Below are 138622 nucleotides of genomic sequence, written 5' to 3' on the forward strand. Positions count from 1 at the left end.
CTAGTCTAAATCAATACTGTATTTTTGCATTTTAACATATAGGCTGTACTGTATTTTTCATGGATCAAATCCGGATTTGGAGTAGAAGAACCTGCATTATTGAGTTATGCTCAGGTATGTGCATATAACCATGTAAATGTATTGTGTATTTGGTTATGTTCATGTAGAGCAGGCATACATCTTTTGGGCCTGTAATTAGATTATTTTTAGTATGTATAATAGGTATAACTATATCACAAGGTACAAATAAACATCCTTAGAAAAATATTCACTTGGTTTTGTAATAGATCTATGTAAATCACGAAATAATCGCTGACATTAACCTGTATGTTAGATATTTTATTCATTCAGAAACCAGAATGGATAATATATATTCAAATAAATGTTAGGTTTTTCCTAACATCTTTCCTAAAATCGTTTTATTGCAAAAATGAAGGCCGATGGCTTTAAATTAACTGGTTCACTTAAGGCTATTAGTCAAGTAAAGTTTAAGGCGCAAAACCCACATTTATAGATAAATATAAAGAACTAGGTCATCATGAGTGAACTGTCCAGTGTTTTTGATCAGAGGGACTGTCTGCTCCTTCTGGAAAGAGAAGCATTCATCTCCCAGTCAGCCACAGTTCAGTCTCTGCATCTCTCACTGAAACCACTTCACACAGTCACATGTGGTGAATAAATAAATTGGAAATAAGACCTACCACAACGTGCGCCCTCTCAGCAGCATGTGAGGGAGGCGCATTGATTTGAGAGCTCTGTAGTTGTGCTGTACAACACATTACACAATACGGCTTGGTGCTATTTTGATCCAACTCTCTCTGAAGAGGACCGCTTGGTTTCAGTGCTGGCGGTGACAAGAATCATTCACTATCACGTTGAAAATAAAATCCAATTGATATCCGCAGAGCAGCCAGTAACTCAGAGATGTTGCACTGTGATGTAAACAGTGCTGACGTGCACTGTTGTGCCAACATGACAGATTTACAGAACCAAAGCCACGGTATGTGTCTGGTGAGCTAAACAGGAAGTCTATTCATCAGGGAAGACGTCGCAAGACACATACAACCCTCATCAACACAACATAAATATAAAATGTAATACAGAGTGTGCATAACACAGTGACAGGCCTGTCAATGCTGCAGTTGGCCTCTGAATATCGGAGGGCCTTGACAGATGTGATTCCAGCGCCTCGTATGACTTCTTGTGATGTATGAGAGGAGTTAGGACCGACCTATTGATTGGGAGTTCATCAGGACTGACAGTTATTGCTGGAGGCGACGACTGAGCCAGGACACAGCATCCGACCTTTGACTCTTGAACCCGGTCAGCCTTTTTTTAGTAATATAATAGCTTTGAAACAGAGGCAGTTTCAGCTGTTGTTACTTTAATGACAGATTTGTCAAGGAAAAGGTAAACAATTGCATCATCCACCAGATGATGTTCTGGTAAAAAGTTATCGAAATTCCATCCACTCCTTCACCCTCCTTAAAAAACCCAGAATCTATGAAATATGCAAATATTATTAATTTCAAAAGCTTCACTCATCCATGTATGTGGGCTGAAGGCTTCAGGTTTCCACATCACACTGGTGAAAGCTTCCCATTGGACCATGATTGGCTACCTAACTGGTCGTGGTGTTTCCAAATCGTACCACACGTCTTAAACTCAGATTTAAGAAGATCAGATCAATTTCAAAACAGTCTTCCCGTGTCAAACTCTGCACATCCGTCATTCTGTGAAGCTCAAACATTCCAGAGAAGTAACAAAACAAAGAAAACATATTTGAGCAGATGGGGGCTTTAAAGTTCAGCTTTTCAGAAACTACTTTCCTCATCAGAGTTGACGTGTTTTGGGTGACGCACTACAACCGAGAGACCTTTCAAACAAAGCCGGAGGAACTAAAGGCCTTTCAACGTACAGTTGTTTGAGCAAGACACAGTGATTATGAAATATTAACATGGTGTCTTGCGATTCGGGAGAAAAATAGGAAGGAAAACAACAGCTTCGTCAATTAATGAAAGGGCAAATGTGTGGTGTGGTGCATAATGAAACAAAAGTGAAGCTAGATAGGTAGGCACTGTGTTGTCATCTTTTGAGCAGTTTAATAATGTTTTTTCAAGACTTTTTCAATCATTGTTTGCAGCAGGTTGACATAACTATGGTGTAGATGATAAATATATATATAAAGTATATATATACATATATTCATAAGGACAAAGAAAAATATGGCAATATTATACAGTATCGGCTGCAAATGACAGCTACAGAGAAAATATGTCAAGGTCAAATGGGTCTAACATGGAATACATCACAGAAAGCTGTACTGTGTGTCCTTGATTATGAACTTTATGTTTGGCCCATTTAGAAGCATCAAGTGATTCATATTTTTTAATTACAATTTTAAAATGTTCTAAATCAGGTCTCTAGCTAGCGGCAATTATAATTGTAATAATAAAAATACACAGATGTAATAATATTTTTTATGCTAAAAAAGACTGAATTACCTAAGATGTTTTTATTAATGCAATATTTCACTTAAAATATATTGCACTGTCAAACAATCGCAAACTGATGATGCACCACATGTAATAAGAAACTCTGATGTGACTCAAGATTGCTTGCTTCAACTGAACTCTAAATAATATAAAGCACAAAAACTGTAGCTTTGTTTACGCAGATGATGCTAACTAAAAGGCCTGACCTCACATCAATATGACAGTCAGCACATAGACACCATGTCAGCCCAGTCTCCAAGCTGTGAGGGTGGGGTGGGGTGGGGGGGGTGCTTGATCAGGGCAGCTGCTGAGGCGGGGTTGTTGCATCCTGAACCATGGCAGGGCCGGAGGGGTGACGCACACGCTCAGTGGGAACTGCAAACCTGTCTGAGAGAGGTTCTGCAGGGTCGAAGGGCCTACATCCATCTACTGTGATGAAACACCTCCAGAGCCTACGACTGTTCTCTCACTGTGTTAATGGCTAACAGATGCCACCATAGACACTAGAAGAACATCATTATAGCAATTCAGATTTGAAAGCATTTCTATTGCCTCTACACAGCTCTAGACATGGCGAGACCAGTACAACCACAGATACATAAAAACACTGGATACAGCGTTGGTTACAACTCTCAATGAAAGTTGCTCACTGGTGCATGAAGCATAACATTAGCCGGATCTTCCTGCGATCTTGATGTAGCACACGGTTCCCAACATTAGTGGAGGGAATGCAGTTAATTAATTATAAATTAGTGGAGATTACAATTATACTGGACCAGAATCAGAGGCTTCCAGACACAGACAGGAGGCAGAAAAGGTTATTTCAATATCAAATGTCTCATAATTATGAGATATGACTTACAGGATCTCTATTTTTTCTTCACAGTGGCGTAAATGGGCTTCCATAGTTGCCATTCTGATTTGACGTTATATTGTTTTTACTTTCGCCTGAGTTACAATTTTAACACAGTGCCACTCAGCAGTGAACGCTGTCCCGCCTCTGATGTCACAGCGCTGCGGACCTGCGCTCTGATTGGCTAAAGCACTTCCGTGTTGATAACTCTTTGTGACCTAGATTACATTGAGCTCTTTTATGATTTTTCATCAGGAAGGTAAGCTTCTTCACAGTGCACTTAACATAATCCACTTCAATCCTCCAACACAGCATACAGGACTCATTTCCATTATATCAACACCACCTCTGTAGTTAAGATGATTTGATTCAGGTCCTTCAAACTATTATCTAATTTAGCACCAACGTGAAGCATAATTTTGCAGGAATCAAAAACCTTCTGGGCCATGTTGAAAGAAAATACAAGGCAGTCCTGTTGATCCTCAAGGAGAACGAGGCTCCTGTACTCACTGTACATGTCACAGGCCTAAACACTTGAGTGGCAGAAGGCTGCTATGGAGATAGCCTTGGGAGGAGATAATTAAAATAGTAGCACCTATGGGAGGTCCCACCCGTAGGGCTGAGAGGGAGTCGTTTCCAATGTAACAGCCCTCCAGGGAGCTCATCTGAAATTAATCAAATCCAGCATGAAGGCAGACTCGGTGTAACGATAGTGGCTGTTGATGTGCTCTACGTTTCTGTCACATCTCCCCTCTTTTCGCTCCACCACAGCGGCCATGCTTTTTGTTTCTTCTTAGGACGTAACAACTCTCCAGAGATAGGACTGCAGACACATCAGTGGCGTTTATCGCAGGTGCGACAGGGAGTGAGGGAGAAGGTAAGAGATGCAACAAAACGATGCCAGTCGTGATTTTGAGTTTGAGATACAGAAAAAAAACTTTATTGATGTTCTGTATGCCTTCTTCCAAACTAAGCTATGGTGCACACTGATTTAAATGAGCAGGGATCACACCTCGACACACACCCTCGCAGTTATTCCTTCCTTATGAGCGCATGTGAAAACATGTAGGACAGCAGTGGAAACCCAGGAGGAGCAAGACAATCACAACCACCTCCTAAATGTGACATTCAAGCGAGGTGACAATGGAGATGTGTAAAACGCTAGACGAGGACAAATGCTCAACTGCTCTATGGTCGTAGGTCCTAAACTTCATTTATCTAAATTGAGTCCCACAGGGAATTTTAAATATCTCAGAGATAATCTGTATGACATGTTTTTTAAACAGTTTATGTTACCATCCATTCAAATTCTATATATAATATAGAACAAGGCCCCGATTAGACTGGCCTCAAACCGTCTGACTCGCTTCATGGGTTCCCCAGTGTGCTAGATTCCTGGTTATTTGTATTTTATGTAACCACAGCTGAAGCTGACCACATGTCCACTCTGTTCTCTACTAAGGGTTACATAACGGTTTACTACTGTAGCACTGACACAAGAACCACAACTTCTTTGAGGACAGAGTTCTTGTAAGGCTTCTTATTACACTTGATACCAAAAATAAAATCACAGACTGCTAATAAATAAAAAGAAATACAAATACATGGCAGATTTGTAAAATAATTCTGGTTAACATTGTGTTGTCCAAATGGAGAGGTGAATAAATAAATTCAGTGTTGATGCAGAGCTGTTAATACATTTAAACACTAGTGTGTGTTATGGTACAGGCCATGAAATAAATGTAAACCTTCAGTATTTGAAGAAGCCAATATGCAACAAGGCACAACAACAGGCTAGATTCTTGATTAGCTTTTCAAAAATATTAGTGTCTCTTGTGATTATAAAAGAGAACAAATTACAAAACAATGCGAAAAGAGAATTTGCAGCTGAATCCCAGTGTTTTGACTGTCGGTCCCACAGGGGCCAAAATCTTCAACAGAGAAAGAGTTGGAGGCTGTTATCAACTGGGACAGTGTTTGAAAACAGCAGGAGTGAAAAATTACAGGTAATATTTTAGCTCTCAAATTAGTTTTGATTCACAATTGTTGACTTTCAAGTCTCTGGTGTCCGTTGTTTAAAATGACAGACATACAGTACATTGCAACTCCATATTAAGTGCTGAGACACGTGTACTGAGAGCCTGAGGAATAATTGGGATTCAGCTGTAAAACTGTGCCGACTTTATAAAACACAATAACAATGTGTGGATTTTGCTATTAGCTGAATGTTAGCTTAACATTAAAGGAGGAGTCCAGCGATTAAGAGCTGTATTTATATGTAGGTTTTGGGGACTTTGGAGACACCAAAGAATCATTTAAATCTGTGTAGCAGAGTTCAAAGATATGACTTTTAGTGACTAGATTGGGTCAAACTTAAAAAAACCTCAATGCTACATTTCCCATAATCAAACTTGATAGCATTTCTTAGATCATATCTGCCTTGCAATCACCTCACTCCTTAGTTTCTCAACGTGAGCTTTCTGTTTCAATTAGTGAATTCCAAATTGAGATAACCTTGATGACATCACTATGACATCATCAGGGTTATTTTGTCAGACTCGATGAAGCTCCTTCACGCTGAGCTGAATCGCACTGACCACGACGAGTCCACTGAGCTTGACGTGTAAAATGGACGGAGTCCCCCTTTAAACGTTCTTAGTAACAATAACAATGAAACACTTTTTATGCCAGTAGTAATATTCTAGGAAGTTAACAACTTAACTGTTTTGGTCAGTGGCCAATAAGACAATAAGTCCCAGATGTGCCCTTTAATATTGTAGTGATTTCTGATTAGTTCAAGGCCATTGACTGATGCTGGAAGCAATAAATAAACTATGTGTAGTCACACAGTTGTTATGTGTATAAATACAGACTGTACTGTAGGTCTGTCACTGCTGTATCAACATATAATACAGTCTTCACTTATTGAAAATACCTCTAAGGCAGAATCAGGCACTAGATAATTTGACTGTGGCTTCTCAAGGGCTATCTAGCCTCCTGATATGTACCCTGACATTTTCATACAAATGTAAACATTCAATGATATTGCACTGAAGCAGCGTATTAACATGTTGAAAAATGTGTCAGTACACATACTTTTATACTCATAAAGTGCTTGGATATAAAAAAATATTTGAGCAGGAAAAACTTTCACCATTCCTTCATCAAATCTGAGAGAGTTTTGAGAACGTCCACAGGTGGGAGGCGCCACAGCCAAATGAAACCAGGGTTTAGTGTGTCAGCCACAGACGGGGCAACTCAAACGAGCTGCCCGAAGCAAAACGCAAATACAAAAAGGCAAAGGCTCTGTGTGTCGCTGTGATTTGGTTTCAGTATTTACGACCAGAAGATGTCAAACAATCTTCCCGCGCTCTCTTGCCTGCAAAAAAAAAGAGAGAAAAACATACACAAAAGCACAAGTTAAAGCTTATTCATTTTCCATAATTCAAATAATATTCATGTGTTTTCTATATTAAGAATTTCAGGAGGAAGTTACGTATTATCAAGCTGTTTCAGTGGTGGATGAGGTAAAGGGGCATTCTCTCATGAGACTATTTATCATATCCCACAGCTGCAGTGCAGATAGACTCTCTCTCTCTCTCTCTCTCTCTCTCTCTCTCTCTCTCATCCATTTGCACTTCCCTCCATCGGTTAATTTACACATCTATTGATCTTCTCACCCTTCTTCCTGTCTCTCACACTGACCTTGTCGCTGCTGGTGGAGTGTGTTGGGTGTGTTTCTCCCGACTCCAGGCTCAGCACAGACAGACCGGAGTCTATTAGTTCCTCTTTGAAAAGAAAACCAACACTAGATCAGTTATATGTCATCCGCATAGTAGAAATGTCAGGTCCATCGAAGCTAGTGCATACCTGTGTTTGTGTTGCTGATGTTGCACTTGGCCAGCTCTACAGGCTGCACAGAGCTCGGCTGTAGCGAGGCACAGGCGTTTTCAGCAGAGGGGGCGCTGGGAGCGGTGGGGAGGGTGCTGTCTTCTTTAATACATTCAGTTTCAGAAGCCTGCTGCTGGGCAACAGGAGGAGCAGGCGGACCACCTCCCTGATCCTGAGGACTAACATCCTCCTGCTTGGCACTTTCCAGAGGCTGCTGTGGCCCCTGCACTTTGTGTTGGGTCTTTCTAGGTGAGGAGGCTTTTAAGGGCCTCGGGCAGGCAGAGTCCTGAGAGCCTGTGGTTTGCTTTGTGTGAGCCGCCTGGATGAGCGCCTCTGAGAAACGCACTTTCTTCTCCGAACCCTGAGGGGACGAGGCCTCTGCCTTCCCCTGAGTGGGGGCTGCTGTGGATCCACTCACTTCCTCAGATGTACTCAGGGAGTTTGGGTCGGGAGACAGCTTCAATTTCGAGTCCTCATCTTTCTGATCTTCCACCTCGGCATCTGTGAGGGCGTCGAGTTCCTCCAAAAACTCTTCTAACGTCGTGTCAGCAGACTAGAGGATGAGATCAGAACAACAAATCAATGTTGCAGTGACATTTATGAAGCAAGACAGTTTTACACTCACACAGGTCTGATATCTCACCTGTTCGTTCTCTCCGTCTTCATGTGCCTGCCATCTAAAAAAATAAATAAAATGAGTTTCATCAAAAGCTGTTCTGTAATTTAAAAAGTGTGTGTTGTTAATCTGTTATTCTTTTCATTACCATATGCAATGTACAGTAAGCCTCATAGAACGGCTAATTAAATAATTTGACAGCTTGGGAAATACGCTTCCTGCTTTCTCGCCGAGTTAGATGAGAAGATCGATAACTTTCTTACTGTGCAGTAAATATGAAGCTACAGCCAGCAGCCAATTAGCTTAGCTCATCATTAAAACAGGAAATTGGACGACATATATAGATTGGCTCTGTCCTGAGGTAACAAAATAGGATGAAAAAAAAGGAGATATATTTTAATTAGTGAGCTTTACAGGTGCTGTTTGCCCCTATTTCCAGTCTTTATGCTAAGTTAAGCTCAGCGTCTCCTGGTTGTAGCTTCATATGTACCATACTGTGAGAATTGTGTCACTTAGTGGCCTGAGAGCTGCCACTCACTACACTACAATTTATTCCCAGCTGTGTAATCAGCTCACCCTGCTAACAAGAGTCTGTGAGGACACACCTGCATGCTGTTTTGCACTGTCCCCTGACCCTTTCCCAGCTCCATCACTGAGACGCGTGGAGAGGAAATCACCTGGCACATTACACTTTCACACTAAAAGCCCATAATGCATCACTCCTGGGTCTGTGGCCTGGTGGCTTTTTGAGGTGATGCAATGCTTGTGTAACAACACACACTGAAAGCCTCCTCACCACCCAGCACAGTAGCTTGTTTCACAACACAGGATGGCTGGAGGAGGAAAAACAAATCCAATGCCGTGAGACACAAAACGAAGCCTTCTGGGTTAATTAGTCAGCTGCTGGAAAACAACAACAGCCTTCCCCACAATCGTTTCACTTATTTCACTCGTCATAGTATGTCTTCCAGTAACACTCAATTGAGGCTGTGGGGAGAGCATGAGTCAACTATAACATCAGGTTTGTAGATGATGTTTAGCTGCTACTGACCTCCTGGCTCTCCCAGTCAGACGATCTATGCCTTTTGCTTTACTGCTCATCACTAGCACGTCTTTAGCTCCCTTGTCTTTGCCTCGCTTCTCATGACCTAGGACAGAAGAATACCAAAGGTTGAGTCACAACTAAATTACATTTTACATAAAAAGACAGTTCTCATTTCTGCGGAAGCAACAGTACATCTTTTACTGTTTACTCGCCGTGTGTGCTTAAATGTCTTTAAATATTAGGAAACAACAACAATACTAAACGAATAAAATAATTGTTGCGTGGGATATCGCACCTGCTCGGGACGATCCTCTTCTAGCATTTCGTCCACCTGAAATAGAAAGAAACTGATTCAATAAAAAGGAAAAAAGGACTCAGACGATGGAAACATCATGTTATCATCATACTGTGACGTGAGCGGTCCTCTTCCTCATCTTCTCAGTTTGCGCTTCGTGAATGTCTCACCTCTGCTGGAGGGCCCCCAGTCTCTGTCAGCGAGGGATTTGTCTGAAAACCTAAAAGCGGAGGTTCAGTTAAGACAGAAACACAAACCAATGCAAGCTCATGTCTCATAACCGCTTTTTGTTGAGGGGGCATAACGGCCCATCTCCACCCCATCAACAGGCTCTTCTCACATTCAACTATCATTATTGTACATCTGTTATGTAAATTTGAGATTTTGCAGAATCGGTGAGTGTTTTTTTTTTTGCTGCATGAGTCACACTCCTGCATTTCGCATCCAGTGAAGCCATCGACATTGTTGATTCAAAAACACACTTCCTCTTCTATTCTTACCCGAGGGCCTTGTTGAAGCCTCGCCAAATAAGGCAAGGTATTCCATCCCTTATCCCAAGTTAAAAATAGCCGCTCCTCTTTTGTCTCTTTACATTTTGAAGCTTCCTTAATAAACAGCACATTCATTCACTCTGCGACTCTTTGTACCACAGCCTGGTTTGTTTGAAATCCAACAAACACTTACAACGACTGGGCTGTATCTCATTCCTCCTGTAATCAAACTCAATCCTCACAGTGAGAGAACACACAACCAGATATGCTTACACACTGTTACATAACTGGTCATACAGGGGTACAAGGATACAGGGATACGTGCCTGAAAGGTAATTATTTTACGTAATAATTGAGCAATGTCTTGTGACTTCACGAGATCTAGACTCGTGAGCACCTCACCTAATGGATCCTTCCACTGAATAATCTAAATAGAAAGACACCAGATGTTCTTCAAGGTTAGTTAGTTTGTTATCTACATCTGCAACAGTGAATGAAGCTTCTCACGAACTTCGGAAGTAAAAGAAGAGGAGACAAGCATTGATTCTTAAAATAGCTGCTAGGCAGGGCAGGGGATTTAGCCTGATATCAACTTGTTACACTCTGTTTTGATCTTCAGCCTGGCATTGACTCCACTTTAATTGATTTTTATGTGGGGGGGAGTGGGTCAATTTTTCCTAATCAATCATTTTAAGACGACAGGTGACAGGTGTGCCGGTGTGAGTGGAGCTTATGCTAAGGTAAGCTAGCTAGCTGCTGGCATACAGACATCAGAGAGGCATCAATCTTCTCATGAAGTCTCAGCAAGACGATGTATTATTAAATTACACGATGTAAGTAAAGCAATGAAGAAGCATCTTGTTTCATAACTAAGGGGATTGAAGACTAGAGGACAGAGACATAGATTTACAACACCTAGACTGGAAAGATAACACCCTAATCTGTGTCCAGTCAACATTTCCTGGAATTGAATTCTCCATTACAAAAATAGAGGGAGCCAATTAAATATCACCCGGAGGGACAGCTGTAAGAAATCTAAGACATCAGCAGAGCTGCCTTGGGAAGTGTGAGTGCTAAGAAGTCTTACATGTTGTCAGATTTGTCCACGTCCCACGCCCGTTTCCACTGGCCCTTGGCGTTTTTGTGGCGTGCCACTCTCTCCCTGTCGATCTGCTGGCGCTCTTTCTTCCACCGCACGTACTCCTCCTGCTCCTCTTTCGACGTGGGGATGTTGAGGTCTGTGCTGGCCTGCAGGCTCTCCGGCTCCTTTAGCAGACACAAAACAGTTGCATTTGAAATATGTAATACATCCGAAGCGTCACTCCACACACTAATCGGAGCGGTGAAGCTCAACAACAGCCTCACGTCAAGCATGGCTGCTCATGAGACATCTTCTCAATCTCTAAACAAAGCATCAGGGCAGTATACAGATCAGTCGGGTTCAAAAGAAAAGGAACAAACAAGGATATTATTTTCATGGGTTCCACTTTACTGTAAATGCCGAGTGCTGCATCACTGTAAACACTGTTAATTCCAGTCGGCTCCCATTTAAATACAAAGAGCTCCTTGTTTGTCTACCGTGACGATTGGACGGTAACACAATCAAATTCTTTGAGATAATATTCCAGTAAAAGGGTGTCCAGTAAACGCAATTAGATCCCCTTCCTCCTTTCCCCTCTTAACCTGTTTATTGATTACTGCCACGAGAGCAGAAAGGATTGCTTGCTGATACTAAAGAGTGATGTGATGCAGGCTCTTTAACACATCAAAGGGGACAGAGGCTGGGTGCTCTTGTTACAAAGCCCTGGAGCAAACCAGGACTACAAACACGGCTGTGCTCCGATGGAAACCACGTACAAGACCAGCAGACCCCGAGAGAGAAAGCGCTTATGAGTGTCTGTTTTTTGATGTTGCTGTCTGGCGGAAAAAATATCTAATTGTGTGAGAAAAAGGGAAAAACAATCAGCATTTTAGCGAGAGAGAGAGAGAGAGAGAGAGAGAAAGAGAGAGAAACGGCACATGATGGGTGTCTTTGCCTCAGGTGTGGACCAATCACAGCCAAGTAAACATGTTGCCTTCATGTGTACATTTATTGGAGAACATGGCATCTGTGCTCATCCCCCTGCCCCCCCCCCCCCCCCCCCCCCCCCCTGTCCCCAGGAGAACGTCAGTGTCCACAAGGGAGGCCGCTTCCAGCATGTTCCAACAGGCCGTCTCCTGATGACACCACAGCCGCCCTGCTAATTAGCACTTTTCAATTTCTCGCCTCCCTGAGGCCTCGCTGGGAGGTTGTCAGGGGCCAAGGCAGGTAGAGGAGCACAGGGAGTCTGGCCAGTGCTGAGAGAGAGAGAGCAGGACTCGTGCTCAGACACGTGCATGAAAATTAGATAGATTGCTACATGGTGACTAAGAACGATCCTGCTCATATTCTCAATTGTTTCCTCCAAAGCTGCACTGGTTTAGGCCTGAAAATGCCAGAAGAGGTTTCCTGTACATTTGTTAAACAAAGCAGCTAACAAATCCAACGGCTGTGTGACCTTTACCCCTTACACAACACCCAAAAAAAAAACTCAACGCATTGTATTCCCTTGAGCTGCAGCTGCAAAGACAGCAAGGTACAGAGAGGCAGAGAGGCATGAACAGCATCACTTGTTGTGCCTTTGAAGCCCACCCTTCCTATTTAGCCTGTTTGTCGCAGGCAGGATCTGCGCGACAGCTGTGAGCTACTCCAGCAACGTTGACACGTGAGCCGGCGGGAGCCAGATGGGGACGAGCGTGTTGTGCCTTGTCTGCATGTGAGCGTTTGTGATGAGAAGCGTGTATTTGCATCCCTGTGTGTTTCGTGCGCTCACATAGTGGCGCTGTCATGTGGAAACCTTGTATTCCACATTTGTTTTCATCTAGAGATACAACCCTTTGAGATGGGTACACGTATTAGAGATGGTGACAATATGCATGTTAATATGTTGTGTGTGTGTTTATGTCAACTGAGGCATTGTGGTACCTGGCATTGCTCTGAAAGCCTGTGCTGGTCCTCGGTGTGCTGCTGCCCTTGTTTAACCCCGTCCTGTCACAGAGGAGAGACAAGACATAAAAGGAAGATCAACACATCGACAATGAAGATGACACAGCAACTTGTTGTCAGCCAATTAAACATGGTTCAAAAGAGGCACATTACTTCCGCCTTAAACTTTGAAAACAAATCAAGCGAGAGCACAGACGGAGGATTTAGGGGCCTACACTGCCCCCAAGTGGACTAATGTCCTACAGCTTCATTTGGCACTCGTGGGTCAGTTTTAAATGTCCGCTCTGCAATGAGGTCACCAAGCAGAGCGCAGTTGGTGGTTGAATTTCATTTTGGTTTGGAAAATGGAATTCATCCTATTGCAGGTAGAGAATTGTGTGGATTTTGTTTTTTTGAGTGTACATCTGCGAAGATGCACTCCGGTGATCACAGTGGATGAGTCATGTTGCCGTTAACAGCAACATTTGAACAGTGTCGAGGTGGGAGCAACAATAAACGCTGGACAGAGTGGTCTAGTGCACCTGCAGACAATGACGCCCACATGCACTCTCCTGCACCCAAACGCTGCCTGGCTTATACACAAACACAAAAGACCCCCGTCTACCTTATTTCTTCTCTTCTTTCTCCTCTCACTCCTTCTTCCTCTCCCTCTCTGACCCTTTCCTGGCACCTCGCCAGGCCCGTCTCTTTGGCAGCATAATGAGCCTTTTCACAGTGAGAAGGCAGTCGAATGTTAATTAGATCAAATCGGTCCTTTCAGGATGGTGGGAATGGGGAAACAATTCTGCCAGAGGAGAGGAGAACACTTAAGGTTCCAGAGAGGAGAAATGGAGGCTGGAAACAGACGGTGGGCTGCCAATGAGTCTCTCCCTTTCTCTCCCCCCCGCCCCCTTTTTTCCCCTCACTCCCTCCCTCTGCATTTCCTTTCTCATGAGTGTGAACTGACAGTTTTGTCTTGAGGGACCTCCAGGCATTACAATCTGCCTGGGACTCTGCCAAATAACTACACCCCTCTCGCAGTCGTTATTTATCTACACACACACACACACGCTCATTAGAAAATATGTCAGAGGCCATATATATGTGCAGCTTAACATGGATATTTTCCAAACACGTGGAAACCAGTTCTCTGGGACTCACAGATGACTGGTGTGCTGGAGTGCTGGCCACTGTTCAAGTGCTGATTCAGTCCACATGACAAATGACGGGGGACAGACCAAACAGGGAAAGAGAGCAGCGTGTTCAGCCCATAGATGTAGTGCACATTAACTCAGACGGGACAGTTTGCAGCGCTCAGCGTATCAGCGTATCAGCCAATCAGAGGCAGATGTATATATACATATTTAGCAAGACCCTCCAATGGCTTTGTGTTCGCAGACCCCTCCCACCTCTGTGTTTACAGTGGTGAGGATCAGCTGTCTGTGCTGTGCATTAACTCACTGATTGAGCAGCCTGTGTGTGTGTGTGTGTGTCTGTGTGTGTGTGTGTGTCTGTGTGTGTGTGTGTGTGTGTCAGAGCAGCTGTTCTGCATACCCGGGGGGGGTTCAATGACAGTGTGGCATTTCACAGCCTGGCCGGGGGTGCTGCATGTGCACAAGTCTCTGCCGATCTGCGGTAAATATGGAATCTGAGACCGACAGTATATAGTGAAGCTATTGATGTTAAACATGCCATCTCTGATCTCACGCTACCAATAACAAGAGCTATGAAAGCATCGATCTATCTTGCACGGCCCTAGAGGGACTCTGTGAACTTAACAGGCCAAAAGGAATCTAAACCCAAAAGATTGAGTGAGTTTTCCTTTGCTAAAAAAATAGCAAAGCCACTTCAGAGGGAGAAAAGAAGAGAAATATCTATCAGATCAGAGTGGGATTAACCTAAAAAAGTAGGAGGCGGCCTCCAGGCCTTTTGAAGGTTTGTTTCTACAGCACATCTACCAACAGCTCTATTAGTAGCCCCCCTCCGTTCTTGCCACACCAGTCAGTCACAGCCCCAGTCCACCTCCTGTCCACAGACCATTGTGCTCCATCACTGGAGGGGAGTGGCCAGCCCACATGTCTGACATCTATGTAAAACACGTCGGTGCAGCACGAGAACGAACAAAGGGGGGTCAGGGAGTGGAAACAGGCAGGGGGGTGCATGCAAGGTTTTAAATGCTGAAGCGTACGATCACTGGAATGCTCACTGTGTCCGATTCAGACCTGTTCTGCTGCGTCTCTATTGGTCGTGTGAGGCGGCTGATTCCCCCTCCCAGCTGACTCCACACGCCTCGCCTGTCCGTCATCTGTAGGGCTCTTGATGTCCGAAGGGCCTGGCCTCCTCTCTGGCCTCTCACTCACCACCCTCTTACCCTGGAGAGACAGGTACTCATGTTAGGGTGTCATATCTGTAGCAACAGAGCCAAACCTGCTCATGTCCAAAACATGCACAAAGATTAGTAATTTCAGGGTTCAAATTTCTAATTTGTAATACAATCAGAGCACAAATCAGAACATTTACCTCTCACACAGCTGCACATTTTTAGCCATACTAGTCTGCCGGTTGGACCAACAAACCGACACACAAATATCCCAAAAACTACTGGATGCATTGCATTAACTGTTGTACAGATATCCACGGAATGTATCATAATGACTTTGGGGATCCCCAATTCTTTGGTTTATACCTTCCCATCAGCCTCTTTTTTCTACTGCTCTTTTTTATTTTTATTTTTATTTTATTATACTATATTAATCCCGGTAAGGGGGAAATTTGTCTCTGCATTTGACCCATCCCTGTATATAGGGAGCAGTGGGCTGCCCATGACAGGCGCCCGGGGAGCCTTTAGGGGTTCAGTGTCTTGCTCAGGGACACTTCGACACGTCCCAGCCAAGGATCGAACCGTCGACCTTGCAGCTACCAGACAACCTGATAACACTCTACATTAAATAGGTAAAATGAACATGATAACACACCACACTAGGTTTATTGTGAGCATATTAGCATGCTAATGCTAGCGTTTAGATCAAAGCAAAGCAAAGTTGAAAAAAAGCACCTGCTGAGCAGCGTTAAAAGCTCTGACTCCATGGATCTGATATATATGTAGGTCATATAATATAACAATCATAACATGTGTAATTCCTGAATGAGGAATTGCTTTTGTGTTGTTCCTTCATGTATTACAGGTAAACCTCAGGGGGTTTTGGGGTTTCCTATATTTGTCCCTGTCGCTTTAAGTGGAAATTGGGACTGCAGTGTATTTACCTTTTTTCCAGCCATGGTGACCGTTAGCTGCTTCCTGTGGCCTCGGCCAGCCCCCTGCAGAGGGCCTTCCCCCCCCTTGTCGGGCCCGGCCTCCTGCTGTCCTTTCCCAGCCGGTGAACCGCCGCTGAATGGCTTCGTGACCACCACGCGACTATCCTGCTCCGGACCAAAGACAAACATATTCTAAAAATATTTTAAGGCTTCTTATCCTTAGAAAAATAAGTGTGAAAAAAATTGGCTTTCAGCAATAATAGCTGTGCTTCGACGCGTGAGCTTTTCAAGAATTATTGAGAAACTCACACTGGTGGACTTGCTGATTGTGATGGTAAGATCCTCAGCTTTGCCCTTGTGGCTCTGTAGCGCCATTCCTTCCTCTTCTGCCCTCTTCCTGTCCTCCTCCACCTCCTAAATACAACGCAATGAAAACAACAGATTATTCAGGAAGCCTGAAAGAGCTTCAGGCTCTCACAGAAAAGACACGAGCCCCAGACATGTATTCCTACAACTGATGATAATCGGTGAAATGTTGGACTCCACAGAAGCCTCTCTGCTTGCAAGCACCTGCCCATACCTTGTGCCTCTTCATGAGCGCTTCATTCTTCTTGCGGAGAGCCTCGATCTTCTTGTCCAGCTGCTGGTCCTGCTCATGATCCCTCTTGGGCATCATCTCACCGGGGGTCTGGAAAGAGACGCATCAGATCAGTAACCTCACATTTAAAAATGAAGGCCGTGTGTGCAAAATTTGTCTAGGTGTGTGTGTGTGGGTAACACTTCCTTTCATTAAAATCCCTCTTTAACATACTGTGCCAACTGCGAACATGAAAGAAATGTGCACAAATATTCAAAAGAGGCCAGAATAGGATATTATCACAGAGTGATAATGGGGAGGCGTCAACCATGCCCAACACAGAGATCTCAGTTCAGCCTGCAGCAGCTTCCTGTTCCCTCTCCAACCTGCTCTGTGTAGTCTCTCTGGATCTGTGTGGCTCCTTCACCTGACTGTGACTGTGAATGGTGACGGAGGAACTCCCCTCTGCAGCGTGAGGTTCACGAGAGTATACCGCCCCCTTTAAAGACCAAGATCACTGGAGGTTCAGGTCAGCTGTATGACAAGTCAGAGACGCAATGAAAGAAGAAGCTGCATTAACACCACTGTACTGCACAACCTGTTTTAAAGGGATAGCACCACATTTTGGGGAATTTAACTCATTCACTCTCTTGACTTTGTGCCAGCTGCGGCCTGTAGCTTCACATTTAACGCACAGTCATGAAAGTGGTGTCGACCTTCTCAAAAGATTCTTAGCTAGAAAGGACATTAGAAAATGTTGAACTGGTCCTTTAAATTGGTGCACCAGGGTGTATGAAATGTCAGCATTAAGACTGGTGACAAGGCAGCTCCTCCCTCATATAAAATGCAACATATTGTTTCACAGACACCGAAATGTAACTTCCAACAGATGATAGGCTGCGATAGACAAATGTGTGTCAACCTTTTTGAAAAGGTGGGATCAGAGTTATGAGTTTGCTGGTTGCACTTTGCTAGCCAGCATTTATTTTCATATTGTACACAAAGTTTCATTCAGCCCACAAACAGCAGCGCTCTGTGAATACTCAATGAACGACAATCATTGTGAAAAACAAAGCAAAAAGAGGAACTCTCGACTCAATCAGCTGAAACAAGTGTTTCCCACTTTGAATCAATCACTGACTGTTGTTAATCAGAGCTGAGGACAAGTGACAATGGAAAAGTTGCCTCCGCTGCTTGTTGAAACTGTGAAAACACATAATTCCTTTTGAAGTACCCCATTCTCCCAACTCTGTAGAAATTATTCGCAGGGGTCAGACCGTCGAGGCTGCTCTCTGTGGTATTAGCACAGAACGATGAATCACAGCGAGCGCACGAGAGACCGAAGCGCACAAAGGCCATCACATAGTGAAATAACAAAAGCTACACATCCTGAATGCAGTGTGTCAAACCTGCAAAGACACGGTGAGCGTGAGCAAAAGTTGGGACTCACTCAGAGAAGCGGCTGGAAAGTGGTTACCTCACGGCTTCTAGTTGTCAGGGTATCCAAACACAACAGACCATGAGGACATACCACCAAGAATAGGCGCAAGGGAGAGACGCTGCCCAACCGGAGTCTCTGCGAGGCCAATGGCGGAGACTGAAGTAAACACCGGCCACCACAAAGTGGGGAGACTCTGTTGTGGGGACGGTACCCCTTCTGGGATCGGCCCGGCGAGTTCTGTGATGTGTGCAGCATCAATACACAACCACAAAACACACAGAGACGTTGTGGGTCTGCCAGCGGACGGCACCCATGCCTGGACAGGCAGGCGAAAGGGGAGAGGCAGGGAGGGGGTGGGGGGGGACCCTGCAGAGAGAAAGCTGCCAAGGCTTCCTCGCTGCCCAGCGTTCCTGCCACCTACAGGAGCTCCAACAGGGGAGAGGAAGAGCATAACTGAAACGCTGCATGTAGCCACAGCTAAATCTGCGACAGAGCAGAGGAGGAAGAGGGGGGAACCTAACACCAGAGAGAGAGAGAGAGAGAGAGAGAGAGAGAGAGAGAGAGAGAGAGAGAGGTGTGTGGGAGGAGAAGGGAGAGGGAAAGGAGAGAGAAGGCACTCACGGGTCTTTCCATGTCAGCGGTGAGAGCTGGGCTGGGTCCAGACGTGAGGCAGCCGAGGCGGCAGAGAGGGCTGCCTGGAGTCGACGATCATGCCTCGATTACAATGAGCCAAGTTGGGCAAGCAGCCAAGACGTCTAACAAACACACAGAGCTCCCCTGTTAACGGATTTCACAGCACCCATCCGCTTGTCCTCTCCCCCCCTATCTCTCTCTCTCCCTCTCTCTCCAACCCTCCCACCCTCCTGCACATATGCTCTCCCACTCCCTCACTCTAAAGCACTTGCTCTTTCCCCTCCTCACTTATCCTCTGCTCAAAGCATGCTAATTATATCCCGTCCCACTCCCCACCATCTTTAAGAATATTGGCGCTATTGCCTAATTGACAATATATAATATATTTTTTTACTGCGTATATATATTTATATGTGGCATCGTATGCTTAGCAGCCGCAGCAAATCTATACTAGTACTGCTAGTGGCAATAAGATAATAGTTTTATAATATAAATAATCTGATTATTTAGTAATTATTTCTTTCTTTCTTCTCTAAAGCTAGGGGCGTATATATAAGGCCTTCAGGGTTGGTGAATAATGACTTTGGGTCTGTATTTGTGCTGACAATTTGTGGTATATGAACGTTATATATAGAAAATATATAGAAATTAAATATTTTTTGTTTGTTTTTCTGAGAATGTTTATATGTAATCATGCTGCGTGTGTTTTCTGTGTGGGAGCTTTCACACATATTTTCTGTTATATGCTTGTGACGCGACCACGCGAGAATCGATCTAAAAGTTTGACAAGTGTCTTTTTTTAATTCACATTAAAACGTGACGCTCTATGAATTTCAACATCATAAATGAGATCCAATTGTTCCCACTGTGGTTTCAACAGCTGCGTCTCCTACAAGCTCCAGACGACATGTTTAGGGTACTAAAGAAGCTTCCTAAAGACTAAAGGGGGGGGGGGGGGGGGGGTTGTCTGTAGAATTTCCCACAATTCTTCATGCATGGCATGCTGCTGCCTTTGCCAAAGCCAAGTCTGACAGCTAATGACATGCAGCAACCCGGGAGTCTGGCAGACAAATGCCAAAAGCAGCAGAGTCAGAGCATTATGGAAACAAACACATCTTTGAAAGTCACCCGTCTGAGCTACATTTCACTCCACATTGCTTACATTCTACATGGATCAGTCCGGCTAATGAGCAAAAGCTCTTTACATATTTTAGCCTACAAGTATTTGAGTTGTTTTTTTAATTAATGTTAAGAAATGTCTCGAAAAGAAATACATGGAAATGATTGAAGTATTTGAGTTACAGCAGGTTTATGAACTTTGAATGTCAAATAAAGGATAAACCGGTAGTTGAATTTTTATATTATAACGTAATTTAACCTGTAAATCAACGAACAAGACCAAGGAACCTTCGGGCTGTATTGTGCTACATGCTAACAGTGCTACATGCTAACAGTGGCGATGCTAACAGTGCCGATGCTGACAGTGCTACATGCTAACAGTGGCAATGCTAAATGCAGACTCTCGTTGTCCATTTTAGTTTATCGTGTTAGCATGCTAACATTAGCTAATTAGCACTAAGCACTTAAAGCACAGCTGAGGCTGATATGAATGCCATTAGTTTAGCAGGTATTTGGGCATAAATCAAAGTAATGGAGCAAGTGAAAATGTTGTGTTTAAGATACAGATTATAATACGTTATTTCAGTCTGGACCAAACAACTGACCAACATGCTGCTAGCATGTCTAAGAAATAGTTTCTATCCTTCACAAAAATGAATTAGTCTTCCTTATACTATATATTTTTTTCTTTAGATGATAGATAACGTTGGATAAGTGAGATATTAAAGTAAAGCTGCACTCACCTCCACATTAGCTGGATTCTGCAACACCGTCATAAAGATGAAGCTGTTTCACACCATGTCCACTAGATGGCGCCAAATCAACTTTAAACTGGAGCCTCCAACACATGAGGGAGAGTCTTGACTTCTGAGGAGAGGACAAGGAAGAGGCCGCCTCCCTCCCAGCCTGCTTTCCTTTGCTCGATTCATTGCGCCTGATGCCCTACAAATACATGTCATAATATTGTATGATAAATATTGCATGTTTATTATTTCAATCAAAATCTACTGGAGATTAATTGGAATAAGTGAAACAATAATGCGATGAAAAATAATGTGAAATTGAAATAAGAGTACAAAATGAAATGAATGTACAAAATATTATCCCAAAAAGTGTAGTAGTAGCTAGTTCATAGTTAACAGCATTTTCCTTGTGAACTAGCGCCACTATTTTCTATAATCAGACAATCGCTTTGCAGTTTTTCCAATTTCTTCTTCACTTAACTTTTCGATAACAGTGCTTAACACTGTCACCCAAATTAATATGATTGTACAGTGTTTGTTTTATAGACGGTTTGCACTTCAAACATTCAACTTTGTGCATTGACATGAGACATACATCAAAATATGACAACACAAAGATGTTTAGAGATGACTGCGGTTCAGAGAACAAAAGACACAGGTCATGTTTTGGGTGTCTCCTGCAAAACTCACCCGGACACACATCTGTTAGTTTGTTTGTCGTCTAGTGATCTTAGAGAAACACGTGACATTTTCAAACTAGTTTTTCGAAATGCCTAAAGAGGGTGAAGCTGTAGAGTTGTGATCTGTAAAATATGCTGGAAATACCCAGAGAGACAATGACGATGGTCTTGCTATTGTTGCAGTTTAAACTGGTGGTTACAAACACAAACATGTGTACACCAGTGTCCAGGTTACCTCATGGTACTGTTGCATATCTAACTGGTTAGATATGTTTCCTACTCTCTCAAGTACTTTATTTTTAGTCACTTTGTATTTTACTATAGAGTTCTCATTCTTTGCTCCCTTACTTCTACTCAACTACATTTTAGAGGCAATTATTGTACTTTTTACTACATTTTTACTTAGTTAAAATCAACTCCACCTCTATAGCAATTACATTGTTAAACACATCAGTAATAATAATCCATTACATTCAGACAGTGGCAATGTACACATTCACTTTTAATTCTTTAAGAATATTTTGGTGCTGATACCTTTGTGACCTAAAATAAAAATACAAAAGCATGACGTGAGTGTTTTTATAGTGTCATATAATGTATTTTACTACTTAAGTTAACGATCTCAACACTTACCGCATGGCTTCTAAACGAGGATTTGGTTTGCAGGGTTGGGCATAATGCTGCCATTCTAGACTCTAGACTCTGGACTGGTGCACCCTTCAGAACCTGTTTGCACGAGGGAGAATCAAATAAAAGCATCAATCAACAATGATCTCTTTCCTGTACCATGTATGACTAATACGTAGAATTAGTCGCACACATCGGTTGCTGCTTTAGCTAAATACAGGATATAATTTGAAATAATTATGTTTACAATAGCCAGTAAGTTTAGCATCTGTATATTCGCATGATCTTAGTAAGAATATCCACATTAAACTTGATTCGTTTGCTCTAATTTGACACTTCAGCGCTCAAATCTTCAGTCAGAAAGAATCCGTTCAAACAGAACATGTCAACATTAATGGATTATTTGGCACTTTCACAATGAATAATCAGCGAAATACGCAGACTGTGAACATATTCCAGATACGTTCAATTGAATCATTTGATATATGTAATAGGCAGCATGTTATGTTTTGTATACTATTTAGCAAACAGTATAGTTTAAATGAAGGAGAAATGTTTAATGATTCTGAACTCAAAAGCCTGTATTGCTAGGGCGGGCCAGGTTTATCCCCGAGGTTACACCCCTGCACTTAAATGTCTGTAAAGATCCTTCATTTAATGTTTTGAGATGGAACTGTCATTAGCTCTCCCACACAAAAACACTGTCAGTTGATTCCCAGGCCAAACCCAAATCTCACCTGTCCTACAACTATCAAACAATGACATTTCAAAACATGAGAGTCGTGTGCAGAACTAACACACCCATATGTTTCATCTCATGAGACGCCTTATAAATGCAGACTGAGCACACACATTAGACACAAACCCTTTTGATTTCTGCACCAGGTATGTAGAGGAATAGCAGCATTGTTGCCTATTTGAAAAGACTGAAACTTAATGATTCTACTCGCTTTTTTTTTTTTTACCCAGGAAAAGACTTTCTACTGCAGCCGTCAACAAGACAAAATGTGTGAAGTGAATTTGGTGAGTTTGGTTTCCTTACAGTGCTTTTAGTCTGTGACAAACAGCAGGAACACAGGTATGCTTATGAAGTTGTTTTCCTCTCATAGGACATCATGGCACCGGAGCCAGAGGTCGAAGGATGCCCGGTAGGGGACTCAAACGAGGTAAAACATCTTTCATCTTCCTAATTTGTGCTTCATGCTGGTTTGCCCCACTGCCTGACTCAGTAACACTGTAGTGCTCGTAATAATTTCCCATTGTCTTTTAAAGGAAAGAGGACAATGTGAAGAGATAGGGGTATTACAACCTTTTAGATTTAAAACTATAGAGCCATTTATCTCTCTATGTTTTTAAGGAAATGCATCAACCGCTGTTGTTATGATTCTTTACAGGGGGAGGAAGGTGGCCAAGGAGGAGGTGGTCGTGGAGGTGGTGATTGTGGAGGAGGTGATCGTGGTGGTCGTGGTGGTCGTGGATGTGATCGTGGAGGTCGTGGAGGTGGTGATCGTGGAGGTCGTGGAGGTGGTGATTGTGGTGGTCGTGGAGGTGGTGATCGCGGTGGTCGTGGAGGTGGTGATTGTGGTGGTCGTGGAGGTGGTGATCGTGGAGGTCGTGGATGTGATCGTGGTGGTGATTGATGAAGAAATATTTGAATCTCAGTTCTCTTATTGTGATGTAAAGACTTAAATGTGTCTCCAATAAAATAATCTTTAAAAAGAAAAGACTGGTCTATTATATATTCACATAATATACACTTATTCAAATGCATATGAACTTGTTTCTATAATTTGATGGTAAATATGCACAGTCGGATGTTAACTCTGCAGGGCGAGTTTGTTACAGCCATGACCAACATTGAGTGGCAAACTAATATGTGCAGAACTTCAGCGCAGGATGAACAGATTGAGTTGGTGAAATAAAATGCAATAGAGGTCAGGATGATAATAAGTGACAATACAAATCAATCAGCCCCCAGAATATAATACTGAAACGACATAATTACAAAATAGCATTAACTCACTGGTATGTGGCTGCAACAGAAAAGATGCTGATAGAATAAAGTTCAGTGGAACGCAAATACTCAGTGACAGAATAGTTTGAAAATGCATAGCATATTATGGTGATGTTATAAACAAGACAAAAGAATATTATAGATCCAAAGTCATCATAAACCACCAGACACTTCCTAAGTATTCCTATCGGAATTCATTGGAATATTAAACCTGGCGTATAGTGCCCTTAACAAGTTTTGTTGTTAGATTCTCCCATCAACAGCCAGTTTAACGACAAGTGAACCAGGAGATCATAGACTTTATGAAGTGTGATAAACATTGTGCTGAGGGTGGTGCTAGTAGACGGGCGATTCTAAAAGGGTTTGACTATTCAGGAGGCTGCCTGTGCTGAAGCTCAATGCTAATCTTCCTGTTTGATTATAATACTTTTTTGGACAGTGTGAGTGGGCTCAACAAACATCTATCTGCACATCAGATTTAGGAAACGTTCAGGAGGTCCCGAGCACAATTTCACTGTTACTGTTGCATATCTAACTGGTTAGATATGTTTCCTACTCTCTCAAGTGCTTTATTTTTAGTCACTTGTATTTTACTATAGAGTTCTCATTCTTTGCTACCTTACTTCTACTCAACTACATTTTAGAGGCAATTATTGTACTTTTTACTACATTTTTACTTAGTTAAAATCAACTCCACCTCTATAGCAATTACATTGTTAAACACATCAGTAATAATAATCCATTACATTCAGACAGTGGCAATGTACACATTCACTTTTAATTCTTTAAGAATATTTTGGTGCTGATACCTTTGTGACCTAAAATAAAAATACAAAAGCATGACTTGAGTGTTTTTATAGTGTCATATAATGTATTTTACTACTTAAGTTAACGATCTCAACACTTACCGCATGGCTTCTAAACGAGGATTTGGTTTGCAGGGTTGGGCATAATGTCAACGTTCATTTGATCCGAGAAAATCACAATCCCTCATTCTACATTAGTGCTGTGTGAACGAAAAACGTTCTCAGCATGCAATCGTGCCACACTCACCTTTATTTCTATTGAACGGGAGTCTGGAGTGTCCACAGATGTACACCTTTACTACTCAATATTCACACTATAGTATTTACTAATTAGGCAGATACTCCATATTTTTTGTGGACTGTGATAAATAAATATTCTATAAATATATAATAATACAAATTAATTAAATGAAGGAATAGAAGAAGAAACAAACGATAATAATTAAGAAATCAATATATATGTGTGTGAAGATCCTTCATTTCATGTTTTGAGGTGGAACTGTCAGCGGCTCTCACACACAAAAACACTGTCAGTCGATTTCCTGGCCAAACCCAAATCTTACCTGTCCTACAACTATCAAACAATGACATTTCAAAACATGAGAGTCGTGTGCAGAACTAACACACCCATATGTTTGATCTCATGAGACGCCTTATAAATGCAGACTGAGCACACACATTAGACACAAACCCTTTTGATTTCTGCAGCAGGTATGTAGAGGAATAGCAGCATTGTTGCCTATTTTAAAAAGACTGAAACGTAATGATTCTCCTCGCTGTGGTGGAAATGAATGTATTTCCTTGTGAGAAATCAAAAGTATCTTAAGCTCTCTGTCTTTAAGAATTTATTACAGAATAAGATATAGAAAAAATGATCAAGGGTATACAAGTCATCAACATGAGCCAATGAGTACTAACAGATTCAACTATAAGTACAAACAGAGTCACAGGGACAGCGTTCCTTCATCCGCAGAGGATTCAGGAAGTCTGACCACAAATTCGATGTTGAGGGGAACTTTTAAACGCGCCCGAGAGACGCCTCTTGCCCCGTACAGCTGGAGATAGCGTGTACATTCACATCACGGTTTAGTACATACTATTGACAGTCACCTAAGATAAGACAGAACATGTGTTACAGAAACGCAAACACAGCTGACACCGAGAGATAGATTCAAGCTAAAGAGAGTTTACAAAGTTAACAGAATTAATTTGTCTCCATAATAAGCTGCTCAGTTGTTGGGATCCAGATGGGCAGAGGCACCGAGCAGTTCATCTTTTAACTCTTTCAGTGCTGATTTTTTTTTGCAACAGAGCCTGCAGTTTCTAGCAGGAGAAGTTGTCTTTCCTCACACTGTTGCTCTGCATTTTGATCAGATTGTACCATCGTTGCTTAACTACCATCAGATGCAGCTAAGTGTAAATCCTCCACAGCAGCATCGCCTGTCACAGTGCTTGCTGTTATTTTGTTTCCCATTGGGCCATTTTTTGTTTTGCCTGATGTTCTGCATTGTTGAATTTATGTATTTCTTTGGTGTTTAGATCCACAGAGTCTCTGGTTTCAGGTCAGCTCTCTCCTGAGCATTTTCTTAACCAAGCCTCTGTCACTGACATAGTTCATTTAAGGTTTATCAATGGTCCTCAACTGTTTCCCTGCTTCTAGAAAAGTGATAGTTTAATAGTCTCTCTCTCTATATATATATATATATATGTGTGAAGATCCTTCATTTAATGTTTTGAGGTGGAACTGTCAGCAGCTCTCAGACACAAAAACACTGTCAGTCGATTTCCTGGCCAAACCCAAATCTCACCTGTCCTACAACTTTAAACTGTCACATTTTACAAGATTGGACTCGTGTGCAGAACTAACACAACCATATTCTACATCTCATGAGACGCCTTATGAATGCAGACTGAGCACACAGGTATGCTTATGAAGTTGTTTTCCTCTAGTCGGATGACATGGGGGAGGGGCCAGAGACCACACCTATTTTTCCTTAAAGGATAATTATAGGGGATATAAAACAGACTAAATGGACCACATGGAACACATTTCGTTTTAAATGATTTGTGATAAATGATGAATGTTTGAATCGCAGTTCTGTTAAAGTGATGTAAAGACTTAAATGCATCTCCAATAAACTAATCCATAAAAAGAAAAGAGTCTATTATTTATTAACATAGTACAACACACTTATCCAAAACAGATGCATATGAACTTGTTTCTATAATCTGAGGATGGTAAATAAGCCCAGTCGGATGTTAACTCTGCAGGGCGGTGTGTGTGATGACAGTCGAGCCTCCCCAGTTGTACTTCTTGAATGCGTTTGAGGGAAAATGTCCGCTTGACAGAGGCAGTAGATATTGGGATTGTCACCACCAAGCATGCCAAAACACTAAAAATGTAATGTCACGTAAAAACGTCTTACATATTTTTAAACTTGAACTCTTACTACTACAAAGTTCTGCTAGCTAGTTTCACAACAGTCAGACTAGCCCAGTGACCAATCAAGCCGCACGTTAATGATGACGTACTTGTAGGCCACTTAGAAAGCTCTGGCATGTCGAACAATACGCCCAACATGTCAAACTAAAAATCTGATTGGTTGAAGACTATGACAATCAACAATATCGTCCCCATTTACTTAAACTTCAAAGGGATTCACTTGATTCAATGGTCCTCAACTGTTTCCCTGCTTATAGAAAAGTGTTTAATGTCTCAATCCCTCATTCTACATTTGTGCTGTGTGAACAAAAAAAGTTCTCAGCATGCAATCGTGCCACACTCACCTTTATTTCTATTGAACGGGAGCATAAGCAGTCATCACTCAGTCTGGAGTGTCCCCAGATGTACACCTTTACTACTCAATATTCACACTATAGTATTTACTACCAACTATATATATATATATATATATATATATAAATAATACATTTAGTATTAAAACCTACATAAAAAATGTAAGAAAACATTTAGAGTCAGAATATACTGTATAATTAAAAAAAAAAAAAACTCTGGACAGAGTTCATAATCCTGATGGTCTGAGGGAATAATTAAACTAATATCGATTGCAGTAAAAGGCAAGAAAGTGAGGAAGTAATGAGCCTCAACTAATTATATTCAATAAACACAGTAAAAACAACACATCTCAAAAAAAGGGTCGGTGTGTGGGCTTTCCATCAAGGACACTTTATTTGATCTTTTCTGACAGAAGAGTGGAAACCACTCATTTACATCATGGGTTCTCCAGCAATGTCAGAGATATTCTATCAGAACACAGGACAGCTGAAATAGGACAGCTGACAGGCAACAGTCACAGGATTGCTAAAAAGGAAATACATAAAACATTTTGTGAGGCAGCATTATTTTTATGTTCAGTAGTTGTTGTTTTTAACCATAAATGTATCGCAAAGGCACGCACAATTATTTAAGACAGTGGTGTACACAAAATATACACAAGTAGTTAACACAAGAATTCAGATTGGCCATTTGGGAGTCTCTTAAGTGGCTTATTATTGTCATGGGGTGCAGCGAACAATGTAATGGAGAGAACCGTCAATAGGACACTTCCTCCTTCCATAAAGTCTATGACAGTCTGGGAACCTCGGGGGGATAAACTGTTCTGAGAATAATTAAGTTTCTTGATTTAACCATCATTTAACAAAAACAGCTCCAGCAGACAAGCTCATGGCGCTGATGGCGCTCATGGTTGATGGTGCGTCACATTTCATAAAGGCTCAGTAGATATTAACAGTACTCATTGATATCTGTACGTCTTTACTACCTTCCTCATCATCGGCTTCAGAAGAGTCCGTTGACCTGTTCGGTCTCCGGGTCCAGGTCAATGTCATAGAAACAGGGCCTGGTGGGCAGACCAGGGATCGTGGGCATCTACGAGGAACAGCAAGAGAAAGCAGTTTTTAATGGTAGACACTGTTAGTCTATCAAAAGCAATTCATCATATAAAAAGGTACAAATGTACACGCTAATAATGCAGCCTTTGAACTAAATTTAAATGTATTCAATTACTGTGATGACATGGAGGCTCATCTCATTATTGGTGCATTTAAAATGAGTCGTATAGCTTCTCTTGTATAAAGGTGACCAAATAGGTTACAACTTTCACAAACTGAAAACACACAGTGAAAGGGTTAAGTTGTAAACACACAGAAACACCCAGAAAAGATAACCCTGGAGTGTATGCAGCCATATGATAATGAATGGATTTACTTTCAGTTGAAGATAATTATTTGCACAGACAATGTGTGATGTCACACATTTATAAATAGATCAAGTCAGTTGAGGGCTGCAAGTCGCGCTTTGTATTCATCCTACCTTATAATCATACCTTCTAACGGATCAAGTTACGTTGCTGTGCGGTTTGATGGTGCGTAGGCGCCGAGCAGTGAAGAGTCACTGCCAGACATAAATGAGCGGCAAAAGCGGTAAAAAGGAAAGGCATTGTTTGCAAGCTTACCGTGCCGACCAGTGGGAACAAAAAGCCAGAGCCCACACTGGCACGGATGTCTCTGATTGGCAGGATGTACCCTGTGGGCACACCCTTCTTGTCTGCCTCGTGAGAGAGCGACAGGTGAGTCTTGGCCATGCAGATTGGCAGCTTGCTGAAACCCTGAGGGGAGAAGACAGAAGACAGAAGATGTATTGGATTGTTCACAAAAGGCTTTATCAATCATTCTCCATCCAGTTATGAGGACTCTCACCGAGAGCAGGCCTGGAAAGACAGAGCAGAGAAATAAAAGGACGAGGAGCTGACCTGTTTGGTGTAGAGCTCCACCTTGTGTTGAGCCTCTGGCAGAAGCTCAATATCATCCGCTCCGTAGATCTTCTGGGCGATTATTCGAATCTTATCAGCAATAGGGAGCTAGAGAGGAATTAGAAATAATAATCATAAAATGGGTACGTTGGCTCACTAATGCCAACCAGGCAAAATTAGCACATTTTCAGTGGGCGACTTGAGTTAATGGCCCAAATACATGATTTATGAACTATTTTTCACTCATATTGGATGCATGGGTAAAAATGTCTCAGTGAATGAGAACATTATTTTTATCTTCAGTGACGGACATTTTTAATCCATTTACAGACAAATTAAATATAATAACAGGCGCGTTTTCTGGCAAATTCATTCACATACTTGACCTCAACCACTTATGAAAACGTATGAAACGCGATGGCCCGTACCTCCAAATCATAGAGGAACTTGAATTTGCTGGGGGCCTCCGAGGCCCTCTGGACAGCCTGACCAAGGGCCACCGCACCGGCTCCACCGTCGGCCCAGTGGGAGCAGCGCACGGCGTCGAAGGCCCTGGCAGCTTTGGCCACGCTGCAGACCAGGTCCAGCTCAGCCTCAGTGTCCGTCCTGCAGGACAACACAAGGCGTTAAGAGATACAGCAGGGACATGGACGGATTAACTACAAGTCAATGTATGACACGACACATTGGTGTCGTTATTTTGATCATTTTAGTCCGCTGCTGCGTCGTCGTCATCCATCGCTTACTTGAAAGCATTAACAGCCACGACCACTGGCACGCCGAAGTGCTGCGCATTCTCGATCTGCTTCCTCATGTTGCTGCAGCCCTTCTCCAGCAGCTCAAGGTTCTACATGCGGATACGAGAGAAAACACACTTTTAAATAAGCTTATGAGAAGTTAGTGAAGAGCATCGATACTCTCAGCCCCCTTAAATGTTTCATGTAGATGCTCATGTTGTGTTTACTCCTTTAACATGCTGGGCAGACTTGTGTGAGGCTCTCCATAAACTTATAAATACACAATGTTGACAAGCTCATCAACAGAAAACCATAGTTTAAAATTAAGACCACATTTGGGCAGTTCGCAGTCATGCATTACCTCCTCGATGTATTCCTTTGGCAGTGACATCCCAGCAGTGACCTGAACAAGAAATGAGTCAAATGTTTAATTTGAATTGTTTTCTTCAGGACTATTAAGAAGCTAAATAAAGAAGCAACAATATGAGATGTTGGATGTTGATGTAGCGAAAAGCAAACTTCATGAAACATTATACAGATGTGTCAAAGCTTAAGTGATTTTTATTTGAAAATGAAATCAGCGCGGGAATTAGGATTTAGAGGAAAACTCCAGCAAACTCACCGTCGGTCCTCCTCCGTGCATCTTCAGGGCTCGGACCGTGGCCACCAGAACCACCACGTGGGGTCTCAGGCCTGAGTAGCGACACTTGATGTTGAAGAACTTCTCCATGCCAATGTCGGCACCGAAGCCGGCCTCCGTCACTGTTGGGCACAATTGACAGAGGTTGTGAGAGAAAGAGAGCAGGAACAGAATCACAGCTGTTATATCATTAAATTATATAACATCTGCTACTCCGTCACTTGCACAGTAAACACAGGAAACCATCTACTGTGGCACTGCATCAGAAAACATGCCACCGCAGAGCTCCACTTACCCACAAAGCCCTCGGGTCCCACCAGCTTCAACGCTATTTTATCAGCCAGGACGGAGGAGTTTCCATGTGCGATGTTGGCAAACGGGCCGGCATGGACGAACACGGGCGTTCCCTGTGGATTCAGACACAAAACCAAAGCTCAAGACAACTTTTTCTGGCTTGTGGAGTTCTTTTCAGTGGAACTATTTAGGTTAGCGTGTGGTGGTGTTCACCCACCTCCAAGGTCTGCATGAGGTTTGGCTTGATGGCATCTTTCATCAGCACAGCTAGAGCACCACTCACACCCTAAAGAGAGAAAAACGTTAAATCATAGGAACCTTGTTTGCACAATACTTATGTAGAAGGTCCCGTCGCGACGGCGAGTCCAGACCACTGACCAGGTCCTCGGTGGTGATGGGCTGTCCGCCGCGGCTGGTGGCCACCACCATCTTGGCCAGACGGTGACACATGTCCTGCAGGCTGCTGGTGAGGGCGAGCACCGCCATGATTTCACTGGCCACCGTGATGTCAAACTGGGCCTGGAGGACAGAATCCCCTTATTAACAACAGCAATGCAGCGAACTGGGCTCAGAGAGGCTACATTCAGTAAACACGCAGAAAAGATGAAAGCACAGAAATTCTGATTTTTTAAACATCTTGTATAATTTGATCCTCAAAGACCTAATTTTTGTTATTAAATATACATTACATGTGTATTATACACAGCTTAAACATAGCTGTTGTTTTTATTGTGTCATTATCGTAAAAATTATGTATAAATATTTTTAGCTTAGTTGTGAACTCTTAGAAACGACTAATTGTTTTTTATGCGTTAAACGCATCATTTAAATACAGTGCGTTGCATTGCTACCTACCACAGGGACTCTTTTGACACAACCACTGGGTGGAGCCAAACAAACTTCCTAACGTGACACAAAGTGTCTTTTACTGAGTGGAGAAACAGCTTGCTGGATGTCGTCTCTTTACCTCTCTCGTGAAGCCCTTTTCAGTTGGCGACTGGCCGATGGTGATCTTCCTCAGGAAGCGATCGTTGGTGTCCAACACTGAAGTGACACACACAGCGATCAATGCACTCACAGTCACTGACAAACAGCAGGTTTAAAAGAGGCAGACAAAGTAGGAGTCATGAGGGGTTAAGAGACGTCTCAGGTGTTCACACCTCTTTGCCAGGTGACGGAGCTCGGGTCCATGTCCAGGCGGGCAAAGCGGGTGATCTCCTCTTCAGTCAGAGTGGAGGGATCAGTCTTTTCTATGCCCAGTTTCTAAACAAATACAGAAAACGTGAATTTAATTGAATCTGCACTGTGAGTTAAGACCTACAAGCCTGTGACACGATCACTAACTTTCAGTCTGTTGATCTGGATGGGGGAGAACGTCCTCTGTCCTCCATTGAGCGGGACCAAGCGGTTATACAGAGCCTGAGGATGCATACAGAGACAAAGATGACGGTCACAATCCAGTCACTACAAACAGGGTATTGTTTTAATAAAGCACCGACTCATTTGCAGGACCCACTTTGTCAGTTTGTGTAGACTCGTGGAACATGCGAGCATCGACGGCAGCGGCCACCAAGTTGTTGGCAGCCGTGATGGCGTGAATGTCCCCGGTGAGATGGAGGTTGAACTAAAATGAACAGACTCGTGAATTAAAAGCGATTTTGCCTTTTGGATTTTTAGCAGGCTGGTTTTTCTAACTTGACACAGCAGTGTTGTACCTCTTCCATTGGAATGACTTGAGAATATCCACCTCCTGCAGCACCGCCTGTAGGCAGAAGACAAAACTACAGATTTATACATAAACGCACACACACACACACACACACATACTCAGGACTCAGGACAGCTTGCAAACCTGTGCAACCTCTCGCTGCCTGACATTATTCCAAAGCTCACCTTTAATGCCAAAGGTGGGACCCTGAGAAGGCTGTCGGACACAAGCAAAGACATTGAGCTTCATGTGGGCTCCCAGGGCCTGGACCAGGCCGATGGTGGTGGTGCTCTTTCCTTCACCCAGGGGGGTGGGTGTAATGCTGCAGACAGAAAGATCTTCTCAGCATGGAACATACTCGTCAGCAAACGCACAATTATTCATTGTAAATGCTGCTGCATGGCATGATGAGGTAGGAACTTGATCCGCTGTATAAACAGGGGAAAGCAGACAGTACAGTGAAGTACAGAAGATAAAGTGCTGACAGCATACCCAGTGACCACCACATATTTGCCGTCTGGCTGGGCCTGCAGCCGTTTGATGATGCTCAGCTGGACCTTGGCCTTAGTTTTGCCATAGAGCTCCAGCTCATCAGACAGCACGCCCACCTCTCTTGCTAGACAGTCGATGGACTTTGGCACGCAGGAGCGAGAAATCACAATGTCGCTGTTGGAGCGAGACGACACACAAAAAAATCACTTTTTTCATCCGAGCAAAGAAAGTTCTAACCTGAGACGAGGAATTAAACCAGCTCTGCTTGCATGTGGATTATTAAATGTAAACAAATCCTTCAGCGACAAGTGAACATAGCACGTGACTGAGAGAAGAAGGAGATGAGGAGACAAACCTCGGCACCGGCTTCTGGAGGTCGAGTCTGGTGTAAGAAATGTTCCACTTCCCCGGCTGGTGGCTCTCCAGGAAACGCTTTGCACTCAACACCGTGTTCTACACACAAACACAGTCATTCGTTTAACTTCTAGGTTACATGAGACTAAAGAACGAATTCACCTGGACAAAAAGTGTCATTTTTCAACCGTATATACTGTGTTCTCACTTAATAACGTAGCAATGGAAATAAAAAATGATGTAAATGAATGCCAACGTGAGAGTTTAGTTCAGGATTCACTCTGCAGATGGACCTTACCGCCATCAGCATGGCCACAGTCATGGGCCCCACACCACCGGGCACAGGGGTGATGAAGCCGGCCTGCTCCTTGGCTGAGGCGTAGTGGACGTCACCCACCACCCGCTTCCCACTTGCTTTACTCTCATCTGAGAGACACGGAGAGAAATACGTCACAATAACCTCCGACTCCTACTGATTAACCAACTACCTCCGGAGTGCCATGACTAAAGCAGACTGAAACGCCACAGGAAGTCGCACCTGGAACGTGGTTGATGCCACAGTCGATGACCACTGCTCCCTTCTTGATCCACTCTCCTTTCACCATCTCCGCTTTCCCGATGCCAACAACCAGGATGTCTGCTCTGCTCACCTGGACAAAAACAGAGACGGATAGAAATAGTTATTGTTTATGCCACACGACGGCAGCAGAGATCACCAGCCGGTTGTTTATGGAGTTTCATCCACGAGAAACACGTCAGTGGTCACATTACATGCTCTGCTTGCATCGGTGTGAGGGGCACAGTATGGCAGGTGGGAGTACAAGGCTATGTTGCTTGGTTAGGTGGAGCTGTTACTACCTCTCCAGGGAGATCCGCGGTTTTAGAGTGGCAGGTGGTGACGGTGGCGTGGTTCCAGAGCAGCAGGTCGTGCATCGGTGCGCCCACGATCTTGCTACGACCAATCACTACCGCCTTCTTCCCTGCCACAGACACGCCTGTAGAGAAGTCCAGCGATTAATTCTGGCCTTATCCAATTCTTTGTCGTATATTATCACAGTACAGATGTTTTAGGGTGGTAATTGTTGCGTTTACCGGTCTGTCTGATCAACTCCATGCAGCCGTTTGGTGTGCAGGGGATGAAGCAGTCACCCAGGTCCCCACGAGACAGCTTCCCTGCATTGATGCTGGTCAGTCTATTACATGATGAGAACACAATGAACATCTCAAATTAAAGCTGTCTTATCCAAGAGATTTCTTCTTAACCAGACTCAAATAAAGCAAACCTTAAGAAATGAGCACCCTGATCTTTAGATTACGTCTGTACCCACCCGTCTACATCCTTCTCCGGGGCCACGGCGTTGGTGACCTTCTCTGTGTTGATCTTGTGGACCGAGTCCAGGGGCAGCTGCACGATGAGGCCGTGGACAGACGAGTTCTCGTTCACCTCTGTGATGCTGTGAAGAACCTGCGGACAGACAGGCAGCCTTTACACTCTCAGCTATTTTCAGTTTCTCTTTTGCCGCGTTTACCTTCCAATCCTTGTTTTGTTGCGGCACAAATGGCACCCCAAATCCTACACTTTACCCCGATCTCACTGCGATCATACCGTGCGTGTGTGCATACGGCTACACAAATACTTCGTATCCATTCTCACCTCCTCCTCCGTCGCAGTCTGGGGAAGTCTCATATGTGTGGCGTTTATTCCAATCTGTGTACACAGAAGAAGAGATTGAACCGGAAGTTAGGATCCCAATCCGTGCGCAGTAGAAGTGGGGTCTATGAACTGTATGTAAATAATCTTTTTTTTACCTCTGCTGCTGCCTTCAACTTCATGCTGATGTACAGATTTGAATCATCACGGTCTCCAACCTGCCAGAGACACATAGCATCACTTTGCCTGCCAGTATGAAGGAATGGGCCTTCCACCAAACAGACACACATGATACAAGATGTACAAACAAGGGGACTTCAGTGGAACACGTTTCTACACTCCATGCAGGGGCACACAATGGCACACATGTGACCAAACTCCTTACCTGACCACTATCTTCAGGGGAAGGCCACGAGAAAGCACACGGCAAAATTAGCCAACAAAACATCCCAAAATGTGCTTTTGTTTGTCCAGACACATGCTAGTTCCAATCTTGCAATTACCTGTAAAACCACTAGACCGGGTGTGAAGTTGGGGTCCTGGAGCTTCATCTGCTCCACGTCCTTCTTTAGACGCTCCCTCACCTGCCTGAGAACACGAGACAACAGAATGAAACAGAGCTGGATTATTAGGTCTCTATGCAGCGACCAACCCATTCCACTCCCTTTCAACAGTTACAGAGTCAAGTACATGACATCCGGCTTTCTCGTCGGGACATTAGACAGCATTCACCGTTCTTCAGCCGGTTAGCTCCACTGTACATGCAAAGTCAAGTCATCAGAGAGTCAGTTCAGGACAATGAGAATCTTATCTTCGTTTTATCTTTTTTGTTTAATGGTTTGGAGTTTTATCTTCCCCCTCAAAACATACGACAGTAGATTAGTCGACTCAGCTAAACGAAGACAAGACAAGAGAAGGGTGACACAAAGTTAGACTTTAATAAAATCTATTCTAAGATCTAGCTGGTCTGTCTACACAGAGCTCAACCCTGGCTGCATTTCTTTTCTATTCACACAATAAATCAAACAACAAATCAGCTCCATTGATCTCGTCCACTGTTTTCCCTAAAAAGCTCTAAAGATAGACTGATGACCGACCACACAGACTTAGATTGAAACACAGTCTCTGTGCATCACATGAACTTCGTCGGCGCTGATGACGGAATAAACCACGTGATTACTCGTGACACCATCTTTAACTACCTTTTGAAGTGACTTCTGAGTGTTTTTGCCCCAGTGACCTGACAAAGATTATTATTAAAAAAGCTTTAAAACATCTTTAAAAAAAGGAAAACAATGACTAAATACATATTTCAATCACCATAATGCTCATAATATGCACTACGCTGCTTATTATTTACTCACAAAATGAGGCCAGAGAAACTAAAGGCCATCAGTGAAAACATAGATCATTAATATAGTGCATGATAACATCAATCAATGTGATGATACAACAGCATGTTGGGATATCTGAAATCCTAGTCACTGATCAACTACGGTCATATTCCTATAAACAATCAGACAATAGGAAGTACTGTTGTGCTTTGATCTTTAGGATGACGGGTTGGGATCTGATCAATAAACCTCTGTCCATAAAGGTCACGTGTCTAGAGCATTCATTAGTATGTCAGCGTTAGTCAAGCTTCAGAGGAAATGAACGTAAATCCTCCTTCTAAAGGCAGATCTGTAGATGTAATTAACTGTAATGAGTGCTGTGAGGGGCAGTTAACAGGGCTGTCATGTCTTGTGACAAGCACACGCAACTAAATTAAAGGTTTTTGTCTCTTTGCCCAATGCATTCTCACAATCTTTTGGTAATAAGCAATATTTGGATTCATCCAAACTTTGGACTAACTTGCAGACTGTACTCAAATATGAAAACGGTGACACGCGCAGGATTGTTCATGAGTGTTTGTCAGCCACTTGAGTTCACTGGACCAAGAGGGCAAAGATCACATCACACCACCTCAGAGTCTTACATAATGCTGCGGTGATTTACAATCATTATGGACTATCACCAATCACAATTACAAATGTGACAGTCACGAGTCGGTGCATTCAAACTAATCTGCATAACCGTCAGGAAACAAATACTCCATGCAACCTGAGAAATGAGTCCACTGTGAGGTATCAGCTGGTTATTAACTATGTTATTAATTGTAATAACTGCAGGCACGCTTAACTTAATTCACGTGGACCGCATGGTGGACAACCAACCAAGAATACAAGTAACCGTAAACTCAGATGGCTGGTTAGCTGACTTGTTAGCCAGTACACGCATATAATCTCAAGCTTATTACACCTCACGTTATTTGGTTTTACTTGCATACACGTGCTGATTATTTCTGAGACTTACGCTGAAACTTCTTTCCCGCTTATGATTTGAGCCGACATCTTTTGGTCCTGGTAGTCCGTGTTCAACGTGCTGGTGTCCTCCTGCACACTCTAGTCACCTGACAAGAAGAGGTAGCGCGGTGAGGAACACCAAAATTAAGTTTGTTCAAAAAGGCGTAGGGAGTCAAAGGTGGTGATGTAAGCTGCGTTCACAAATGCAGCGCTACGGCTGAAAATCAGCGTATTAACTTTCAGGAGTAGCGTCGAGCGTAGAACGTAGCGGACGAAGGTCGTGGCTACTGACAAACTGTCAACTCTGACGTCCAATCACATACCAGTTATTACATATTAGTAGAACCTCAAAACCAATAGCATTCCCATATTTGCTGGAATGGGCGGGACTTCAGAGGGTGCCGTTACGCTGACAGCCAGCAGAGGGCAGCACTGTAGTGACACACCTCTTATATTTTCCTTAAAAAAAACAACAACACAGCAGTATTTATATGGGCCCAACCTGACGTTGGACAGGGTTTGTTTTGATCCTTGTCCAGGCGTATTCACTCTGATAATCACCATAAAGTGCTAGAAAATACTGTACTTAGATATCTGAACTGGCTTTAAGTCCGATGTAAGACATGAAGAAACACAGGGAGCTATGGAGAGTAGATTCTGTGTTTTGAGCGACACCGAAGACCTCCAAAGGCTAATTTCGAACACCGAGAACAATCTCCACTTCGAAAGGTAAATTGATAGAAGCTGCTAATGTGTTAAGCTAGCAAGCTTTCTGGGCTACGTCTATTCCCTGGAGCACAACTGGACGCTACTTGTCATTGCGTGGCTTGTGTTGTTGTTATTGTGAGCTAACATCTGTTTGCATAACCGCCCCGTCTCTCAACATGATACACCCCAACTCCGGCAGTGTTTCCAGCTAAACGCACCCATGCCGCCTCTCTCTAACACTCTGCTAACTCCAACGCATATGTCTCTTCAGGTCCAAGACACTGTTTGAAGAGATCCGTGCCTCCATCAACAACAATGACGAAGAGGACCGCTCCTTCTGGAGGCCTGTGCTGCCCTGGGGGGGCGTCTTCACCATTAAGGCCGGACGGAAGGCCATATCATGCACCCCTCTGTACGTCAAGATCCACCTAAAAAACACCTGCACCATCGATGGCTTCCTCGTGATCCTGTACGTGATCCTGCGGGACAACCAGGGCTTCCCCCGGGAGCTGGCCGTCTTCCTGGGCAAGCAGTTCGTGGAGTATTTCCTCCGCCTGATGGACTCCTGCGACTACACCACCGTGAAGATGCTGTGGATCTGGGACCGGATGTCCAGAAGGCAGTACCGCGCCGAGATACGCAAGGCAGCGCTGGAGATCGACCTGTTCGGTAACGAGCACGAGAACTTCACGGAGAACCTGGAGAACCTCATGTCCACCATGCAGGAGAGTCTGTGCACCAACTGGAGCTGCCCGGCCCGCTTCCAGGAGTTCATCAAGACGACCATCAACATCAGGTAAACACATCCTGATGTTACTAAGTGAACTTGATGCAACTACGCAGAGGCTCTGTGTGTCAGGACTTAAGACAACAACATCTGTCTTCATCTAGTGTTGCTCTCAAATGATGACAGATATCAAATGCCCCCTCTGCCAGCTCCATCCTTGAAATAGTTTTATTTGACATATTTAACTTTTAAACTGTCACCTGTCTAATTGAAGTGACGTGAAGAGAGTGCATGCATCGCTGTCTCCACCTATTTATGTGTACGCATGTTAAAAGCCCACATGTCCAAATCTAAGTTGTCTTTGTTAGAGGTCAGGTCAGTGCTAGTTCACGGTGTGTCGTTGTCACTTATTTCCTCCAGCCCTCCTCATGAGCTGCCTCACAGAGACCCCATTCAGTCGGCCGCCGACGAGTTCTTCTGCCCCAAACTCCTGCTGTGCTCAGAGCTGGGGTGAGACGCATGGAGGGGGGGGGTTCATCATCCTCTCTTTCGGTTCAGTCGTATTCCACTTCCTCGACAAATTGATAATCTTTATTTATTTTTTTATTAACAGGTGTGATGGTCTAAGGGAGATCTCTCAGCGGGTTTTCTGCCACGGACCCCCACCCTTTGTCATCCTCAACATGCAGCAGTGGAAGTCCGAGGAGCTGTCCTATGTTCCTTACCATCTGGCTCTCTGCCAGCACAGGTATGGAGCTTCCACCATGTGTTTCTATTGGCTTGGTGTACATTTAAAGTAGTACCATGCTTGAGCCACACTGTGTTGGTAGTCAACAAGAGATACAGTCGGGATGACTTTCTCCAGATTGGGAAACAAAAAGAGTTTATTAAAAAAAAAAAAACTGGCTAATTGAAGCTCAACCTGCCATAAAAAAGGTTTCTTGCTACAGACTTTGCACCTGCAAGATGAAGTATCTAGAGAAAAAAAGATTATTCTGCAACTTCTTACTCCTGCCTGTTTTTTTGTCTCGGATCAAAGAGAAAAAGATGTTCTCGCAATTATTTACGCTCTCACTTTGAGTTTCCTGGACATTGTCAATGGCTCTTTTTTTTTCTCCACAGGTACTTACTAGAGGGCGCCACACTCTTCAACAAGGAGGAGCACCACTACTCTGCGGCCTTCCAGATAGACGGCTGCTGGATGCACTATGATGGTCTGAGGAGTGACAACCTGATCCTGCTACACAAGCCGCCAGAGCTCCTGCTGCTGTCCTCTCTGGTCTACATCCGCTCCTCCGACAAGTGAACTCCTTTTTTATCACCAGAGGACCATTCGTTCATCCACCCATCCTATGATTATGTTGTCACGACCCCATGGATTACATTTCACTGTTGTTACCATGTTTGTCTACCTATCACATAATTCATTTTTTAAAGATGTTTTCTTAATTCCTGTCAGCTGTTGCTTCCGCTGTGCGTTCTGTATGACATATGCTCCATTTCACCTGAAACAACTTTTTTTTTGGGGGGGGGGCATGCTTGGAATCCAAGAATATAATGGACTATAATAGTTCTATGATAATGAATGGCAGTGAGTAATGCACATCACATGCATACGCAGTTAGCCGGCACACGAGAGGTTGACGTAATTTATACGTCACGGTTGTTAGATGGATTACACTCTGAGGGTGCATTTGCTATATTAAGCAGCCATGTATAGGAGATGGCTGTATACATTTCGGCAGTTTAATTGTACATGTATACAGATCCACCCTTTCCTTTAATTAAACCGGTGCTTTCTCTATTCACACTGTGGTCTGAGGATTAGAAACAACCAACATCCATATCAGGTTAACTTGTTTTTTTCTTAAGATGTTTGAATTGGAGGCAAGCATTTATTACAAGGAATGAATGTTAAAAGTACAAAGTTCTTAAAGGGGGCACATCATGAAAAAAATCTAATTTTCAGTAATTGTGAACATATAATTGGATTCTAGTTGGTTACTCAAAATTCCTTATTTTGTGGGCTGCCTTGATCGTAACACGTGATTCAGAAAGCGTCCCCTTTTGAAATATGTAAAGGTTAAATATCTTCCTCACGAGCCTAAATAAAACTGTCCATACTGATAAATTCAAGCATTTCAACACTAGCTCCGCACACACTGCAGTCACCAACACAGGAAATAAGTATAGTTAAATCTTGTTTTTTACAATAGTTTTTAACCTTGAATAATAACTGGTATCACACAGTGCCTCTGCCCAAGGAAAGTTTGTGAAAGTGGATCCTGTCCCGTGTAAATCCTTGTTTTTTAATTTTTTTTTTTTTTTCTATGCAGAGTACAAATACAACTATTTTGGCGTACGCTTGTATTGATTTATTTTGTCGCACTTGCATTGCATGGATGTATATAACAAGAGCCACATAAAAGCAGACGGTACCTTTTAAGGCAGGCATTTATTTTTAAACTGGGTACAACTGCACCACACAAACTGACTAAAATGTATGTAAAATGTCTTCAATCAAAACATGAGAAAATGTGAAAAGCTACCGTTTTCTACACCTAAAAGGTTTATCTTGTACTTCCAGTAATAATCCACAGGATATAAAATTCAAGATCACCTTAACTCCAGACACACAATGGGAAATGTAAAAGAAGCAGAGTGGTCATTTGGCTAACATTGACATCAGTTTCAAAGGATTTTTTCTTTCAGACACAAACATTAGAGTGGCAGTCCATCGCAGACCAGGTGTTAGTCATCCGTCTGCTTTCTTTGAACAAGCACTTTGGTGAGAGTGGTGGCAAATACATGACATTGGTTAGGCCATAATGAAAATGCATACAAACTCAATTCTAACATCCCTTCTTTTTGCAGATTCACGTTTGCAGATTTTAATCAGCAGCTCTCCAAAATTCATTAAAGTTGTTAAATATACACCTCAGAAACGGTGACTGTACACAACATAGATGCTAGGTGAATCATGGCTGCAGCACATAATTACGCCTGCGTGATTTGTGCTGTGGCTGTTGAGTGATTAACAAAAATCTAGTACAATAGACATAATTAGCAAAACAAAATCAGGTTACAGGACATAAAACAGTACAAAATATAATTATAAATACAATAAAAGTCACAACTCTCTAAAACAAAATGACACATTTGCAGAAACACGTTTTGGTTGCTTATGCGTTACTCTTTTCTAAATAAACTAGAAATCATTAAAGAAAGTACTCTATACGGTGAACAATCTGCAACAAGTTAAACGTCTCACCGGTGACACCCTGAACCATTTGCAAGGCAAATGTCATTTAAGGTCTCGTCTATATCAATGGTTTCCCTAATGTTCCAAAAAAAACACAGTTTAGAGCACAAGCAGAAGGAGAGAACGTCTTGTCTGACGTACACAAGACTTATATACGTGGTGAAAATAGCTGAATTTATTAAAAACCGTGTTTACGCCGTGTTTGGCTATTAATTATAATGAATGCAGAAATCCATCTGAATCTACCTCAAACATATGCCTTGTACAAATGAACCAGCATGCACAACAAAATGACAACACAACACACAGTCTGGTGGGATGAGGCAAAGTCAATGGTACCATTTGATGTTTCATCAGACGCCCACTTCACCAGCCAACGGTGTGAATCAACAGACATGCCATGTTGGGTTCTGTTACAGCAATATGAGATGCCTTGGCTTTAAAAAAAAAAAATAAGAGACAAACATATTCATCCACAGAGAGAACAGAAGTCTTATTGCATTTTCTAAATGCTGTTATCCTAAATCAAAACATATGTACAAATGACAATATGTATCAAATAGTTTGTTAAGTGCAATGCAGAGCTTGGTTAAAGTTTCCACTTATGTGCAAACATCAGGGCACAGAGCAACTCAAACTAGACTTGAACATTAAGTGACTAAACAAGACACCGCCCCCCCCCCCCCACCTGGCCTTTCATAGACTAGTGCCCCCTCTATTGCTGTGCATTGCTTGACCGGTTTGTTAGCCTGACCCCAAGGCTGCACAGTGACACCCTCAGCCAGCCTGGAGTCAAGCACAGCCAGGGGAGCACTCGGTCAGGTGTCCTGGGACTCGGTGACAGTGGGAACACAGCCCGAGTTTGCTGGCACAGCCGCCGGTGCTTTATCGTCCATCTTCCAAATGACAGCACGGAAGAATGTCACGCTAATACATTAGCAATAAGGACGAGAAGAAAATGTTTTAACTGTGGCACTCGAAGGAAGCCGTTTCTAGCACTGGAGGTGGGAGAAAGATGGACCCAAAAAAAAAATAATTTTTTTTTAAATGAATAAGTCATGTTTTGGCACTTTCAATGAAGCTGTGAAGAGATCACCTCAAGACCGTGGCTACATGAGGGTCACGTGTTTGATAGCAGGTGTCAGCCCCAATCACAGGCAAAATAAAAAGTCTTGCTCATAGCCAAGAGAGCGACAGTATAACGGGAATTAAGACAATGACAAAGCATGGTCACATCCAGCAACTGGGCTATACTTTAAATTGAAGAAGAAAAAAAAAAAAAACAGACAGAGCTTATTTTCTTTTTAGATATTTACGGAGGATAGAATTTCGTGGTTTTCCAACCACAGGCTTCCATTTCAGTTTTATTGCATGGTTGGCCATTAACCTTCACGCAATTACACGCGCTTAAATCAAATAACAAACATCTTACGCAGTAACGTAGCAGAGGTTGACCTAATTGCGTGAGGGCAACACAGACAAACAGCTGAATCCTAAATATAGCACCAGTTGGTATTGTGTACAGACCAAAGGGTGAAAAGAGGGCCACGGTCGATTTAAACTATTGTGAAGAGTAGCAAGTGCGTGACCTGACCATCGGAAGATGTAACAGAAGCAAGAAAGTGGGGGGGGTTTAAATTTCTCCGAGGATGAAGCAGAAACTAGTGACAATCAATCCCAGGAGAACTCACCTCCACACTGACCCATGGACTCAAACCGCACACACACACACTCAAACCACACACACACACACACACACTCAAACCACACACACACGACCCAGTGCAGAAAAAACATTTACAGGCAATGCACTAGAGGATATATTAATATCTATATATTTCTATTTAGACTATTTACAAGAGAGAAAAAGGCAGCCCTTTTTTGAAAATATAAAGATTTCAACTTTTCTCTTTTTTGTGAAGCACTGATTTTGATGCAGAACAGCTGCACCGCTGACCATCAGCTCTGCACCCCGACACGTAACAAAACAAAACAAAACAATCCTATCCGACATGCATGCACCCCTCAAGCATACACACGGACATACGCACTACATGGCCAACAACCACATATTCATACAAATACACCAGCAAACTGCAGTGGTCTACAAAATCTGAACACATGGTTTCAGTTGCAGCAGGGAAATTATATTTAAAAAAAATTTTTTTAAAAAAAGGATTTGAGTGTTTAACACAATTAATGGCATGAAGGAAAACAAATGTCTGCTAACATAACAGAATTTTCGAAACAAAAAGTGACAGGTTTTCTCCCACAGTCCTCTGGGAAATGGCTCAGAGTCCTCATTGTGGTCCAGCAGCAGTAGAGCGGTCGTCTCCTCGTGACAACAGCTGTCCAATCATCTTCCTCTCTGTTCCACACAACTTTGCGGCTCTTTCTCATCCCTGCAGCCATGTCTGTGGTCTCGTTCCCCCCCCCCCCCTCTCTAGCCGGCCAGCTAGCCCGGCACATCCATCCACACAGAGCAGGCTGGCTCTCTCTCTCTCTCTCTCTCTCTCCTCTGGTGTTCACGTAGGTGTGCAGCGCTTCTCGGCACCTGGAGGATGAATGTGGGGAAGGAGGAGCAGGAGACAACAAAAAAAGAAATGTCTTTGTGTCCAAGTGCTCTTATTGGGTCCTAGCTGGCTGGGCCATGGGTCAAAGGGCAGTCAGACCAAAGTTGCAACGGCAATACATCATGCCGCTCGAGTCCAACCAGCTGTCCGAGATGGGGTCATAGCGCTGGACAGTGTTCAGGTAGGACGACCCGGAGTGACCGCCCACCACGTAGAGGTAGTTGTCAACAATGGCAGAGCCCACACCTGCAAGATGACGTCACAGTCACTTGTAGATAATTACACACTTTTCTCACTATTGTCTGGAAGCAGTTATCTCAATAGGTTTGACAAGAGATTACATTGAAGCCTCCACATGTCGTCTCCTTATACAATACCACTGGGGGTCCCCAAAAAACAATTTCTATATCGTGCAAATGGGGAACTTTAGCTGAAGTATGACGTAAACTCACCAGTGCGAGGTTCATTCATTGGCCGACAGGCTGTCCACTGGTTCTGATGTGGATCGTACCTCTCAATGCTCGACAGGTGCGACACTCCGTTGTGTCCGCCCACCACAAAGATGAAGCCGAGCATGACGCCTACTCCGAAGTTGATCCTTTTATCTGCCATGGGGGCTACCATTTCCCAGGAGTCCTTGCTGGGGTCGTACCGCTCCACGCTATGTGGATCAGATGAAGCACAATTAAAACACGTACACATTTAAAAACTATTCTTACAATACACAGGCATAAGTGAAACCATATCCATCTCAAAAAATGATCTAAAGCATTGTTTAAGGGAAAATTAAGCCCGTCTTAATTTGGTTTTAAAGAGAAACTTGAATTCAGAAGGTGTGTGGTTGTATTTTTCAGTTTGGGTGTAAGATTATTTCCATTATTGGCGTTTTGTGAGTGTATTTGTCAGTCTATATGAGAGCTTGTGTAACGCAAAAAAAGTCACCGCTTGCACACAATCCATCCTGGTACATGCAGGCACGGCTCCGCAGCAGGAGAGATCAGTTTCCTCGACATGCACTGGGGAATTCTTTTCTTCAGTGGACTACATTACCCATCAGCACTGATTGGACATCCACATAAAAAAAAAAGGTGCCAATTTTCCCTTTAAGTATGCACTTTGTAGTCATTTGTCTACAACATGCAAAAACACTTACTCCTTCAAAAGATGTATTTCAGGAGCAGGGAACCTACTTCACATGCCAATTATATATATATATTTTTAAATACAATACTTCATTGGATCGGTATTTATTTCGAGCTACAAAGAAGACTAAAGTTTGGGCGGTCTGATCACCAATGGTGGCAGTGAATTGCCAAATTTCACCAGAGAAATGAACCCCCCTGACAGCAACTGGAACACTAGCAATCAGGGATTGTTTTGCAGTATGCAAAGGACATATAAGCCATTGGGGAAAGAAAGAAAAAAAATAGTCCCCAAAGATTCTCTGTCCAAACACATTCTCCTGAGGGGTTTCGGGAGTCAAGGAAACAAGCAACAGAGACGCTTGCTCTCTAGAGATCCACAGCAACAACAGAGGTCTACCCAGCAGCACAGTCACCCTCTCTATGAAACTTCAGCAACCACTTCTCCTACGACTCCTGTTCACTCATTAACAGGGCCCTGGCCATTCTCTCAGCAACACTTGACATCTTCCACCTGATTACCAGCTCTATTAAATAACTAACAAGACCGTGAGAAAGAAAACCAGGTTAGGAGGCCTAAAATATCGACACACTTCTCCCTCAAATCAAGGACAATTTTGAACAGATGTCATCTTTAGGAGCAAAGAACGACTTGTTTTCATATTTGGAACCTATGTAGCTTTCTGCAGTTTTGACATTACACAGAAAGTTCAATGAAAGAGGTTATAGTTAGAGGCAAAGAGCGGTACCTTATACATCGAACTCAGCAGCTACAGAATGAACGATTAATTACGCCTCGCTAATAATTGTGTAATCCACGGAAAACAAAGTGATTCATCTAATCTACCCGTTAAATCTGCTGCTGTCCAAAATGATTGTGACACTTTCATACATGTTCCCTAAATCAATTAGATACATTAAGTTACTAAATATTTGTTCATATATAATATAATGTTCATATATTGTATAATTATATAACATATAATGTTCAACAGCCCATAATTTGCAGTAAATTTTATACCGGTAAAACAAAGAGATCATATCCACTCTCCGTGGTATTACCTGTTCATGTGTGCTGGGCCATAGCCTCCGATAGCGTACACCATGCCATCCAGCACAGCGGTGGCAAAGCAGCTGCGGGACTTGGTCATGGGCGCCACGGGCTGCCACTCCTTCAACTTGGGGACATACTTCTCCACCGACTGGAGGTAGTACTGGCCGTCGTAGCCTCCGAGGGCGTACAGCTCGCCCGCCAGCACCACCACCCCGAGGGTGCTGCGGCACTCGGCCATACGCTCCACTGAGGACCAGGTGTTGCTTTCGGGGTCCCAGCACTCCACTGTGCTCTCGTGTCTCCGATAGCTAATGCCTTGTCTCATGTGCGTGGCGATGCCTCCCACCACATACACCTTGTGGTCCAACACCGCCACTCCAAATTCATACCGGGGTACGCTGAGAGGGGCCAGTCCCATCCATGAATCCGTCCGAGGGAAATACATTTCTATGCTGCAAGCGAGAGAGAGAGACAGATATTATCAGATCAGTCCGTTTGTTTAAAGAACACATTTAGAAAGTTGCTTAAAATGATTATCTAGATATCATTTTTTACCTTTCTAATGTCGCAAACAGTCCAGCCTTGCCTCCTACCGCAAGCAGCACCTTCGGGGCACACCGTGGCCGTGCCGACAACACAGTCTGATAGGAGAGCCGGTGCTCGGGCATAAAATGATATTTGAGGGCCTCATTGAGCAGGTGCTTGCATGCGTGGTCATCTCGTATAAGGTGGTTGGCTTCATATAGGCGAGTGAGAAACTTGACGCTGAGTAGAGGAAGGCGAACACAGTGCAGCAGCGGAGCCAGATGCTGCTGTCTCTCAGTCACGTCATATTTGATCCATGATTCCAGGGCGTAAAACACGGTCTCCTCTGTGACCACCTTAAGGCAGTCATTGGACACGATTTCATCCAACTCCGCCCTCGTCAGTTCAAAAAACTCCTCCGTCAGACAAACTTCCTCAAAGTTCTCACAGATGAACTTAGTTGCGGCTAGGCACAGGTCATGACAGCCATATGTCTCTGCGAAGCGGGAGATGCCTATACAGTTTCCAGCATCCAGCTGGCTCTCTAAAAAGGAGCAGCACTCCTTAAGTACTAGCTTAACCTGGAGTAAGTCGGCCGCCGGTAGCAGAGATTCCACCGTCTCCTGGGAGATAAACACCGTGCCGGTGTAGGCATACTCAACAATGGCCTGGAAGAGAAAGAGTAAAAGCGTCACATAAACACCAACAACTACGGTACAGCCGTTAGGAACGTGTCCGCTGGCTCCAAGCATACCTGCAAGGCAGTCTCGTCGATGCACTGGAATTCCACTTCGGAGGTCTCCTTTTCCGACAGGTTACCCGTGAACATGGCCTTGAAGTAAGGGCTGATGCTGGCCAGCACTACTTTGTGAGCGTGGATCTTGGCATCACCCACGCGCAGGACAATGTCACATAGTTCGTGATCCTGCCGCAAGAGCTGGAGGCCTTGCAGCAACTGCTCCGAGTGAGGCCGCTTCAGACTGGCAAACATATAGGACTGGTCCTGCTGGTCCATCTGAAGTTCGGGAGGAATCCACATATTAGTGCATTGTTGACATCTTGTCAAGGCTACACAGCTGCAGTGACATTTTCCGATTAACTGATATGTGACCAACAGCCAATGGAAATACTGTAAATCCTGGACAATTAACTATGGCCTCTTGTCCCTTAGACGACAAGCCTGAGAAGTCAACTAAACATAGGCCATGCAACATGACGTAATTACAGCACGCATTAAGGAATCTCTCCTGGGTAGTAAGATGCATTCTGGGATGTTTTTAAGTAATACAGCAGTGATTCCGTCTCGCTCTGTTAGTAGTCTACTGTGAGGAAAGTTAAAGAAGCACGATCTTCTTAATCCAGTGCTAACGCTGCTTAAAGTCAACCGACCGTATTGGCAAATGACGTTAAGCAAACGTTGTTTTTTTTTTAAGTTAACCTCAAGCTGCATAAATGCTGCTGTGCTTCATGACAATCAGTCACAATAACGGTACCCGTTAGTTTTGTTGACCGAGGCCTTGGCTTGATTTCTGACGGAGGACAGATTAAAACTCGCTAGCTAACGTTACCTCTTAGCTTTACAGCGACAGACAGCTAGTCCGCTAGCTAACCCCACCACAAGCTACCCGGGTATCACATTAACATCAACATCAATGTCACCATCAGCAATGTTCGCCTCCAGCAAATACACAGCGCCTATATCCGTCTCATTGCACTGCAGTCGGCGCCGGTTAGTTGCTAAAAATAAATACGGTTACTGTGGCTAGTTGCATCATTGATTTATATACAGTAACATGGCTGACGGATACAAAACGTGACGTTACAGCTAGCTAGCTGTCAGACAACATTTGTCAATCGTCAAATCAAGGACAACGAACCTGTAACCTGTAGACCGTCTGGTGCGCCGCTGTAATGACCGATTTTGCAGTGGCGGAGTTCAGCGGCTATGAAGAAAACAACCTACTGCCAACCGAGCCACAGAACTACAGAGGAGCTCTTATAGAAACGAGCTGTGAGAGCAGTACTCCCACTTCCGCTTTTCAAAATAAAACCACATTCACAGATATTTTTGTTAAGGAAGAGCGATGCTCACGAAAATGTGATACAACAGTACATGTAATGGAAACATTAAATTGACGTAACCATAACCTTAACCGCAAGTCTAGCCACATGAACAGCAATTTAACTTCAGTATAAGAACAAATTAACATCAGCAACATTGGTTAGAATTTGCTGTATTTGTCTTAATATGCAACAATCACTCCTCCACATGAGTTATACTTTAAAAAATATAGAGTACAAAGTATATTTGCCTCTGAAATCTTGTGTATAAAGTTGCATCATTGTAAAGTAAGTAAAAACAAAGAATGTACAGATTTTTAGCATAAATAACTATATTCTGCAGTAAACGTGATCCTCATTTGTGTCCCACAACAAGGATGAAAACCTGGATGGCAATTTGTAAGTCATCATTTTAGTGGACAGTGGCCAATGTTTGGTTTTTCTATTGAAACCGATGACGTGTAGATGGCTATATTATAGACCAAAATGTATTTGATAAAATATACATTTCATGATAAAACACACAGAAACAAACATTTAAAGTTATATTTATGTTGTATTCCTACACAATGCGGAGTTAAAAACTAGATATAAGTACACAAATCAACATGAAGGACGTGTATGTTATGTTATATCTTTCATTCATCATGTGTACACAGCGCCGTGGTGATGATGGACCGTCTGGAGGAGCCTGGAAACTCGCGTCACCATGGAAGCGCTCAGTTTGCGACATGTATTCGCCATTTTGCTTCCTCAGTGTGTGTGTGTGTGTGTGTGTGTGTGTGTGTATATGTGTGTGTGTGAGCGTGTGTGTGTGTGGGCTCCTCTCTACAGGAATACCTCTGTAGCTTTCACACATTCAACACTCCAGGCAGCAGCTGAAACAACCAGGGAAGATGTCTGCACTTATAGAGCTGTAGCTGCCGCAGCATGACACGGACACTGGGGCGACGTAACATTAAATAAATAGTCTCAAAGAGCGTCACGGAGGACCGCCAGAGGGAATTCAAGGTCTGCTTTCTTTCTGTTTTTCTAACTTTGCTAGCCCAGTCAGCCAGCACCAACCACTGAAACAGTGAGCGGAGTAGCGAGTTAGCTTAGCACCGTAACGTTACGATAGCTAAGGCTAAGTGTCTCTGTGGCTCACCAGTATTAACGGTAACTTAGTCCGGGGCTGATAAACCCGTTGATGGCATTACTCAGTATCGTATAAGTGGCTCCGGGGTTGACACACATCACACTAACTCGTGTTACAACAGCAGGGCATAATGTAACGTAACGCAGCAGTAAATGTTATATAAACCTGCCGATAACTAACGGTACCGTGCTCGACAGCCACAAGTGGTTGTGTCTAATGGCTGTAATCTAACATCTGATCTACCGAAGCGTTAGTTCATCGATGATCGATCGTGATCGTGGAGCGATAACACACTCCATCGGTTAAATGTACAGTTACGTGGCTGTGTGACATGTTTGCATACATTATTACAAAGACTTTTCATTTCCCCTCTGAGCGAATGGGAATTGATTCAGTCGTGTGGTCCTGCTCATTTTTCTTCCTGTTTTGCATTCACAGCTTGATGAACCGGCGAGTGGGTTTCCATCACAAACCACTCAGGATGAAATCACGGAGTAAAGAGGACGGATACTATTGTCCTCACAGGATCGTGTTCGTCCATTTGGATTCTCAAATTTGACCACGACCGTAAGACCATAATGATACCTGGGTTGATCTCCCATGAGTTACAGGCGCTGCTTCTGGACCTGAAGAATTACCAAAATCGCACGAATGGGGTGGAAGAGCTCAAACGCATCCTCTCAGAAGTGGACATGAGATCAGTCCCTTCTGGCAGTATTGAGGAGTTCATCCATTTTCTCCCTCGACTTCTGGACGACAGTAATTTTAAAGTGTTGTACGGCACGTTACAAGTTTTAAACCTACTCATTCAGAAGCTAGACACGGGTGTAGACGGATATTTCAAACAGATAGTCTTAGTGGCTCTGAAGGCGCTCGGGGACACTCACACCGTCACCAGAAATGAATACATGAATGTGTTTCGACAGCTGATGAAAACTCTTGCGCCACATCAAGTGTTGGATCTTGTCACTGGCAACTTGAAACACAAGAATTCGAGGGTTCGGGAAGATGTCCTCAACATCATCATGGCAGCGATGCTCACTCATCCTAGAAAAGATTTCAACATCCCCAAGCTCTGTTTGGAGGTGGCCCCGTACCTGGCAGACAGCAAAAGGAAGGTCCGCCACGCCGCCCTCGAGCTCTTTGCTGTTTTTGACTATTGCCTTGACACGGGGAAAAAGCAGCCTCTAATGAAAGCTGTGGACATGGTCGAACTCAACCAGGATGCCGAGGGTCTGATGGCAGCCGTACAGGCCAGACGAGCAAGGCACGTCCTCCCCAAACTCTCCTCAGAGGGGGTAGTGGAGTACGGCTTGGTGGCCCCCAAACCAGCACACCGGTGCTCCCTGCAGCACGGCTCTGGAGCTGATCTGGATTGGGTGATGAACGGCGGGCGGGTAAGCAGCGCCAGGAGCCACAGAACCGAAGCAGACGGTGACCGACTGTATGGCTACGGCAGCCTAGGCTCCCTCACTGACGACCTTCCACTTCAGAGGAGGATCGTCAGCGCGGGCAAAGGGAGGAACAAACTACCCTGGGAGATGTCGAGCTGCTCGTCCACTGAGAATGACCAGCAATGCAGTGCGCAGAATGCAAAGTGCTCGGAAAAGGTGGGGTCCATCGTCACTATTCTCACTTATCTCTTGTGATAATTAAGCCATCTGGGAACATTCCCAGATTTAGCATATGGTAGATCAGATAGGACAGTTTTATATTGTAGGTTAATACACCCAGAGAACAGATGAAAATGTTGTCTTTTTAGTTACCATTGATTGACACTAATGAGGCGGCTATTGACTAAACAAGCTGCGTTCACCTTCCCCCCCCCCCCCCCCCCTAAAAATACTCTTTATGATCCAATGCAATTAAGGCTTAATCAGTCATTTGTTAGCTGCTTGTACAGTCTTTCGGAGCACCAGAGAGTGCTGTTCACATCGACTATGAAATCACAGAGCATCTCAGTGACCAGGACTTCTGTTGATTTGCTCCCAATCAGTCACTGAAGAGCATGAAAGGAGTGCTTGTTTTTTCTGCCTCCCTTTTAGTCTCGCTCGGTTTACAGAGGGAACGACGAATCTAAACCTCAGTAAGAATATATTCATCGTCTTGTTTGTTTACCGTCAGAAATGCACACTAGTTGTTTGAGCAAGCTGAGTCACACCCGAAGGCACCCAGCCAAACCGCCAAACCGAAATCTTAGAGGTGTCACTTTCGTCAGAGAGCGGTTGGGGTGGGTGGAACCGAAATATAGTTCTATCTCTCATGATGCAGTATGGCTGATGTGCAGCAGAGAGATAGTTATGTTTCACATCTTACGTCATAGAGATCTGCAGCGTCCTCTTCATCTGCTTGTGCATATGATTTCATATAGTTTCACGGTTCATAATGCTTGATGCTTGATTTCTGTTCTTTTGTTTAAATGACTTGAAATTAATCTGTATTGGCAGGGCAACAATAGGCTGACTTGTGTTGTTGACTAGATGTCTCTCAATTCATTAAACGGTGGTAAGAATAGATCGGTAAAATCACTGACACTATTCCTGGAAGAAGTGCGGGAGGTGAGTGGTTTCCCTGAACAGCGACACTGTCGCTGCAAAAGATGAGCATCCGATGTCTGGAGAAGAAGCCGTGTGAAGATCCAGGTTAACCGGTGTGGAATACGGACCGTGTCGCATTTTATTAGCTAGCAAATTGGAATGATTTGTTGAACTGAGCCACTATCAGCTCGATCTAATAATGTCCATTTGTTGAGGTGAATGACTTGGTTTCATGAGTTATTGATTGACAATATTTTGTTCTGGAAACTATTATCCAGAGAAATAAGAGCCTTCGTTTGTAAAGAAAAAACTTCTGTTTACAGCGGTGTCTGTTTCCCAGCAACCCCATTACCACACAGCACACCTACTGAATGGGGTGCGACACATAATTGGATATATCACGGTGTTATGCTTGTGAAAAAAGAACAACATGGCTTTTTTTACTGCTCTAGTGTTGATTGCAATCACACCAAGTGCTCCACAGTGAGTGCTGATCAGGTTGAAGGCAGTGGGAATAACCTCTGCCTCCCTCTCGCTCTCTCCCTCTCTTTCTCTCTTTCTCTCTCTGAGGCTGAAATGCACTGATACAAAAATAATGTCCTAGTTCCGTCTCTCCTTGATTTATTTAATTTTAACTTCCTGTATACTGTTTACAGTAGCAGGAGAGCCTCGCAATGAGCGTCTCTTGTCTGAGCTGGAACATACATGCTCCATCCCTTTGTTCAGGCCAGTGGATGGAATTACACTCGGAGTCCTGTTTGTTTAAGGATTGTTTTACATTAGTCATTTGAACTTCATCCTCTATTGTTGCTATTAAAATAAATTATTTTCTGCCCACTAATAGGTGGCCGGTAAGGATTTGAAGCTGAGTCAAGAGAACTACATACCCAGTTTCAGTAAGTGCCAAGACTCTCTTCTCTCAATATTACACATATATAGCATGCTGAGTCAGAGGGGTCACCGTGCCACATGTCACCAAAAGACCTGAAATGAGCACAGTTGCGAGGCAGATAAGTGTCACACCGGTCTCACAGCATACCAGTAGAGGCCATGACACGCACCGACTGTTTGGTCTTCTGAGCTGTAGCCTGCTGGAAAGTTATGGACACAATGAATCCTGTCAGAAAACTATCATCAAACTCTCATATACGATCTTTATGAGAGGAAAAGCAGAGCACCCTACCGAATTATTCGTGCCCAAAGGTGATTTTTGTTTCCCACCTGAGTGAATTCTCCGTTGGGTTTCATACCATTGAGCCACTGGCTGTTTGAGTCGCACTACTAACGCAGGAATAGACTCGTTCCAATGCTGCCTCTGTATTTGATGTAATCCGGACACACGCTTGTGGAATCCTTAAATGAAGATCTCGGGTGTAGTCTGCGTTCTCACAATATGTGAACGCAGTCTCCTTTTCTCTGCTTTAATTCGGTGCTTTGCTAAATGTTTCGATCTTGTGTAACATTACTGTGTAAAATGTCCGTGTGTGACCTCCTCCACCTAGAGACGAAGTGTTCCCCAACAGTCTGTTCTCATTCTCGTTGAATGTGTCTCGTCTCGGCAAACAATCTAATCATCAATCTAGTCTCTAAATTCTCCTCCGCGACACCACCAGATCAAGTTCATACTTGATGAATTACATTCAGCATTAAGATGGTCTACAGTTTTGTTCTCGATTGTCATTATGTGTGTTAAAAATGGGATCTGTAATGCAGCCCTGAATGCTTGATAGCCAGCGTTCTTCAGTGACTCTGAACTGTGAGTCAACACCAACACAGCTTCAGTGTGTCTGGGTTCACATCTCATCTCTGCTCTTTACACCGTTACTGTTACACTCAGAACTGTCCCTTTTATAAAGCAACAACAGGAAGGAATTAAAATGACTCCGAGGTAAATATGTGATGTAATAAATTAACAGCAATATTAGTCATCGCGCTGTAAGTGATAATGAAGCTATTGGAGTAATAATAATGAAACTGCAACAGTCTGAAATAATGTAGTGGAAGTAATCCCCCAATCATAGTATATCATACAACTGAATTACAGAACATACATGAGTGTATCCCTGAGAAATTAAAGTAAACCAAATCTAGTAACTAGAATTACAACAGTCATAGCCCCCTTTCTACAACACACTTTGATTTACAGAGAGGTTGTTACTGTCACGTAGGTTATTTGAGTATTGTGCAACCCTGTTAGGTTCACAGTGTGAAACATGTATATATATAAATCTACTTTCCATCTAGGTTCTGCACCGCCTCAGAAGCCCCAATCCTCCAGAAGGAGGGAAACCCCTGCACGCCTCAGAAGAAGTGGAAGCCTCAACTTGGACCCCGACATCTTTAAAACCACCAACTTCTCCGACCCAGATGTTGGTAAGGAGTCATTACCTCACAACGATCTGCTTGTAAAAAAACGTTTATTTTGCATACTTATGGCAAGAAGAAAATCAGGATAACAAAGCACTTGGGTCCTTTTAAATGGAAAGTTTTCAACATCAAGACAGTCGGGAACCGTATTTCCACCTTGTTACCTTTTTTATCGACTCAGTATTTCATGGTTCCTGACATGTGAATGCTCCGTCTCACAGCGGCGCCCAAGGGACGCATACTCTCGAGGAACCCCAGTGTTGAGCGCACGTTCTCCCTCCCCTCGAACCCCTCCACATCCGGATCCTTCCTGCTGCCCTCCTACCCACTGGCCTCCCTCCCAGGAGGCATGCTTACTCCGACACTGTCCCGCCGCCATGCAGACTCCTCCCTCTCCATGTCCAACACATGGCCCAACAAGAGAGAGAACACCCCTCACCAACGAGACACCAGCCCATGGAGAGACACGACAGGCACAGCAAAGGGTAATTTAATTAAAAGAAGACCTAAATTGACACGTTGTGGCCTCGTTGTATCTTTTCTTTTATCCTCCATGTTCTAACCCCTTCAGGAGACCATCTCTCCGGCAGATACTCTCCCCGGCCTCTTCGGGCCTCCCTTGTGAGTTCTTCTTCCACTTCGTCTTTCCGCCGGGCTCTGAGCAGCACCAGGGCAACCCTATCTATCTCGCCAGTTGTCCCACCAGCAGAGCAGGTCCAGTCCCATAATGGCCAGAGGTGCAATGCTCCAGGCAGCCCTCCGAATCAACAGCTAGAGAGGGACCTTCATCTGGACCCTGATGGAATCAGTGTGGCGCAAGAAACTCAAGAGGATGATCCTCTGGACATGCAGGAGGTCAGCAAACACACTTAAAGAAACACACTCTGCAGGTTCAGGGGGATGAAGTTTGGCTCCTTTTAATTATTTGCTTCTCCATGCTCATGCTCATTTGTGTGGTGCTCACAGATGCTGAACTCCCTGCGCTCATTGCGCAACAGTGCTGCCAAGAAGAGGGCCAAGGTGAGCCTTAGCAGTTCAGATCCAGACAGCCCCGACTCAGCTGTGAGGCTGGACCTGGGTCCGGACTCGCCGTCACACAGCTCTCCAATGCTTACCAGCTCAGCCAGTGAAAGCGGTCTGTCCAGTCTGAGCTCAGTCGCCTACTCTAGCTTCAACGGCATCAAAACCAGGTGAGGGCTCTGCATTCTGCTGCATGTAGCAGATGTTGTTATGCTTGTGATCTAATAGTTGGTTCCAGCATTATTTCTCACTCGTCACGTCCGTCAACAGTCCCGGAAACTCTGCTGCTCCAGGAATGAAACCTTGCATTGCGAGAGTGCCTTCTGCAAAACTGAGGTCTTCTGTGGACTTCAGCAGCCTTCAAGGTATCAAAGGGGATAGTACGGTTTTGCCCAAACTATTTTATCATTTACTTTATCTTATTTACGCTTTTTTTTTTTTTCCCCCCAAGGATTGTCACAGAGAAGCGAACTATCGTCCGACGTGGGTGTTGTTGGGCAGAGAGTCACTTACTCCAACGGTACAATCAAAACCGAGGAGGAGAACACAGGACCGTCCGGTCCGCTGGTCAAACCAGCCTTCCGTGAATCCGTCAGAGCTCTGAAGCCTGTCAAAGGTCAGTCAAACTGAGATTTTTCACCTGCATTTACCTGGTAATACTATTTGTTTGCTGAGATAATTAATCAGTATTCCTCTACTTTGATTCTTAGGCTCTCAGAGCTACAGCAGCAGGAACTCTCCTGCCACCAACATGGCTGAAGGAGTCATTGGACGAGGTCAGTTTCTCTAGATCTTGATTTGTACCCATAAGTTATTCCGTTTGTCATATTGTCATGTTACGTTGAAGCGTAGCCAGTTTTCAGTGGACATTGTTTTCCCATAATCACAAACTGTCACCGTTATAAAAGAGTTTGAATACATCTCATTACTGATTCTTCCAGCAGTTGAGAAGGTTTGATGTCCACCAGTCATTTAAGTTCTCTGCAAACATCCCCCTCATGCTTCCTAGGCATGTTCGGCACCGCGGTGTTCTCCGGCCGTCCGGGAGCTGCCTCGTCACTTGAGCAGGGTGATTTTGTGACCAGACCCCCCGCTGATCCCTCAGCAGGCATCTACAGCCACGCCGTGTCCAGCTGTCACCTAGACAGTGATGACAGCCCACGTCCAGAGGAGGTTAAGGTTAGTCACACTTTTTCCGAGTAGCTAAATCATAGCACAGCATACAAAGTTTCCAGTTACTAAAATCCCACCTGGTGTGTTTTCTACCGCTGCATGCACAGCAGAGGGTGAAGAACGCGAGGTTTAGCCGGGACAAGACGGGGCTGCAGTGTCTGGATCAGCAAGAGGGGCAGTGCAGTCAAGTGGACCATACACGAGACCAGATCCGCCAACGCGTTAGACAGATGCTGTCTGACTCACCCACAGAGGAGAATAGAGCATTAATCATCAAAGGCAAGAGAAGATTTGGAAATCTCAAAATAATGTTTTTATTTTTGCTGAAATGTATATTTCATCATTTTTGAATTCTAGCTAGTTTAGATTTTTCTGATTCTTTCTACTTTGGTAATAATTTTTTATCACTTTTGTTGCCATATTAAACTTTTACATTGGATTTTGCTGTGATGTATTTTATTGTATCCTATTTAAAGCAATGAAATCATCCATATATGTAGTTTATACCGTTTGCACCCGGACACTTAAAATTATTTATTTCTGATGTAGATCTGCATCGCAACGGCAGCACACTGGCGTCCACCAAAGCAGACCTTCTCTCCGATGAGCCTCCCATCAGCCCCACCAGTCCTGTCGGCCAACCGGGACCCCAAAGCCCCATCAAGTGCTTCACCCCACCCCACCAGCCGAGCCCCCCCACAGTGCCCCCGAACCCCAAAAACCTGTCCCGTCTTAGGAGGGCCCCTAGCCTCAACAGAACCCGACCATCGCTGTCCCACAGCTCAGGTTAGTCGATCTAAAAAGACTCAATCATGTGTCACTGTGTAGCTTTATAATGTTGCTATGTGTCCTCTCTCAGTGGGTCCGACACTGGCTTGCAATTTAGCAATATTCCACCGCATTATAAATGGATGAACCAGAGCTTCAACAGGTCTTTGTTAATAGAAAATGTTGAAACATTAATTAGGCTGTCGGAGCCATGGGTGAATAAGATGCTTGCTTTTGGGTAATGTGGCAAAATGCTTTGTTTTGACAACCTGCTGTTAATGCACCGCCGCCCACACGCACCGCTCGTTTTCAGACTGATAGAGATGTAACATGAGACCGAATCTGTGTGTTGTTTGGTGTCTGACGGGCCATTTAGATGAGCTGTCCCCTGGTGCTGTGGGTCACAAGAAAAATCTCTCTGAGCCTCCGGAGCTGTGTTCGTTTTCCAAGCCTGACCTGGCACTGACGCAGAGCTTTAACCTGCTGAGCTCCGAGGACTGGTGAGAAACACTTGTTACAGTATCTCAGATGCACTGCTTCCTAGGACATTAGCTTAGATCCATCATACTAATAACTCAAATCCAGGGGTTCTATCGAGGTTGTCGTTTTTTAAATTTTTTTATACATCTTCAGGGAGAAGAAGATCGAGGGTCTGACGTTCCTGCGCAGTCTGGCTCACTACCACTCAGACACACTCCAGGGCAGGCTTCATGATGTCTGCCTGTTTCTCATTCAAGAGGTAATATAACTTGTTGTATAACACTCCTACATCATTTTTACTTTTTACTCCATCTGAACTTGAACCGCTTTGCTCCTGATTTATGTTTTGATATCTTTATTTTACAGCTCATTTCTCAGTGTCTTAGTAACGGAACGCTGGAATGCCCCCGTTTCCCCGTTAGGTATTAATAATGTCCGTGTCATTCAGGTGAAGAACCTGCGGTCAAGTGTCTCGAGGGTCGCAGTATGCACGCTGGGCGACCTGTACACCCGCCTTGAGAAGGCAATGGACCAGGAGCTGGAGGGGACGGTGAAATCGTTACTGCTGAAGGCCGGGGAGAGTAACGCCTTCATTAGGCAGGATGTAGAGGCAGCACTGGGCTGCATGGTCCAGCACTGCACACCGACTCGTGGCATCAACGCTTTACTCTCTGGGGGACTCGGGTCAGTGTGTGTCTCTCTGCGCACACACACACACACGGTGAAGTGCTGTTTCACCGCACTTGTTCATCTTTTGATTTCTGAACTGGTTTCCCCTCTCCTGATAGTCACCTCAATGCAGTGGTGAGAAGATGCGCCGCCCAGCACCTGGCTAATCTGGTGGAGAAGGTTGGTGCTGCCCGCCTTCTGTCTGGAGGTAAAGATCTCACCGACAGAATCCTCCCTGCCGTCACCAAGCTGGCGCAAGACTCCTCACAGGAAGCCAGGTACACTTTGGTTTTGTTGCCGCATGCACCAGTTAGGTTCGTACACAAGGATTTGATTTTAACTTTTTAGGTCAGCACAAATTTGATGAGATTCATGAATATTTCCTGATTTTACATGGTTGGCACGTGCCATTAAAATCCACCGAGTGACCAGAAAATTAGAATGTAATGTAATGCAATCCAAACTCATAATGTTTTTGTCGACTCTATCGGAGATGATTTTACTCGTTTTTGATGCCATAGTTTGTTGGTGAGATTTGTAATATTGTGTTGTCCCATGTATGTAAATAGGACTATTACTGAAATGGATATCTAAAAACAAAACCGCTGATTTATGGACCTGACATCTGCAAGGCCAACAATGACATCGCAGCTTGGAAGCTGGAATTTACGCAAGAGAGAGACTGTTAATAACTAAACTTAAGTGTCTGGGTTCACACTATCAAACTGGTTCCACCCACAGGTACTTTGGGCGTCGAATGCTGCTGTCCCTGTCTTCCCACCCTGACTTTGACAAGATCCTGGAGAAATACATCCCCACCAAAGACCTGCCGACTGTCAGAGACACCGTCTTCACTCTCAAGACAAAGGTGCAATTTTTTTTTCTGTATGTCTTTTATAACATTTATGGTGCTTTAGCTAAATGGTCACACCGTCATCTTAACTGGAGATTGTTTTTTTTTAGGGTCTTGGTGAGATGCCCCAGGAAACCCAGTCGGCCAGGGGTAGACGCTCCCTCCCAGGCAGCGGTACAGTCAGGGCCTCCTCTCTCACCAGAGAGCCCCTCAACCAGACCAGCCGGTGGGTGTAAACATGAAGCAGTACAGCAGCACTGTACAACACTAACTTCAGCCTTTTAAGCAAAGCTGTCGCTAAACACAAAGTGTATGACGCATATAGAAAGTACCAAGTTATTCATACCTACTCACAGGTTTGTAAAAGTAAACCGTTCGATGTACTTTGCATCATCTACATTCTACAGGGAGTCTAATAGCCATTACAGCTGCAAAGCTCAGACACAGAGTATTGCAGACAAGAACGAATACATCAAGCAGATCTCAGGTCTGCTGGGTTCAAAGGACTTCAGAGAGAGGATCAAGGGAATCGACCAGCTTGTGGCCGACTGCCAGCACAACCCCAACATGGTCATCAATAGCATATTCCCGGTTGGTACTAGCATTTGTTTCTTTTTAAAGCCTATCAATATTTCATTGTCATGGTTCTCAGTTATCGCCACAATGTCTCTCTTTCACCTTTTTTTTTCTTTCCCCTCCGGTTTGCCTTCTTTCAGCTGTTCGATGCGTTCAAGGCCCGGCTGCAGGAGTCCAACAGCAAGGTCAACCTGTACGCCCTCCAGTCTCTACAGAAAATCATCCACTTGTTAAAGGACAACCTGTCCCAAGTGGTCAACATCCTGGTCCCAGCAATCATGGACAATCACCTCAACTCCAAGAACAACGCCATCTACTCTGCTGCTATTGGAGCTATTGATGCACTTATTTCAAATCTTGGTACTCGTCTTGAGCCTTCAAATATCTCTGGTAGAAGTGAATTGCGAGGCTTAGTCTAATCGGAGAACTGTCTTTATATGACTTTGTGATTGTCTTTGTTTCCGTGACAGATAACATACTTCTTCTTCAGCCTTTCTGCACCAAGGCTCAGTTCCTAAACGGCAAAGCAAAGGTGGATCTTATCGGAAAGGTTGCCGGTATGTATTTTTTAATAATTCTGAATACTGCAGTAGTTTCAGCCTTGGCTCTTTGTGTCTGACCACCTCTTGTTTCTTCTCGCTTTCTGTTCCCAGATCTTGTGACGGAGCTCTACCCTCGCAAGCCCCAGATGGTGGAGCAGAAAGTGCTTCCCTTGCTGTGGCTCCTCCTGGGCACCTCCAGCCACAGTGGCACCGTTCATGGCCGGGGCGGCAGCGTGAGGGGTGCTACCGCCAGCCTGTGCCAAGCCCTTTACACCCAGATGGGGCCCAGTCTGACCGAGTGTGCTGCGTCCCAGCCTGCCAATGTCCATAAAGGTTTAAATGAGGTCCTGAGGACCTTATCCTAAAGGTAAAACAGAATCCAAACACACCCTGATGTTGGAAGAGAATAACTTCTTAACACTAACCTTACTTGAAGACAGAGATGTTCTACATTTCTTATATAGTGCCTGCACTTTTGTATCAATAAAGAGAAAGTCCTTTAAAGAAATAGGAGCTCTTCATCTTATATCAGTGAGATTTCCTCTGGTACAGAAGCATGGACAGTTGTTACACATATTCAACCTGCTCTCTTTGCACTTTGAAAAAGGTAGCTCATTATCATGATAGATTTCATGAGTTTTACATTTTACCATCCTATGATTGTCATTGCTTTTTTTTTTTTTTTCATAATCTTAACATGTACTGTAGACAAATCAGACACTATTGCGGAATGTAAGATTGAAATGCACAAAAGACGAGGAAGACAGGGACCCGATGGGTGTATATTTTTGCTGTTTCATCAAATGTGATGTGATATTTTCAAAATGTCTTATGTAGTTGTTTTTTTTGTGAATTGAGATTAACAAAACAAATAGTACAAAATACTTTTGTACAGCTCAAATGTGTATTTGCACAGTATTAGCTTACTCTGTAATTGTATGCTGTATAATGGTACAGTTTATAATTTATCTAATGTGTAATGCTTTCAAAGTCTTGTTCATGATGTGCTGAGTTGGTACCTTCTGTCTTTTTTTTGCATGACCAAAATTTACTGGCAGGCTCGAAATTGTTTATATTTTTGTTAAGGAGATATAAATATATATATGTGTACAATGATGCCTGGATCAAGGTTGGGTCAGAACCAGTTCTCCTGGATCCAGCGTGAAAGGAAAAGTTCAGTTTTACTCCAGCTGTTGCCTGAGAAACAGTGAAGGCCCAGATGTGATTATGTCTCAGTATAGTGCCAGACTTCAAGTAGCCTTTTAACTCATTGCTAAATTATATTGAACTCGTTTGTGAACAAGAGACAGATTGATAAATATATATATATATATAAATAAAGTGTTTTATTTCTGTAAAACCAACTTCCCGGTGTCTCATCTGTTAAGGTCTAATCTTTTTAAAGGGGTAATTGAATTTTACTCAAGAAACACACATTCTGTGCCTTTTAAGTTTCCTAATTTACTTTTATTACTGAACACACAAGATTCTTCACAGGTTTTCCATTGTTTTGACAGTCAATACATAATGCTATATATATATATATCACGGTGAATTAGCCCTTTTAATGTGTACAGAACATTGCAGGCTGTAAAGGATGTTTGATGGAGTAACCAGTATATAAATGTATTATGGAACCAAATGCACCAATCACTTGACATGCTGTGATTTTTCTGATCACTCATAACTTTATTAAACTTGTCAGGAATTAAATATCATGGCCACAGTACACTGCTACCAAGTCTGGAATTAATACAACGCAAATCATTTGGTTATAAAAGTAGCTGCCATTTTGAAATTGTACTGTACAGAGACTTCTTCCAGCCGCATTAACTCTTTGAATGTGCTATCCAACAACACGGTGCCATGCATGTTACAGTAGGTCATTTTAGAGGGTAACCCTGATAAAGTACTCACAAAATCCTCCAAGTTATTCTAACCCATCAGTGTCAAATACAGTAGCTGGATTTCACTGGCAAAACATATAAATCATTTTACATGCAAGTTCATCAAACACACATTTTTGTATCCGTTCACATAGACCCTTTAAAATGTATCAAAGCCAGTATTTATTTTTTCCAGTATGAAACTCTAAAAGCAAAGCTATAAAAACAAGGTAGTGCTTTCAGAATAATAGCAAAAGTTCAAACTCCCTTTTAAAGTTGCGAGCTAACCACAGTGGTGTTGTCGACGAGTGCTAACATTTCTTAACAGAGAGGCAAACCTTCTGAAACGATGCAACAGACAAAGGCATACTGTGAAATCAACTTCATGACATTTGCTTTTGGGACGCAGCGAACTAAAGCTTACACTTGGTTTCATTTATTTTTTCCGAAATGATGCAACGAGTAACTGGAGCCAAGTTAGTTTGTGCCAAGAACATGCTAAAAACCTGGACACAACGTATTCCATCGAACAAGTGTTCAGTAAACCCTCCGATCGCTTCTTGTGCCTTAACTGAGGGGCTTATGGTTTTGGTTGAGTGTTCATTTAATGCTCTGCTGCTTCGAGTCTCTATATTGTTTCCTCCGCTTCACCGACCAAATGGAACAAAGAGCTCCTCCTCCTCGTCCTCCTCCTCCTCTTGTGGATCTTTCCCTTCTGTTACTAAGGCAGCTGGATCAATGCCATGGCAACCTGGACTGGTTAGATGTTGGGAGAAGATGAGTGTGCGGTCGCCGTCCTCCGCACCTCACTTCGTCAGGGACCAGACGTCTTGGGCAGGTCCTGGTTCTCAGCCAAGTGGAGCTTTTGTCTGAACACATTAAGGATTCACACAGACAAACACTGAAGTAAAAATTGATTATTTAAAACCAGTGTCTGCGCCTGGACTGCTGGGTGATTCCCATAAAAACAGCAAAAACAGTGATTGAATGGAGGAAAAGGATACATCGAGGTGCTGAGCTCCTCCAGCTGCAGGAACAAATGGAAGAAAAGTGTGAGAGGTGTAATGGAAATAGAAACAGACAAGATTAGAACACGGTGTGGTAGTACAGGGGACTAATCACCAACTGATCATATTACATAACAGCCTGTGTGTGTGTGACGTCAATATTTGAGTCACACCGTGTGGTTTACAACTGGTCAACTTCCCTTCTTATCCACACAAAATAGAGTCACTTCACAGCCCGTCTGCTCCGAGGCACAGTTCTCCTCCGCCACCGCAGCCAGCAAGTATTCCTGGCAGCAGTGTCTGCAGCGAGCTGAAGGCTTGTTCTCACTTCCCTCACACATCGCACTGCAACTTCCCCTCAGCAAACATACCGGCCTCAGGCGGGGGCAACCAGCGCCACACAACACGCTAACAATAGAAATGCTTTCAAGGCATTCTTGGACGACACTCAGCTGTTTGTGCTGGATAGTAATCCACATTTAACACATAGAAGACACTCAGCAGAGCATTCTGACTCACGTCAGACGGGCAGATGTGCTTTAATGGCTCACAGCTGTGAAGAGTGAAAGGAAGACAAGATAGGTTTGGTTCTTGCGGTGTGTCATCACCGTGACTCGTTAACACGGCACAGATGTGATAAATGCCTCTTAAAAGAACAAAAGAAAAGAAAGCATATTTTCACTACCCCTGATGGAATATTCAATGACGGTTAATAACTGAAGTGCTCCCATGACATAATCACGTCATTTTCTCCAGGTTTTTATTATATTATTGTTTTTGAAGGGTAAATAAAGTGTTTTGGCCAGAGTTGAGAATAAAAACTAAATGTGTGGAACAAGCTGGGACATGCCCAGATGTTCTATGTCTGAAACACACTTATTAAAATAAATCAAAGTGCATTTAAGAAATGGGACATAAGGTTTTAAAATAAGAGATTTACTGATGTATAGAAGTCAAAAACTGAGAATTAACCTAATGGAGGGTTTGATTATTTCTTTAACTTAAAATATCTCTGAAATAGTGAAATCATTTGTTTATGTTTAAATATTTTACTCCACAGCCTCCAGTTTGTGAAACCAACTAAACCAGAGCAGACTGTCAGAGTAGAGTTTTAGTGTCACGTGATGTTGTTTCAGTGACGCGACCACCACGGCAGAGAGAGAGGATAATGTAACACGCGATGTATTGTAATTTAGGGGGTAGTTTTGGCATGCAAAAATGTGCAATTTAAAATAAATGTGTAGAGTATTAAAAATGCAAACACAGATGAGCATGACCTTTGCTGCTGTGGTCTGTGCTTACGTTACAGAGCAGGTGCTCCAGGTTGTGGTCGGAGGCACACTTCCTCTGGTCCTCTGAGAGCTCCTCCACGTGGCTGTCCAGGCTGAAGTGCAGTCGTGCCAGCTTCTCCTGCATCTCACGCACATGCTCCAGCTGCTCAAAGGAGCACACCTTTCCTAGAAAACCAGTAACCGTGTAACTTTTCTCTTTTGCAGGAGGATTACAGCAAAGTCTTGAGTATTTCCATGGCAACAGAAGTGTAAAAATAGCCCCACAACTATCTGATTTCAGTTCACTTTTTCAACTGGCTTTATTTTCCGGCCGTAACAGAATATTCCCTCGGTGGCCTCTCTAATCGAGGTCGTCTTACCGAAAGCCTGCAGTTTGCCCGAGTGGAAGTCGTTGAGGAGGTTGAGGAGGCCTCCCTCCATCTCTCTCACGTCTGAGACGTCTGTGAGGAACGAGTGCTGCAGGGGGGAAGACTGCACTACTCTACTGGGCCCTGCAGGCTGGGGGGCCCGGGGCTTCTCCTTGTGGGGCCTGAAGACAAACAAACAAACAGAAACATCACGCGCATACCTAATCTGTTCTTGTAAATCACTATCCTGCCTTCAATCGACTCGTCGCATGCAAACAGTGCTTTCGCAATATCACTGTGTAACAGACATTACCGAGTCAGTCTGCTGCTGTTCTGACTCTGTTGCAATGGGCTTAACGTTACAGCTCAATGCACCACAGCTATTTGATTTAAATTTGATTCAGTTTGTTTAGCATTTAGCATCTTAGCAAAATGCTAAACATTTGTTTTGCAATCAATATTATACAATAAATGCCAGTTGTTCAGCAAAAGATATAGTCACGCTTTCAAAACAAATTCTTTCCGACGTGATATTAAATATTACTAAAATGGACGTTCCCCTGTATTTTTAAACGTCAATGCAAAGCGAGTGTAGTGTATCTATTTCCAAGGCACTTTAAAGACAACGCACACTTTTTCTACTACACTCAGATGTAGCATTAACTACTTCAGTCAGTTATCCGTTTATGGATGAGATGATGGGACATTAAAAGGCAAAGAACATGTGCAGCAGCTGTTCATAACTACTATTGGCTCTCTACAACACAAACCTGGTGGTCTTCGGTGGCGCTACGACGGTGAACACCTCTTTGGGCTGTCCTGCAGCTCCTATGGACCGCTTAAACTTGCCTCTGTTCTTGGGGGAGGGGGGCTGCGGCAGGCCGAGAGAGAAGGTGGCACTTTTGCTGGCAGGCAGGACGGAGACTTTGCGGGGGTTGACGGGGGGAGGAGGGGGCTGGGGGAGGGTCACCTTTGGGCTCCGCTTCTTGCGTTTGTCTTCCATTATCATTTATCTTTGAAGTGAAGCACTCTGGGGGGAGATGAGGGGGGAACTGCCTGGCTGGCGTACAGGACGTCCTGAAGCAAACCAAAAGGTAGGACGTTGAAAACCTGCAGTCTTCCCCCTCCCTGAGAAAAGGGCTCCGTGGAGACTGAGCCAAAATGAGTGCTGCAGCTGAGGATTCTCCACTCTGCAAAAAAAAAAAAAAAAAAGCATTTAGTTTACCAGCATCCCTAGGTCATCACAACAATACACATGTCACAGACTAATCTAAATCATCAGTGTTAGCGGGCTGCTACAGTGAGGAAGATTATGTGATTGCATTTAGAGGACATTTTCAAATGGAAGCAATTTTCTGACTTTTTTTTTTTTTTTTTGCATAATGCTTCCCTGGTGTAAAAAGAGAGTGAAACAGTGGCCTAGAAAGATATATTTAGAGCAGCCTCCAAGTGGAAATAGCTCAGAGAAGATGTGTGAACCGAAGGACACCTATTTCCAATTATTATTCCAGACAAACAAACCGATTGTATGCTACAAAAACCATCAAGAAATCCAAACGAGCTACACTGCAGAGGCTTTGTTTTTATCTTCACTACAGATAAATGCACAGATAGGTAACATGAATCCTTAGAGGAGCATACAGCTTTCAGACTAATGGCTGAAGGAGAAAATCAATATACTGCATTATTATTGAGATCTCCCACTAGGATAGTAGAGTTTAAAGGTCATACCCTCATCTAGCTACACCCAGTTTGTGACCAGAAAAAAACAAACATTTTACAAGCTGAAGTGGCCCAAGTAAATGCAATAGCCCTGCAATAAATGTATATATTTTACTATAAGACTGTTGGATTACAATGGTCTCTCGTCTGAGGTTCACTTATATGTGTAGTATTGTATATTTGGCTCATTGATATCAGTACCTACTGCAGTAGAGTGGTTGTTTATTGTTATCAACAGCCACAGTGAGTGCATTAATGTCACTGTGGTGTCGGCACTGGGCCTAAATATCGCTTCATGCTATTACAATGTGATGAAATAACTGTTATAATAGCAGTTATCTGCCTCCGTTCAGAGTAACGTTAGAATCCAAAGATGGCCACTACAGTAAAACACAATGGCAACTTTACACGCTTATCGACATCCTTATTTACTTGGATTGTATTAACCCTGTAGAAAAACTGCTTTCACAACAACATGTAGACCGCGGGTTGCTACACTATATTGTTGAATTCAGCGAGAGAGAAGACGTGTAAACAGATATTTATCATCTACGAGTGACACAAACACGACTTACCGAATCAATTACGCATCAGAAAGCAAACCGGCTGAGCGAAGCGTCAAATTTCTCCTCCCGCCATTTAAAAAAACGTCTAAGTAGACCTCACGTGAACTAATCTTTATAAACCACAGTTTAGCTGCTGAATTCTGCCCGCTGTAGCACAGGTGTATATATATTATAATCACTGGTCCAATGTAAAGCGCGACATCGATGCGCTCGTCTCGTGCGGAGCTGTTGTGTTGTTTCCGTCTTAAAGGGACAGTCCTCTCCTCTGTGTGTGTGTGTGACAGTTAGTATCACTGTTTACTCTTCGTGTCATACAGGTGCGACGAACATCCTGCCAAGGTGCTGAATGAATCAGCTGATGATACAAATATATTTTTTCTGTCATAGCCTGGTGGGTTTGCCATTGTAGTTACTCGGCAACTGAAGATATGCACTCAGGCCACATGGCGGCGCCATTGTTCCCCATCTTCCTCTACGATCCTCTCTCTCTCAGTGACCTCTTGAAACTCCTCTACCTCCATTAGTGTTTTATTCTTATATGCATACACTTCTGTCAGCTAATGGTGGAAAAAGTAGCTTACTCTTATATTTTACTTAAGTAAAAGTAGCAATACCACAGTGTAAAAATATACTCAAAATATACTTAAATTACCAAAAGTAAAAGTGCTCTGTCTGCAGAATGGCCTATTTCATATATATCATATCACTGGATTATGATTAGTGACACATTAATGTGTAAGCATCACTAATGATGCAGCTAGTAAAGGTGGAGCTAAAAAGGCCGTTGTAATCTGTACAGCATACAACACCCTCCATCCCCACACTCTCAGCTCGGATAAGATAAGAAAAACTTTAATGGGGGAAAAAAAGGAAAGAAACTTATAAGTGCAACCTGTCAATTGAAATTTCCACCTATTGGCTGAGAAATAGTTCAAATTTTGGGTTTAATCTTTTCAGGCCCAGAGGTTTCATGTGGTCAGAATGAAAACTAAAGCAAACCTTTAAAGTAATACAAAAATATGTCTTTTAATTATGGCGGATCAGAACAAAAACGTGACACAAAATGCAGTTTGTAGAAAAAATACAGAGCTCTTAGGCATGTTTTTGTTGTTCCAACGTGAATGCGAACAATAACGAGTCAAATCTAACTGACTTTCTGGTCTGATGAGCTGTTTGAGTACGAGTATGCCTTTCCTAGGACGATTCTGTCTCTGAGCAGCTTGAAGAAGGCGTAGTAGTTGCTGAAGAGAATCAGAGCCAGTGATATCGTCTGATGCCACTTTTCTGAACATATCAACGAGTAGAGCTGGTAGAATATCATGGCACCTTCCAGGATGATGAGTATGTTCAATATTCGTAAAGGCTTGTTAAAGAAGAACTGAGGGGAGGGAAAGTGACAGGATGCAGTCATCAGATAAAGTATGTGCAAGTTGCTGCCTTTTTTTTTTTTTTTTTTACAAAACAGGCAGTACAGGAAATCTCTAGTGTCTAGTGTTCATTTGGGAATACTCACATAGAAGCGATAATGGGATACGTCTGACGGAACTGCAACATTATAGTGACCCATGGCCTTGTAGACGTTTTTATTGTGTTTCACCAGGACTCCCTGGGGCCACATGTACTCTTCTGTCCATCTGGGCAAAGAGAGACAGCAGATTGGGATTAGGACTTGAATCAAATTAGTCCCTAAATGGACCTAGAGCCCAGTGATACACCGTGAGTGGTACATACATGTGCTGAAGAACATTGGAGCAGAGCGAGGGGTCTACTTTCTGCCAGCAGCCCAGGTGAGCTGCAGCCTTGTGAAGCAGGTCGCAGTATCGCGGTGGCAACAGGTGCCTCATGAGGATGACCGACGTACTGACTGACACCAGGATGAACAGCTCACAAGACCAGCGCTTGTCCACGTACTGTGTACTCTGAGAGAAAATATACAGGCGAGGACAAAATAAATAAAAGACAAGTGATATTAAAGAAGTTACAATTAAGACAGTTTCTTACCTTGACAAACCAGACAGGAACGAAGGCCACATAGTAAGCACTGAGCATCGAGCTGACCAGCACCTCCTTCATCCTCCAGTTGAAGTCCATCTTCAGGTACTCCACCTCCTTGCGGATGAGATCCGGGGAGAGGCAGCAGGCGTGAGTCGGCATGGCCTGGACGCCGTACAGCTGGCTGGTGTGCTGCTTCCACGTCTCCTTGAGCACAGTCAAGTAGTCCCTGCCCCGGACCACGCTGCCCACCTCCTTGGAGCCGATGCTGGCAACGGGGGAGAGCAGACCTGCTCGCCGGAAGTCACAGCTCAGCCGGAAGAATGGAATATACATCCCGAATCTGTGAGGAAAAACAACAGCTTACTTTTATCAATACCTGACGCCTTGCGTCCACACAGCCAGGGTGGTTGAGTTTGTGACACGACAGTCTGCACTGATGTTAAAAAAACAAATATGGCGCCAAATATCTTCGTGGCTTCAGTTAAAATCTACATAATACCACATCATGAAACTTGAAATGCTAAGCACACTCATGCTGCAGAGACACCATGGACAACAGCATCCAAACATCATATTATTAATATTCAATAAACCGGATGTTACAATGCAATGTTTCAATTGAAGCTCTTCACTAGAGTGCTTAAGAGACAACAAGCACCAACAATCATTCAATTTTCAGTTCAGACTACTTTTAAGTTAGCCCAATTTTTTTTTTTGCCAACCATATATATACAGCTTGTTTCAACAAAAACTGTTTCAAACACATTTGATATCCGGCTGTATCCAATCTAGCTCACGAAAGATGGGAAAAATATGAGCGCAAACACATCAGCAGGAACCAAAACAACTGAAGCTGGTGAACACAAACTATGAAATACATGCAAGTGCATTGAAACTTTTTTTTTTTAAATGCGTGTGGAAAACATGGTACCACCAAAAATATTTTCTGTCAAACGAGTACGACCCTCTTTGTTCTCCTTGAGTACACTCACGGGTAGCAGAGGAAGAGCAAGCTGAGGACAGAGTACGTCCTGAAGAGGTAAATAAGGGAGCGGCACAGGCTCCAGCCCGTCAGCGTGAGCACAGCAAACCGAGCCGTCACCAGAAAGATCGAATGAGGGAAGGATAGTTTCCCGCTCTGTGACGCCTGGGGGGGACACAGAACAGTCGCAATAATACAACTTTGCCATTAGATTAATATTCAACACAGAACATAATCAAAGAGAAAAAAGCACAGTGCAGGACTCATTTGCATCAAATGCAGTGATATGACTTCATATTTGAATGTGTAGCAACACGTGTGAGGGCTAAATTCTGAAAAAGGTAGAAGCCAAAAAGTCAACTCTTACCTCTTTAACAATTGCTGCAATTAACCTCCTTGCCAGTATGATGACTATGAACACCAGCATGTTATAATCAATAAGGTGAAAGTTCTGTGAATAATAAGATGGATTCAGGATTATTCCTCCCACTTACATTATTTTGTCAACAATAATAAGCACAGCCTAAAAATACCAGTTCAGGCTACCAGCAAGATATGCAAATTTCAAAATAGAGATACAGTAATCTACGAAAATAAACATGATCGTGAGTCAACAGCTGACCACTGAGTGCTCACCAGTGATGTGTGTGAGGGAGGGTGTGATGGAGGGTACCACCACACAGTCTTGTAGATGTTGACGTAATGGACAAAGAGGGCAATGAGGTGGCAGAAGAAAAGATGGAGCTCGAATAGCACGTTACGATCCATGGACAACTCCGGGATCTTACAGTGCTTCAGAGGAATGACCGTCTGCGCAGCCAGCGGGGGGTTGGACATGCATGTCCCCGAGCCATTCCTGCAGACCAAACACAGCCGTTTTATTATGACGCGTGTATCACTCTGTGGCAATATGGGACAACTGGAGTAGGACACATCCGTGTCATAGGGGTACATCCCAAGTCTCTTATTTGTCATTTCCTCGCTTGAACCAGAAGTTGTTCTGCTCCGCCATATTGACGGCCGTCCCAAAGCTGTTATTTCTGCTCTGAGGAGCGAGGAGGGATCTCCGAGGAGCCATGAGCGAGGACGCAGGTGAACAGCCTTCCAGGAAGTTGTTTTATCGGCTGACACGCCCCCTCATTGTTCACCAGTTATGTGATTGGACTGATCTGATTTTTCTAAATATCACTGGAGTTTCATACCAGAGTGAAGACAGATCAGAGATTAAACTCTAGTTTTATATTTGATTAGTTTTCTGATTCATCTGGTTTAAATGTGTTTATTGTAGACTGAACAACAAAAGGACCACAAACAACTTTCTTAATTTATTAGAAAGATTTGTCTTTTCATGATTAGATATTTCCCTCAATAACTTTTATTATGGATACAATTAAAGTCAGAGAGAGCTGGAGAGACAAAACGAGGGTTTGATGAGTTTTATAATTTCAAACATGGAGCCTAATAAATGAATTCCAGTATTCAAGAGAACCCATAATCATATTCTGGGTTATTTAATAATGACGTCACAATCAGAATTTAAAAAAACGTACAGACGCAAATAATTCATGAATAAGACAAATGCATTCTGCCGGTAGAAATCGATCCTGTGCTTATAAACAGAACACAGTTTGTTAAACAGGTAACAGAGAGAAAACATCTACAGTGATGATTACTGTGTGTCTTTATTAGTATTATTAGTTACTATTATTAAGTACAGTGATCATGTGTACAGACACAAACTTCTCTCCAGCTGTTAAAGCAGACTGACAGCTGATACAGCTGTGATCAGACCCCCCTTCATCAGAAACAGACGTCACTTCACGTGACGATACAAAGGAAAGGACGTCTTTCCTTGGGAGGAACTAAGACGCAAGTGAGGGAAACGGGGATGCAATTAAGAGACTTGGGATGTACCCATAGTTCATTCCTGCAGCCCAGATGAGGGGCAGTCTGTCAAGACTCCCATGTTCATCTCTTAACTCTCTGTGTGTGTTGAAGCAGCGGTATATCAGAGCTCACCTTGTCCGGGATCGCACCCCTGTGACCGGAGAGCTGGTTGAGTGGTTGCCGTTGCTGACCGAGCCTGGTTCATTGCTTAGTGGAGGTCTGCAGTACGTGGTACGGTTCGCCCCTCTCCTTCCACCAGCCATCGCAGACACACCCACGGCTCACTTCTCCCAGCTATGCGACCGGTTTTATGATTCGTCTCCTTGTGTTTTAATCTGTTTACAAGGAAGCGGATCACTGTGACTGAGAAGGCCGATCTAGAATGTCAAAATATGTAGTCATATGTATTGACTAATGGGTGTAAAATGATTTAAATGAGCCTGTGATATGTATCAGCTAGTAATGAAGTTAATAATAATAAGTTGCTCAGTGATTGGATTAGTCACAGGGCTGACAATAAGGAGTGGTGCACAGAGTCATAACAACCATTTCATAAATCACATATCTGCAAGTTTAAGGCTTTACGGCAAATCAAAGCACGTGCACAGTCCTATAGATCTGCAAGAATAATCTCCCTCGCAAACACACATGATTAGCTGGCGTTGAACAAGTTTGAGATAGCTGCATAGCATCTTTGTATATGCTGCAAGTTGTTTTATTGCGGAAGCTGACATTACAAGCTAGCTAAGAAGCAACTTAATGTGCTCTCTCCCCGGGCATATATTTAACGAGAGCCGCTTCGGTGCGACACATGAGGCAGAGGGCGAAACCAACGTGGACCCATTCAAAGAGCGACGGACTCCGATCTGTCCGCCAAGACCATGCTTGATTAAATACAAAGATTGAGGCCTAGGCTAGCAGAGTCTCTGAGCAGCTAGCTAGCTCCTAAACAACCTACCGAACAGGCGAGACAAGTGAAGGTAAGCTTACCAGTGGCAGGCTCCGTTATCTGCGCTAGAAGCTGCTCTGTGGCATAAACAAGTTAAACGCAGTAAATTTTCAAAATATTAATTGAAATACTGGCGTGTTTTCCATTGAAATCAGCGAAGACAGTCATTGTTGATGTGAAACTAGCCGCTGATATATGGGGGCGCGGAAATGTTAGCGACCTATGGAGAGTCATTTAAAGGGACAGTACACCGATAATCAGGCAGTCAGAGAGGTAGAGCAATGTATTTTGATGATAGGTAATATACTTACATGTATATACAACTTTAGGATCATAACAGTACGTTTTTACGTATTGGGGCTGTTGCAACTATGTTATCGCTATAGATCCTCTTTGAATTGGATATATACTGTGTCTATACTATTCTGCTTGTGATGTATTAGCAAGTTGGTTTGATGAAACTTGTTTACATGATTGTAGAAAAAATATATATATTTTTTGTGAATTTGTATTATTGACTGACTTTTGCTTACAATTGGCCAACATAAGATATGACTAAAACATGCACAAGCTGGGAAAGGCATGTGGAATTGAATATTTGCAGAATTGTTTTGGGCCACATTTAAATGTAGAAATACTTATTTTTAACCATCACTGGTGCCAAAAGTGCACCAACAAAGGCTACAGGCTTCTCCTACTCCAGCACTAGACCCACCACAAGCTCAGGTATGGGAACCGGTTACCAAGACCTTGTGTTTAAGTTATTTCCTGATGTACAGTATGTAAAATACAGCATTGTCCGTTGTACGAAACACCTCACTTTATTGCAGTTCATCTGTGTGGATCTGTTAAATAGACTTTCCATGGACTGTAAGCTGCTAGTCAGCTTGGGTCTTCAAATGGCATAGTTGGGAAAGATCTACAGCAGTTTCTTTGGTAAATCTCACTTGTTGCATGTGAAAAGTGACAGTTAAGTCCAAACCAAACACAGTAAATATGCATCATGCATATATAATATGATATAAGACATGTCAATGTATTTTAAGCTATCCTTTTCTTATTAAAACACATACAATTAAACAGGAAACACAATTTACAATAAAAAAAAAAAACCTTTATTTTTTCATAAAAAGGCAGTTCAAATGTCTGGTGTAAAAATAATGTAAATCTGGACACATTCAATAAAAACATTCCACATGATCAACGATCACTTCCTCACGAAAAGTATAAAAAACTACAAATCCCTTGAGGGGTTAGTATTGACAAAGAAGCAGCCAGCCTCAGAGACACAGCAAGGCCTCTGCTCTTTCCAGGGACTTTCAACGGACCTGTTAAAGACAGAGAAGATTTTAACCTCAGCAGCAGAATTCAAAGGCCAACACTTGCATGCAATCTCTTTTCAACTGACCATGAAAGCCCGGTAAACTGGAGTTCAATGTGTCAACTGCACCTACACAGTTTTCTGACAACCTAAGAAGAGAAACAGAAATGAGATCTCGGACACACCAGGGACTTCATGCACAGTAAATAACACACATGCAAAACTAACTTTATACTAAAAAAGTATCATGCAACTCAAGCTGAAAGGTTTTGTCCACCAATGGGAAGTTTTAACGCTTTGAGTGCAACTACTAATTTTCATTAATCTACATTCTACAGAAATTATCAAGATGGAAATTGTTAAGTATTGAGTGAAATGAATGGACCATTATTGGTTTTATTTGAGCAAGAGTTGCATCACAACCATTTCTGATTGTTTTGTACGGCTTATTTTGCTCGGAAATAACTACAGATAGCATAATTTTGTACTTCAATGTTTTGGATATGTTTTGGATGACTTTCATTACTTGATGTTTTGCACAGAAAACAAAACAAAACAAAAACTCTAACAAATGAGTGTTGGGGTTAGTTTTACCTTCTTGTGGCGATCTTTAGGCTTTTAGAATCCTCTCCTCTGCGATTTTTTTCTTTTATAAAAACCAGCCAGCATGACTTTGCATCAAAGTCAAGTAAGATCCCTGCAAGCTTGATTTGAAATACTGTTGAAATTCAGTTACTTCAAGTGGCTGAAGATACATTGCTCTCTTGAGAGCTTGAATAGATACACTAACGGAAGGTTAATGACAATCCACGTTCAAGCACTACATCATTCTCAATTCAAACATGTATTTGGCAGCACATTACCTCAAGGAATGATGAGCTTTATTTATTATTTTTTTCGAAGGCGACATTACAAGTGTCATTTAGATAAGTTTTGAAAACAGACGAAGAGGATAAACTCAAAGTCATAACACTGCTTTTGTTTTTTTTTTGTCAGGCTAACGTGTATACATACAGCTTATTCAGCGTTGTTGAGAAACCACTGAGGACCACTTTCACAAACGGAAGGCATTCCTTTGGTACAACAAAGGCAAAATACCATGTTTAGTTTGATTAAAAAGAAACTAGAAACTTTATTGAAACACGCACTGCAGAAAAACATTTGGGGATATATTTAGTATCCTATTTAGCCAAAGGTACACAGGCATTATGCATTTTGGAGACGGTACGGCTTAAAGCATACACAGTTGTCCTAAGGTTATGTACAAAATATTGAGTTGGCTGCTGCCTTCCTCTCACACAGTAAGGATTGTTAATCCTTCAAGCTTTACAAGAATAAGTCGATCAGCGTTGATTTCGCAAGTAATAGTCCGGACAGATCACAATAAATCAATTGTAAAGTGGGGCAAGAATAGAAGCATTTTTCTTGGCCAAATGGATTTCAATAGTATTTTAGGATACCCTATCACTTCACACAGACTAGATTTGTATTGTAGTATGAACAAATATAAGAGAAGACTTTTTGCAAACGGCTCAGGGCTGTATTGAGTTTGTGACTAACGCCGTTATAGTGAAGTTACATTGAGGCATTGTGAATCATTTTTGTCCAGTCATGAAGGACTTTTAGAATGCAGCCTACGTGAGAAGAATTTATCGCCACAGTCACATTTTGTTCAGATGCAATTAACTTAAACGATAAATCATTAAAATGTTACTCGTTTCTTTGTTAGGGTTATGTCACTAGGACCTGTCAACTACGCAACTGAAACAAACATTAAATGGAAACAGGTAAACAACGAAAAAACCCGTCTTCATGTTTCTCCTCTGGCACTCTATGATACATCCAACAAAACGTCTACCGAGTTTTAAAAAAATAAAATAAACCATAAAAAAAGGGGAACAAACGAGAGGGAAATTACTTTTGAAAAGTTCAGTGAGTTACAATCGGAGACAGTTGCCATAGCAACTCTCTACCAGTAGCCGTTCAGTATCTTCCGTAGGGATGCTCTCTATACGTTCCCTTCGACTGCCTGGGAGCGGCGGTCTTGCCTCCAGCCCCGGAGCTGGACCATGAGTTGTCCCACTCATCTTGAGCTACAGAGACAGAAAGGAGAAACACAGGAACAAGTCATTAGTTAGACAGGAGGTCCAATTAGTGCTCCACAAGCGTCCTCTGTGTGTGTGTGTGTGTATGTGCTACAAATTATTATCTTACCATAGGGCTCATATGGGGTTTCCTGGGCCTCTCCGTGTCCATAGTCATAATATTCAGTATCCCTGTGGGCAGTAAAAAAAAGTGTAAGTATAGTACTCTTCCAATTGACAGTAAGATTCAGCAGGCAGGTCATTTTGACTTACGCAGGTGCAGGTTGCTGGTTGTAATAATTGTCATATCCCTCATAGGCAGGCTCTGCATACTGCTCTTCATAGGAAGGCTAAAATGACAACAAATTTATTTAGACAATGTCAAGCGTGTCTCAACTATTGCAACCAAAGGACAGATCACCACGGTCTCGCAAGAGACAAGTCGCGTGAAAAGAAGAAACCAGGACGTAAGCCACTTACATAGTCCTCGTAGCCATCGGATTTGGACTGTGATGCTGAGGGAGGACCCTGGTGGGACATGGCTGCAGAGGGGAGCATCCTTGGAGCCCCTGCTGCAGGTGGTCTAGAGCGGGGAGCCGAGCCTCCTCTATTAGGAGCAGACGGTGGTCCACCCCTACCTGATGGTGCACCCCTATGACCGTTGCCACGCCCTAATCCTCCCCCCCGGGGGCCGCCACCCCGCATTGCTCCTCGGGGAGCCCCGCGTGGCATCCCTCGCCCCCTGTGGACAGTTAACCAGGTTGTAAAATGTGATTAACAGAAAATGTATCCTTAAAACTAGCAGTAATTTCACTGGTTAAAAATAATAATTATTGTTATAGTCATGAAATCAGGCTCCTACCGTGGTCCTCCAGCACCAGGTGGTCCACCCCTGCCCCTGCCGAGGTGACCACCTCGCCCCCTGGGACAATCCTGGGATCCATTCAGGAAGTTAGGATCCATGTACTCGTGCTCTCCGGGCTCCTACAGACGAGACCAAAACAGTCAGTTTGCTTGTCATTTTCACAGGACAGCCGGGGGGCGACAGTGACAACACAAGCAGTTCTACTTTCCTCAAACCTGCGGTCATCATTTACTTATATCGTACTTTACTACGGTATTATTGTCTAATGCGATATAGGGGACCAAAAGAGGACTTCAAGGGTTTTCAGTTTTTGAACCGAAAACAGATTCAAAATAACATCAATTAAATGACAGAGATAGTTTGTAAATGCAACCGTGTGCATATGTAGTCATAAACAAATGAGTCGCTGCATTTCAGTGTCTGGGAAAGCACAGCGCACACCGAATAACTAATGACAATAAATGTTGATGCATATTGAATAACGCATGGTTATTTTTCCATATTTAATGATACTAATTTTTGGGGTAAGGCATACCTTTAAAAAAACAAAAAGATTAATTCAAAGAAGATCTGTCAAGATGAACTGGAATGCCAATGTTAAGCACTAAAACGTTTCTGTAAAACATTCCCCAGGGCACATACCGGGATAAGGAACTTCTTGACCTCCTCCATAGCATGAGCCATGCGCATGTAGGCTTCTGGTATGGGTGCCATCACCTCAATGAACACATGCAGCTCCATGGACAGGTGAGCGTATTTGGCCTCACCGCCCTTCCTCAACTCTTCCTCCTGAAAACAAACAAAAATGTAAATTATGATTAACATACAAAACAATAATACCAGTTATCCTTTGAATAGTGCAGCTAGGAAAACGTTTCTACAAATACCTTATTCTTGTCTCTCATGGAACCTTTCCCCAGAACTGAAATCTTTGCACCAGTCTCTTCCTGGAGTCTCTTGATTGTGCTGCCCTGTGGTCCCAGAAGCTTACCAACAAAGTTCACCTGTAGGGAATGGTCCAATTTAATTGCAGCCTTGCATTATATTATCAGCAACAAAGAGACAGATTATATACACAACAGGTAGTACAGCCCATTCTTAAATAAAATCAGGGCACGGTCAACTCAGTCCTTACTCTAAATCTGCATTATTAGAATACTGCAAAATTGATCATGCAGAAAAACAAAGATTAGTACACAGAGCTCATGACTTGATTAATACTGGGACATCCCAGTTGGAAGAAGAGAAGGTGCCTTTAATCAGATGCAGGATTAAAACATTTTTTAATCTAACCTCCAATGGGCCAGTTCACTAAACACAGCATCCACAGCAGTGGATGGAGAGCATTAACTGAGAACGCATAAATTAAACGCTTACCCTGGGATACTGCTTGGTAGGAATGAGTACCCGCTCTTTCAGTTTGAGATTCTTGGTGGCGAACAGGTCCAGGTATGTTTCCTTCTCTGGCTCTTTCTTGGTCTCACCTTTCCCAATCCTCTCAATCTCTGCACGCGAGAAGGGGAAAACAACGTTTTTAAGCATGTGGAATTCACAGGTTCAATGACCAACTCGCGATAAATGCCAAAAACATGATGCATAGCAATGACATTTAGTGCCAATTAAAGTGCTTTTGTCTATTGCATGAGCCGTAATATATTAAGCGCCGTGCAAAAATGAGTCGATGGTATGAACGATCAACACCGATTATTTCATTCACAAAAACAACATTTATAACGTTAGTCTTTTTGAAGAAAGATTATTTCCGTTAAAATAAGAAAAACACGGTACATTTTCAACTGAGACAGCTTGACCCACATCGCTAACAACCACGTGTTCATAACGCCATTGTTCAGGCCTGCACCGGCCGCTCGTTTAAGAAAAAAAGATGCTAGGCCTCGCGCCATACTGCCGTTCGTCTGTATTCGCCTCTACACGGTGGCGGTCACATTTACCTGCAGAAATAAGCTTCATTGCGTGCGTGAACGACTGGTCCAAGCTGTCTTTTTCGGCCTGGAGCTCCGGAAGGTATTTAGAGTCTTCCATTTTGATTTTCCTTTGTGGGCTTGACTGCACGGCGGACCCAAAATTGAACGCTTGGCTCGTAGCAACACACTACTCCGGCCAGATTAAAGAGCGATGCCCTGCTACGTTCGTTCGACACCGGAGACCCGGTAGAAACACGTTGCACAATAAGTGGTCGAGTTGCAGAACGACCACGGTATCTTTCCTTTGCACGTCGCGCGGCTCTCTTCAATGGACAAAGGAGCAATGGCGCAGCTGCATTTCAGTGCAGTGGGAGGAGGAAGATGCGCGAGAGGAGGTGATGACGTCACCGCCAGAGCGCACCAAGGTAATCGGGAGGGAAAGGCAACAGGGGGCGTGGTCTCATTGAACCGGTTGAATGGTGATTGAAACCTATTGTTATAGAATATAGATCCAACGTCCTCTCGCTGATCATGGTTCTTATTAAACATAGAAGGTAAATCTTCCATCGATGCTGGATACTGACAACTGTTTTTTTTATCAAAGTTCATTGATGTTACTGTGTCCTATATCGCATATTTGTCTCAGAAATGTGTATTTCAGTTTAAACTTATTTGTAGTACCCTATTTATTATTATTATTTTGCATATTCCACCATTGGTCAATCCGCATGGAATTTGGCAAGGATTAATTACTGCAATTAAAATACTACTGTGACAGCTTCTAATGTTCTTACAACTGTAAGTAATGCTATAATAGAATCCCAGCTGGTTTCAGCCCGTTTACACCTGATTCCACTTGTGCAGTGCATTGTACATATTTGGTCCATGACAATAGAGACTAGTTGAACTGGAAAACACAGTGTGTAGCTTTCTTTTAGCCACATAAATCACAAATATCATAAATACTGCAGTTTACACTTCCTTTTACTCTATTTATCCAGAACAGCTTTCGGAAACTGCCTGGGATTATTATGTCAATACTAATAAATAAAAAAGTAATCTTCCATCTATAAAGTGTTTAAAGTGTGTGGAAAGTACCACTTTCCATTTAATCAATCCCACAGCAGAAAATTAAAAAAATCTGTTGATTTATTTACAATGATTAAGGCATCGACACAATTCATGTCAAATTTGTGATAAATAATAATTTGCAAAAGCATTTCAAGTAAAACTGGGTTAACAAAATGTGTTAAAACATTGCATTGTTCTTAATTAGTTTTTCTTTTCAATAGTGACTTTAAGTAAAGACTCATAATATTTCCATGGTTGTGATTTCTGAAACAATACAATTTATAAGATATAAGTGTCATATCACTAATCTGTAATCTATCAGCTAACAGAAATGTTGGCAAATGCTGCTGTTCGTAAACGGCTCAATTTACAAATAGAAAAACATTTTACAAGTCAAGAATCAGTTCCTTAGATAAAAGGCCACTTAAATTGGCCGAGTAGATATTCCAGTTTCATTGAACCAGGAGTGCGGTCTGCCTCTGGAGGTATCGTCAGATATCAATGATGGCAAATATCTCAGATTTTTCCTTATCGTGGATCTGCATTGCGGAGTATGTGATGGCTTTCACCTCAGTTCCCTGGATTTACAAGAGAGGACATAACACAAACACAGCATTTATCTTTTATTATGTATTGTACACAATTCTCCTATAAGTGCCAATGATAAAAAAAAAACATAGCCCTCTGTACTTGTATTCCATCATTTTATTATATTTATTTATATATTCTACAGTAACATCTTGAAGCAAGCTTCACTGACTTACCTGTGGATGCTTTGCCAGAGAGAATTCTTCACCCCAACTTTAATAAATAAAACAAAGATGACCGTGTGAGAGAGCAGCATAAAAGAGATAAATGAAATAGAAAAGTAAGACTAGATCGATGAAGAACAGTGTGTTTAGGAGAGAGGTCAGCTGCAGTACTCCGTGGCTCAACATCTGTTCATGTCTGAGGTTCCTTCCAAACCAACATTCAACAGCAGAAAAATACCAGTTTGTCCTTATACTGTTATTTGTGTGACTTTACTGCACTTATGTGCCTGCTTTGCCCCTTTGTAAACCACCAGGTCACCCCTCCTGTAGGCCTTGTTGTTGTTGTCTCGAAGCTTCCTGAGCTCAAAGGAGAACCTGGATTTATCATCGCTCAAGGAGCAGATTATCCTGGTAGATGTCTTCACAGAAGCTGATAAATAAGATGATTGTATCAGTGTAGTCATCCAGGTAATCTTCCATGAAGATGTCTCAGGGTCTATTTTGGCTTCAGGGGACCATATTTTAGAGCTTTTGCCAGTGTGAGGGAATGTGGGAGTGATCGGAGTTCCCCAGTTGCGTGCAAGTAGATGCCTTATATGCTTAAATACTGGTCTGCTAACAGCTGTTATGAGGAGCTTGGATATATTCTAGAGGAGGGATATACACTCCAACCAGTATTATAGCAGTAAGTTCACAAGGGGAGTAGAATGGTTTAGCTTCCAGGTCAGGGAAGCACTTCTTAGCTATAGCGGTCTCATCACTGCACCATCTGTTGTCAATGTTTAAACATAATCCTCCACCTGTGCTTTTCTGACTGAGAGTGAGGGTGTGATCTGCTCTACAGACAGACCCGGTAGAACTGTGATGTACATTTGTAAGAAATATACCAGGAAGTTCCAGTCGGAAGATACGTCTCCGGAGTCGTGTGAGTGATCCTCTGTGTCTCCCTCGAGTATGTAGCCTCCTATTCACTTGTTGCGGTTACTTGATTGATTCTCGTTTGGGGGTCTGCCCGCGAGATTTCCTCCCCGAAATGCATGATAGGAGGTGAGCTTCTAACAAATATAAGTTTGTTTTGATCAAAAGTTATCTGGGTTGGAGTTGCAGGGAATGAGTTATTAAGTAAAGACAACAATGGAAACTTACCCAATGGAGCGGATCTTGAAGTGCATTCTGTCTATGTGCAAAACTTTGATCTCCTAGTGGATAGATTCAACAAATTATTGTGTCAGGAGAATAACAGTAAAATAAATAATAAACAAGATATTAACATAGTCTGTCCATCAAACAAGAATCAAAATACATTATATGTAAATTATGCACAGCAGTGTGCATACTGTGGCACATGTGGGTCACTTCCTGATAGAACAGACCAGGGCACAGGTTGAACTATGGTAGTTCCTGCTGCGATGTCTCCATACCTCCCCTAGATGTTTTGATAAACTACATACAAAGCATGTCCAGCACCATATAACTGATGCAACATACTCACCCTGGGAATGAAGAAGAGTTCGGCACTAAACTTGTACAACCAGTCATCTAGGAAGTGGAAAAGAAGAGACTCCATGTCGTCACCTTGTGAAAAGGGAACAGGATATGCATAGAGGTTTAGTTCTGGTGATCTGGAAGCAGCATGACTGATCGAGGTATAGAAGAGGTTGATCGAGGCTTGCGTTGAACGGACGGCGACAAAGTGCTCTCACCCTCTGACTCCACGTCAACAGTATCAATCGGTTCCACTGTCTCTGTGTCCGTCATGTAGCCAAACATGCCCATGGCACACTGCTCGAAGGCTTCCTCCAGAGTGTTTCCCCAAGAGTGAATTCTTTGAAGAGAGATCAGCAAATATAACAGCGACCGAAACAACAGAGAAACATGAGATTTCACCAAGATGTCCAAACACACTCACTGCACGTCCGCTGTATGATCCAGGTCTGCAATAGTAAAACACAAGGTGACATAATGAGGCAGGGCGTGCTGTTAGAAGTGCCTATAACAGCTGGGCACATATGACAATACTCGTTTCAAAGAATATTTATGGCACAATTTAGACAAACAGTTTAGTTTAATTAGAGCATTAACATAACGTTAGCTACAGCTAGCTGACGATGGAGACTGTAAACAAAAGTTTTAACAGTGTTCACTAGTACAGTAATGTTAAACGAGCTAAGCTAGCTACATCTTTTTACATCAGACTTACATTCATATTTCTTGTTGATTTTCGGGTATTTTGACTTAGTCACTTTCTGTGCCTCTGTAAGGTCCAGCTCACGGTCGTCCATTATGACTGTACGTTCACTCAACGCTTTAAAAGATGACCAAAACAAATGTCACCATGTCGGTGTGTCACAACCGTGAGGCTAAATGCGTCGGAGGAGGGATGTTCCGGATGGAAGACGCGTGTTTGCTGTGACGACTTCCTGTCGGTGTTTGCTGAACGCTGATTGGTCGATCCCGTTCCATCGAGTTGGCGCCATTGCAAGCCTTCGTTCTGTCTACAGAGTGCTCTCTCCCAACATATTTCTCTACTCTTCGTCAGTGCTAGTGGTTCAACCACGACACAATGGCTGATAAAGACGGTAAGGGTGTTCACTTTTTACTGAATTAGCTGATTAAACGTGTACGTGTGTGTTGTCCAGAATGACACGAGCTACCAGTCAGGATGGACCGGTGTTGGCGCGCCAGCCAGCATCACCTTTCATTGTTATAGACCAGCCAGCTAGCTGGTAGCTAACGTCAGCAGCTAGCAGGCTGGCTAAGCAGAGGTTTTAATTTACGAGTGTAGCTTAACACATGGAGGAACGTGTGGCTTAGGGCCGATAATGACGTCGTACTCGTATAGCCAACTATAGAAGCATGACATTATATAATCAGTCAAATAAACCTCAGTGCTGTTAATTTAACAAGGGAAAGACTTTTATGAGTACGGTATAACTTTTATGTCTCTCCAATATTCAGCCCGGGCAAGTTAGATGCGGCATGACCTAACTTTATGTTATTGGTAAATGTTCCTTTTGCAGCTGCATTTGACGATGCTGTGGAGGAAAGGGTGATCAATGAGGAGTACAAGATCTGGAAGAAGAACACTCCTTTCCTCTATGACCTGGTCATGACTCACGCGCTGGAGTGGCCCAGCCTCACTGCCCAGTGGCTGCCAGATGTCACTAGGTGAGAGGGGATCTGCTGACATGCACCAAAGCGTGACATAAGAGGGATCATGTCAGGGTTTTTTTTTTTTTTATATGAATGAACATATGACTAATTTTTTTTACTCCATCCCTCTTCACAGACCAGAGGGGAAGGACTACAGTGTACACAGGCTGGTTTTGGGAACACACACTTCTGATGAGCAGAATCACCTTGTAATCGCTAGCGTTCAGCTCCCCAATGATGATGCCCAGTTTGATGCGTCACACTATGACAGCGAGAAAGGAGGTGAGGGATGATGTGTGCATGGGAGGTTGTGTTGTGTTAAAAAACTAGATCATTAAATGTGTTGTGTCTAGCTGCTTATTGGACAAAATGGCTTGATGGGTAAACTTTGTTTTCAAAAGCTAATGACATGTAAAATCATGTCCACTGCCAAGCCACGTAGAGTAAACAAATTATTCACATTGGGTTAGATATTTCAATATTAACATTATTGTCATCAAATTGTCTTAAACAAGTTCTCGTATTTGGATATTGTGGCTCACAGTTCTTCTTGATGAATGAATGCATTTAAATCTCGCTGAAATCTTTAATACTTCAGAAAATATAGGTATGTATTTTTGTTTTAGATTACATTTTAGTTAATAAAATGCAATAAACCAGACTTGCATAGAATTTACCTCTTTTTTTTTTTTTTTTTTTACGTGCTCGGTAGAACAGAATTGTATTCGCCACCTGCTCATTTGCATCAAACATCCAATGTAACCGTTGTTTATTTCAGAGTTTGGGGGCTTTGGATCCGTCAGTGGAAAGATAGAGATTGAGATCAAGATCAACCATGAGGGGGAAGTGAACAGAGCCCGCTACATGCCTCAGAATCCTTGCATCATTGCCACCAAGACCCCCACCAGTGACGTGCTGGTATTTGATTACACAAAGCACCCCTCCAAGCCTGGTAGGATTACAGCCAAAAACCCCATGTGTTCTTTTCTGCACATTTTTCTGCACATTAAAACATCATTTTATTTATATTGAAGACCCTTCTGGAGAATGCACCCCAGACCTGCGGTTGCGGGGCCACCAGAAGGAGGGCTATGGCCTCTCCTGGAACCCGAACCTCAGCGGCTGCCTCCTCAGTGCTTCTGATGACCATGTAAGCAACCTGGAAGTGTTAAGTCTAGTGTTGTCTTTCTTCCCGTTTTCACTAGAATCTTGTGTTTTCCGGTGGCTCATGTTAATTTTTTTGGATGTTTAAATGGTTATGAGTTATTACAAATGAACCTGTTTGTTACTGTTTTATATAACTAGTCTTTTGCCGTTGTTGCAAAGCATTTCCTTACTTTGTTTTGATTTTTTTTTTTGTAAATTGTTGTTAAAACATTTTCTGAACCATCTCTGCTGTTTTACAGACAATCTGCCTGTGGGACATCAGCACAGTGCCCAAGGAGGGAAAGATAGTAGATGCCAAGACCATCTTCACAGGCCACACAGCTGTGGTGGAGGATGTTTCCTGGCACCTGCTCCACGAGTCGCTCTTTGGGTCTGTGGCGGATGACATGAGACTCATGATGTGAGCAGCTCTTTAGTTGGTAACAAAATTAACTAACAAAAGTTAGTTAATGGACACAAAAGTCGTTGTTCAGTTTCAATCTTCTTTTGAACAGTGGTGCTTTTGTCTGCTTTGGCACAGCTGGGACACGCGGTCCAACAACACCTCCAAGCCCAGCCATGCAGTGGACGCCCACACTGCTGAAGTCAACTGCTTGTCCTTCAACCCCTACAGTGAGTTCATCCTGGCCTCCGGCTCTGCAGATAAGGTGGGTCCACTCTTTCTCTGTTTCGCTGTTACATAGCGTGCTGCTGTCCAGTGAAGTCTGTTCTCATTTGTTATGAGTTGAATCGGTTGAAGCTGGAGCTACTTTTTCTTTTTTAGACTGTGGCTCTTTGGGACCTGAGGAATTTGAAACTGAAGCTGCACTCGTTTGAGTCTCACAAGGATGAGATCTTCCAGGTAAGAAGTGGCCCTCTGGTCAGGTCAATTCGTCTGAAAGAGTTCGTTTTAGATCTGGGGTTATGTCGGGCTTTAGATGTTGGCAAACAGAGCTACAACTAAAAACTGGTAATGGGTGTGTTTCTCTCAGACGTTGCTATGTTGTGTCTTCTGATGGCCACTCAGAGGTGACCTGGCAGATGTTTTTATGGTATTCTGTTGATTGTTTGGTGCATGTGATGCAAGACACATTTTTGTGTGAACGGACAATGAAGCTTTTATCTTATGGCCAATGGTAGAAACACAAGACTCTAGTCATCAAATCAGGCTTACGGTGCTTTAAAGGTCATCATTTTGTGCGATGTGGCATATTTGCCTTTTTAAGCACACATGCCACCTCTGCACCTAGCTTCTGTTTGTATGATATCAAGCACGTTAGAGGAATAGTTTTGGTCTTGTTGATTGTGGCTTTCTATTGATAGTGTTATGTTTATGGAGCTCTTTGTCACAGAAATGTAACATCTGGCCCATCTCTACTCAACAGGTTCAGTGGTCTCCTCATAACGAAACCATCCTGGCCTCCAGCGGCACCGACAGGAGGCTCAACGTCTGGGACCTCAGTAAGATCGGAGAGGAACAGTCTCCTGAGGATGCTGAGGACGGCCCTCCTGAGCTGCTGGTCAGTTGTGACAAAAACAGCTGCTGCGTGTATGTATTAATCCAGTTTAAAGTGCTGTGGTGATCCCTCCTGCTCTGCTCCTCTCTAGTTCATCCATGGCGGACACACAGCGAAGATCTCCGACTTCTCTTGGAACCCCAACGAGCCTTGGGTCATCTGCTCTGTATCAGAGGACAACATCATGGAAGTCTGGCAAATGGTAAGAGCTTTGTTTGTCCCCATATTGGGAACTTCAGAGGTTCGTGAAATGATGGGGAACAATGAATATCAGACACATGCATGAGGTAGAATTTCAAAGTGCGTTTATTAACATTGAATAGCAGTTACAGTGAATCAACTTCTGAATTGTTTCTTCTCCAGGCTGAAAACATCTACAACGACGAGGACCCAGAAGGTGCTGCAGATGCAGAGGTCCAGGCATGAGTTCAGTCTCCACATCTCGTCATTTGACCTGCTTGTTGAAAACTGATTTTTTTTTTTGAAGAAGAAGAACATTTAAAGAATAAAATGCTGCGGTGTCATCTTGTTGTGATGTATTTAAAGTAAGTCTCTATTGACCAGATTTTTAGATATTTTTTTTCCCCAGTACTCTACTCTTTACAGATGTGTTCCACATTCAGGTTTGCTTTTTGATGGCTTTATTTTTTTTCATCCTGTTTAGTTAGTTAAATTTCTACAAAGATCCATTTGTATTAAAGTTGTACATACTGTTCTTGTATTTGCTTGATATTCATATTATGACTTTTCCAGATTCTGTGTGTCACTTTTATATGTGCTGGTTTTGTTTTTCTGTGCTGCATCTGTCTCTTGTGTACTTAAGTAAATTCATAATAAAATGTTTACAGTAAATTGGTTTGCTTTGCTTCTTGGCGCAGCATGCCAGATGTTAAGTTTTAGGTAGTTCAAGAGTAAATTCTGTAGAAGCGAAAAGTTTAATTTATGCAGAATTTTACAATTATTTGTATAATTTCTTTATGAAATGTAAGTTCTATGCCATGGTATAATGTAGATCAGCATAAGTATCCACTGCAAACAGAATACTAAGGATCCTCCTCTTCAGTGGTTTCACGGGGTTCATCGCTGCCTCTATAAAACAAGCCACATGTTAGTCTGTTTTTATCCTGCTGCTCACAATTCAAGGTAAATCAAACCGTAGAAGATTCAGATTAAACGTACATCAGAAATGTCAGCTCTTTCAATATGCTGTCATTACGATCCTCCAAATTTTTCTTAGATTTTCTTTGAACCTCAAACTCCACTTCTAGTTCTCTCAGAATCTCTTTTAGTTTCTCCACAGTCTCCTGCAAAGTAGAGAAACATCTCAGTTGGTCTAGTTTTACCAAACATCCTTTATATATTTCATGTTCTACCCTGACTTCAGTCACCTTGTGCTGTGTGATGCTCTGCTCCCTCTCCTTCTCCATCAGAGTGACCCTCTGCTCCAGACAGGCTCTCTGCACCTCCAGTCTCTGCATGGCCTCTCTGAGGGGCCCCAGGCTGGCCCTCAGGTCCATGGCCTGCTCCCTGCTTTTCCTCAAGGACTCCTCCCCGACCTCCCTTCTCTTTAGCAGGGCCATGAGCCGAGGCTCGTACCAGCACTCCAGGGCCTTCACGCTGCCGCTGAGCCGCCGCTGCAGTCTGGCAGAAGCCTGCCGGCACTGGCTGACGTCACTCGTGGCCCTGGGCCTGCGGGGCTTGGAGGCCTGGTCCCTCAGGGTGTTTAGCTGGTTCTGCTGGGCCTCCTGGAGCTGGGACAACTCCTGGGTCAGACTTTGGATGTGGGCCTTGAGCTCCTCCTATGGATGGATGTGAAATTGATTTGAAAGAAAAGACATATGCAACTGGTATACTGTAATTGAGCAAAGCTACAGTTGTTATGAACATACAACCTATTTGAACTAACATCTTACAAACATGAACCAACATGTCATTCTCTTCATACATTTTAATATGTATGCTATTTAAAAATATTTTAGATGTTCAACTTAAGTGTGCTTTATCTTTTCAGTTTCTCCATAAATTCATGACTTTAATGACTTTTTGTAACATAATTCCTTTGTTTCTTAAAATCATGCTGACTTTCTCTCATTGGTATTTACAGCAGTTTTTTAATGTATAAGTTTGCAAACTATATTAATTATATTGTATTGTTCTATATTTGTATATATACAGTATATATATATATATACACACATTTTTCCCCATATTCTACACAGTATGTAATGTTTCCTGCTGCCTTACATTCAGCATTGACCCCTTACATTGCTCACTGCCGTTTGTTGCACACATTGACGGTTTCATGCAATTATTTTTTTTTTGTATTTCCTGCAAAACCATTTGTCTGACAAATTTAGATAAAATGATATACACGCAGTAGATGATATGATAGAGACATCTTAAACTGCAGAACAAACCATCATCTGTCATAACCTGCCACAGTAAGTCAATCCTCCAGGTATCATCCATCCAGGTTCCTACCTGTGTAACAGCAGACTGAGCCACCTCATACTCTTGTTCAGCCAGCGTCACCTGGCTCTGGATGCAGTCTCTGGCTGTAGCAAACAGTTTCCTCTTCACCTCCTTCACGTCCTCATAAACGGCGACATAATCCAGTTGAGCCAGCGTGAGCAGCCTCTGAGTCTCCACCAGCTTCCCCCTCAGGTGCCCCACGACTCGCAGAATGGGTTCCTGCAGAGAGAGGAGCTCCTGTATCAGCTCCTTCCTCCGCGTCTCCAGATGGGACACTTGCTGGATGCAGTGGTCGAAAAGCTGCCCCAAGTGGTCCATGACCGCCTGGTCCCTTCGCGGTACGGGATGTGGTGTACACTCATCCAGGGGAGTGATCGTCCCTGTTTCAGAGTCAGTATGGCGGCTGCCTGTGAAATCCTCAACAAGTTCCCTGTGTGACTCAGTAGATGTCATGTTTTTCCCAATTTCTGTTAATGTTTGATTGTCCATGGCCTTCAAAGAGACAAGCTGGAAGAGAATAGAGAACAGCTATTAATCAAATGACCCACAGCAATAACTGATGATTGGGTTAAAAACCAACAACAACTCTAATCTGCTCATTCTTTTTAGGCTGTTTTGCATAACAAAGAAATGTAATGTAAATTTAATCATGATGACATTTCTGATTAGGCAAAGATGCCACACAAGGGAACCTTAAAAACCTTCATTGTCAAAATCTTAAACTGATCAGTAACAATTCTTATTAACTTGTGGCTCTACTTACTTTGTTTGCAGAGGACAGTCCAGACAGCTATGAAAACAGCTTGCTGTTGACTTTGAGGACAGCTCTGCAGTGTGTTTTTCTCCAGCAAAACAGAGGCATACCTTCTGCTTATTAATATCACTGGAGGCACAGGGGGGAAACTCTATCTAAGACTCTCTCATACCCCCACAGGGGATCACAAACTGTGTCAGTGCAGACCGGCCTACATGCTCTGCATGCATCAGCTAACACATGTCTGGACCAGCCTGAGTGCCAGAGAGAGCTATATTTATACAGCTGTTTTTAATGTGCATCTCAGAAAGGTGGTGACATCATGACTTGAAAGTGTTTCCTAACTTTTTCTCTACCTTTTGGCCTCAGACTATAGTGCACAGGCAGAGGAGGAAACATTAGCAGGCCTATTCTTTTAATAGCTTCCTGAGCTCAGCTGCCCATAAAGTTTGCATGGTTAGACAGTATTTGTTTGCATGCTGTGTTTTGCATGCTGCTTGTCAAACTCCTCACACACAAATAGAAACAAGCAAACCACCACACACACGGATACCTAAGCAGGGATTTTATAAAGCAACTTTGAGAGATTATCTTCACTGAATAAGTTTATATTTTGTTTAATATAATATCTCATATCACACATGAAAAACACACTAAAATACAGTTAAAGAGTACCCACACACGTTAGAAGTATACGCACTGCATGTTTATCCAGAGTGTCTTTATGATAGCATGACTGCATCATCTGTGTCCATGGCAACATCGAGTCATTGTTGACCATTACATTTCATAGTGTATTCTCTACTCTCTGTCAAATAAACACGTATTTTGATTTGGGATAAAGATCATTGTCACAAAGCTGAAAACAGGCCAGTTTTTATTCATTATGATTTGGAAATACATGGTTTTCATAAGTCAGTAACGTGTTCTATGTTTCTTGTATGGTTTTGCATTGATGTGTTGTTCTGCATGAATAAAAACAAACAAAGGAAAATGGTTACATTTGAACTCTAGGCCTAATTTAGGTCATTGTCAAACAATATGATTATTTTTTTTACGTGAATAAAAATGGTATTTAAATTCAATGTGATTTGTATCCTTTCTATTAACTGTCAGGTATTGCCATTCACTATCACATATGTTGTGTGTGTAAAACAGTTAACATCCAGATGTGCATACCCATTCTAAACATTCCTTCGGGAGAAATGTTCTTTGCATAAAAAAAGCTGCAGATGAAACGTGTGCGGGGAAAAGAGAACCCACTATCTCCCTCTCTTGCTCCGTGTTACTTGTTGTTCCCGTGTCTCGCCGCTAGATGTCCTCACATCACCGACCGCAGCCTCGCGCTCTCACCTGCGCGCGCTCAGCCTCCTCCAGGTGGGAGCTGCACGTCGACGGCAACTTTTCCCCACTTCCCCCTCTGCGGTCCGCTGGAGCGTCCACGCAGACAAACAGGCACTGACAGTAGTGGGAGAAGTTAGTCTCGCCGACATCCAAAATAAAACGGACCTGTACCCGCGGGTACAAACAAATCCACAACTCCAGTCGCTTCCTGAAGTGCTTTTTTTTTTTTTTTTTGCGGAAATGGTTCACCTGAAGTTTTCATTCGGACGGTGAAAGTCTTGCGTTGGAGAGGAAAGGCGCAGCAGGGAGACGCTTCAAATGGAGAGAGGCTGACTCAATTCTTCTGGCTCATAAAAGTTCGTTAAGGTAAGAGGAACAGTTCGTTTTTGTTTTGTCGTTGTGAACAACAGAAAAGTGCACTCTTTTGTGCCCTTTTATGTATTTTAATCCCTCCACATAAAGCCTCGTAGGCTGTCTTTCATAAAGTTCAAATGACAGTAAAGTGGTACCAAGATCTTTTAAGGGTGCCTAAGTACATTTAAGTGAATCTGTTGCCTGTTGTCTGACTAATTTGCTGCAATATGAAGAAAATATGAGATCAGTCTTTAAAATAAAGAAAATAGTCCCAATATGTAAAAAAGCCCCACAGAATTTGATAAGATAAGGTGAGGTGCAACAGATCCAGGCTGAGTACAGGCATGCATGAAAAACTAGGTGTGGGAGATTTGCTTTGCTTGGCCTTGAGGGATCCTAAGCAAAAGGTAATTTAAGACCAGTAAGTGCGTCTCTTGGCTTATGACAATGAAGACTATTGTGTGTTTTTTCCCTGTCACTGACACCAGCAGCAAATGACTGCAGCATGGTGCTCTGACACTTGGTTTAACTTATGCCAAATCAATGAGTCTCTGCTCTCACATAGACCCGAGCAGAGATAACAGGACCACCTCTCTTCGGGGGTCTCCACCTCTCTGTTTGTCTGCTGCCTCTCCTGCACTTTGGACTGGAAGCTCCGAATCCAAACTTTTCTGAAAACTCTGCAGCACTTCCAGCGATCAAGGGTTGATGGACCCCCCCCCCCCCCCCCCAGGCTCCATGGCTTCAAGTTCACCTCTTGTACCCTCTGGTAGGCGAGGCTGAGACATTTGTTTAGTAAGGGCGTGTCGCGTACCGGTGCTCCTTCTTCGCCAGCCTGCCAAGCCAGGGCTTGTACCCATGGAGATTACAGGTGTGTTATGAAAGCATTAGAGGTACAGCAGAGACCGGTAGATACCTGAGATTCAGAGGAAGATCAAGGGAGAGACGGAGTGATAACACAGGAGGCAGTGAGAGATGAGGGATGGACATAGGGAAGTCACTGGAAAGACAGAATGAACGTGCATTCTGTAGTCGGGAGATGGTGCAGCCAGGTAGGTTCCACTTCTCTGTCGTTTACCGTGTTCATCCATCAGTGGTGAAGTGGCCGCTCAGTGGAGGAAAGAGGAAAGCCGTTGGTCAAGAGAGGGCGGCGGGACGAACAATTTGTGTCGAAACGAACAAAGACGCATGATTATGTGTGTGTCATGCAGGCCTGCAGTGAGAGGAAACTCTCCTGATGAGTGGGACACAGAGTGCCGGTAAACACAAGGACTCACTGATGAGTAACTCATCTGTGAGTCCTCATCAATACTTCTGATTGATTGAATCAATAGCTGTTACGGTCAAGAGGGCCCTGTTTGTCTTCTGCTCTTACATCCTAGACTCTTTATTTTCTGATCCTCTGAGAGTTCACGTAACTTCTGGTCTAAACGGAGGACTTTTAAAAAAATGTATATGTATAAAAATGTACACAGTCAGGCGACTGTCGGACTGAGTGAACGACGGATTGAAAGGATTTTAAAGCAGCTACAGAGTTTTAGTTTTGACCCGGGGTAGAGCAGACACACTGAGATGCCAGGAAGTATTTTCAAACCCCTAGTGTCCGGCTGTGTTTGCCTTCGCTGAGAGCTGGTCACCACTGCTGCACAACACTTTCTTTTTCACCCCTCACTGACCTGTCAGTTCAGGGGTCTTAAGCTCCACAGAAGGCTGCAGTCCAGACTTGGACCCCTGGCAACCCCTGGACGCAAAGCAAACAACACACTCAACAGAGCTCCGCCTCTGTCTCTCTGCTGGCTGTCGCCTCTTCAACCGCGACAGAAAAGTAAAATGTGCATTATTGTTCTGTCCTGTTTTTGGAAAGAAACGAAGAAGGAAACAGTGGAAAATGGGATTCGAGGGACTCAAACAGTCACGTACCAGGGAGGTGCACTTCTTATGCATTGTTGACAAAGTATATCAGCAGCTCATTAGCGCTGAAGCAATCAGTCAATGAATTGATTAGTTCACAGATAATTAAGCAGCAATTGTTTTCATAATCAATTAAGTCATTTAAGTCATTTTCAAGCAAAAATGCCAAAAAATCCCAACTGACAGCCCCCGTGGACTATGGGGGATTATCATTGACAAACTGATTAATCAAGAAAAATATTAGCAGATTGTTTGTTAATGAAAATGCTCATTAGTTGCAGCCCTAAATAGAAACATTTTAGGTAATAAGGCTTGTAATACACTGAACACATTTAATGCAAAGGTCTTGAGAATATATTGTCAGATATCAAGAAAGATAGAAAATAACCAAAAACACTTAACAGGAAATTGCAATTCTCACAAAGTATCGTTAAAATACAGTCTTTGTGTGTAAATATATGTTTATATATATAATATCGTATATGCATTCATTTATTTTTCATACTGTGATGCATATTTTTCCACTTGGTCTGTAAAAGGAAAATCCGTCCTGTTTCAATTGAGTTAGATTATTTGCGACTCTCCTCTAAAAAGCATACACAGTCAACAATTACCTTGGGCAGTGCACACAACCCCCTGTTATAATCTTATCTCAAAATGACTCCCATGCGCCAGCCATTATCCTTTTTCTTTCATGGCTCGGTCTCCGAGGCCACTGTACTGTATGAGGGATGTGTGGCAGGGAGGGAGGGAGGGAGGGGGTGAAAGGGAGAACAAGAGGGGGGGGTAAAGCAGAATTGGAGTGAAGAGTTTCTCAGTCGGTAATTATCAATCTCTCAGGAATGCAGCCGCTGCTCTTACCAGACAAGCTGCTGCATGGCTACAGCGGCCTTGCATTGCGCCAACTTGAATTACCCCGTCCACAGATCTCTGAGACACGCACACGCACACGCACGCACAGTGTCTATAAGCTCAGTGAGTTCAGTTACATAGCATTCTGGTTTATTTGTGTCATTATTGTCTTATGGCGTCGTTGTGTTTATTTCTAACACTGGCATTACCTACATGGTCGTTTTCAGAAACTGTATCCTTTCTGCAGCAAAACAAAGGGACCACATAATGTCAGTAAGGCCTTGTGTTTCTGTCCCGAGACCTTCGCCACTGTGTGTCTACGCTGATACGTTGGTGTGGAACCAGGAAACTTGTGGCCACCCCCGCGAAACCCAACTCTTAAAACAAAGTTTTCATGAGCTACTTGGTCTCATTAGTTATGTTTCTTGTAATCCTCTCTGTCAATACAAATCTTTCATTGATGACTCCGATGACTCCCACAAAGCTCTCCCCTGAAGCCGTGGGGTTGAGCGTTTCCAGTTTGTGGCCTCATCCTCCATCTCAGTGCATTTCTTCTACAGTGAGTGTGGAGAGCTGGAGCCCAGACTGGGTTGCTTGAGTTCGCTCTTGAGTAGCAGACATGCTCCTCTTTGTTTGATAATGCCTTGAGATGACAGCCAACGCCCTGATAGATGCCTGCAGGTGCCGAACGGTAACACTAGTTTTTACAGTGCTGAAGACTCGCCAGTTAGTTAAGAGAGTCACTCTTAAGTGTGGTTTGAAAAAAAAAAAAAAAAACGGTTGTTGCCCAAACTGGCTACTGGTTACTGGAAAGGATATTCCGAATATCTCAGCAGGGAGACTACAACAGAACAAAAACCTCGTTTTTTTCCCCCCCACAAACAGGAGAACATTAACCTTGTTAATCTGGTATTTCCGTCTAACCACATTCAGTCTGACCTTAGCCTTCGCTTGTTGGCGGCTAAATCCTGCCATGTGAATCCCGGCAGCTCTTGCGTAGATGTGAACGGCCTCCTGGTCAAACTGAGCCAGTCCTAATTCAAACAAAGGTGGCTGCCTGTATCGCAGGCCGCTCCCTCTCGGCTTTGCCTTATCCCCTGTGAGGCATTGGAGTGCGCTCCGTCAGCTTCCCTGTGTGACTCACCGCATTCAAAGTTACATTTCCTGGAGACCCCCACCCTCCCTCGTCCCCCACCACTGCCTGTGAAATTCACATTGTTCATATTTCCCACTCTCATAATTGCTGTACCCTCAAGTTGGAGTTGTTTTTAAGGCAGTCCAACTCTGAATTTGGATTAAATAGTATTTTAAGTTGTTTTTTTCCCTTTACCATTCAATTCTTTACCACATTGGTGTGTTTTTTCACACAAAACCATCTTGTGAAGTAAATCCCTAAAATAAATGCTGCAAAAATAACTGCAAGTCTGGATCTGTTGTTTACAAGCAAGTCACCTAAAGTAGTTTTACGGTAGCGATATGGCCAAAATCTATCACGATATAGATCATTTCATATCTAGATAACGATATATATATACTGTATATCATGATGCAGCATGTTTGCTGGTAATAACATAAATAGTCTTTATGAAATAAACACATGGTTTTATATACTCCTGTGTGAATTAAGTACCCGGCGAATGAAAAGTACTGAATATTTTCTCATTTATTTAGGAACTTTAGTGCAAAATGTTAGTTAGTCAGTATGTGCTTGTTATCAATTCAGACAACGTAATTGTGTATCTCGATATCTTGATAACCATCAAAGACAATGACTGGTAGTCCATGTCCATGTGTCCTCGGGCAAGACAAATTGCTCCCGTAGGCTGTGCCTGCGGTGTGTGAATGGGTATGAATGCTATTTTGTCCTGATGGGCAGGTGGCACCTTGCACGGTGTAGACCCTGCCATCAGTGTGTGAATGGGTGAATGATGACATGTAGTGATAAAGCGCTTTTGAGTGGTCGGAAGACTAGAAAAGCGCTATACAAGTCCAAGTCCTTTTACCATTTTCCTCATTCTGTTTACGCACCAGTTTGTCAAATAGAGTTACAGTAGAGCCCATTGTGAGATTGAGATCTTTGGTATATTCATGGATTTCAGTTTGGATTTGCACAGTAAGCCATCTTACTCTGTTTTGCTTTAGGCAAGGCAGGTGTAAGTGCTTCGCTGGAAGTCTATTGACGGTAAAACTGGAGAAGAGAGCCCCTTTTGCTCTGGAATTTATCTCCTCAAACTCCTTTCCAGGACATATAGCTGTCAAAAATACACAGTGGAAAAGTGTCATTTCCAGATATGCTCACAGAGTCTCGCAGTCCGTTTCCTGACCGTGTGTAAACTATTATCAGGTTTACTTCATCCTGATGTGTATGCACACACTGCTGTCAATGTCAGATAATCAGTCAGTGCTGCAGCTATTGACACACTGCGTTGAGGTTTGCTGTGTGTGAGCGGTATCTCCTGTTCAATGTGAAAGCCTGGCGTCTTTTGTAAAGGATAAGTAAACAGCGTGTTGGAACACATGCCTGCTCCGGCAGTACTGGGGCTGGGCTGGGAAACCACAGCGGGTTTAGAGTGTGTGAGAGAGAGGGAACATTCAACTTTGTTTGTAAATCAGCTTAGGCATTATGAGTTGATCATGATCTTTCTGATAACTTGAGACACCCTGATGTGTGTAGTGTAGGCAATGCTGGTGGAGGTTTCGGAACCCCAAAAACAAATTTGATTTTAAAGCGTGCCTGTAGTTTGTGCATCAGCTTTTATGAATTAAGAGGTGTGGTTAAGGTTTACGTCACTGCTGGCACTATGAAGCAACACTATAATTAAGATGTCGGCCATGATGCTTTAACTTTGAGGAGAGACTGTGAGCTTACAGAGAGAGGGTTGTGTCACCTTTTACCTATAAACCCAAGAGACGCGACATTTTCTGGAATTGTAACAAAAAGATAAATGGACGTCATCAAACAAACAGTGAGAATTTTAAAGGACACTCCACCGTGTGCGTCACCTCATTACATTTGTTTGGAAAACTGAAAATTGTAGGTTGTTATGCGTAACCACAGCAATGGTGGCATGAGTCAACTCCTTGTGCCCGGACTGCACAGACAGACGGTCTGCTGGGTGGTCCTCCGCCGTGTCCCACAGCTCTTACCATTACTCTTGTCCCTCTGTGGTGGAAACAACACGCGGAGTTGTTGCACTGAGAGCGGCATAATGAATGAACCAGCCTCCTCTCCTCGAGAGAGAGAGAGAGAGTGAAGAGAGAGAGAGAGAGAGAGAGAGAGAGAGAGAGAGAGAGAGAGAGAAGAGAGAGAGAGAGAGAGAGAGAGAGAGAGACGAGAGAGAGAGAGAGAGAGAGAGAGAGAGAGAGAGAGAGAGAGAGAGAGAGAGGAGAGAGAGAGAGATGAGAGAGAGATGAGAGAGAGAGAGAGAGAGAGAGAGAGAGAGAGAGAGAGAGAGAGAGAGAGAGATATGCACAAATCTTAGTCATGCATAAATGACTGTAATTTGGAGCAGGAGAAACACGGGGCCTTAGTGCAGGGAGAGGCCTGGTACTTTTCTCTGGAGAAGACTGATGCCCTGTCTTGTTGTTGGCCTTTCACTAAAACTCACCCCTCGCATCTCTTCCATGCACACTGGGCCACTACAGATGTGAGGCAGTGTATAACAAGTTCTGCTGGGCTACATTAAGAATTACTTCAAAAAACCGCCCACATATGTATAAAGTTTAGAGAAGTGTTCAAGTACTTCAAGTACTCATCTTAAGTCTCTCATATGGGGCTGCATACGTCTCTTTCTGGACAGGACAGACACCAGATTTAACAGCATTTTGAGTCTGGAGTATCTTTTTGTGTATCGCTAGTTAGCAAATGTTAGCATGCTAAAGTAAGACGGTGTTAGCATGTTAGCACTTGTGCGGCTGTAGACTTTTTTTCTACTTTTAATAGCCGAAGACCAACGCCTGCCTTGAAGACGTCACACAGTTACCAGTTTATTAGGTACACCCAGCTAAAACGAATGCAGTCCAATACAGGAGTCCTGCAATAAATCCTACTGACATGAAGGTTCAGTTCTGGTTGAAACTATTTTAGAGAGTCAAGATTTGACTGATGTAAAACCAATTTGTGTTCAATGAAGAGTCTTTAAGGCATCTGGTTTTAAAAAGTGCACATTCGCTTGAAAACCTTCCATATGATACATCACGGTGTCCTCTAACTCCTCAACACAGCTCCCCGTCTGCACGACACAGAGCTTTGATGATGAGAAGTCCCATTTGTAATCCTCCGACAACAAGACAGGTTTATGTGGTTTAGCTTCATGTCTCGTCGGGGGCAGGAAGGTATTCATACAATCCGTGAAAAGACGTTTGTTCCCATTACTCACACATTGCTTGTGCTGAAATCTGCCTGCAATGTTTTTTCATGTGCGACCGTGAAGCAACACGGCAGCCAAAACCTTTTTTTATGAACTCTCATAGAAACGAATCATCCGGGGATTCATAATTCTCTCACTCTGACTCCACTCCCACCTTCCTCCAGTCTTTGTGTGCTTATAGGCGAGCTGCTGCAACTCCTGTCATCTTAAGAGCTTGCACCTACTTTTTTAGCCTGTTATTTGGAGATAAGTATCTAATAAAGTTCGCAGCTGGAAGGAGCCCAGTGTAAGCTACAGATCCCCAGGAGCAAGGCTGGGAAACCTGCCTCAGACGAGAGGAGTTCAGCAAGGTGACGGGGTGTGGATGCCAATGAAACATCACAAGCAACGCGAAACAGAAACTACACTGATATATGAATGGACACTGTTCATTAGAAGTGCCTCAATGCACGCTTTTGTGTTAAATTCTCTTTATTTAATTTTATGTTTTCCACCATGATTGCTTACAGTCTCTTTCCATCAAACAACTATAATAACTTGATGTATAAGATAGTAAACACAGACAGACTGTTTACTTTTCCATTGTCTAGCTCTTCCTAGTGTGCTGTTGTGCAAAAGTGCAGGAGTCTTACGGGTGCGGCTTTGTGAATTATGACTCCATGTTATGGAATGAAGGGAGCGGTGCCAGTGCTTTCTTTGCAGAACTGTGAAGTTTGAGCGTGTGGGTCGAACGAGAGACGCAGACACACACACACACATACCAACTGGGGTTGTCTAAGAACACAACTTTGCAACTATGGACACTTAATTGATGCTGGGTTTATGTGCAGTACAACTGGATTTATTTACTTTACTGACTTTACATTTTCCAAAGCATAATTTATGTTTCAGATTGACTAAAAACACGTAAGAAAAGCCTATCTTCAAGATACAACTCATCTTACCAAGACTTGAAACCTGTTTGGCTAGGTGTCATCCATCATTGTTAACCTTGGTGCTTCTGTGGTTTATTCAATGCAGCACCAACATTAACATTTACACCCACTACATTTACTACGGAAGAGCATGTGACTAATGAGCCATGTTGATGAGAAATCAAACCTGGACAGTAATCCGATACAGTAATTTAATTTGGTAGCTTCCTGAGTTAAAAAAAACCTGTTTCTTGGCAGCAGCCAACTCTCAACTCTCATATTGTGATTTTCTTGAACACAACAGCAAGGTTTATTTTCATAACAGCCCCCTGCTTCAACTGCACAAAATGTCAAAATTCACTTTAATGCATTGAAACCAGTAGACGCCAGGAACGTTAGAAATCGATGTGGTCGTTTGATTAATATCTCAACCTGAGTGCCAGCGCATGTAATGTTTTGATGATGATGATGATGATGACAATAAACTCCCCATCTCTTCTTTCAGGGCGTAGCTCCACTGTGAGTTGCTATGTCAAACCGTGACTCGCTGGGGTTCGGGGAACTGCTTCCCCAGGACGTGGTTGATATTTTTGCCCAGGAGAAGCACAGCAAGAGGGGCCGGAAGAAGCGCAGTCGCTCCCTGAACCAAGCTCTGACCTGGCTGAAGGGTAAGAAGAGGAAGGATCTTGATGCTAAGGGAAAACGCCTGGGTCTAGGTCCTGCACTTGACTTAGCTTTGGATGGGCATCAGGGTGGACACAAGGGAGGACTGAAGTCAGGAAGACAGACTCATTCACAAGGTAACAGTCATGGTAAGAGTCTACAGGATGATCAGTGACTATTTTATCCCCTTGAATATTTTAAAAGTATGTTTTATGTATTTTTTACAATTAAGAAAACGTTTCCTTGGGTGGGGCACTTCACCAGAAACAAAGACAACCCACAATAACATTATAATAGGTTTTTTTTATGAAATAAAGCATCAACCTGTTGGCTAAAAGAGCAGAGGAACTACTTGACACAGCAAATACCATAAAAAAGCAAACTATAATGAATGTAGTTATTGATAATTTCATTCATCACAAGATGAGTAGTCGACCGTCTTACCACCTTGGCGAAAACATTTTCCGGGGGAAACTCAGAGATGTATTTCCGAGCTTCCAGAGGGCCGGTGGTGTCATTTCAACATGAGACGACAGCATTACTGTTTGTGAAGTAATTTTTAGTTAATGGGCTAAAACCCACCAATGTGGCCAGGTAATGTATTGACCCTAACAAAGAGCTCTTTTAAAAGACATTTAAATACATTTCTATAGAGAGCAGTTGTTTTTCTAAGACGAGTAAGAATAAGGTCCTGGGAACCAGTTCGACATGCTGCTCCTTGGCTCCCAGGCATATGTGTTTGTTCACAGGCGAGGATGTTTGAACTAACTGACTTCCTACCCGCCTTCTGACCTTCGGCTCCCTTTGCTCGCCGTGAAAAGAAATCTCTGTCTGTCGTGTTTTGTGATACCATCACTTAACTTACCTGGTCTTCAGGTTATGTGGAGGGTGAAGGTGCTGCAATGTGGTCACGCGTGGAGGTGGACGACCTTTTGTGCAGCCACACACACACACACACACACGTACACAAACACTCACACAGTCAACAACTGAAGTAAAACTCAACTCACACACACACACAGTGAACTAAAAAGAAGTTATTGTTCACACGCTCCCAAGGAAATTGCAGCAACACACTTTTCCAAGAGCTTGTTGAAGCTTGCATATGTGCACTCGTATGTCGGCATGCAAAACTGTACCAGTCCTGTTTTCTCCTGTGTGAACTGCAAGTGCTAACTTTAGTTTTGCGCACTCATTAATCAAACCTTGATGTTGTAATACCTGAAACACAAAAACAGCAACCAGCAAAACCTTCCTTCTACTAAGTCGGCTCATGCAAAAACTGAAAAGCGCTCACCGTGTTTGGTTCAGTCTTTGCTAATTGCTTTTCAGACGGAGGCCTGTTTCTTTTGCTGCGTCTTCTCCGTGTAGAATCTCCGACCTTGTAGTTCAGCTAGACGGGTATATTGTGCTACTATGGGTTAGAAACAACAGCAGTGTTTGTCAGAAAAAGTAAACTGTGAAGAGAGATAAGATATGTCTCCTCTGGCCAAGGTGATTTAGAGGCTGCTTCCCACATCAGTGAATCCTTCTTTTACTTAGAGTAGATTTCTGGATTTACAAAAAAAAGTTGTAACCAACATTGTGATGGCAGACACAATGAATATTCATTATATATTGTGTTATTATTGCCGGTTATTAACATATGCTGCCATTGAACGCCTTAGCAATCGACGTGTTGTGTGTGGCGTGCATATTGTTGGTGCTGGCAACAACCACAGCACACTCCTTCGCCAGACGCTTCCTCTGATTGGACAATGAGCTCTCAGCAATTCCCAAAATGCATCCAGAGGAGGTTTATTGCAGGAGCAGGACACGGTGCAGTGTAACACACTTGCCCAGAAATTTGAATACCTCCAGCTGAGCCTGTGATGATGATCGGTATTGATGCCAGAGGGGCCTCCTGCCCACTAACTGCCTGGTATGGCAGGCACGGTGCCAGTTAATTAAAAGCCATGCCAGGACTGTTACAGTGAGGGAGAAACAAGGGGTTCTGTTTTCCTGACCCCCTCCACTCCCACTGGTCCTCCTCGCATCGAGACACTGGTGCCATAGAGGATCACATGTGTGCGTAGGAGACTAGTATGATCGCCTTGGTGTCAAACCTCAGTCCTTCATTTGTGACTTATAGATCGCCATAGACACAAAGTGTTGAAAACAATAATGACTAATTTTTGTTGCAGCGCTAGACAATATAACAACCTTTCAACCAACTTTTCAAAATGTTTTATTTGACCCATCAATACAAAGCAGCAGATTCTGTAGTCTTTCAAACACGGTGTACTCAAATGTTTATATCTCAATACTTAAGGATAACCCAAACTAATGTTGAAGTTAATCCACAGTTGGCCGCAACACTTTCCTCCTTTACCTGAAGTTTGTTTTGTTTTGTTTTTAAATTGTGTGTGTGTTTTTTTTAAAGTAAATTGTAATGGATCACTCTCTGAAAATGTTTTGGAGAATATTGTTTAGGGGAAGAGTTCTCTTTGTGGGAATGTTTCTTTGTAAACAAGGCCTATGGAGTTTGACCAGATAGGGAACCGCACAGTGGCAGTTTTGGAGCGATAAACTCTGGCCTCATGGACCTTTCAGTGTGGTAAACCCATTGTCTTCTCTCATTACCTGAACAATGTTTCATCCTGAGCCAAAAGACAGAGATTATCTGTTGTCGCGTGTTAGTTTTCTTCCATTTCTCTAATTCCTTACACTATTAATACCCGTCATTGCGTACCTGTCAGACAGTGATTCATGTCCCTGCCGCGCTGTCAATTTACTCTATCACTCTCTTATGAAACTCTTGTTGCTCTGATCCTGTCTTGACCTCGTAATGGCTTTGAAGAGGAATGGCCTTGGTTTTGGTAAATGGAAATAAGGTGAAGGGATGACTGATTAGGTTATACAGTCCTACCAAGGTACACTCAGAAGGTCACTTGTTCACCCGAAACACTCCCTCAGAGATTCCTCACATTCCTCAGCTTTATAAAGATATTTCTCTGAGGAGGCTAGAAATAGGGAGCCCTTTGTGTGCGTTTGGCATACATGCCAGGTGACAGATCATATGAGCCATTTAGTTTGGCTTTTGTTGAAGATTTTGTTGTAGATGCTCCTTAATTTAAGAACAATTTAAGTTGTGTTTTTATGGAAGGTAGAGCTCAAGTGTTGAGCTTTGGGATGTTAGATAATAGAAGAAGTAAAAGACTGATGGAAAACTTGCAACACATTTAGGGAAGTGAAAGAAAGCAAGGAGGCAATATAGGCACAAGTTACAGCATCCTTATTTAGATCCATTTGGAATATACTGAATTATACACACCACAGTGTGCAGTGAAACACACACACACACACAGGCTAACAACAACACTGAGACATTGGCCAAAGCCAACATCAACCTTCGTTTAATTCATGGAAAATGATATTGCTGTTAGAATGGTAGGCCTAACTTTAATATTGTTTACAGTACTGTAGTGTTGGTAGTTATTGTAGTTGTGTTGTGATTATGACACAATTACAAGGGCAGGAGAACAGGTTTGAGAAAACTGACACGTTGTGGCGTTTCACTTTCTGCCTCTCATGGCGGAAACCAGCCCGTCATAGAGGTGTTTACCTCTGACAAACATTATTCAGCCTTCATGGGAAAAGCGCTTGTTTATTCTCTCATGTGTTGTCCTTTAGGGGTACTTTTGCTCACTTTGTATATAAAATATCTGACAGTTAAGCACACACACACACACACACACACACACACACACACACACAACACAAGCACACACTCTGCTCGGGTGTTATGTGAGAATTAAGCCAATGCTGACGTTCCTGTAGACGAGGACTTGACTACCTGTATAGTAAACAGCTGCACACATGCTTGTTGATAATCACAGGGTTTCATGGGTATTTACTAGGATTTCATTTCAATAGGTGAAGACTCACCACACCTGAAGGGCAGAGGAGATCATATTTAGGTCACGCGAATGGTAAGAGAGGTTTACTAGGTGCCAGTTTGCCCGCTGGTCCCAATTGAATAATGCGCTCCGTTTTCATTTCATCAAGTTCCTTTTATTCTTCGCACTCCTCTAATGTTTGGTGTCAGTGTTACCACACTCAAACTAAGCCAAACAGCAACAGTTATTATTTCTGAAATCATACATTGTTTCATTGCCAAGATGTGCAGATACGTTACTGTGGCTTTGCACAAACTGCACAAGCTATTGTCCCGGAAGGAAAATGTTTGCCAACACACTGTGGCTTGGAACATTTTCTTGGAGTCACCAGTCATGACTTTTGTAGTGAAATGGCTGTTTTTAATCAATGGGGCTTACTGTAAAGGGTAGAAGATAACTTCATTGGTTTTACCTCACGAGACTTTAGTAAAGGTGCACACAGTGTTGGGTTATTCATGTTTTCCTCTCCGAGAACACGCTGTTCTTTCGTGATGCATTCAAGGACTGGAGCTGTGATAAGCCTGCTTGTATGTAATACAGGGACTTGCCCAGTTCACAGCAGCACAACCTGGTGTTTTAACGGGCCTACCGAGAGGTGTTAGGGAGGAGATCCACCATTTAATTTATTCTGAAGATGGTGGCGCTAGAGTAAAAGTCAGGGGATGACTAAAGTCATTAGGAGTAATTTAAAATTAGTGGCTATTCTTCCAATTGTTGTTGAGCTATTCTGATAGTCTGGACCAACGACTGACTGACACCACCGCACAGCTAGCATGACTACAATGTTGTAGCAGTTTTTTTTTTTTTAATTTCTACTCTTAAGTATCTAGTAACAAATGGAACAATGATTCTTTTTCTTTAGTTGTGATTTAACGAACACTCACCAACCTGCTAAGAATTGTACCTTAAATACACCCGGTCCATTATTTGTGTCTCTACTCACTCTTGTTCTGCTAATAAGACTGTGGAGCCGTTTTATTAATAGTAGGAGCCGGTGGCAACGCCTTGGATACATTAAACAGGCACTAGCAGGCCTGGATGTTTTACATTCTCCTGCAGTTTCTTTAATGGCATTTGATTAGTTGCGTATCGAGAGAGAACTCATCACTATGAATGACATTGACTTTGAGAACAGGAGTTCGCTCACTCTTGACCTTTTTTAAACTGTGAAGTGACGGATGAAGGCCGTTGGGAGGTTCAGGATGTAAACTGATGTCACGACATTGATTGTGATGCAAAACTGGCCACCTGCAAAATGTTTAGTGTCCATATGGGTGCACCTTGAGTATATGTCTGGTGGTTTCTGATACGTGCTGGTTTGCTGGCATACAGATTGTGTTGTCTGAGTGCAACCCATGCGTGCCAGATCATGCAGGTGTATCTGTTACCTGGATTGCCGTCCTTGTCACACCACGCTTCGTCCTTCCTTTCTTTCAGCTTAGATGTTTATATTTAATTCATTGAAAACCAAGTCAATGGAGCATGCGAGCTCTGACCAGGATGTGTCCAGTCAGTGTATCCAGACTATAGATACTTGCTTTTAGAGGAACAGTGAGCCTGCAGCCCTTCCCCACTGTCATCGCTATGCCTTCAGTTGGGTTTGTGCTGATTAGAGAGGCTTAAGCACCTGGCAGACTTCACCCTCAGAGCGGGAGAGAATAATGTCTCTGCGTGGCTGTCTGCCTGGCGGTGCGAAAGAAGAGAGACAAGAGGGGCAAGTTAGGGCAGGGAAGTTAGGTGTGTGTGTGGGGTATATGCATCTGTTTGCTTCCCATGAAGCGGTTCTAGAGTCACATCACGCCAGTGGTATTTTGTCTGTGTTAATATGTGTGTGTGTGTGGTGCTCTATCTAAAGCAGGGGTCTTAAACTGTTGCTTTTTACAGTAGATTTAACTATTAACACTCTGAAGTAACCCATCTTTTGAGCAGTTAGTTGTCCATTTTCTTTGTAACTATAATATCTGCGTTGTCGTATCTGTCCGGTGGAACCGAAGCCACTGAAGACACTGAGGTCACATTTTAGCAACCTGGAAGGAGTTTTACATTCTACTTTAGAAATAAAATATGTGAGTATTTTACAAGTTGACAACAGTATATTTACACATAATAAGGTCAGATATTTATTTTCTCCTCTTTTATTTCTTTATTTTTAAGGGTTCAGTATTTCCTGGCGGTGGGGAGAGGGCTTATGGAAATACAATTTTACAGAAAATGGTAGGACTGTCCTCCAACAAAGAACGTTTTGGTTGACTAACACTCTTTTAGTCCACTAATTGATTTGTTGATTTAATTGACAGATCTGTAAAAAAAAAAAAAAGTCACCACTTTAAATTGTGTGTTTACCAGAGATGTGTTCATAAGTTTCTTGGAATTAAGTCATTCAGCATGAAAGATTGACTGATTGACTAAAGAAATCTTAGTCGACTAAAACCAAAATGACAGAATGGTTGACTTAGAGGGGGCAGCCCTAGAACATCTAAGTGAACAGTTTACTGACAAAATGAAATACATTCAAGCCTTTAGAGACTTGGTCTTGGTAAATCAAACTGCTGGTTGGTCAGAGATAAACTGTTTATGTTGCACAGTTAGTCACAGTTTACATGTTAAATGTGAATTTTTTATACTCTGATTTTGAAGCCTTGCTAGAAAATGAAATGAAAATAGGCAAAACAAAAGTACGCCTAATCTTAAATGAGTAGTCACAGCTAAAATGTACAAAGTAATGCCATGGTTTGATATTATAAACGCTCTCGACCGCCATCTGTGTCACTGGTTGTAATTTGTTTACAGTAGTTGATGATGCAACATACCTCCCGAACCCTTCTGTCTCTGTTTTCTGCCAGAGAATCAAACTTGCCAACAGATGTTTACTCATTTATAATGATCTACTTTAAATCCTTATTATTCACGTCATTATAAATCCCCCCCCCCCCCGAAGCTGATTTTTGTCCTCACTGGAGAAGTCTGGAACTTGAATAAACGGTATCACATCCGTTAGATTTAGTCTGTTTATCCAAATCCCAGATGTAAACATCAGTTTAATGTTCATACATAATCACTAGCAGCCCGTTAATACTGCCAGCTTCAGTGGCAGATGGTGCCTTTAATATGTCAGTGATTAATTTGGACACAATTACAATGTGATCATAGAACCAAGTGATAATACGAGCCCCTCATTAACATGCAGCCATGCCCCACCCGTCACTACAAGCCTCTCCAGTCAAGTGTGTGCTGTATCATAACAACCAGATACGTTTTGTCCAAGACTTTCTTTACCCTTTCAACTTTCTGTTGACATCTGTGAGTGAAGCCTCCGCTTAAGCAGCGGATTCTGTTCAAATGGTGATCTTTTTCTACTTGTTGCTATGTGCTAGCAACACATGCGATTCATTTCTTTTCTTCTTTTTTTTTTGTAAACTGCTTTTGTCTTGAGTCACTTGTGGGATCACAACCATGGGAATGTTTTCCATTTGTTCAGATGGCATACATTCCGTGTCATTTCTGCTCAGCGCACCAGGAAGTGAACAACCCCTTAGCAGAAGATGAGTTTGAGATGTCCTAAATACGAAACAAAAAGAAACAAAAGTGAGGAAATCGAAGAAATTTGACTCGAAAACAAGTTAAACAAAGGTGTTTAATGCAACTCAAGATCATCAAATTCATCTCTAGATAGCAGCTCTTGATTAACTGAGTAATTTAAGATTGTTTGTCATCTTCTGCATTCTCCTTGCACAGTAACAAATCTAATGTAATGCTGCTGGGAACAATAGGGAACATTATTCACATGTGTGACCATGTGCTGTGGAGCTGCAGGCCTCTTTTTAAACATGTTTTTAATCTGGTCTAAGAAATCTATTCTTTTAATTCACTTACTCCCCCTTGTGGCAAAACAATAAAGTTATATTCTCATAATGAATTCGAAGGAAGTAAATACATTTGCTGTGTTTCTTGAGTTTTACAGTGAACACGGTGTACAGTCAGACAAAGCAGTGTAGTGTTATTTATTAACAGTGCTATAAGCTGTGGCTCAAGTGAGGGGGAGCCACCCGTGACGCCCTCGTACCTCAAATCCCTGACAACAGCTTTCTCTTCCTTTCAATGTTTACATGTATGATCTCAGTTTGATCTGCGCCCTGACTGACCAATCCGGGGCGAGTGTGCCTGCAGATGGGGAGCAACAGTGGGGATGCTGGGTATCTTGTTGAGCAGCGAGTGGGGGAGATACTGTAGAGAGGGATGGCAGGAATTAGGCTGCTGAGGATTAGTGTTTGAGCTCTGATTGTCCATTGGCTGTAGAGACCTTCAACACTCCGCTTGGACCTGAACTGGCAACAACAACAACTTCTTCATCAAAAACAAGCAAGACTGTCATACTGTGATCTTTTCAGGATGTTTGTTTGAACTGACGGACTGCACATTCGGATCTAATACGTATGCCCAATACTTGGGCATAGTTTTGGTGTACTTTTGGATTACTTTACGAGATACCATGGTCGTGCTTCTGACTAAGAACTCCAGTACTAACTTCTACTGCTTTCCAACTCTCTTCAATAGGAAAGGTGAGTGAAAGCGGCACAATTGATTGACATTACAAGACAACAGACCTGATTGCTTTATGACTCAAACCCTGATTGTTTAAACTGCTGTTCAAGTATGACCAGGACAGGCTGGATCAACTGGCTCGCCTAGGAAGGCAGTAAAGTAATCCAAGTGTGGACATCACTATCACTGTGGACCATAACAAACTGTCAGTTTATGTTTACTCACCTGATATATAACATGCTGTGATTTAGTCTTACTTTAGCAACTAATACTTGCTCCAATTTGCAGGAAAATAGAATAAGGTATTGGAATTTTGCATACTTTATAGATCATTTGTTATTTGGAGCACCACTAATGCTGTTACAAAAGAGGCAGTGCTAAAAATTTATTGCAATTGGTGAGCACATGGCTAATTCCAGCATGGTCTTACAGCGACAGTGCAGACAGTCGGTGGCTAAATGTGGAGCAGCTGTCACTATTACATAAAAGTATCTTAGCAGGTTGTTAGCCCAGTTATGCCAGACTCTGTCCTGGAAGCGTGGGGCCACTACTTGGATCACAAAGTTCAATCACAGGCCAGTTGGTCAGCAAATGTAAACCTAGTGCAACATTAATCTTTTTTATATTGCACTTTCTAAGTAAAACCTGTGACTAGACTTGAAAATGTATGTCAACAAGTCATTAGAAGAGGTTATTCAGGTTTCTTGATAGTTTGGATGGCACCCATGGTTCATGACATGTGGTATTTCAGGTGTTTCATAATTGGTTTGAACTGATGTAATTTGGATGCAACAAGATGTGACAGCAATTCAACGAGTGTCCTCACTGGAAATTACTTTAGATACTAGAAGAAGAAAATTAGTAATACCAAGCATATATATTTGACGGTAGTTTTTGGATGTGATAATCCCTTCTTAAAAATTACAGTCAGTCACTGGAGTTTAATCCCGCATGAGTGGAAGGAACTGCTTCAGCCGTTTTTAATTCGCACACTCTCGTAATTAACCCTCAAACATATTTACTGTACTTGTGCTTAAATGTCCCGGGCAGACACCTGAATGCTCTCATCCTGTCCATATGGCCCCTCATCTACTGTTACGGAAACACAGAGCTTTGAGTTGATCCAGACTTATCCCCTCTCCCCTCTTTCTACTTCAAGCTGTCCAAAAGCGAGATGATGATGACAAGACCCCGGCACCCCCGTTGCTCCAGGAGAACGTGTTCATTGAGGCCAGCAGGCCCAAATATCTGGAGAACCTTCACTCTGAGGCCCTGGAGGGATTAAAAATGATGCAGCAGGAAGGTACAAAGGACTCTAGTGATACAGTCATACACCTGTGCACTAAATTAGAGGTGTGCCATGCCAACATGTTGACAACTGTCTGCATGTTGCTCAAGAGGGTGTGCGCCAGAGGATATAAACACTGCTAAGAATTTTAATGACCATTTTAAATGTTTTGAATATTACTCTCCTTGCAGAATCAAACAATGGAATAGAGTTCCAGGACAATGAAAGCGTGATTGTAAGTGACACAATTGCAGCATTTTTCCTAGCACTTACAGCAAATGCACAGTTGTTGTACATGTTTTTGTTTTGTTTTTAACAAAAATATTTCTCTTCTTTTGCCAGTCGTCAATGACAGTCCACACAGACGGCGAAGGTGGAGGGTTTATGACCGACAGTACCATATCTTCTGTCGTCTCTGTACAATCATCTGTGTCCACAAGATCTTCCCGATCTGGACTCACCAGACAAGGTAACTTCACCACTAGGGCAAAATACTATTTACATCTGGGTCATTATGCAACATATGGTGATGCACATAATATGACAGATAAAATATGTAATGGGTGAGATGCACAGATTGTATTCACTTTTAAATTTAATGTTTTAAAGATCAGTGGATCGTGGTTTTCTCTCATGTGTCTAGAATCAACATTCAGGCCCTTGAACTCTGGCAAGAAGTCAGAAAAGACCAAGACAAGGAGAAGACACAGGAAGACTGTTGCGGGAATCCCACAGCATGTTCAGAGAGAACTGGGTAAGCTGCTCATTTCAAATATTATTTACAAAAGACTTCTGTCTATGAACTACTATTTAAATTGTATGAGCTCCATTCTGAAATATCATAGTATTTAATAAGGTTATGTTACTGTCTCCTATATAGAGGATGTCTTTGCATTTCCATTTCCTCAATTATTAATATAAACTTCTCCTGCCTTCTCTCAGGCCTGGACAGAGTGGGTTGGGCACTGACTCAGAGGTTAGATGAGGAACAGCTCTATAATGATGAAACTGACAACTCAACCACTGATGGGCCACAAAAGGGAGCCAGTGCCAGCCTTCAGAACATGAACACCAACCTTCCCCTCAACAAAGACCAACTCAAGAAGCTTGGTGACCATGCTGGTCATAGGGATGACCTTGGCCTGCTGCACCGCCTTGGTATGGACTTCTCAGGTGGGCAGAGGAATCGGTCCCTGGCCGTTCCCTGGATGACCACTGCCAACAGCCTCCAGCAGGAGCCGCCGAGCCCTGTCATTACCATGTCACCCCAGGCCGCCTATATGTCCAAAATCATTCCCAACGCTGTGCTGCCACCCTCCATCGAGGTGCTGGAAATAAGCCGTGGACGGAGTCACAACAGCATCCGCACCGTCAGCAAGAGCAGCCTGCTGCTGTCCAGCCCGCCCCCCTCCCGTGCTTCCTCAAGAGCCTCTTCCTCCAGAACCACTTCCTCGAGATCCTCCAACATCACCTCCGCCTCCCGCTACAACCCTATGAATATGTCCGACAGCTCTTGTTGGAGCAACTCTGAGTCCTCAGAGACCTTGGTATCTGACTCCTCTACTATATCCAGGAGCAGCACCCCAAGACAGAGGAGGTCACAGGGTGGAGATGCCTCTGCTAAAGAGGACAAAATCAGTGTTCACTCCTCCATCAGCAAGGTTTCAAAATGCACGTCCAATGGCAAGCTCATTATTAAAGGGGAGGGGGTTAAAAACGACGGGCCGTTTGCGCGTAGCCTCTCTGTCATGAAACCCAAGAGAGCTCCTCCTCCTCCAAGCCGCTCCTATTCCCTTCACAATAAGATGAAGCGACGGTCACGTGATCTGGCAGAGATGAGGGTCAACGCAGGAGAATCCTCTCTCCATAACCTCTCAGCCTCTGGTGAGGAAAATGAAAAAAACAGATCGGGATATTCTCCTGTGCCCTCCACAACCAGCCCTGGATACACTGCTGACACCAGTTCTCTGGACGACTCTACAGGTTCTGCATCATTCAGTCCCATCAGATCCCAGCTCCAGAAACTTAAAGCAGAGGAAACTGCAAAGGGTGAGGAAAAGGATTCCAAAGATGCTTCACAAGAGAAGCTCAGCAAAATAATATCCCCATCCAGTGGCTACTCCAGCCAAGATGGCGCATCGTCACAGGTTTCTAAACAGCCCCACAAGAGAGGCATCTTAGCAACGCTTCAAAGGTTTTTTCCAGGCTCCACTTCTGCTGCTTCAACCGCATCCCCACTCCCGCAGGATCTCAAACCTGACACGGTCGATACGGTCAACGTCAGCCCTTCTGTAAGGGCCTTGAGAGAACTCTTCAACATCCCTCCGCCACCTAAAGTCCATGCACCTCCAGCCCCTCCTCCAGAGGTATGGGCCCACAGCAAGCGTTCCTTTGAGCTGCTGCTGGGACCTCCGGCACCTGATAACCTTTACGCTATCATAAAGAAGAATCCAAAGGACAGGAGACAACAGAGGCAGTCTCCTTCTGCATCTACAGAGAGCTCTGTGAAGAGCTTAGTGATGGAGAGAAAACACAAGAATCCAGCTGCGACAGTGGAGTCCGTTAATAGATCCCTAAATGTGCTGGAGACAAAGGAAGTTCAGGAAAGTGGGATTGTGAGTGCAGAGATTCACAAAGAGAACAGCAGATTGGCTGAGCAGAATGTTGATTTGAAAGGAAACAGTAAAGTGACAGAAAACGATGAGAAAGGCAGAGTAAGTGACATAATAAATGTGATGTTAGTGAGGGCCGTACAGAAACGTGAAGGAAGGCTGGAAGCAGTGACAGAAGAAGAAGAAGCCAAGAAGACATCCACACAAACTTCAGAGGTAAAGACATACACTGATACATTACCTGCCATTTCATTAGCACGCATTCTTCCATCTCCCTCTCCTCGTCTGGTGCACCATCCTCCCCAACAGACCACGGTTGCTTCAGTCACATCAGTTGTTGTGTCCCCCGAGTCGTCCTGGCCCCCACCACCTCCACCACTGGCAGGCCTCAATGGGCCCGATGTGATTGATTTCCCTCTTCCACCTCCCCCAATGTTTAGTGAGGTGGCGTTAGTTGTACCTGTTCAGGTGCCACCAGAGAGGTCCATTCCTGGTAGTGGCTCCTCTTGCACTACTACGTCTGTTATATCAGTTGTGAAAACAGAACGTGTTGGGATGAACACAGAGATTGAACCCAGTCTATCCCAGGGGACCGCACCTCCACCCCTGAGTATCCCACCTCCCCCACCATATACAGCTCCCCCTCCACCAGTTAAAGCAGTCTCCCCTCCTACTACTAAAAAGGTCTCTCTTCCTCCACCACCTAAAGAGGTGTCTCCTCCTCCACCACCTAAAGAGGTGACTCCTCCTCCACCACCTAAAGAAGCATCTCCTGTGAGGCCCAAAGAGTCCTCTCCTCCCCTGGTTCAAGAGGCGCCCCCTCCTCTTGTTAAAGACGTGTCCGTAACATTGGTTGCGGTGGTATCACCTTCACCAGTTAAAGAGATCTTCCCTCCACTGGTTATCAAGGTCTCCCCTCAGCCTCCTACAGCGGTCTCCACTGAAGAGGCTTCTTTTCCATCTACTCAAGAGAATGCTTGTCAATCCTCTGAAGAAGTTAGCAAGCTCACTCCACCACAAAGTGTGCCACCTCCACCACCCTTGCCGTCACAACCCAAGTCAGAACAGGACATTGATCTTCCACAAGACAGCATCCAATTCAAATCTAAACCCAGCCCAGTTTCATCTTGCAGTATTCTCACTCCCCCTCAGAGTATCCCCCCTCCGCCTTCAGTACAGCTACAGCTTCTCCTCCAACCTCAGGTGCGGCCCCAGAACACTGATAGTCCAGCAACCCAAGAGCCCCCCCCTTCGCCACCATCTGAAGTCTCTATCCCACAAGCCCTCGAAAACTCTCCTTGCCCAGAAAAGGCTCAAGAACCTGCTCCTTCTGCACCTGGAAACATTTATTTACCTGTGCAGGATCTTGCCAACATTAAGGACCCGTCTAGTCCTTCAAGCACAGAAAAACAAGCCCCAGAACTGATGTCTGACCCTGTTGTACAGGAGGTACCCGCTCCTATTTTCACCCCTTCACCCAATAGCAGCCCTGAGACTCCTGAAGCTCAGAAGCAACCAGAGGCGGAGGTCACAATGAGGAAGCAGCAGCTCAGCAATCTGCTCCCAACCTCATCTGCCAGTGGTGAGGCTCCTCAGAAGCCCATCAGGAGGTCTCTGATCATCATCTCTCCACCACCCACCTCTCCACCAACCACATCTCCACCACTCACATCTCCACCACCCATCTCTCCACCACCCACATCTCCACCACCCATCTCTCCACCACTCACATCTCCACCACCCACCTCACCACCTGCCATTGTTACTGCACAACCAGCTCAGCCAAAGTCCCAGTCTGTTTTGGTTCTACCTGCATCTTCATCAACTACAGTCGTCTCCCCTACGAAAAAGTCTCCTCCTACCATGACCACCTCCCCTTCCATGAACCTACAGGAGGCCATCCGCCTGAGGACTGCAGCCAGATCAAAAGCCGGCCCTCCAGCTCGCCTCAGCTTGAACGCTTCAACATCACCAATAGACCTCCGTAAGTCCCCCTCCTGCATGGCAAGCTTTATCTTCTCCAAGAGCAACAAGGTGGTGGTGATCGAGACCAAGCCAGCACCGGAAACCATGGCAAACATAGAGAAGAAGCTGGAGGTTTCCTCTGTGACAAAGGGAGTCAAGGTGCCACCACCTGTTGCAAAGAAACCCACAACGAAGGGTAAAGCGATTGAGACTGAAGGGACGGAGCAAACTGCAGGACAGGAAGCACTGCAAGAGAGTATCATGGGTAAGAGATTATTCACTATAAATAAAACACATCAATGTTAGACTGGAAATGATGAACAAGACTAATAGGTCTATACAGCCACGCTAGCGGCTCTGTGAGGCTGTAGTTCGGCACAGCAGTCCTTTGAGCTACATACTAACGTCAGCATGCTAAAATGCTTTAAAATGACAGTGCAGCATGCTGGAATTTCAGCTGTCATATCATTTTGACCATAATTGTGAGCAGCAAAGTCAGAAAAATGGTTAACGTCAGCACCCAAGTTATAATTCCAAGACAGATCAGTATCTAAATAAATTACAATATTAATACAAATAGAACAAATTCAGGTAATTTAGAAATATAGTTTGTTTGTACCTGGTTTCACTGATCAACAAAAACGTAACACCGTAGACGTAGCTTGTTTAGGCTATTTCAATGAAGTGACTACAGGGTTAGCAGTGGTGTTAACGGACGTGGAATAATGTAGATTTTCCTGTTTTTTCCATTTTCCCTGACATGCATGAATGCAGCTTTAACAGGTTCAGTGTTCACCTCGTTAGTTTAGCTCGTTAGCGTGCTAATTTTTAATTTTTAATTAAGAGAGCAACTCTTCTGGACTCGATTAAACTAACTGCCTTAATCTTCCAACATCAGATGCTGCAGAGAAAACGAACGGGACAGCAGGTACTGTTGAATTAGGAGGGACGCCATCGACATGATTGTAAAGACTGAAGGAGACCTGGGGAAGGACTTACTAACAACACTGAATTTGCTGCAAGTTGGCCATTGTGAGAGAGACAAGAAACTGGATTAGGATAGACGAGATGCTTAATTCAAAGCTTGCATTTGGAAAATCCTTTGACTTTACGTTAATGGTGTGGGTCTTATTTTTCTCAAGTACTCATTTAGCATTTTACTAAGAGTGATTACAGCACATTTTCTTTTGCCAGAGGGTCCTCTGAGCTGCAAGAGATGGGAATACATCACCCTCTAGTGTCAGATATTGATTGTATCACTTGTGTCCTGCTGAATCAGAGCTTTAGTCAGTACTTGTAACAATGGGACTTTTGGGCGCTCGTCTGTAAATAGAGCACGATTTTGTACATTTAACATATCCAGGAATGATGGATCTGTGCTACAGAGTTCTGTATTTTCTTCAAAAGAGTTTCCACACCAATTATTTGTTAAAAAAATATTAATTATCTTAAGTTATTTTTCCTGTTTTCCTGTTCAGAGGAGGGTCTCTATAGACAGAATGTCTGCTTTGCAGTGTTGTGCCCAAATATCATTTAAATCAAGTTGTATGGCTCTTAATCATTTGCAAATTTATGTTATCAAGAATCCCACGTCATTTTGTGATTCAAAGCTCTCTTTGTGCATGACCATTAATGTCACACAAACAATGAGCAGACATGTAAAGCAATACTAGAGGTTTTTTTTTGCTGCTTTTAGTTAAGGCACTGCCTTTCCTCAGTTATTGCTAAAACAGTGGGATATTTGTGTACAACTATTATAGTTCAAACTGGTTTCAGACACTGTAATGTAATAAATCATTTATAATGGAAAGAATAAAGATTTATGGACCGATCAAATTGCCACTGACTGAGAAGCCTCCTTTTAATTTTCCTGTTGGTCTGATATGCACTGTATTATGTCATTTCTAATTGTCAGTAATCTTATATTAACATGTCCTGACTGATCTAATCAAATACAGACATAATTAAACCTTTAGAACATAAATTGTGATGGTCTGGTTTTAAGTTATGACAAGAGTCCAACTGCATTTTCATGTTTTTATTGAAATAAGTCAGAATATCCTTCTGTCACGTAGAGTACTGATCGATTCATTCAACTAATGCTACCTCCATGTGAAATACCAGGTCACCTCACTATCTACCAAGTCTGCCAGACCGTCATCATTCTTCCACTCCACCTCAGAGGTTATCAACCGGTCGTCCTCTTCTCTACCTGCATGCTTCCTGTTGTCTTCTTCACCTTCAGATACTAACTCTCTCTGTAGGCTGTCTTCTGATGGCAACATTTGCTCCACCGACACCCAATGTCGCAACACTTTAGCTTCCTTCTGGTTCAAATTGATCTCATCTTCTTCACTCTCCTCTTGTACTACATACTTTGACCCATCCACCTCGAACTGATTTGAATCCTTCACTTCAGACTCTTTCTTCTCCTCCTCCACAAAGACCCTTCCCCTAAAACTTAACTCATCTAAATCAGGTTCTGTCATCACTCCAAACCCACTATCCTCTTCAAACTTCTCCTCCTCCTCCTCTTCTTCATCTGCGTAGTCTTGCTCTTCGTCATCTTCGTACTCTTCTAAATCCGCAGTGTCCAAAAGGTTCTCATGACTTTTCAGCTCATCGTAATGATTTATTGTGGCCTCGCCTTCTCTGCCGACCGGTGGAACGCCATCTTCTGCTGTGTACGGCTGATCAGAGACCAACAATGACCCACTGCTGGCAGAGCCTTGAACAAAGTTAAGAGATGTAACCATTTTTAATCATCTCTTAATAAAAGTAACAGTTCATCCCCAAAATCAAAAATACACAATTTTTCTTCTTACCTGTAGAGCCATTTATCAATCTAGATTGTTTTGGTGAGAGTTGTCTAGTTTTGGAGACATGGAGAGGGGAAGTATTTTTACGTTTGTACGTGAAACGGCTCACAACAATGTCTGGATTATCTTGAGAAACCAGGTCATGATTTCCCGAAAGAAGCATTGCTGTGGAGTTTTTCAAATCTTAAATTGTTTGATTGCTTAGAGCACCACAAGTGTCATTTAGTCCCATTATATTAGACAGAAGGCAGCCATCTCTACATTCAATATCTCCAAAACAATCTAGATTGTTAAATAGCACTACGGGTAAGAGGAAAAATATGTATTTTTGATTTTGGGGTGGTGAGCCAACACAACAATCCAATATATCCGAGTAGGAATGGTGCATGAATATTTCCTTGAAATCAAATCAAAAAAAAAAAAAAAGACTGCCACATACCTTCCATCAAGGCCCGCCGGGCTTTAGAAGTCACACATTGTTTATCACAGCATTCACAAACGGAGTCGTCACCAGTGAGGGCCTTCCATCTATCATGGCAAATGCACAAGTATGCTCAAGCCAATTGGAAACAAAAAAAGTCCCCTGTAGTCCAGGAATAGAAATTTAATTGATATAGCGTCAACACTCACCCGTTTCCTCTGTAGGTGCATGATTTGTGTGTAGGACCTGGATCCTCAGCTATGACAAACAATTTGCAGTGAATATTGACCTAAAAATGGAAATGGGGTTAAGCAGCAACTAAAACTTTGAATGTGGAGAATTATAAGCCATTCTCACCTCAGTTTCAGGGTCAAACGTAAACTGGAAAGCCTTGAGGGAGAATCTCAGGGTTTTGTCGGTCCGAGAGATAAACTGAGAGCCCCCTGGGTCGCTCTTACTGTCCAACATACAGCTGTGGATGACAACAACACGACACTAAATGCAAATCAGGACACCAAGGGAAAAAACTAAAAGATTTTGAATGCATTACTCTCCATAATACTCACCCAAAATTGTCAATGATGGCGTATTTGAGGGATGATGCAGAGCCACGGGATGGTGTAGCATAGCAGGTGTTGATGTAGAGTTTCCCACCAGTTGACAGATGAGGAGCAGAGACCTGTAAATTAATTGTCTTTCCAATCTGGTACACCTGGGACTTGACTGGTCTGCTCCATAAATCTGAGGGTTTATTAAAATATGTTTTTTTTATCAAATGAAGCCAACTAATAGCCATTTATCAACACTTTACCACACAAAAACACATTTGCGCTGAAAAGACAAGCTGCTCTGTATCACTGCAAACCACATTTCTTTAAACATACCATCCATTAACGTCATCTGGAAGTCATCTGGATTTCCTTTCAGCTTTTTACGCACAACAGTAGTTTCCCATGTGGGCTGCACAGCCAGTTGGTACACATGATGGTTCCTGGACAGGTTTTGGAGATTGTAAATAGCGAGCTTACACTCACACATATGATGTTGCAAACGGATGAGAGACAAGTCTAACCTTTGATAACGGCATTCAATGTCGGCATTGATCCGGTGCGCTGTGCTTCGTAAACGTTTTGGCGAAGGGTCATAATGGAGCACGAATTTGTAGATCAGGTAACCGCAGGGCGACTGTCAAAGAGGGGTCAGACACCGTGATTTCATGGTTATGCAGAGAGAGTCGGAGAACAAATGACTCAAGTCAAATCTTACCTCGCGCACTGCATCGCACGATGTGAGAGGATACGTAAAGAGCAGGTCACCGTATGGCCAGAGAACCCCGTTGCTTTTACAGTTGCGGCCTAATTTGAGCTCCTCTGCTTCGGCACCCAGACCGTAGAAAGATGGTTTGACCCGCACGACAAAGTCAGACGAGGAACAGGTTACAGAAACGTCTGGGAGGTAAGCAAAGTCCGACTGGATCTTTGCCTCGGGCTCTCCTGGACGCATGGGTCGAGGTGTCGGAGGAGGGTAAGGCCTTCGGGAACTGAGATGAGACAATGGAGAAGTGCCTGCAGGTATGATCCTCCGAGAGGATCTTCTGTCGTCTGTTCCTGATTGTTTGGATTTTGGCGTACCGAGTTCGAAAACCCTTTTCCTTCTGGTAAATGGAGATTCATCAGTGTCCGGTGCACAGCTGGGGAGGCAAAGTGATAAAACACTCCACAAAATATAGATATGCCACTTTGCTTTCATCGCAACAGACTGCTGTCCTTCTACCTCTCTCCTTCAATCTGCGTGTAAAACCACCGCTCAGCCACGGCTGCAGGTAATTAGAGGAGAGGATAAATTGGCAGCCTGTTGGCAAACAGGTGAAGTTTAGCTTCCTTTGGTTGATTTCAGTCTTTAAATAGGAACCAAGGACGGGTTTCTTTGGCTGCACATTTTTATTTCGTCATTTTCTTGATTCGAGTCACAATATTTGGATATAAGTTGTAACTAGCGAGGTTTTTGGAATCTGACTTAAAGAGAAGTGAAATGATTCAGACCTAACGTTTATGTGCAGTGAGAACACTGCTGTATGTATGGTTTTAATGGTTTAATTAATTTATTGTATTTACTGTTGACTAGTGAAAATTATGGATTTAGAAAGGTTTAGATACTAATAAACAGAAATCATCAGCTCGATCAAAGGGGCCAAATATTAGGCCCACCAGCTGCTGTGCCTTCCATTGAGTTGCTTTATACCAACTTACATGAATTTAATTCTACTTCATCTGACAATAAAAAAAAAAAAAAAAAGCATCAAGGTGTAAGCCTAAACAAGTATACTATTCTAGTCTTGGATATTGCAAAGACATTAACAGGTTTTTCTTTGTTTTGGCAAACTTTATTCACAGACTTAAAATTACAAATTTACAGCGCATTAATGTATCTCTTTTCTGATCAAAGTCGGAAAAAACTATTTACATATCATACATATAAACACCCAGGGGAGATGTAATGTGCTTTTCTATGAAGCCATTTAATGTGACAGATGTCGCCCATTAACCTTATATTAGAAAGAAACTGGGTTTGGGCAGCTGATTTTAAGAGTCACAACACCGACAGAGGCTGGTTGTTTATCACATTACAGCAATTTGTGCCATTTTCTTGTCTTAGAAAAAAAAGAATTTTTTGATGGTCTCAATGTTTTCCACAAGACTTGAAAATCACTCACATATCCATCAACAACCATTCACTGTTGATACGTTACACGTGTGCTTTTACAAGCAAAATTATAATCCCTTAAGATATTTTGTTTAAATAAATAGTTAAATAAAGCAATTCCTTCCCTTTGGGAAGTGAAAAGATGCTTGATGAAATGACTTCATACTGGAGTTGACTTTGCACTGAAAGCACATTCAGAAATGTCATGTAAACATGACAGATTGGCTGAAATGCTAAAGCACAAAAAAAGGTGGGATGGCAAAAACCTTCTCAGTAGCTGAAAATAATCTGAGTCACAATTTCAACAGAAAGTATTCAAGATGTGCGTAAGGCAGTGATTCAGATATACAGTACATTATACCACAAGGTGCCTTTTCCCCTTCAGAAGATTCAAGTACACTTATTGTTTTTGCCTTTCTGAAATAATCTACAAAAAACGGCAACAATCAATGAAAGGTAGGACAGCTCCATACAACTCCAATTAGGGGAATAGTGCTGGTATGCCCTTTATAAATAAGGGCTGATACTGTATATTTCCTTCAGAGAACTGCCTGAACACAAGTGACCTAAGACATAGTAAACACCAAAGTATCACACTCCAGTCGAGTGCCAGTCTGATCTTGTAAACCAACAAATAAATATTTAATAAAGAACACCACAATTCACAAGCTGTGTCCCAAATACAACCTAGTATTTCACTAGGAAGTGCATTCACACTGGAGTGTAAAAATGACCACAATGCAATGCACAAAAGAAATGGTGGCGCTGCTCACAACTAGTCGAGGTAATTAACATAGCAGCTACTGGAACATCTCAGTAAACAATAAAGTCACAACTCTTTGGAAAAACAGTTTAGAGTTCTCTTTGTTGAGTAAAACTACAGCTCCCATGAGCTTATAGGAGCTGTATCTGTTGAGTGTTAACAAAACATCTTTGATCTTCCTTTTAAATGATAAGTGCTGTGTTTCACCTAAACTGTTAAGGAAAACCTCGAAAAGGAAAAAGTATATTTGGAAGTGAAAGCAACAAGAAAAGTCACTTACCCCAGACTTTGGTTCTACACTACCTGACAAAATAATACACTGTAATGATTTGTAAATTGTGTATGTTTTTCAGTTTTAGCAGGTGACTTTAATTGGGACACAGCTGGAGATAAAGGCCACAGAAGATACTTTGTCCCACACATGAGATGCCACTGGCCGGCCACTAGAGGGCGACGTAGACCTGTGTGATCCACTGGTGGGGAGCTGCTGAATGCTGATTATGTTTGGGCAGCAGTGGTCTGTGGTCTCCGTTAGTCCAGATGGTTGGCGGTCGTGTCCCTTGACAGCCTGTGCAAACCTGTTAAAGCGGCTGTGGTGGTTGGCTCGTCCTCTGCGGCTACACGCTGCTCCCAAGTGCTGAAGTTTCAGACTCTGAGTCCCTGTTAAAGGACGGGAGAACAGCCAGGAGTCACACACAAAGGACTTGGCTTGTCCAAACAGGGTGAAAAAAAATGCATGCCAACACCGGAGCAAAACAGCTTTTTAAAAAGGTTTCATTAGGATTTAGCTCAGGTATAGAGAGCGGAATTGAATTTAGCATCTCTCTGGTTTGTTTACTGTGGTACCGCACACGGCCTGCTGCACAATAACAGGTGTCTAGCCTGGTGTGGTTATACCGAATTAAGCATAAACATCTGTGTAGTTGTTAAATGCTTGTATGCACATTTCCATTTCACTTACCACATTTTCTGCAGTAGTTTTCGGTTGCCCTGCCTCCTTTCTTCATCAATAGGGTATGTCCTCAATATCAACAGCCCCACAGCTATAAGAACGACAGGCACGGGAGAGACCAGCACCTTCAGGGTTAAACTGACCGCCTCTGGTTGTGAGCAGCTCCCAGTCACATAGCCGGCAAATCTGCGAGAAAAAAATGCAGATAGAGGGAGAAACGTTGAGCTGATGGGAGTACAGTTTGGCAAGACTGTTGAAGGATTATGTGATTGTTGAGCACATGATCACTGGTCTGATGAGCTGTAACATTGAGCTAATCTCTGTGAGCGTTAGAGGCATAAACTTACATGTTATTAAGGATGACAGAGAGGATAGAAATGTACATGGGAATAATTTATGACAACATGGCTACAGATGTATATCAGCCAACTCACTTTAAACTGAGTGTAGAGATACCCAGAGAAACTCCAGAGGCAAACTTGATGAAGAAGACGTAGAAAGAGTAGAAGAGGGCTTCGTAACCATGGATGTCTGGGTTTTTAACCTTGAAGTCATCCACTACGTCGGGAAGCATTGACCTGCAAGCACAAACCCAACATTTAGAAGGAAACTCGAGGCACAATCGACAGATATGTTGATTCATGGGTTCTGTGCATGAACTCGGGCTCACCAAGGCAGGAGGAAAGCTGCCGCCACGCTCACACCTGCCGCCACTGAGACCAAGTATGAAATGATCAGGTTGCTCTTGATGCAGACGATTAGGATCATGAAAGGTACTGCCCACTGCGGGAAGAGAGCGGGTGTGAGCAATTACGCAACAACACATCCTGTTTGATCTATTGACTTTGTTGCGCCATAAAACAAGCATATTTCTGCTCACCGTGATGCCAAAGTAAACTGCTTTCTTCTTCCCAAACCGGGTCAGAAACCACTGCCACCACGGGATTGTTAGTGTCCCGGAAAGCTGGAAAAAATGAATTATCAGTATTGTTGTTTCATTAAATCTCATTACGCATGCTCGCAAAAGGACAAGGGATGTACACAGTTCATTTAGGATTGAGTATTCATCATTCACATGAACCAAATTAATAATAAAAACATCAGATGAAATGTAGCCAGATTAGCTTTGTTCATATATTGTTTAAAATAGAGGCATTCAATTCTTATTAAAGCAATATGGATTTTTTTTTTTACCAATCTAAATTTAACAGAGAAAAATATGTATCTACACGCTCACATTGTTGCAGATAATATAACATTTTATATGCTGGAGGAAAACACAAGTGAAGGATTGACACTTGTATCACTTACAACACTTGCATTGTTATCAGTGAGGTTTGATCAGAGCCTCAGTTAACCTTGAGGACACTGAGGTGATGTCCTCTGTATTTTGGGTGGTGGTGAGGTTTTATTATGTTACTATAAATGTACCTTTTAATTCTGATAAACCTTTTGGAAAAAAGTCTGCCGAGGTAATGATCTGGGACTAAAATAAACTTTTAGTTTGAAATTTTAGGTCTTGGCTGAAGTATGCAATATGTTGTGTTGTATATGGTCTCGTAAAATAGATGATGTATTTCAACAACTTTGTTTTAGGAGGATTTCTTTGTTTCCATGCATGCATTTTCCATTGAAACATTTACATGCAAATATAAGACCTTTATTGACTTCTTTGGACAAAAAAACCCCCATTCTCATCCAAAAAACAAAGCTGCATGATGGACTTGCATCACTATACGATCTCAGCATATCTATAAACAGGGCTGCAGATCGGGCGCAATGGAAGTTACCTAAATGATAATGTTAATGTTATAATGAACAAAGGAATTGGAAAGAACAAAGGGACCGCTGCAGGAGGAGGTCAAGGGACAAGGGCACAATGTGCTTTGTGTAGTCTTGACTTAACCCTGCAGGGGGCAGACAACCTCTGACCTCCAGTTCAAACTTGGTCAACCAGTGTTAAATGACCACACAAGAACTCCCTACTGACAACTTGGAAAGTAACACGACTACATCAACTGCGGGCCGATACAATGGAAAATGTTTCCTTTTCCCCCCTTAAATCCCATCCTTCCAAATATGATACATGGTGCCCAAGAATGTTTCACTTCTAATCAGAGAGAAAGGCACCAGAGCAGAAAGCAGCGAGAAGAGGATGGAAAGGAGGGCGCAACTAATGGTGGCAGTGAGGGATCGCCAAGGCAACAAAAGCGCTACCGTGTGACCGTCTCTCCCCTGATCTCCTGCTAAGGCCAAGCGAGTGTGTGACTGGGAGACAGGTTCCCAGGAGCCCAAACAACACCTCTTCTCACCCTGAAAATCTGCCCTTTCAGCCCCGGTACCATGCGCCTCCTCGCGTGAGGAAAGGCCTCAGAGTACGGGCTGGAAACCCCACAAACACTGGGCGCTTACGCTGTGCCACGAGGATAGCCAAACAAGCTGCAGATGTCCTCCAAATCTCATACTGATTAGAGCTTTTACATGGAGGTCAACAGCCCTTCAGTGGAAAACAGAAGAACTCACCATGATGACCAGGAGAATATTCTGGAAGTCTTTCCTATGGCCGAGAGAATAGGTGATAAAAAGGGCAAAGTTTCCCTCCAGCAACTGTAAAAATAAAAACAAATGAATAAGATTCATCTTTATGCAAACTACAGATACAGATTAAATTTTAAAAAAAATAGTTCGACATCTTGGGAATTCCACTTTATATTTAGTTTGTTTAATACACACAAAATCAGAAGTTTAATAACCACAAGTTGTGGTTTTACCTTTGGACAGTTAGCAGCTTCCCCTCGTTTCCAGTCTTTAAGCTAAGCTAAGATAAATACTTCCTATAGCTTCGTTTAACAGACACATATGAGAGCGGCATCTATCTTCTCCTCTAACGCTCGACAAAAAAAAAGTTATTTCCCAAAATGTTGAATTATTCCTTTAACTATGGCTACATCAATAACTTCTGCATCCAGCATGAGAGATAGTGAGATAGTGAAACACAGTATTACCATGAAGGCCAGAGAGGTGAAGAGGAAGCCGATGACTAGTTTTATGTACGGTCCGTAGCTCATCACCAGCCACAGGCCCTGACGGAAGGTAAGCAGGGTTTTCTTCCGCCCGTTCTCTATAACCCAATAAGGAGGAGAAGAGAACAAAGATAAGTGTTAAAGATAAATGTTTCCCGAGGACAACTGATGCAGAGGGACAAAGTCATGGTTTGCAAGACACTAGTAAGACTCAAATCTTGGCTATGAAGTCCTCAATCAAGTCCTAAACTTTGCGTTTCGACTCCTAAACAAGTCATTAGGGCCGTCCTCGAACAAAGACGTCTAATTACACTCATACGATTTTGTCAAATAATCAATACGTTTATTTATTTGACAGATCTGTAGAACTGAGTTTCTCCACAAGGAATCCCACAAAACCCTACTTTTAATCTTGTGTTTACCAGAGATGTGCTCATAGGTGACAGAAAAAAAAAGAAAGCAAAACACAATTATTCGACTAAAGAAATCTTTGTCGACCAACTAAACGGCCGCTACAAGTCATTATGCAGCCGTCGCCAAATGAAATGAGACACAATCACAATTATTTGCATTGTTTCGCCAAAAGTCTGAGCGTGATGATGAGGTAGCGGTTGTCAGTCTGCTTGTGTGCGCTGTTCACGCAACGTGATCGGCTGCTGTCAGATTGATTCAGACTATATCCGTGGTCAGGAAAAGTAAGAGTTAAATCCAAGTGAAGTCACGACTCATTGGTGTTCAAGGCCTCAGGTCTGACTCCAGTCCAAGTTATGTGTCTAAAGCGCCGCTTTTAATTTGAAATATTCCACCTTGGCATTGGACAAGTGATAACTTCTCACTTGTAGTTCATGGATTCATACCTTTTTGCTCCTTCACACCCAAAAACAAGACTGCTGCACAGAAGACATAGATGACGCAGATGACCCCCGAAGCAATCAAATACGCTTGTTTCTGAGGACAGAAAAATACTGAATTAGCTTCGACTAGCACTCATGTAAACGCTGTATGTAAAGATCATAATTGAACCGGACACAATGCAAAAGATTTAAGAGCCTCACCGTCTCATCCTGTGAAACTCTGGACGTGTTGGTTGAGTTTCCGCCGTTCAGGTCGTCGGGCTCAGTGGGACAATTTGTGGCTCCACCTACTATCTGTCCCTGGATTGCTGTGCCCAGAACTGTGCCCAGCACCTCCACCATCATACCTGCGAGCAACACAGAAATGGAGCGTCAGCGCCTGAAAGACGACACGCGTGTAAAAGCATTTTGATCACGCAGGCGAGCTGACGTACGATAAGCGGTGGCAGAGTCCCTCTCCTTCTGGTCGTTAGTGATGAACATGGTGAGGGCTGAATATGGCACGTGAAAGCACTGCAAACGTACACAAACACACAGTTAGGTTGGTGCACACACACTGGGACCAAAGGGGAACAAAGTGGTGGGGCGTGTCAACGTGACATACTAACCGTCTGCATTGACTGGAAGAGGCAGTAAAAGACCAGGTACCAGAGCACCTTCCCTTGCTCAAAAGGAGGCACGTACCAGATCAGGAAGTAAGTCAGCACCGCAAACGGAGTAGAGCAAAGGATCCTGGGAAGAAAAGCGGTGGAGGATCTTTGTTAGGAGACAACAATCTGCAGTGTTTTCAAAAAGCAGGAATATTTTTCTAATTTGAGCCACTAGGGTGGGGTTCACTATGCATGCTCTATTGTTTGGCTCGAAAAAAAAAAGAAAGAAAAAAAAAAGAGAGTGCCCAGCCTGCTGTTTCCCGCTGCTAAAGAGTGTTTAATGAATTCTGCCAACTGTTACTGTAGCTTTACCCCCCTTTCATTTTTCCTCGCTTGCAGTCGCTCACTTCTTTTATACTCTCTCGTGGCCGCTTTGAGAATAATCCCCCTAATCCTGCCTTGTTAGAACTCTTGTGTGGAGAAAAGGACTCAGTCTGGGCTGCAGAAGGGGACGAGGGTGGGCTGGACGAACGGTGAGGCCGCTCTGGTCCACCTCGCTCTCACCCCCGCTCAGTGTCAAGTCACCGAAGCCGGTGCCACTTCAGACATTTGTTTTCAAAACAGACAACAGTCCAGCTAATACTCCCCATGAACATGAGGATATCATACGGTTTATTCTTCTTCTTCTTCCTCCTGCCGTGCTGTAAAATGACAGCAAATCTAACTAATATCTAAATCAATATTTTTGCCCCTCATTCTTCTCATGAGCTGTCACGCAAGAAGCATTGTGCTGACTTTCTCTGAGGGCCATATCACTGAACACAGAGTTGTTTCTTTATTGAACGGGACACCTCTGCACTCGCACGTGGTCATATGAACCACCCACCCTTCCTTCTTTCCTGACACACATGGGAAATAAGAAACACAGCGCCTCCTGATTCCCTCTAATGTCTGAGTGAATTGGGCTAATGAGAGCTAATTTATCTGGAAATGGAGGCCGGGTTGCTACTGTTTCGCACACTGATTGAACACACACACACACCACAGATTTTTTGTGTGTCACATTTGGAGGTCAGTAGCACACAGGAAATGGCCTTGAGGTACATAGACAGAATCAACTTACATAGTGCACAAAATGTATGTGTTTAATATGCGCACAAAACTAAATGTCCCATTCTAGTGCAATGTCACAATATCTGAATAAAAGACATTTTCAGCACAGAAGAGTAAGCGAGGACATAAAAAGTCATGTGTGTTCTTATCTAATGGCTGGTTGTTTCACTTCAATTTGAAAAGCTGCACAGGCCACTGAGGATCATGTACACAATGCCTTTTTAAACAATGACCTGCATTATTTCAACCAAGCATACCTCTTCCTTGACCTAAAGTAAACTCTCTCCGCTTCCTCAAAAAAACCCTCCCAAACAGTGAAATCCAACACGCACACAAAGATGGACACACCCCTATTGGTTTGAAGCTGATGGTGTGTTGTGGGTTGGACCAATCGCAGTGGGAGCCCCTTCCCCCTTCAAACCACAGCGTGCAACTCGCACACAGCCGGCATCTCTGACTCATAGACCCATGATGCTCGAGATACCAACGTGACATCATGTGAGAGAAATGCCAGTCAAATATTTAGATTGGCTCCTGTACGAATCATATCATGGCCTGAAGTGTTGGTTTCAGAAGCAGACACTTCTCACACACACACACACGTAAAAGAAGCTGCACCCCATTTCACTCTATCAGCAGAATATCAAGGTCATGTTCCTGTACAAACCCCCTCCCTCAAGCAGAGCATTTCAATCCTACAAATGTATAACCTGCACTTCCTTGCTTCTTGTTGAGCCTTTCAGAGCTTTAAGGTAAAAGTAAATGAAAGTATATATCGAGGCCGTTCAGGGTTTTAGGGAGCTGAAGTCCCAGCATGCTTTTGGAAAGAGGCAGGGATACCCTTGACAGGAAGCCAGCCGGTCACCAGTGTAACACGAACAGTAATCAAACACATTTCATACATGCATGGGATTGACAACATGCTGTAGACTGCGAGACGAGATTTTGCTGTGCAAATAGTATTTTACTATTCCACCTATCTACTGGCGGAGGTAACGCATCAAGAAACACAAGCAATGCGCCCACAAAGGCAGTGAAGAAGAACACTTCTCGCAAGTAAACATGGATGTAATGAAAGGAAATGTATTGATTTGTGGCACACTTTTTAAATATTACGTTTAAATCTTCTCTTTCTCTGGCAAGGTGTGAAGTCAAAAAGGCTCAAGTCATGAGTCACTGGTGTTAAAGTCCAAGTCAAGTTGAAAGTCTTTCTGATTTGTCTCAGTCGGACTCCAGTCCAAATCATGCGACTCAAGTCCTCACTGCTTTATTCTCAAAGTCTCTCCACTTATTCCTCCTCGGTAGCCACCAGGACCCTGTTGCCATGGATACAGCTCATTGTCAGTACATTTGCCTCACATTTTGTACCGAACTCTTATCTATCAAACACCTACCAGGGCATCATGCGGCCGACGCCGGTCCATCTACTCCGGCTCACCAGGAAACCCACTGTGGGGTCTGTGACAGCGTCCCAGGCCCGGCCCACAAAGAGGATGATAGAGGCATGGAAGGGATCCAGCTAAAGGGAGAGAGGGGGGAAAAAGAGAGTGAGACACAAAACCAAAGCAAAGAGGATGCTAAACACTACCTCATATGGCACGGCTAGTGAGCGGTTCAGAAGAACCTCGACACCAATGAGGTTATGGAGACATTTCGAGGCTTTGTAACTGCTGCAGTGAAATACACAACTGTGTTATATGCTTAAAAGTAAAGTAGCATTCAAAGCCACTTTAATGGTCTCATCTCTTGAGCTGAAAGGCCTGTATTTAAGATCCCACTGTGTACAGTGGAAGAGTCTAATTTGCTAATTGAGCAACAAAGCAAAGCAGTAGGAGTCCACGTTAATGCGCTTGACCGGCTACTGCGGGAAGTTAAAGTGATACGAGGCTGAGAAGAGCAAACACAAGCGTCGGCCTCGAAGTTAATCTGTGCGGGAAACAATGGGAAAAATGCAAAGATAAGGAAATGAGTCTCCAACTTTGTTGACGCAGAATTAATAAGTGGATGAACTTTGTTTAGAAGAATCTGGAAGACAGAGGACATTTAATTTACCTCTTACAGTATTCCTACAATGTTTTCCAGTTGCACAAAACATTCCTTTTCTAAATAAATCAAAGATATATATGCAAGGAAGATTGTGTTTTCTAGCTCTGACAAGTGTGATTTCCCTCTTTGTGTGTCTCATGTCAAATCACCTGAGCCACATCCAGCAGGTAGATCTGGAGGAAGAAGCCCAAAGCGCTGCCTGTGATCTGGTAGGGAGCCCCACCGACGGCATAGCACAGTTTATTCCACACAGTCAGACGGTTTCTCTGGTCCTTTGGCTGGAAGATAAAGAGAGGGGAGGACAGAGGAGATATGTAAGGCAGTTAGTTTGGCTTCATAACAGTTTGTGCATCTGTAAACACTGACATGCTCATATTCCCAGAGGAGCTATAAATGCAGGGAAAGTGATGTGAGCAGTGGTGCACTGCGTGGTCATTATCTTCAGATTTCCTCTAGAGTTTGTTTAATCCCTCTTTCCTGCTTCAACAACCATCATCATCCATCCCCGTCAGAAACTTTTGGCATAATTGATGCTGTGGTAAACAACTTGTTGCCACGAGGGAATGAGATAACAAAGGGAGGGAAGCCAACTTCCCTCGCCCCACCGCTCAGAATGCCAGATTAAATGCAAATCCCTGATGCAGTCCGGGGCGTACACGCTGCAGTCAGACAGTGGCTTGAAACTATGAGGTTACTGTAGTTCACACCCTCAAAGAGAGAATCGAGCGCTGCCATTGGCTCTATCAATAGGATGTTGGAAGGTGTGACATTCCATGCTGAGTAGCCAACAGTCAGCAGACAGTTTAGAGTCTTATCACGTCCACAGCCACAGCCAATCAGCTGTAAGGGTGGGATGATGTCAGCAAGGGGGTCTCTCTACACCATCATTCACACATCTGCAACAGACACAAAAGCGGCACCACCTCATGTTGGGAGCAAATTGCTGCCTTCTCACAAATCATGAATGAGCAATGTTCTCTTCCCCCAAACCCTGCAGCGTAACGAGGCCCCGCTGGCACAATTATCCGGTGAAAATAGAACTAAAGATACATGAAGGAGTACAGTCATGTGACCGGTGAGGAAAATCCCTCCCCAACAAAGAGATTCTGAATCCAAGGAAATAACTGGAGAGAACTTCAAGATGATAGATGAAATCATTTCTATTTGAATAAGTGAAGCCAATGACAAGTATTTCTATTGTACATTTATTTCAATTAAATCAATCAAATTGTCTACAAGATGTCTTAACGCAGTGAGAATGCCAACTCATTTTCTGTCAGCCCTAGAGAAGTATTAAAAGGTATATTTTAATTCAATTGGACTACTTTTGCAGAGCTTAGATTGTAGGCTCCATGCTCTTGTAGATGTGAAATGCCCTGCTATTTGATTTTGCTGTTAAAAAGAGATCACAGGTCACAGCACAGACAAGATGTGGACGTTTTGTAGGGCGGTAGATAGATTGAATGCTATGCTGTCACACCTTTTTATATGAAATACTAACACTTGGGAATGATCTTGAGACCCATCAGACACGGTTTGAGTCCTGAAAGGCTTCCAGACTGGTATCACACACTATTCTCTGTAGAAGAGGCTGGTTGAAACGCTTTTTCAACATTATTGTTTAATACACACTTAGTTTTAGACTCAAACCAAAGGAATCATACAGCAGCCTACACCGCAGCACATCTGTCATCACCAGGGCGGCTATTTTTAACAAGACTGTACGGTTTCAATCAAACGTTCAAAACGGAAAGTTTATTTAAGATGTGGTCCCTTTAAAGCCGGTAACGTTATACCGGCCCCACGAGCAGCTGCCCGTGGGGCTGATGGACAAACCGGGTGGAATTCAAATACCGAGGACGAGTCACTGACGTTGCGAAACCAAAAGGAAGTAACGACCACAATTCTTCAGACGTCATTTAGGCGCCTTTTTACGCCCCTGAATGAACGAGTGAAAGACATTTGAATAACCCCAGAAATCAAATATAGAATCCTCTGCTCGCTCTTACCTTTGCCGTCTTGATCTCGGTATTTATAGGTTTGATTGGCAGTAAACCCGCCGCGTACTGCTCGGCGCCCTCTCCTCGTGCCATAGTGTTATTAAGACGATAAATCTATCAATATGTCCTTTCGGATGTCGTAATATTCATCAATGTCGGAAGAAAAAATAAACGCTTCATAGCTTTATAGGGTGGCGCCCATTGCTCTGACAGTCTCTGCGTGAAGGCGCTCGCGCTCTGTGTCCTTCGGCTCATTCATTCTAGTACGCCTACGTCATTTAATGCAATGACGTGTCATTGCGTGTTCTGTGTCGAATGCTGCTAAAGGAAATACATCTTGGTGAGAAGAAAATGCAGTATAAACCGACATTAAAAATCCCAAAATGTTCAATTTGTCATATGAAACTCTTGCCACATATTTTATCAAATAATTCTCAAGGGCAATTTGTTTTATCTGTGCTCCATCTTTAACTGGGCTGATTCAACACATTTGAATTGTGTTTTGTTCTTACAGGTGCAATAAGGTGCTCACATGGCAGTTACAGCTGATAACATTCCCAACCAACAGAGCCATTGCAGAAGCATAGCACCCACCTTCCCTCAGGTAAACACCAAGGGGCCAATTGTAAGTTTAACTTGTGACTGCACAAATATGAAAAAATGGCCAAACTGCCAGTGATGACATCATGACCCACCCCTTGTAATGCTATGTGAGGACACTCATTGACATAATGCATTTCTTAGACCCATGCCATAACATTAACCATAAATGCCTTACCCCAACGCCAGCCCCAACCTCAAACCAAACCTGAGATCTAAAACCCAAATTGGTCCTCACAAAGATGTGAATGGACAGATCATGTCAAAAGAGATCGAGAGGCGGAACGGTCTCCATCCACTATTGGCATCAGTATGTGATATTCACACCATTTTAAGATAATGGCCACCACTAAACAAAACGATGTGTACTTTAACCTCAATGCTTTTAAAAAAACATTATGAGCGGTGTTAAGCTGCTTTTGGTTGAATCATCTCTCATTATGCATAACCCAAGGGAATAACAATTGTTAAACGGGCTGGAGATACTGGAAAGGAAGGAAGGCGTCAGTAAAAGTACAGTTGGATATACTGGACGGACTGGTTAAGTGGAGAGAGATATCATGAATCTTGGCAGTTAGTGTGTGTAAAACGTCCCTGAAAACAAAGGTCACCAGATTGCTTTCACTTTTACTTCTGTGATGGTAAAAAAGCTTGCAAGTTCCATTACAGTATCTTATATATATATAATGTTTTTAATACCTCTAAGCGCCTTTATTTTCCTCATCAGCAAAATGTGATCCTGTATCCTCTGGCTTTTTAGTGCAGCATTTTATTTCCTATTGCCTCCTTTCTAAATAGGATTCTAGCTTCTCCAATGTAAATATACACACGCCCTTCTGTCTATTTGCACACACTCATCAAATAGAACAAAGAAGTAAAAGCAACTGAAATAAAATGTGCTCTCTCTCCTTCCCTACAATATTGAATCAGCTGTCTCTTATTGACCTCTATCCTTCAACAGCACCACAAATCAAAAGCTAAAATACGATGCCACCTCTTGGCTGAGCCACGTCGCTGCTTCTTCTTCAAACAAGATACATAAACACACAAACCCGACGCATGCCGCCACATACTGTTTCCATTCAACCTAGTTAAAGTTGACTGTGGAAAGCTTTAAAGACCTGTGTGTTATAGTGTGTCAAGAAGACTAATCCAAATCCTCTGTTCAAAGCAAAGTTAAGGGGGAATCCAGAAGAAGGGTGAATATAAAAACAGGTATAAAAACGTTGTCCTCTGTTGACATCTCAGTCACCGTGAGACATGAGCGATGCCAGACAGACATCATTCTATAAAGAGAATATTTCTCTTTCTATATCAGCGCGTGGCTGTTTTGGAAGTTTCCTTGAACACTCTCTGGGTTTCCCCTTGTCGTTTATTGACCCAGCTCCAGTGAAACGAAGCCTACATGGTTGGCTTAACGGAGGTGAGGGGAAATTACTCAGTCTTATGACACACAACAACTGAAAACATCTTAATCCTGCAGATTTATTTCCAGCAAAAGTGGAAGTAGAGCCGACCTTTATTTACACTTTATGTAAATGAGTAACTATGAGTACTTAGGTTCAATACTTTTACTTATCCTTTAACCAAATCTTTAATTTTGATCAAAGTGCAATCGCCTATCTTGTAAAATGACTGCACAGATTCACAACCATCTGACTGTACTTCATTTATTTTCCAGTTGAAATCTAGTTTGAAGCCTTGTTACAGTTGAATCACATCACACACAAAAACACCCACATAGTGATAATGTGATAAAGAAAATACAATTTTGATCAACACAGGAGTTCACAATCAATACAACACACACCGTTGCTCAACTCAGCACACTCAGAGGTTTTGTTGCTATGATATGACTAGCTTATGATGGCTAATGTTAGCAAACTTTAGGGTCATATATACTGTATGTAACTGTACTTTACTTTTATCCAACTTTATAATTCTCCACTACATCTCACAGACAAATATTGTACTTTTTTTTAAAACTCTATTTGTCTGACAGCTTTACATATTAAATGATATAAATTGTTCATTCCTTCATGTCCAGTGAAGACTATGCATCTCTGAACAGGAGTCCAAAGCCTGCTTTTCCAAACAGGAAGGACGAGTCTCTTCTTTCTGAGAGTCAGAGGCATGATGGGGCCACAGGGCACAGGATCCTGAGCTCATGCAGATGTTGATGGCTGAGGTGATGTTTGATAATATCATCATATGATTTATCTCTTAATCCGCAAAGTAAGTAGTCGCTTTAGCCGACAGATTACAATCAAACATATGAAAAGTAATGAAGAGTTCTAATGTATTATAAAATGGAAATACTCAAGTCAAGTACCACAAAATGTAACTTAAGTTCAGCATGCCACCATGGCGCCCACTACTGGACATCAAGGCAACATTAAAAAGTACTGTTCCGGAGCAAATTTGTGCTGCAACGCCTGATAAGATACACACATCGTATATTCCTCTGTGTGACAGTCACATGTATTAACAGCAAACATTATATCAAACCGTAGGAACAATACAGAACGCTGATCTTGATCACAGTGTTTTTAGTTACAGCGATTTTAGATACAGCGATCAAATCAGTCCCATCAGGTGTGAGGGATACAATGATCTGTAATTCTGTCCACTGCATTGTTTGATTAGTCTGATTATACTGGCCAGCTGCAGAAGTCTGTCAATCTTTGTGAGATCTTTTAGAGTCTGCCATGATCACGCGTTCAATCTTATCCTTCCTTGTTTTGGTATACTGGTGTTGGGAGTCAGGCCATTCCAGTGGCTGAATGTACATTTACTCAAATACTGCACTTTAAGATAAATCTAGGATACCTGCACTTAGAATATTTACTTTGAGTATTCTCATTTTATTCTAGTTTCTACTTCTGTTTCCCCTCATATCTGTACGTTTTGCTCCACTCCAAGTGTTTGACAGCATAGTTTGTAACCTTGCTGACTAAGATTTCACATAAAGAAACTCAAGATCCTCATATAAAATATGATGCATTGCTATAGATTACCACTCAACAGTATAAGTATGGAAACATTTGCCCCTCCCTGAACAGCTACAACATGAAAATGCTATTTACACAAAAATACTGCAGACCTGTGATAATAAAATAACACCTATATTATACTTCTGTGCTGTTCCCTGTTTTGAATGTAAGACTTTTACATGTCATGGCGTACTTTGTCTTAAATAAAGCTTATGAATACCACCACTCATCCATTCCACAGTAACACGTGAGTACAGAGATCAGTTAATTACACATAGCGAGCACCAGGTGGCAGCCTAACTTAGCCCACGTGTGCTGCAGTGAGGCCCTGGTTGCGTTCAGGGATGTGGCTCTCCAACTGCTTGCTCATGTCAGAATTTCACATAATCTACTCACTCCTTTTTAACATGTATAAAGAATGTCCCTAACGAGTTGATCTCAGTTTGTACAGCCGTGTGGCGTAAACATTACGCTTTCATCGGTAAACATTGCACAAGTGTAAGAAACTAGTGTATTTATGACATGAACACTTCCTGTGGTAATCGTTAACTCAGAGTTTATCATTTAATGCTGAAGAAAGGCCAGGATCCTAGACTGTAATCATATCTAATGATATGCTCTGTAACTCAGCTGAGGAGGAAATGAAAAGACAAGTGATAACATCAACAGTAAAGGCTTGATGTAAGGCATGCATTGCTAGATATTCATCTTTGGTGTGTGAAAGCTGTTACCGGGTAAAGCTGGCACCCTTCTGATCACACTCTTGTGGTACTTTAGGAAGGAGGGTGTCAGAATACGGTGTGTTACATCCCTGGGGAGCAATAACACTTGTGTGAATTATTTGCGTTGTCTTTCTCATCTGCATGGCTTTTCTCTGAGCTGTGGGGTGACTGGTCCCACTTTCGCTATAGATTGTATCTTTTTAGATGGTTGGAGGAGGTGAGAGGTCAGGGTTGGGGGTTCCCGTGTCACCGAGGTCGTGGGGAAGAGGAGGACGCCCCCACATGGAGACAATTCCACACAGTCCCCGTAATAAAAAAAAAAGCCATTCAAATTCCTGCACTGCATTGTGACCAATATTCTTCAGGCGGGTGAGTGGATGTTGCAGACATGAGGACTCTGCCGAGGTGGATCGCGACCCCCGCACCCTCTTTTTACGATCCTCACACATATAGCAACTATAGCAATGAAGGACAATTGCAGGTACTTGAAGTTAAGCTGGGAGATGACTTGGGGAGCAGGCTATTGTTGGTGTTAAGCATTGTTAACAAACCAACAATGTCCTTGCTGAGGAAAGGATCCCCAAGTTTTGATGAAGGAACACAAGAGAGGGGGAGGGGGAGGAAGAGGAAGAGGGCCTCATCTAACTTTTATGGGACCAAAGATGTTTCTTTCTTCTGTTTGGCAAGGATGAAATTCTCCCAACATAGCAGAGTGAGGGTTGGTCCACTGTGTAATTATGGGATGTGAAGTTACAGGATCTACAGGCTGTGATCATTGCTCTGTGGGTGAAATAACTCTTAAAGTTGGCAAGAATACGTCTCTT

At 43.1% G+C, this 138622-nt stretch overlaps 13 protein-coding genes across 22 annotated transcripts; 3 read left to right on the forward strand and 10 right to left on the reverse strand.

Moving 5' to 3' along the window:
- Window positions 1-4265: 4265 nt before the first annotated feature.
- Window positions 4266-20491, reverse strand: ccdc9b (coiled-coil domain containing 9B). The gene is made up of 14 exons (XM_076108167.1): window positions 20459-20491; window positions 16526-16633; window positions 16255-16359; window positions 15955-16110; window positions 14913-15062; window positions 12691-12753; window positions 10774-10952; window positions 9366-9415; window positions 9196-9231; window positions 8907-9003; window positions 7883-7916; window positions 7219-7792; window positions 7054-7136; window positions 4266-6727 (listed from the first exon to the last, which is right to left on the reverse strand). Exons 1-14 carry the CDS (start codon window positions 20489-20491, stop codon window positions 6701-6703), a joined length of 1695 nt encoding a protein of 564 aa, XP_075964282.1. The 3' UTR covers window positions 4266-6700.
- Window positions 20492-27751: 7260 nt separating this feature from the next.
- mthfd1b (methylenetetrahydrofolate dehydrogenase (NADP+ dependent) 1b) lies at window positions 27752-40411 on the reverse strand. Of its 2 annotated transcripts, XM_076108695.1 has the most exons (28): window positions 37589-40411; window positions 35737-35821; window positions 35392-35451; window positions 35237-35290; window positions 34911-35047; window positions 34675-34775; window positions 34441-34577; window positions 34121-34232; window positions 33881-34008; window positions 33584-33681; window positions 33229-33402; window positions 32922-33058; window positions 32744-32790; window positions 32545-32652; window positions 32373-32447; window positions 32189-32291; window positions 31996-32072; window positions 31407-31547; window positions 31246-31314; window positions 31030-31141; window positions 30717-30856; window positions 30456-30497; window positions 30104-30204; window positions 29786-29963; window positions 29358-29465; window positions 29061-29213; window positions 28368-28474; window positions 27752-27907 (listed from the first exon to the last, which is right to left on the reverse strand). In XM_076108695.1, exons 1-27 carry the CDS (start codon window positions 37624-37626, stop codon window positions 28385-28387), a joined length of 2805 nt encoding a protein of 934 aa, XP_075964810.1. In that variant the 5' UTR covers window positions 37627-40411; the 3' UTR covers window positions 27752-27907; window positions 28368-28384. The 2 variants fall into 2 exon arrangements, with proteins under 2 accessions (XP_075964810.1, XP_075964809.1); XM_076108694.1 differs by having other exon boundaries at window positions 27752-28474.
- On the forward strand, window positions 38031-41375 carry dorip1 (dopamine receptor interacting protein 1). Of its 2 annotated transcripts, XM_076108697.1 has the most exons (5): window positions 38032-38307; window positions 38558-39082; window positions 39434-39523; window positions 39627-39761; window positions 40136-41375. In XM_076108697.1, the coding sequence occupies exons 1-5, from the start codon at window positions 38222-38224 to the stop codon at window positions 40317-40319; spliced, it is 1020 nt and encodes a 339-aa protein (XP_075964812.1). In that variant the 5' UTR covers window positions 38032-38221; the 3' UTR covers window positions 40320-41375. The 2 variants fall into 2 exon arrangements, with proteins under 2 accessions (XP_075964813.1, XP_075964812.1); XM_076108698.1 differs by lacking the exon at window positions 39434-39523 and having other exon boundaries at window positions 38031-38307.
- A 74-nt stretch (window positions 41376-41449) lies between these two features.
- klhl28 (kelch like family member 28) lies at window positions 41450-49593 on the reverse strand. Its single transcript, XM_076108696.1, has 6 exons — window positions 49447-49593; window positions 48324-48584; window positions 47600-48237; window positions 47053-47496; window positions 45301-45509; window positions 41450-45094 (listed from the first exon to the last, which is right to left on the reverse strand). Exons 2-6 carry the CDS (start codon window positions 48582-48584, stop codon window positions 44931-44933), a joined length of 1716 nt encoding a protein of 571 aa, XP_075964811.1. The 5' UTR covers window positions 49447-49593; the 3' UTR covers window positions 41450-44930.
- An 800-nt stretch (window positions 49594-50393) lies between these two features.
- On the forward strand, window positions 50394-63113 carry togaram1 (TOG array regulator of axonemal microtubules 1). 2 transcript variants are annotated; one of them, XM_076107614.1, is made up of 23 exons: window positions 50394-50641; window positions 51207-52378; window positions 54150-54201; window positions 55550-55678; window positions 55894-56157; window positions 56244-56527; window positions 56639-56862; window positions 56963-57057; window positions 57144-57308; window positions 57403-57468; window positions 57702-57871; window positions 57973-58144; window positions 58415-58651; window positions 59010-59133; window positions 59267-59372; window positions 59562-59797; window positions 59902-60060; window positions 60524-60650; window positions 60746-60861; window positions 61043-61226; window positions 61352-61571; window positions 61682-61768; window positions 61865-63113. In XM_076107614.1, exons 2-23 carry the CDS (start codon window positions 51347-51349, stop codon window positions 62116-62118), a joined length of 4503 nt encoding a protein of 1500 aa, XP_075963729.1. In that variant the 5' UTR covers window positions 50394-50641; window positions 51207-51346; the 3' UTR covers window positions 62119-63113. The 2 variants fall into 2 exon arrangements, with proteins under 2 accessions (XP_075963729.1, XP_075963730.1); XM_076107615.1 differs by having other exon boundaries at window positions 57976-58144.
- An 85-nt stretch (window positions 63114-63198) lies between these two features.
- On the reverse strand, window positions 63199-69424 carry ccdc28b (coiled-coil domain containing 28B). Of its 5 annotated transcripts, none has more exons than XR_012959001.1 (7): window positions 68583-69424; window positions 67056-67475; window positions 66298-66467; window positions 65949-66103; window positions 65166-65199; window positions 64644-64666; window positions 64411-64501 (listed from the first exon to the last, which is right to left on the reverse strand). XR_012959001.1 is itself a non-coding variant. In XM_076107617.1 (6 exons), exons 2-6 carry the CDS (start codon window positions 67292-67294, stop codon window positions 64375-64377), a joined length of 714 nt encoding a protein of 237 aa, XP_075963732.1. In that variant the 5' UTR covers window positions 67295-67475; window positions 68583-69424; the 3' UTR covers window positions 63199-64374. The 5 variants fall into 5 exon arrangements, 3 of the variants coding, with proteins under 3 accessions (XP_075963732.1, XP_075963734.1, XP_075963735.1); XR_012959000.1 differs by having other exon boundaries at window positions 64418-64508; XM_076107617.1 differs by lacking the exon at window positions 65166-65199 and having other exon boundaries at window positions 63199-64501.
- A 149-nt stretch (window positions 69425-69573) lies between these two features.
- On the reverse strand, window positions 69574-74594 carry tmem39b (transmembrane protein 39B). The gene is made up of 9 exons (XM_076107616.1): window positions 74428-74594; window positions 73570-73772; window positions 72187-72406; window positions 71918-72001; window positions 71561-71715; window positions 70575-70908; window positions 70305-70492; window positions 70087-70207; window positions 69574-69951 (listed from the first exon to the last, which is right to left on the reverse strand). The coding sequence occupies exons 2-9, from the start codon at window positions 73698-73700 to the stop codon at window positions 69718-69720; spliced, it is 1467 nt and encodes a 488-aa protein (XP_075963731.1). The 5' UTR covers window positions 73701-73772; window positions 74428-74594; the 3' UTR covers window positions 69574-69717.
- An 880-nt stretch (window positions 74595-75474) lies between these two features.
- On the reverse strand, window positions 75475-80954 carry LOC142968114 (KH domain-containing, RNA-binding, signal transduction-associated protein 1-like). Of its 2 annotated transcripts, XR_012959024.1 has the most exons (11): window positions 80609-80954; window positions 80034-80161; window positions 79544-79660; window positions 79299-79445; window positions 78654-78775; window positions 78272-78533; window positions 78065-78141; window positions 77922-77983; window positions 77626-77800; window positions 75795-75856; window positions 75475-75714 (listed from the first exon to the last, which is right to left on the reverse strand). XR_012959024.1 is itself a non-coding variant. In XM_076107868.1 (9 exons), exons 1-9 carry the CDS (start codon window positions 80697-80699, stop codon window positions 77691-77693), a joined length of 1116 nt encoding a protein of 371 aa, XP_075963983.1. In that variant the 5' UTR covers window positions 80700-80954; the 3' UTR covers window positions 76572-77690. The 2 variants fall into 2 exon arrangements, 1 of the variants encoding a protein (XP_075963983.1); XM_076107868.1 differs by lacking the exons at window positions 75475-75714; window positions 75795-75856 and having other exon boundaries at window positions 76572-77800.
- Window positions 80955-81712: 758 nt separating this feature from the next.
- zbtb8os (zinc finger and BTB domain containing 8 opposite strand) lies at window positions 81713-84787 on the reverse strand. Of its 2 annotated transcripts, XM_076108157.1 has the most exons (7): window positions 84605-84787; window positions 84314-84338; window positions 84108-84229; window positions 83897-83979; window positions 83551-83603; window positions 82417-82453; window positions 81713-82230 (listed from the first exon to the last, which is right to left on the reverse strand). In XM_076108157.1, exons 1-7 carry the CDS (start codon window positions 84684-84686, stop codon window positions 82144-82146), a joined length of 489 nt encoding a protein of 162 aa, XP_075964272.1. In that variant the 5' UTR covers window positions 84687-84787; the 3' UTR covers window positions 81713-82143. The 2 variants fall into 2 exon arrangements, with proteins under 2 accessions (XP_075964272.1, XP_075964275.1); XM_076108160.1 differs by lacking the exons at window positions 81713-82230; window positions 82417-82453 and adding an exon at window positions 82460-83459.
- Window positions 84756-89072, forward strand: LOC142968338 (histone-binding protein RBBP4). The gene is made up of 11 exons (XM_076108156.1): window positions 84756-84983; window positions 85425-85572; window positions 85694-85839; window positions 86336-86509; window positions 86592-86707; window positions 86964-87124; window positions 87245-87371; window positions 87488-87565; window positions 88089-88223; window positions 88312-88422; window positions 88584-89072. The coding sequence occupies exons 1-11, from the start codon at window positions 84968-84970 to the stop codon at window positions 88644-88646; spliced, it is 1275 nt and encodes a 424-aa protein (XP_075964271.1). The 5' UTR covers window positions 84756-84967; the 3' UTR covers window positions 88647-89072.
- Window positions 89073-89389: 317 nt separating this feature from the next.
- On the reverse strand, window positions 89390-91181 carry LOC142968294 (syncoilin-like). The gene is made up of 3 exons (XM_076108108.1): window positions 90702-91181; window positions 89609-90019; window positions 89390-89524 (listed from the first exon to the last, which is right to left on the reverse strand). Exons 1-3 carry the CDS (start codon window positions 91179-91181, stop codon window positions 89390-89392), a joined length of 1026 nt encoding a protein of 341 aa, XP_075964223.1.
- Window positions 91182-118517: 27336 nt separating this feature from the next.
- LOC142968295 (zona pellucida sperm-binding protein 3) lies at window positions 118518-120942 on the reverse strand. The gene is made up of 4 exons (XM_076108109.1): window positions 120706-120942; window positions 120512-120624; window positions 120324-120430; window positions 118518-120180 (listed from the first exon to the last, which is right to left on the reverse strand). Exons 1-4 carry the CDS (start codon window positions 120940-120942, stop codon window positions 120002-120004), a joined length of 636 nt encoding a protein of 211 aa, XP_075964224.1. The 3' UTR covers window positions 118518-120001.
- Window positions 120943-121552: 610 nt separating this feature from the next.
- LOC142968187 (sodium-dependent lysophosphatidylcholine symporter 1-B-like) lies at window positions 121553-133701 on the reverse strand. The gene is made up of 14 exons (XM_076107980.1): window positions 133493-133701; window positions 131633-131761; window positions 130832-130956; window positions 128343-128466; window positions 128169-128247; window positions 127936-128081; window positions 127738-127828; window positions 126863-126978; window positions 126381-126464; window positions 124738-124821; window positions 124528-124640; window positions 124292-124435; window positions 123867-124043; window positions 121553-123565 (listed from the first exon to the last, which is right to left on the reverse strand). The coding sequence occupies exons 1-14, from the start codon at window positions 133574-133576 to the stop codon at window positions 123523-123525; spliced, it is 1539 nt and encodes a 512-aa protein (XP_075964095.1). The 5' UTR covers window positions 133577-133701; the 3' UTR covers window positions 121553-123522.
- Window positions 133702-138622: the final 4921 nt, after the last annotated feature.

Source organism: Anarhichas minor, unplaced genomic scaffold (genome assembly GCF_050575085.1).
Source record: "Anarhichas minor isolate MPS153535 unplaced genomic scaffold, ASM5057508v1 ptg000040l, whole genome shotgun sequence".
NCBI classification, from domain to species: Eukaryota; Metazoa; Chordata; class Actinopteri; order Perciformes; family Anarhichadidae; genus Anarhichas; species Anarhichas minor.

What these genes read in the sequence shown, in the direction of transcription:
- ccdc9b (XM_076108167.1), bottom strand. Translation starts at nt 20,491, where the DNA reads ATGACGGTGTTGCAGAATCCAGCTAATGTGGAG. An exon ending in AAGACGGAGAGAACGAACAG is followed by an intron (nt 7,793 to 7,882) that starts GTGAGATATCAG and finishes CTCATCCTCTAG; the next exon opens with TCTGCTGACACGACGTTAGA. An exon ending in ACTCCACCAGCAGCGACAAG is followed by an intron (nt 6,728 to 7,053) that starts GTCAGTGTGAGA and finishes TTTTTTTTGCAG; the next exon opens with GCAAGAGAGCGCGGGAAGAT.
- mthfd1b (XM_076108695.1), bottom strand. Translation starts at nt 37,626, where the DNA reads ATGTCGGCTCAAATCATAAGCGGGAAAGAAGTTTCAGC. An exon ending in TCCCACCTTTGGCATTAAAG is followed by an intron (nt 32,791 to 32,921) that starts GTGAGCTTTGGA and finishes TTCTGCCTACAG; the next exon opens with GCGGTGCTGCAGGAGGTGGA. An exon ending in ACCTCATGCAGACCTTGGAG is followed by an intron (nt 31,142 to 31,245) that starts GTGGGTGAACAC and finishes CTGAATCCACAG; the next exon opens with GGAACGCCCGTGTTCGTCCA.
- dorip1 (XM_076108697.1), top strand. Translation starts at nt 38,222, where the DNA reads ATGGAGAGTAGATTCTGTGTTTTGAGCGACACCGAAGACCTCCAAAGG. An exon ending in AACAATCTCCACTTCGAAAG is followed by an intron (nt 38,308 to 38,557) that starts GTAAATTGATAG and finishes ATGTCTCTTCAG; the next exon opens with GTCCAAGACACTGTTTGAAG. An exon ending in CTGCTGTGCTCAGAGCTGGG is followed by an intron (nt 39,524 to 39,626) that starts GTGAGACGCATG and finishes TTTTATTAACAG; the next exon opens with GTGTGATGGTCTAAGGGAGA.
- klhl28 (XM_076108696.1), bottom strand. Translation starts at nt 48,584, where the DNA reads ATGGACCAGCAGGACCAGTCCTATATGTTTGCCAGTCTGAAGCGGCCT. An exon ending in CTGTTTGCGACATTAGAAAG is followed by an intron (nt 47,497 to 47,599) that starts GTAAAAAATGAT and finishes TCTCGCTTGCAG; the next exon opens with CATAGAAATGTATTTCCCTC. An exon ending in AATGAATGAACCTCGCACTG is followed by an intron (nt 45,095 to 45,300) that starts GTGAGTTTACGT and finishes GTCATCTTGCAG; the next exon opens with GTGTGGGCTCTGCCATTGTT.
- togaram1 (XM_076107614.1), top strand. Translation starts at nt 51,347, where the DNA reads ATGATACCTGGGTTGATCTCCCATGAGTTACAGGCGCTGCTTCTGGAC. An exon ending in AGCTCTGAAGCCTGTCAAAG is followed by an intron (nt 57,309 to 57,402) that starts GTCAGTCAAACT and finishes TTTGATTCTTAG; the next exon opens with GCTCTCAGAGCTACAGCAGC. An exon ending in TCTTATCGGAAAGGTTGCCG is followed by an intron (nt 61,769 to 61,864) that starts GTATGTATTTTT and finishes TTCTGTTCCCAG; the next exon opens with ATCTTGTGACGGAGCTCTAC.
- ccdc28b (XM_076107617.1), bottom strand. Translation starts at nt 67,294, where the DNA reads ATGATAATGGAAGACAAACGCAAGAAGCGGAGCCCAAAGGTGACCCTC. An exon ending in TGGAGCACCTGCTCTGTAAC is followed by an intron (nt 64,667 to 65,948) that starts GTAAGCACAGAC and finishes TTGTTCCTGCAG; the next exon opens with CTGGAGGAGCTCAGCACCTC. An exon ending in GAGGAGCTCAGCACCTCGAT is followed by an intron (nt 64,502 to 64,643) that starts GTATCCTTTTCC and finishes TTCAGACAAAAG; the next exon opens with CTCCACTTGGCTGAGAACCA.
- tmem39b (XM_076107616.1), bottom strand. Translation starts at nt 73,700, where the DNA reads ATGGCTGGTGGAAGGAGAGGGGCGAACCGTACCACGTACTGCAGACCT. An exon ending in CTCCCTCACACACATCACTG is followed by an intron (nt 72,002 to 72,186) that starts GTGAGCACTCAG and finishes TATTATTCACAG; the next exon opens with AACTTTCACCTTATTGATTA. An exon ending in TATCCCATTATCGCTTCTAT is followed by an intron (nt 69,952 to 70,086) that starts GTGAGTATTCCC and finishes CCCTCCCCTCAG; the next exon opens with TTCTTCTTTAACAAGCCTTT.
- LOC142968114 (XM_076107868.1), bottom strand. Translation starts at nt 80,699, where the DNA reads ATGGAAGACTCTAAATACCTTCCGGAGCTCCAGGCCGAAAAAGACAGC. An exon ending in AACCAGCAACCTGCACCTGC is followed by an intron (nt 77,984 to 78,064) that starts GTAAGTCAAAAT and finishes TACTGCCCACAG; the next exon opens with GGATACTGAATATTATGACT. An exon ending in AACCCCATATGAGCCCTATG is followed by an intron (nt 77,801 to 77,921) that starts GTAAGATAATAA and finishes CTGTCTCTGTAG; the next exon opens with CTCAAGATGAGTGGGACAAC.
- zbtb8os (XM_076108157.1), bottom strand. Translation starts at nt 84,686, where the DNA reads ATGGACGACCGTGAGCTGGACCTTACAGAGGCACAGAAAGTGACTAAG. An exon ending in TGTTGACGTGGAGTCAGAGG is followed by an intron (nt 83,980 to 84,107) that starts GTGAGAGCACTT and finishes CCTTTTCACAAG; the next exon opens with GTGACGACATGGAGTCTCTT. An exon ending in CTCTGGCAAAGCATCCACAG is followed by an intron (nt 82,231 to 82,416) that starts GTAAGTCAGTGA and finishes TTGTAAATCCAG; the next exon opens with GGAACTGAGGTGAAAGCCAT.
- LOC142968338 (XM_076108156.1), top strand. An exon ending in TGGCTGCCAGATGTCACTAG is followed by an intron (nt 85,573 to 85,693) that starts GTGAGAGGGGAT and finishes CCCTCTTCACAG; the next exon opens with ACCAGAGGGGAAGGACTACA. An exon ending in ACAAGGATGAGATCTTCCAG is followed by an intron (nt 87,566 to 88,088) that starts GTAAGAAGTGGC and finishes TCTACTCAACAG; the next exon opens with GTTCAGTGGTCTCCTCATAA.
- LOC142968294 (XM_076108108.1), bottom strand. Translation starts at nt 91,181, where the DNA reads ATGGACAATCAAACATTAACAGAAATTGGGAAAAACATGACATCTACT. An exon ending in CTCAGTCTGCTGTTACACAG is followed by an intron (nt 90,020 to 90,701) that starts GTAGGAACCTGG and finishes ATCCATCCATAG; the next exon opens with GAGGAGCTCAAGGCCCACAT. An exon ending in AGAGCATCACACAGCACAAG is followed by an intron (nt 89,525 to 89,608) that starts GTGACTGAAGTC and finishes TCTACTTTGCAG; the next exon opens with GAGACTGTGGAGAAACTAAA.
- LOC142968295 (XM_076108109.1), bottom strand. Translation starts at nt 120,942, where the DNA reads ATGCGTCCAGGAGAGCCCGAGGCAAAGATCCAGTCGGACTTTGCTTAC. An exon ending in CGTGCGATGCAGTGCGCGAG is followed by an intron (nt 120,625 to 120,705) that starts GTAAGATTTGAC and finishes CCTCTTTGACAG; the next exon opens with TCGCCCTGCGGTTACCTGAT. An exon ending in ATTGAATGCCGTTATCAAAG is followed by an intron (nt 120,431 to 120,511) that starts GTTAGACTTGTC and finishes AAACCTGTCCAG; the next exon opens with GAACCATCATGTGTACCAAC.
- LOC142968187 (XM_076107980.1), bottom strand. Translation starts at nt 133,576, where the DNA reads ATGGCACGAGGAGAGGGCGCCGAGCAGTACGCGGCGGGTTTACTGCCA. An exon ending in CCGAGATCAAGACGGCAAAG is followed by an intron (nt 131,762 to 133,492) that starts GTAAGAGCGAGC and finishes TTTATCTTCCAG; the next exon opens with CCAAAGGACCAGAGAAACCG. An exon ending in CAGTTTACTTTGGCATCACG is followed by an intron (nt 124,641 to 124,737) that starts GTGAGCAGAAAT and finishes CTCTTCCCGCAG; the next exon opens with TGGGCAGTACCTTTCATGAT.